This window comes from Coregonus clupeaformis, chromosome 10 (assembly GCF_020615455.1).
Source record: "Coregonus clupeaformis isolate EN_2021a chromosome 10, ASM2061545v1, whole genome shotgun sequence".
In the NCBI taxonomy this organism is placed as follows: Eukaryota; Metazoa; Chordata; class Actinopteri; order Salmoniformes; family Salmonidae; genus Coregonus; species Coregonus clupeaformis.
Window position 1 is genome coordinate 25,054,701 of NC_059201.1, and position 123,644 is coordinate 25,178,344.

The 123,644-nt window shown below is 42.6% G+C and overlaps 3 protein-coding genes and 1 non-coding gene across 16 annotated transcripts; 2 read left to right on the forward strand and 2 right to left on the reverse strand.

The window, feature by feature from the left end:
* Window positions 1-19,147: 19,147 nt before the first annotated feature.
* Window positions 19,148-65,299, forward strand: LOC121574932 (polyhomeotic-like protein 2). 5 transcript variants are annotated; one of them, XM_041887628.2, is made up of 15 exons: window positions 19,148-19,269; window positions 49,150-49,366; window positions 50,347-50,505; window positions 50,738-50,824; window positions 50,929-51,096; window positions 53,035-53,187; window positions 53,491-53,773; window positions 58,941-59,293; window positions 59,460-59,643; window positions 61,525-61,730; window positions 62,237-62,369; window positions 62,499-62,619; window positions 62,770-62,890; window positions 62,995-63,301; window positions 64,676-65,299. In XM_041887628.2, exons 2-15 carry the CDS (start codon window positions 49,208-49,210, stop codon window positions 64,828-64,830), a joined length of 2,589 nt encoding a protein of 862 aa, XP_041743562.2. In that variant the 5' UTR covers window positions 19,148-19,269; window positions 49,150-49,207; the 3' UTR covers window positions 64,831-65,299. The 5 variants fall into 5 exon arrangements, with proteins under 5 accessions (XP_041743562.2, XP_041743558.2, XP_041743559.2 ...); XM_041887624.2 differs by lacking the exon at window positions 19,148-19,269 and adding an exon at window positions 43,816-44,024; XM_041887625.2 differs by lacking the exon at window positions 19,148-19,269 and adding an exon at window positions 43,816-44,024 and having other exon boundaries at window positions 50,738-50,815.
* LOC123491707 lies at window positions 26,936-26,989 on the reverse strand. The gene has a single exon (XR_006661542.1). It is a non-coding gene; the product is annotated as a U7 small nuclear RNA (small nuclear RNA).
* A 4,138-nt stretch (window positions 65,300-69,437) lies between the features above and the next one.
* Window positions 69,438-74,098, forward strand: LOC121574934 (T-complex protein 11-like protein 2). 2 transcript variants are annotated; one of them, XM_041887629.2, is made up of 11 exons: window positions 69,438-69,719; window positions 69,866-70,004; window positions 70,162-70,248; window positions 70,426-70,558; window positions 70,679-70,799; window positions 70,915-71,135; window positions 71,390-71,526; window positions 71,900-72,084; window positions 72,369-72,550; window positions 72,848-73,020; window positions 73,303-74,098. In XM_041887629.2, the coding sequence occupies exons 3-11, from the start codon at window positions 70,164-70,166 to the stop codon at window positions 73,533-73,535; spliced, it is 1,470 nt and encodes a 489-aa protein (XP_041743563.2). In that variant the 5' UTR covers window positions 69,438-69,719; window positions 69,866-70,004; window positions 70,162-70,163; the 3' UTR covers window positions 73,536-74,098. The 2 variants fall into 2 exon arrangements, with proteins under 2 accessions (XP_041743563.2, XP_041743564.2); XM_041887630.2 differs by lacking the exon at window positions 69,438-69,719 and having other exon boundaries at window positions 69,797-70,004.
* Window positions 74,099-77,841: 3,743 nt separating this feature from the next.
* anks1ab (ankyrin repeat and sterile alpha motif domain containing 1Ab) lies at window positions 77,842-110,523 on the reverse strand. Of its 8 annotated transcripts, none has more exons than XM_045222908.1 (16): window positions 110,134-110,523; window positions 108,916-109,371; window positions 102,741-102,807; window positions 97,174-97,289; window positions 91,415-91,513; window positions 90,963-91,109; window positions 90,483-90,599; window positions 90,153-90,326; window positions 89,698-89,835; window positions 89,501-89,572; window positions 89,316-89,402; window positions 88,986-89,123; window positions 88,032-88,214; window positions 86,112-86,210; window positions 83,654-83,751; window positions 77,842-79,174 (listed from the first exon to the last, which is right to left on the reverse strand). In XM_045222908.1, the coding sequence occupies exons 2-16, from the start codon at window positions 109,204-109,206 to the stop codon at window positions 79,006-79,008; spliced, it is 1,995 nt and encodes a 664-aa protein (XP_045078843.1). In that variant the 5' UTR covers window positions 109,207-109,371; window positions 110,134-110,523; the 3' UTR covers window positions 77,842-79,005. The 8 variants fall into 8 exon arrangements, with proteins under 8 accessions (XP_045078843.1, XP_045078844.1, XP_045078849.1 ...); XM_045222910.1 differs by lacking the exon at window positions 77,842-79,174 and adding an exon at window positions 82,677-82,791; XM_045222909.1 differs by lacking the exon at window positions 86,112-86,210 and having other exon boundaries at window positions 110,134-110,521.
* Between the last annotated feature and the right edge of the window lie 13,121 nt (window positions 110,524-123,644).

Below are 123,644 nucleotides of genomic sequence, written 5' to 3' on the forward strand. Positions count from 1 at the left end.
ATTTATTCAATTTTAGAATAAGGCTGTAACGTAACAAAATGTGGAAAAAGTCAAGGGGTCTGAAAACTTTCCGAATGCTCTGTATTGTCAAAGTGAAAACATGTTTTTAGAAATTTAAGATTTTATTTTTTGAAAATGAAATACAGAAATATCAAATGTACATAAGTATTCACACCCCTTAGTCAATACATGTTAGAATCACCTTTGGGGGCGATTACAGCTGTGAGTCTTTCTGGGTAAGTCTCTAAGAGCTTTGCACACCTGGGTTGTACAATATTTGCAGTTTATTCTTTAAGAAATTATTCAATGCACTGTCAAGTTGGTTGTTGATCATTGCTAGACAGTCATTTTCAAGTCTTACCATAGATTTTCGTCTTGGTAAGCAACTCCAGTGTACTATGAGTATATCAAACATTAGGAACACCTTCCTAATATTGAGTTGCAACCCCCCCCCCCCAGCCTTTTGCCCTCAGAACAGCCTCAATTCATCGGGGCATGGACTCTACAAAGTGTCGAAAAGCTTTTAGGCCATATAAAGAACAGCTATGCATGATTTAATGAAAAGCAGCAAACAGACACAACATTGTTTCACATTCTTTAATAAAAGACTCGTAAACAGACACAGGCAAAAGGCTATACAGCTGGCTTCACAGTTTCCCTGCCAAATAGCCCACCTACAAGGAAACTCGACATCTCTCGACAACGTTGAGTGTGCAAGGGTGACTGTGCGCTGTGTAGTACCTTCCACAAAGAGTTTTGCTCTACAAAAAGACACGTAAGCAGTCAGGCCACACTCCATCTCCTTTTCAATTGTTCTTCTCCATATCTCTTTTGGGGATCCTTGCTTTCTCTTGCCATCTAGTGTCCAGCATCTGATGGTGATTTGCATACATGTCCCAGCCATCCTTCGTAGTGCTTTGTTTTGAAATGTTTTCAGTTTGTGTTCTATTGCTGCTGTGATTTTGCAACATTCTGACCCATATAGGAGAACACTGAGAACATTACTTTTGAAGATGCGGATTTTGAGTGATTGGCTGATGTTCTTGGCTGTCCATACTGGTCTTAACATGGCAAAGGCCTGGTTCCCTTTACTGAACCTGGTGGTCACATCGCTCATGGAATCATCAACCTTGGTCATTTTGCTCCCAAGATAAATGAACTCATCCACCTCTTCCAAAGCAGTGTTGTTGATGTTGATTGGTGTGTTGATTTTGGTGTTCATCCTCATGGATTTTGTCTTTTGAATGTTGATGTTGAGGCCTGCCATTTGTGCGATATCTACTAACTTTTGAGTTTTTCCCTGCATGTCCTGATGTCGACTTGCAAGAAGAGTGAGATCGCCTGCATAGTCCATGGCCCGGTTGAATAAAACACCTTAAGTTAATTTTCCCCTTATCTTTTCCCTTAAAGTTTCCTTAACTTTAAGTCAGTTGCACAAACATTTTTAAGGTGAAATTCCCCCTTAAATTAAGTGAAAAACTTAAGGGTGCCCATGAGGTCCCTTAACTACTTAATTCAGTAAGGATATCAATGTACTGTAAACAGCATTTGTGGAGGTGAATGTTGCTTTCATCTGCTCTGGTTACAAAATGAAAACATCAACCAGCTAGCTACTTAGCTAAACAATGGAAGGTGCACAATCCATGGCTACAAAGCTAGCTGGCTATAGTTAGTTAGCTATCGCTAATCTGTAAACTAGCTTGACGTACTAGAATGTAATATAAACAAGTTGAGACAAAAGTAACAAGAAATGTGGTTTATTATCTTCTGAAGCAGTTTGGTTATCCTGTCATGATTGTAGAAGTCCTATTTTGCTATCTCACAAAAATGAAAGCGATCTCTTTGACGAGACGTTTAGTCAGTGAATCAGGCCGTCTCCATGGTAACCAGATACTCTTTCTGCCATACATGCCTTCAAACTACCTTAAAACCCCTTAAGTATGCCCTTACCTAAATATTTGAGAGGCTCTATGCAATGCCCTTAAACAATTCCCTTAAGTAAAGGGGAAATTATTCCTTAAGGGAAACACTTAAGATGTCTTATGCAACCGGTCCAAGATCCTCAAGCACTGAGTCAAGTGTCCATCTGATCTCATGTTTTCCATCTTTTGTAGTTTCCGCCATCAGCCAGTTAACTGCCAGGTGACAATATGCATCCCTGTCTGACTCCTGTGTTAACTGTGAAGCTGTTTGTGAGGTGGTTGTTACAGATGACCTTGCATTCAACATCAAAGTAGAGAGCCTTAATGATGTTGACGATCTTGTTTGGGATGCCATAATGCCACAGGATTTTCCAGTGTGATTCTCTATGAAGACTGTCAAATGCTTTCTCAAAGTCGACATACATTAGTTGATGTAGATGGTGATGTTCCATTCGGCACTCTGCTGTAGGACTTGCTTGAGGATGAAGATCTGGTCCGTGCAAGATTTCGCTCGTCTGAAGCTTGCTTGCTCTTGACGTATGATAATTTCCATGGCCTCCGTGATCCTTTTTAAAATGATTCTGCTGAACAGTTGCCTCCAGTTGTTACAATTCCCAAGGTTTCCTTTCTTGGGCAACTTCGCTATTAGGCCTGTTCTCTATTCTGTCGGTGCTTGTTCCGAGTCCCAGACCTTCTGAAAGGTCTTACACAGCTGTCTTGGTGTTTGGATGTTCTCTGCTTTAAGCATTTCTGGGCATGTGCCGTCTTCTCCTGGTGATTTGCCACTTTTCTGGTCTCCTTTTGCGTCCTTCACTTCTGAGATTGTTATAAATCAAATCAAAACAAATACAATTCAAATTTATTGGTGAAATGCTTACTTACAGCCCTTAACCAACAGTGCATTTATTTTAAACAAAAAAGTAAGAATAAAACAACAACAAAAAAGTGTTGAGAAAAAAAGAGCAGAAGTAAAATAAAGTGACAGTAGGGAGGCTATATATACAGTAAAATAAAGTGACAGTAGGGAGGCTATATATACAGGGGGTACCGTTGCATAGTCAATGTGCGGGGGCACCGGCTAGTTGAGGTAGTTGAGGTAATATGTACATGTGGGTAGAGTTAAAGTGACTATGCATAAATACTTAACAGAGTAGCAGCAGCGTAAAAGGATGGGGTGGGGGCAGTGCAAATAGTCCGGGTAGCCATGATTAGCTGTTCAGGAGTCTTATGGCTTGGGGTAGAAGCTGTTGAGAAGTCTTTTGGACCTAGACTTGGCACTCCGGTACCGCTTGCCCGTGCGGTAGCAGAGAGAACAGTCTATGACTAGGGTGGCTGGAGTCTTTGACAATTTTGAGGGCCTTCCTCTGACACCGCCTGGTATAGAGGTCCTGGATGGCAGGGAGCTTTGCCCCAGTGATGTACTGGGCCGTACGCACTACCCTCTGTAGTGCCTTGCGGTCAGAGGCCAAGCAGTTGCCATACCAGGCGGTGATGCAACCAGTCAGGATGCTCTCGATGGTGCAGCTGTAGAATTTTTTGAGGATCTGAGGACCCATGCCAAATCTTTTTAGTCTCCTGAGGGGGAATAGGCTTTGTCGTGCCCTCTTCACGACTGTCTTGGTGTGTTTGGACCATGATAGTTCGTTGGTGATGTGGACACCAAGGAACTTGAAGCTCTCAACCTGTTCCACTACAGCCCCGTCGATGAGAATGGGGGGCGTGCTCAGTCCTCTTTTTTTTCCTGTAGTCCACAATCATCTCCTTTGTCTTGGTCACGTTGAGGGAGAGGTTGTTGTCCTGGCACCACACGGCCAGATCTCTGACCTCCTCCCTATAGGCTGTCTCATCGTTGTCGGTGATCAGGCCTACCACTGTTGTGTCGTCGGCAAGGTAGTCCCAAGGTAGATGTCAAGGTCTTCTTCAGCTTCAGGGATTTCAGCTGTGGTTGTTGGGTCAGAATGCTTTGAAAGTGTTCTTTCCACCTTATATTTTTTGTCTGTAATAAGACTCCCATCTCAGTCTTTCAGTGGGACATCCTGGCTGGTCTTTTTGTCTCCTCTGCGTTTCACCAGATTGTGGTCGCTGCCACTGTCAGTCTTGCCATCTGGTGATTTCCATGTAAGGTTGTGGATCATTTCATGCTCAAACAGCGTGCCACATATGACCAAGTTGTTTTCCTCACACAAACTGGACAGACATTCACCATTTTCATTTCTCCTTCCTGGTGCATGATTGTCTTCTCCAACTCTTGCGTTGAGGTCTCCTATTGTGAGTAGGACATCATGCTTGGGTACTGGTTCTATTTGAGTTAAAATGGGCATGGAACAAGCTCTCATTCACTGAAATTGATTTTATAGGTCATTAGGCAATCACAGCCCTCCTTTAGGATTACACATTCAGCAAATCACCAGCAGAGGGAGTTCCCTTTGAATCCATTTTCCCATTCACTGTGTTGGTGGTGCTCATAAAATGTATCATACCGTCAGAATTAGCAGAGAGCCCACTCTGGAAATGTAATGTATTCGAGTATATTGTTCCAAACAATATGTCTTAAAATTAACAAAATCAAAAAGGGTACTTTTGAGATATTAATATGAACAGGTTTAATGTTGAATAAATTAATGTGATCCTTTTTTCTTTTTTTTTAAGACTTCTGTATTTTAGAACACACTATAAGGAGTATTATGACACCAAGGTGTTGTCTGCATCATGTACGGTTCACAGATCATAGGGACTTACAGGAGGCATGTATTGGTCTAAAAAGGGCCTAAAGTGGCCACTTTCATCATGATTTTCTTAAAAACGGTTTGTAATACAAATGTAAAAAGCATGTCAAAAATTAGTCCTGCCAATACAATTACTATGTGAGAATTGCCAGAACAATCTGAGATACCGAATATATTTCCAGCCTTCGCTGTCATGGAATCGCCCAATCCCCTCACAAAGTATACAAACACTTATCTGTAGTAGAGTATTCCTACAATGATCAATAAGTTTTAACACATATATTGAATGTTATTTCTGATTAGGCATGAAGAGGAATGGCCAAACATTTACCCACACTGGCCCACAATCATGCATGGCAACAGTTTAGAATAAAGACTGTAGGAGCTGAACTTGTCAGGCCAGTCAGAATGTCCTGGGACTGGTCTATGAACACGTTTTACATTCACACAAGTGTCCATACTCCATATATCTAGATTTGGTTGGACGCATTCTTTCCTTACCCAAACGAATGCCTGTAATCCTGACTTGAGGTGGAGTATGATTAGACATGAAGAGGAATGGGCAAACATTTACACACACCGGCCCACAATCATGCATGGCAACAGTTTAGAATAAAGACTGTAGGAGCTGAACTTGCCAGGCCAGTCAGAACGTCCTGGGACTGGTCTATGAACACGTTTTACATTCACACTCTAATGTAAGCTATCTGGATTTGGTTGGACACATTCTTTCCTTATCCAAACAAATGCCTCTAATCCTGACTTGAAGGGGAGTCTGAGAGCCCTAGAATTTAGATTAATTTAAAACTGATTGTGAAATCTTTATGAAGACAGTAAGTGTGTTATGAGGGGGTTAATATGTAAACCCTTGTCCTCCAAAAGGAGAAAGGTCAGCATATTATAAGCTCAGACACACATCAGCCATTTGGACACAAGCCTCCCACTCCCTCATTCATTATGTCCAATTAGAAAATCTTCACTCAGCAGTTCCTTCTGGAACAGTGCAAAATAGAAAAACAGACTGTCACCCAGGGTTAGAGGCAAGCCCTCTGTTTTTAAAAGGCACTGGAGCATCACTGAGCCTTGGTGGCCCAGCCAACACAGGCTAGGGTCTGGCTGATGTGACCAGAGTTAGGCTCCTCTACACAAGGCCCAGTCAGCTACTGTACTGTTACTGTACTCTACTGTACTGTACTGCCTGTTGGCTGACCCTCCACATACCTATTGCACAGCCTCTACCAGTAATCAGAACAGAGTAGTTAGTTAATCTAGTTAAGTAGCTTTCCATTTGACTAATTCTTTGTTAATACTAAATGTTCCAAGAATTTGACACTAGTCTATTTCATATCAAGACATCTTTCCCCCCACCATGTGATAAATGTTTCATATGATATCTATGACTCTGTGTGGTTATCTGATGAGGAAGTTGGTGACAACCCTGTAGCAGTTAACATTGTCACAGTGGCAGTAAAGGGAAAGCGAGCCAGGCTATCACACACTGTGTCCCTTTGCCTACATGGAGGATGATGATGATTCATTATTAAAGCATTACTAGTGCGAGGCAGTGTGTGCTGGCCAGTACACTCAGGATCTGGCTGGTTTGGGCTCACAGACAGGTGAGGCTGAGCTATCAGCGGCTGGGTCTCCGTGCTGTTGCACACATCTCTCTCTATTTCTCTCTCGTACTCTCTCTAGGCTCTCTCTTTCTTTCTCTCTCTCCCCTATCTCTTTCTCTCTCAGTCACGGCAGACGTGCGCATTGCCTCATACATCCTCTCTCATTCTCTCGTTTCCTTTCTCGCTCTCGCTCGCTCTCTCTCTCGCTCTTCTCTCTCTCTCTCTCTCTGACTCTCTCTAGGCTCTCTCTCTTTCCCCCTCTCTCTTTCTCTCTCAGTCATGGCAGACGTGCGCATTGCCTCATACATCCTCTCTCATTCTCTCTTTTCCTCTCTCTCTCTCTCTCTCTCTCTCTCTCTCTCTCTCTCTCTCTCTCTCTCTCTCTCGCTCTTCTCTCTCTCTCTCTCTCTCGCTCTTCTCTCTCTCTCTCTCTCTCTCTCTGACTCTCTCTAGGCTCTCTCTCTTTCCCCCTCTCTCTTTCTCTCTCAGTCATGGCAGACGTGCGCATTGCCTCATACTTCTTCTCTCATTCTCTCTTCTGATTCATGCAGTAGTGGGGACCTGGGCAGCCTCTGTCTCACTCTCTCTAAACCTGTCAACCTACAGTGGTGTAACACTCTCAATAACATACTGTAGCGGGAACACATGCTGTGTGCGTGACTACAAGCATGTTACATGCAGTCAATACAAAGATGAGTCACCACAACACCAAACTGGACCATAAAAAGTTTGTAGATGTAGGTTAAGCAAGCGTTTCAGAGCAGCTGGTAAACCTTCCCATACACCAAAATGGATGATGTAAAAATCACAAAAATGACATTATACGCCTAGATCGGTGGGGGATTTTCAGACTGGCGTCATGTAACAAATGCAATGTTAACTCATTCTGTTGGGAAGTGTTTCAGGTCTCTCTAGAGTCTGCATGTGAATGGGCCAAACCACTACATCATACCAGACATAGCAGCACTGCCACTGGCCTAGCGCTCAGCTTGGCCGTTCCTGTTCACTCACCTCAGGTGAACCCATCGTTCGCATTCACAACGTTACATCAACACACTCCTTACAATCAACTGAACCAGATGGAACAGTGCTACACATTTTCATTTGTATTTCAATATGAACATTGATGAGTAGGCTATTTGTCCCTAATAATAAGATACAATGTATATGGTTTCTCACCATCATTTTTGATGACACGCTAAATATCTGGCTCGATTGCCGTCCAGGACCTCTATATCAGGCGGTGTGAAAGGAAGGTCCAGAAAATCCTTAAAGACTCCAACCACCCAAGCCATAGATTATTCTCTCTACTTCCGCACGGCAAGTGGTACCGGTGCATGAAGTCTGACACCAACAGGCTCCTGAACAGCTTCTATCCCCATGCCATAAGACTGCTAAATAGCTAACAAAATGGCTACACGGACTATCTGAGTTGACCTCTGTATTCTATTCTTATTTTGCACTCTATGCACACTCACAGGGCCCTATACACTACACACACTGATACTCCAACACACATACAAACACTCACTCCATCATTTGCTCACACACACATGATATACAGCTACATTTATAGTGACTCTACACACACCCACTCACATACAATCATCATATAAGCTGCTGCTACTCTTTTTATCATATATCCTGATCCCTTGTCACCTTACCCCTATACATATCTACCTCTATCGATCCAGTATCCCTGCACATTGTAAATATGGTACTAGAACTGACCCCTTATATAGTATGCTTACTTACTTTATCGTGTTCTTCTTATTTTTATATCGCGTGTGTTTTTGTTCTACCTTGTTATTTTTAGTATTACATTGTAATTGATTACTGCATTATTGGGGTTATAGCTTGCAAGAAAGGCATTTAACTGTACTTGTGCATGTGACATTAAAACTTTAAACTTGAAACTGAAACTGAAACAGACTCTCCTTCTTTAGACTATTTACAATGAAACTGAGGAACAGCTAAAGGAATTTGTCACGGACGTACAGTATCTCCATTTCACCTGAAGGATAGGCAAATGAGTCTAAAAATGTTTGGTCTAGCACAAGGTAGTCTCGGAAGCTCAGGCTTCTCACGTTCTGTTATAATATTTGAGTCAATGAGAGGGGTTGCTAAAAAACTGAAAACCTGCCAACCAGCCCACCCCCCAAAATGAGAAACCACACACAATGAGCTCTGTAATGGCCATAAGGACAGACCTAAAAACAGACCACTATAGTCATTTTTCTTGCTCTCTCTCTCTCTCTATATATATATATCTCTCGCTCTCTCTCATGCTCTCTAGCTCTCTTTGACTCTCTCTAGGCTCTCTCTCTTTCCCCTCTCTCAGTCATGGCAGACGTGCGCATTGCCTCATACTTCTTCTCTCATTCTCTCTTCTGAGTCATGCAGTAGTGGGGACCTGGGCAGCCTCTGTCTCACTCTCTCTAAACCTGTCAACCTACAGTGGTGTAACACTCTCAATAACATACTGTAGCAGGAACACATGCTGTGTGCGTGACTACAAGCATGTTACATGCAGTCAATACAAAGATGACTCACCACAACACCAAACTGGACAACATTTTTCTTGTCGTTTTTCTGCCAATTTTACGCCATAATAAATTAAGCAGTTGATTGATTGCATTAGTTTTCCAAAGGTGTACTGGAGAAAGGTATAGTAGTGGTTGTTTACACTCAATTTAAGTAGTAGAGGTTTTACTTAATATCTCACCTACTGGTCCTTATTCCACATCTAGGTGATAGAGACCTAATGACACAATAAGCTTCACATTCCATCCCAGAGATTTCCACCTGCTCAAACCAGGACCTAAGGCTGCCAGGGAGGTAATTACTTGTCGATTATATGGGAATAGTTAATCATCCATTTATAGGAAGGAGAAACATTGACAGGGTCAATAACACTGAGATTGAGTTCTATGTTATGAACAAAAATGAATTTAGATGATTAGATGAGGTTATTAGTCACATGCAGAGGGTTGCAGATGTAACTGCAGGGTACAGTGAAATTCTTAAGCTCTGAGCTCCAACAGTGCAGGTCAAAAAGAGAAGTTGGAAGTCCGGGCGGCAGGAGGGGGATTAGGGGTAGAAGCTATTGGCCATTCTGGCAGTTTCTGCCCGTGTCTGAGTGATGGAAGCGGAGAGAACAGGCCGTGGCTCGGGTGACTGAGGTCCTTGATGACAGCCATTTAATGAGTCAGACCAACAAATGAGGGGCACTCAAACTGTTAAGTAATTTATGCAACAAAAATATTATTTTCAATATGCTTTTCTCAGAAAAACAAGAAAAAGTAATGTCGTAGTCCACATAATTAGATAATAATTGTATTTTGATTGGATATAAATGAATTGCAATAATGAATGTGTGCACTGTGTAAGGTCACTCAAGCGTACCTCAGAGGCGGCAGAGACACCTCCACCTCCAAAGCTGCTGTTTGGAAACCTACCCAAGCGGAAAAAATTATATTTTAATATATTACAAGTATACTGAAGTATACTTAAATATACTAACAATTCATATAATATACTTCAAATACGAGATGTATTTATCTAGTATATCTTTAAGTATCCTTTAAATATACTATAATTTCACTTCAATACACTTATTAAAAGTGTATTTTAAATTAATTGTTTTTCAGTCTTTAAGTCCAAAATCATTGGCACCCTTGATAAAGATGAGCAAAAAAGACAAATACCGAGCTATATTGTATGCTCCAAAAGATAGGAGTCAAAATTATTGCCACCGCTGTTTTCAATACTCAAGCACCTTCCCCTTGTGAGGATAACAACACTGAGACATTTTCTAAAATGTTTTATGATATATGGACCGCCCTCTTCAATTCAAACCACAGGTTTTCAATGGGGTTCACGTCCGGAGACTGAGATGGCAGTGTTGGGGAGTAGTGTAATTCAACTAGTAATTAAATTACATTTAGCAGTAGCTTGGTGGTAGTTGAACTAAATTCAAATCTTGGTAGTGTTTCAGTAGTTAATTACTTTTTTGCCATGTACTGGTGTAGCTAACTACTGGAACTACACACTACTTTTTTGCAAAAATAAAATATGTGTGAAGTAGGCAAGAATTTCCTTATTATTTCGGCATTAGACCTGCCAAATTCTCACTTGAAACATAGTTTTTGTGTTTAATAGGCTAAATTACCCATTCTGTTAACATCCGACTCCAGAGTGAACTGTTCTTACCATTTATAATGAACAAAAATATAAACACAACATGCAACAATTTTGAAGATTTTACCGAGTTACAGTTCATATAAGGAAATCAGTCAATTGAAATAAATTCCGTAGGCCATAATCTATGGATTTCACATGACTGGGCAGGTGTGCAGCCATAGGTGGGCCTGGGAGGGCATAGGCCCACCCACTTGGCAGCCAGGCCCACCCACTGGGGAGCCAGGCCCAGCCCATCAGAATGAATTATTCCTCTCAGACGATCCCGCAGGTGAAGAAGCCGGATGTGGAGGTCCTGGGCAGGTGTGGTTACACATGGTCTGCGGTTGTGAGGCCGTTTGAACGTACTGACAAATTCTCTCAAACGATGTTGGAGTCAGCTTATGGTAGAGAAATTAACATTAAATTCTCTGGCAACAGCTCTGGTGGATATTCCTGCAGTCAGCATGCCAAATGCATGCTCCCTCAAAACTTGAGACATTTGTAGCATTGTGTTGTGTGACAAAACTGCACATTTTAAAGTGGCCTTTTACTGTCACCAGCACAAGGTGCACCTGTGTAATGATCATTCTGTTTAATCAGCTTGATATTCCACACCTGTCAGGTGGATGGTTTATCTTGGCAAAGGAAAAATGCTCACTAATAGGGATGTAAACAAATTTGTGCACAAAATTTGAGAGAAATACTATTTTTGTGCATATGGAAGATTTCTGGGATTTTTTATTTCAGCTCATGAAACATTTACATTTTAGTAGCGGACGCTCTTATCCAGAGCGACTTACAGTTAGTGAGTGCATACATTTTCATACTGGACCCTCGTGGGAAACGAACCCACAACCCTGGCGTTGCAAGCACCATGTTCTACCAACTGAGCTACAGGGGACTACACTTGAGACCAACACTTTACATGTTGCATTTATATTTTTGTTCAGTGTACAAATGATAATTTTTCACGAAGAAGTTTGGATTTAGTGAACTACTTTTTCAAAGTAACTTTAATTAAGTAAACTATGTTTTTCTTAAGGCTAGCTTTAGTGGAGCTTAACTTCTTCCAGTGTGAAGTAATTGGTACGTAGCTTGGTAAACTATACTTTCAGAGCAGCTTCCCCAACACAGTGAGATGGTCATTGCAAAATGTTGATTTTGTGGAAATTAACAATTTCTTTGTGGATTTTGATTAGTGCTTGGGGTTATTCCAATAAAGATCATTAAAAAAATACAAAAATATATTTATCATGGACATACAGTACTTTTATATCCTTAAATATATTAATGAATACTTGTTTTATCAGATTGGGAGAGGATAGACAGGATAAACATTTTGGGAACAATTACTTCTCTGAGGCTTACATCTGATAACAAAGTGCTCTTTTACACATCAACTAGAATAGAAGGTTTTTTTCAAACCCTGAGATTACAGTGAACACATTTTTAAAGCTTTGCAATGCCCTCACTCATTGGGGAAGGGATGGCAGGGCCGAATTAGACTAAATATCCTTCCTCACAACACAGCTGATCTCCCTAAAAATACAACCATTCAGGAGAACACATTGATGAAGTGTGCAACAGTGAAGAACAAACTGAGGTTTCCAGCACAAACATGGAAACTTGGAACCGAGTGGCAGCTCCAAAGCCATTCCCAAGCCCTTTCATTCAGGAACATTCAAAAAGGCATCAAGAGTCACTTTGAAGCATGAAGAAAACATTTGAGGATAAACCAGAAATACCTTCTATTCAGGAAACATCCACATAGAGCTTGTTACTTCAGGAATAACAATTAGCCATGTCCTCCCTGCCCTCTATTTTTGAACACCTTCCAGACTGAATAGCATAGATCCAGACTGAATAGCATAGAGATGACTGCCTCACCCAGGAGAGAGGAACATCTTTAGTGCAGATTTTGGTCACTATGGTATGGAGTCACAGTTGAATGTATAGCATTTCTGTTTTTCAGATGGCCAGACAAGCATTCAAAGCTGTTTGATTCTTAATCCAAAAGATTAATGAAGTTTGTGGATTTGCTCACACAAAGCCACACATGATCTAAGAGGACTGCAGGGGACAAAAGCACAGTGGTGTTAACATTTTCAACAACATGCTCTTTGTACTAAGTTGCTTTCCTTTTCCTTTTTTTTGCTTTCTAAAAGGTCATTCTTATTTTGATCTTTTGAGTGTCTTTCGAGTTTCATGAAGTAGGACCATAGTAAAAAAATCATGATCCAGTGTTCACTTGCGTTTCATGATAACACTACTGGGATGTTGACCTTTTTTTTGTGATTAATCGTTCTGGTGAATCCATCAGTCGATGAAAGAGTAATTTTGAGAATGATAACTCTCTGGGCCCAACAATCCCTGCACAGTATGACCAAGGTTAGGAAAATACTGATTAAATCTCTCGTCAGAAGCTGTTTGTAACATGTTGGCTCCCCCTTGTGGATCAAAACACAAGTCCAAGGTACATGACCACAGTATTGACATGGCAACAGACATTATCTGGTCAAACCAAAGGTGTGTCACTCAAAATCATTAATGTTATTTTCTTCCAGCCCATTTGTATGTAACTTTTTCCAAACAGTAATAATAGTCACATATGGACACATTATTTAATAGATGGTAACCAATGAGTTCTCCTGGACTGGGAAGGAAAGTATAGTATAGTATAGTATAGTGTAGTAGTATCTTTTGTATCTTTTTTTCCTCTCAGACTGTTCCCCATTTAAGCACTGCTGCTGGCATTTCACACACTTTGCCAGGCATCTCACAGACAGTCTTGCCAGATGACCTCACACCCAGCTTCCAGTCATTGTGCAGATGCTAGCAGATACCCAAAGACTTCCAGTCATTGTGCAGATGCTAGCAGATACCCATAGACTTCCAGTCATTGTGCTAATGCTAGTTAGCATTGGCTCGCAAAACTACCTCTAACTTCCTTCATACTGGACACAGAGACATAAAAATGTATCCCTTTAAGATGAATAAACTTACTGTAAGTCACTCTGGATAAGCGCATCTGCTAAATTACTAAAATGTCAAATGTAAATGTTTTACATAGAGATCTAATATTACTGTATTTAAAAAAAAATATATATATATAGATGTCACAAATCTTTAAAATGTAGTTATTTTTTTACATTTGACTGTTTAAAATGTAGTTATTTGTTACATTTGACTGTGTAAAACCTAGCAGTACTACATATTATTCTGAGAGTATTTTTGCAAAAAAACATTATTATTTGTCACTCTGAAATGAAACCAAGTAAGTGATAGAGTTTCAACAAACACATGTCTTCCATTGATAGTGAAAAAACACACACATTTCTTTCATAATTTCTTTCAACAATAAAAGTTAATTTACCAACATTTCTGAAAATGGATATACTGTATAGTGTTTTGGAATACACTACCAGTCAAAGGTTTAGACACACCTACTCATTCAAGGGTTTTTCTTTATTTTTACTATTTTCTACATTGTAGAATAATAGTGAAGACATCAAAACTATGAAAAAACACATATGGAATCATGTAGTAACCCAAAAAGTGTTAAACAAATCAAAATATATTTTATATTTGAGATTCTTCAAATAGCCACCCTTTGCCTTGATGACAGCTTTGCACACTCTTGGCATTCTCTCAACCAGCTTCATGAGGTAGTCACCTGGAATGCATTTCAATTAACAGGTGTGCCTTCTTAAAAGTTAATTTGTGGAATGTATTTCCGTCTTAATGCGTTTGAGCAAATCAGTTGTGTTGTGACAAGGTAAGGGTGGTATACAGAAGATAGCCCTATTTGGTAAAAAGACCAAGTCCATATTATGTCAAGAACAGCTCAAATAAGGAAAGAGAAATGACAGTCCATCATTACTTTAAGACATGAAGGTCAGTCAATAGGGAACATTTCAAGAACTTTGAAAGTTTCTTCAAGTGCAGTCGCAAAAACCATCAAGCGCTATGATGAAACTGGCTCTCATGAGGACTGCCACAGGAATGGAAGACCCAGAGTTACCTCTGCAGCAGAGGATAAGTTCATTAGCGTTACCAGCCTCAGAAATTGCAGCCCAAATAAATGCTTCACAGAGTTCAAATAACAGACACATCTTAACATCAACTGTTCAGAGGGGACTGTGTTAATCAGGACTTCATGGTCGAATTGCTGCAAAGAAACCACTTCTAAGGACACCAATAATAAGAAGAGACCTGCTTGGGCCAAGAAACATGAGCAATGGATATTAGACCGGTGGAAATGTGTTCTTTGGTCTGGAGTCCAAATTGGAGATTTTTGGTTCAATCCGGATGATCTCTGGATGTGTAGTTCCACCGTAAAGCATGGAGGAGGAGGTGTTATGGTGTGGGGGTGCTTTGCTGGTGACACTGTCTGTGATTTATTTAGAATTCAAGGCACACTTAACCAGCATGGCTACCACAGCATTCTGCAGCGATACGCCATCCCATCTGGTTTGGGCTTAGTGGGCCAATCATTTGTTTTTCAACAGGACAATGACCCAACATCTCCAGGCTGTGTAAGGGCTATTTTACCAAGAAGGGGAGTAATGGAGTGCTGCATCAGATGACCTGGCCTCCACAATCCCCCGACCTCAACCCAATTGAGATGGTTTGGGATGAGTCGGACAGCAGAGTGAAGGAAAAGACGCCAACAAGTGCTCAGCATATGTGGGAACTCCTTCAAGATTGTCGAAAAAGCATTCCAGGTGAAGCTGGTTGAGAGAATGCCAAGAGTGTGCAAAGCTGTCATCAAGGCAAAGGGTGGCTATTTGAAGAATCTCAAATGTAAAATATATTTTGATTTGTTTAACACTTTTTTGGTTACTACATGATTCCATATGTGTTTTTCCATAGTTCTGATGTCTTCACTATTATTCTACAATGTAAAAAATAATAAAAAGAAAGAAAAACCCTTGAATGAGTAGCTGTGTCCAAACCTTTGACTGGTGCAGTATACATAATATATGTAATAGTAATTTAGTAATTGTGTTTAATAGCATAGTGATGGAGTTCAGCAGTTTTTATATATTAATGAAATAAGATATTAAGTTGATAGGTCTATTTCTCTGAAGGTCAACTTACAAATTCTGTATATTTACAGGCTCTGTGACCTGACCATGCAGCTGGTCATTCAGTAGCAGCCTTGAACCTCCATGCCAGACAAGATTACTGTCTGCAACACATTGGCAGCACAGAGCAGGAGTTTACTCTGGGGCAACGAGCAGAGCTAAAATAAATCTGCTCTGAGCAAAGCTCTGCCCTCTGTGATATGTGACCCCCTTTAGTTGTATGGGTGATGCACAGTGACCAACAGATACAGTTCAAACTGACTGGCACGGTCAGAGTTGAATTGTGACTGGCAGAGCTCTTACGCATGAGTCACAGTAAGTTCAGGCCAAATGTTTCCACACCCATATCAGCTTTTGTTACAGTTGTAACCTATACTAACCAGTCAAATATGTCCAGTATGTACAATACATACATTATTTCAGGAATGCAAGCCTTGTCCCTCAGCATTGACTCTCTTCTATCAACACAGTGTAGGTTTCGTTTTCCGGATCTTGACGGTACCACAGAAATATTGTGTAATGAATTTCTTCCGCTTATCTTTTGTCATGTTGATTTATTTGATACTCATTCAATAAAGCATGCTTCACTTATGCGCCCTTTAGCTACTGCACTATAATAGAAGGGATTGCAAGATCTAAGTTGAAAGATATTCACTGTAAAGTAACCAGGTCCAATAAACTAACAAGTTCCTCAAAGTCTGTCTACCCCACATTGTAATATGAGTACCCTACGTTGACAAAATAATTAGTATAAATGTTAATGGCCTACCGTTGCACAATGAAATCAACAGGTGCTTACCTCCGTATCATAAGGTCCCTTCACCTTCACCAAGGCTGTTTTCTCTGTGGAGATGATCTGCACCTGTTTAACCCCATTGATAACAGTCATCCTCAAGTCTCTGTTATCACAACAATGGAGACAATAGAAAGACCATATTTTATAGGAGTGTACTGCGACAGTCTTCTGAATCTATGATCCTAGAGAGAAAAGAGAGGTGAAGATAGTAAAAAGAAAGTTAGCGGATGTCAGTCAGTCCCAGCCTCCCACTGATGACTCACTTGTCTACAACAGTCCCTCTCTCTCTCCTCTCCTTTCATCACCTGATACACTAATGCTATGAAACCATTAGCTTCTCAGGGAGCCCATCAGCCCATCATGGGGTTTCAGCCTGTTTTTTTTCCACTTTATACAAGGCCATTCAGTGAACTTGTGGCAGTATCTCAGAGTTCTTAATTGAACTCACAACTAGGCCATTGTAAAAAACTAGGCCACCTCTCAAAATAGTGTGCCTCAGAGAGATGGTGTGCCTCAGCGAGATGGCATCTTACAACTTCATAACTCTGAGCAAATCGTTTTTTTTGTATTATGTAAATGTTTATGTTCTCCTTTTGTTTGGTTATGGGTTTCATGTGGATTTAATTTAATAATTGTAAAGATAGGGTACCACATCCTGAGTAATGCAGCTTATTTTTCCACCAGCAGGTGGCTGTGTTATTTTGTGTCCAGAGACAGTGTGATCCTTGAGGCAGCTCATTTCAGGAGGTTGATAAGCTTCACACCGTTTCAATATTGTCCACTTGATGACTGTGAATGTGTTCCGTGCTTAACTAACTGTCTGATTCATATGCAATGAGCCCATTCTCTAATAACTCCTCACATCTGGTCTACAACAGCACCACAACACAGAATCTGGTGTTATTACTTTTTTTAAATGTTTAGCCAAACTGCACTGGGTTGTAAAAAAAATATTCTAACTCTTCTACTCACAACAGTTTAATGTAGACACATCCATGTCGGTTTCTGTTTAGTTTCAGATCTAGGACTATATATTCTGTTTATATATTGGTTAGTGAGTTTGCATGCTCAACTAATGATGTTGCTGTTGAAAGCATTGGTGCATATGAGAAAGGGATTGGCTCATAGACAACAGGCCACTGTTTTTAGTCAATTACTGGAACGTCCCCTCTTTGAAGGTTCTGGGAGGTAGGTATCAAGGGGGCTATGAAAGAGCAGATAATTAACTCATGGTCCAACCAAATATGTAATATTCTGATAAATGATTTAGCATTTGCACTCCAATGATTACACTTCCTCCTCATGTTACAGGAAACACACCCTGAAATATTAGCAATTCATCTATTCTATCTTCATATTATTACCATTGGTCCAAATTCGAGCCTCAGCCTCATGATTCAAAGTTGATGTATAAGTCTTTGAAGAATTACTAAGAAATGTAGAAAATTACAACATCTTTCAGAATATTTTTGATTTTTGAGAAAGAGCTTGTCCATCCCTTGTCATCATTTCAAACTACAATACATGCTGTTCTGAATCTGCTTCTGTTCAATCATACATGCTACTTTTAACAGTGGTGAATAGAAAATGAAATTGGTTTAATGAGAGAAAAATTATGGAAAATCTGGCAACTCACTGAGGCTTCAAAGGGGTGGTGATGGTGCACAACCCCCTGAGGTCATGGATAAGGTTCCGTGCCCCACACATGCCTCATAATGAGGTTTCCCAAATGACATGGAATTGTATGGCCACCAGAGGAGGCTGGTGTGATGAACTATAGGAGGATGGGCTCATTGTAATGGCTGGAATGAAATTAATGGAATGGAGTCAAACGTGGTTTGCTGTGTTTGATACCGTTCCATTAATTCCATTCCAGCCATTGCAATGAGCCCATCCTCCTATAGCTCCTCCCACCAGCCTCCTCTGATGGCCTCATATGCCCTATTACATCTTTGACCAATCAGCATTGCCCCAGAGCCTATTGTGTTTTCATGCACTGCATTTATGATAGCACTTACACCCTGACATTTGAATACATTTGCATGCATTGTAACCCCTACCCTCTGATATAAATCAAATCCAATCAAAATTTAATAATAATAAAACGGGTGTATCCCTTCCCCCACCCCAGAATTCTACGCTGGACAATATTGCCATAATTTAGTGGAAGATGATAGCAGCTGACATAGAAGTGTGGTTGTATATGAGAATTTTGAAAATGCCAATTGTTACAAAGAAACATCTCCAGAATTGTTGCTGACCTCATTATTGAATGAGATATTTCATTTTTTACATTTTTAAATTTCACAATGCAACATTCACTCTTTCTATTTTGCTAGTCGTCTCTTTTTGCTCATACAGTATTTTCAAACACTGCGCTGTCTACATGACAATTTAAGGGCATGAGCCAATAAAATCCGGGCAAGGGTTAAATCCCTTTGTGTTGCTATGGAGACCATGACAGGCACTGTAGTACGGTTTCCACTAGCACAGCCACAAAGTAGAAATTCGTAACAATTTGCTTTTTGGTCTTAATTTAAGGTTAGGGTTAGGCAGAAGGTTACCCGTGTGGTTAAGGTTAGGGTTAATGTTAGGGTTAGGTTTAAAATCAGATTTTAAGAAGATAAATAGTAGAAATAGGCGGGGTTTATTACTTTGTGACTGTGGTAACTAGTGACGACCCTCTAGTACCGATTAGACAGGCGCATGAAATCAGAGACATGGGGGGGTGTGAACGTTCTGCCCATTGGGTGAATACATGTCACATGTTATATTATGGAACGCTAATTCATAGATTTTTTTCATCCCACCCCTTCTCCTCCACTCGCGCTGGTTTATTCCGACTGTATCAGAAAAAACAAGATTCAGAAATGGTGTAGAATAACAGGGAAGGAACACCAGAGTATTTCCAAGCAGGGAAATACAAGGAATTTGGGGAAGGTATGGCAACAACATTTTATTTTGTTATGAAAGCTCGTTCTCGGCCTCGGTCCTCTAGTTGTACTTCTGCGGTTAATGACCGTGTTTGTCTGAGCGTGTTCATGCTAGCCGGGAGGGACCTTTATTGAGCAGACAACCTTCGGTGTCTGACTGACAGAGCCCTGACAGAGCTGGCTGGCTGAACAGTTAGCTAGCTAAACTATAGGAACTTCATTGCATTTGTGCATTAGACAGGAACACACCAATGAGCAGGCATATACGGAACTATTTTGTGGATTTTATTAAAAAGGAATTGGTTTTTAAAAACAGAAATGCTCGGATCAGCTAGTTGGTGCTCAGCTGTCTGCATGCGCCTTTGCATGGGCTGTAAATTCTCGAACACACCACTACCTTCCCTGGACACTTTTGAAGGGGGTAGGTTGGTGCCTTTTGAGACTGTGTCCCTTGGGTCACGACCCCTAGGGCGTGGGGGAGGAGGGGGTTGCTTATTTTGACATGTGCAGTAACGTTATGGCTGAACGCTCATTGTAGTAACAGGCAAGTTGTAGTGCCCTTGGATCTCTCAGTGACACAAAAATATATAAATATAGGCTACATGAGTACCCCACAACTCTGTTCAATGTGTGTCTGTGTATATTACATGCATATTACATACCTACCAATCGTCACTATGAAAGCTGTCAAACTGGAGAAAAGCATGCCCAAGACTCAATCATATAATTTGGTTCCTACTATTACAGTGAAGCTCCTGTAATTTCCTCAAGGCTTTTGAGGTTAATTGTACTGGGACTCCCATTTAGTGCTCAGTATGACAGGAAAGTATTATGGGATAGACATAGTATCTCCCCTTGGATGCCAGGTCACAGTGCTCTGGGAGAATAATTTGGAGTAGTGTGTAGGCTACTATTTGAACATTCTCAATTTACAGTCATCCCCATCGTGTGTGTGTGTGTGTGTGTGTAAAGTTCTCAACTCACTCATGTGACCCAACCTAATCGGATATTTAGATTTCTGAATATATGACAATAGCATGCTGTTGGCCAAGGCACTCATTCCATTGTATTCAAGGCTTCTGAAGACTAGAAAGATGCAAATCTCTGCTGTTGGGATAAAGTGGCATTATTTTTATGGTAGATAGCCTACTCTGTAAATAAGCAAGAGGGGGGCACTGCCCTTACCCCTAGTCTTGCCCCTGCCCCACTCATGATGCATCATCAAAGTTCTTATTCATTTACCTCCTCATGGAGAGCTAATCCTTTACCTCTGCAGAGATCATCCCCCACAGGGAGACTTCCTGGTCACAGGGGGATTGGTGTCTGCAGACTTCAGCTGCATGAACCCACCAGCCCAGGCCTCTTCTACCGGGGGATACCAATTAAGTCTGGCCCTCCACTGCATCCCAGGGAAAGAGGGCTAATTCAAGACCGTGTCACCCTCGTGGTAGTATGGGCTTCTCTGAGGATGATTGGAGTGGATGGACGCTTGGCTTTAGTTTGCTCCAGGAGTGTCAGTGAGTGTCTGCTGGCTTGTACTGCAAAGTCATATTTTTTCATCCATGACTAAACAGCACGAGTTGCTGTTTTCATTTTATTGACTGAAACTAGACATAGTTCAGAGTAAGCAGTGAGACAGTTCATGTCTAAGGGTAGGCTAACTTTATTTAAGCAATAATGCCAGATTAGGTGTGGTGTAATTAAGCAAAAAGGCCCGACCCACTGGGCACACACTGTTTGAATCAACGCTGTTTCCATGTCATTTCAACAAAATTACGTTGAACCAACATGGAATAGATGTTGAATTGACATCTGTGCCCAGTGGGGATGGGGTGTGGTATATTAATTATAATTTATAATTTTTTTTATAGCTCTTTTCATTACAATCTCAAAGCGCTTTAAAGCTGCAATATGTAACTTTTTGGGCAACCCAACCAGAAATGTTATAGATCTGTAATTCTCATTGACAGCTAGTCTAAGAAGCTGTAGATATGTTCTATGTGCACTATTTCTATGCTTCCCGTTCTATGCTTCCCGTCCCGTCTTTTACTTTTGGTTTTGTACACCAGCTTCAAACAGCTGAAAATACAATATTTGAGGTTATTGAAAATATATTTCACAGCAGTTTAGATTGTACAATGATTATATACACTATGCATTGCTTGTTTTGTCACATAAAGTTAAATTAGGCTAACTATTTGGATTTTTAGCAACCAGGAAATTGCGGAGCGATTTCTGCATATTGCACCTATAAGCACACATTTTTTTAATGACTTTTTTATGACATTGGCCATATACCACAACCCAGGGTTTTGGAAGACCTTGGGAGACCCTGACTATCATGACAAAAAACAAGGGCATAGCAGGCCAGTCACCCAGCTGCATCGAAGGTACAGTAGTTGACTGCTAAGAAAGCAAGTCAATCACCATCCCCAGGGTGGTCTTGTCAGCCTTGTCATGCTCTCAGTCATGTCCGCCCAGGGACAGGCTGGCCCACAGCTGGCAGAGACTTGCTAAATATCTTCTGATGAGCCCAGGGCTTTCAATCCTCTGTGCTCACTAGTCACTACCAGTGCTCATGCCTGACCTATTTTTCCCTTTGTTGTTTAGCCCCACGTAGGGGAATGATGCCTTTGAGATTGAGTCATAGAATAGTGTCTGGTTTGAACGATGTGCTAATCTGCGGCTTCGGGGGTGCTGTTTGATAGAGGTATTTATAGACTGGAGTAAGAGAGGAATGTTCAGTATGAGATTAGTTATGTGGTTTTGTTATTGAGGTTTACTGGGGGAGTCAGTGGGGTTTTGGCACCTAACAGCTGGGCGTAGTATCGTTCTAATTGAAGATGTAGAGCAGAGCAGAGAAAGAGCAGGCAGGTCCCCTGGGATACATCTGGTCTGTGTGTTTTTTATGTAGCATGCTGCCACATAAGGCTGAACAGTATGGGCCCAAAAATCTAATAGAGATAAAAATACATTTAAAAAGATTGCGATTTGACTTGTGATTTAGATCAAAACACTTGGGTGAACTGTTGGAATTGGAAATAAATTGATTATTCTAATTCTATAGTTGGAATACAATGGGCACTTTGAATATGTTTGACATGTTAACGAATTAAAAAGCCAGGGAGGAATTATTGTGACAGTGTAGGAACCTGTTGGCCAGTGTTTTCCAGGGGACCCTAAGATGTTACATTTTTCTCTTGATTCATGCAACATATTCATGCTTTGCCTATTCCTCTTTTATTTAGAATATACCATTGCACAAACAACATCCTGATCTAGGCCTACGGATCTAGGCCTAGATCAGCACTGGTATCAGGCTGTAGTGAACTAGCAATTAACATTAGCGGCTAACACAATTTTTTTATGACACAACTTTGTAAGAAAAGACAAACTAACTAGCTGTTTGCAGAGAGTAAGATACACAAACAGTGAAATATAGAACTCATGTGGATTGTTGCATCTGTTGCATTGACCATGCACAGTGAACTTGGAACGGCAAGTGGTGGTGTTCGAGCAACTGCACTCCTTGATTGACAGGGGCGGGGCTTGGTGTGTGTGGGAAGCGGGAGAGAGACGACTCAAGTAGCAAATGGAGTAAACTATTAAAACGGACATTACACGTGGCGGAGTGGCGTTTCAAAATATTGCCGATTCACAGCCTCTTGTGATATGGATATTGCACATGCCAAATATCACATTTTCTATCTAAATTCGATTAATCGTGCAGCCTTACTGCCACACCTCCTTAGTGAATGGTCCACGTGTGGCTAATTGTCAATACACACACACACACATGCATCCACACGCACACTGCCACGAGTCGTAGACGCACACACCTGGAAGGGGGCCAGACACTCTTTGTAATGGCCTACTCAGCTGTGTAAGAAAAGTCCATCAGAGTCAGGCAGCTCAATTACACCCCAGGTCGATCCGGCCTCTGGATCAAGGGAGACTTTCTCTCTCTTGTTACTAGACTTGGGGGATATACCGTTTATACTCTATACCGGGGTATACATTTTTTTTGGGGGGGGGTTGGACCTCCCAGTGCTACGCCACTGCTTATAACTATAAGTACAAATCTAAGATGTGTCAAATAAATTATATCCAGCTCTGTATGAAAATCTGGATACTGCCCAACCCTACTTGTTACACACTCCAACAAATGTAGGACACTGACTGTCTGTTTGGACAGAGCACACATCGACCATCTACAACCTCAAGGGATGGCCTTCATTTCGATTTCCATGGAGTGAACAAAATAGACAGCATGAACTCTGAATAGAAGTTATTAGCATGCTAACAGGTAGAGCATATTGTTGTTTTCTCATACTATGCTCTCTTATATCTTGCTCTCCTACATACCCTGAATCATGCATTTGGCATCTACACAGTACCTAAGCTCAATATTGTTTACAAACTCAACTGTGGTGTACTGTATTCATAGTCCATGACACCATAGTGGCAACTGTGATGAACTCTAACCACACCATAGACTAACGTCTTTCCTGTAGTAGCATATTACAGTTCAGAAACACACAGGCTTTGAAGTCTGACATGAAACAAATCCACAGTATACTATGGTATAAATACTATAGTATTCACTGTAGTGTTTATGCGGACTTTACTGTAGTATACTGTAGTATTTACAGTTAACTATAGTATACAGTGAGGGAAAAAAGTATTTGACCCCCTGCTGATTTTGTACGTTTGCCCACTGACAAAGACCTGATCAGTCTATAATTTTAATGGTAGGTTTATTTGAACAGTGAGAGACAGAATAACAACAAAAAAATCCAGAAAAACGCATGTCAAAAATGTTATAAATTGATTTGCATTTTAATGATGGAAATAAGTATTTGACCCCTCTGCAAAACATGACATAGTACTTGGTGGCAAAACCCTTGTTGGCAATCACAGAGGTCAGACGTTTCTTGTAGTTGGCCACCAGGTTTGCACACATCTCAGGAGGGATTTTGTTCCACTCCTCTTTGCAGATCTTCTCCAAGTCATTAAGGTTTCGAGCCTGATGTTTGGCAACTCGAACCTTCAGCTCCCTCCACAGATTTTCACACTCCCTTTAAGAGTGTGCTCCTAATCTCAGCTCGTTACCTGTATAAAAGACACCTGGCAGCCAGAAATCTTTCTGATTGAGAGGGGGTCAAATACTTATTTCCCTCATTAAAATGCAAATCAATTTATAACATTTTTGACATGCGTTTTTCTGGATTTTTTGTTGTTATTCTGTCTCTCACTGTTCAAATAAACCTACCATTAAAATAATAGACTGATCAGTTCTTTGTCAGTGGGCAAATGTACAAAATCAGCAGGGGATCAAATACTTTTTGTCCCTCACTGTAAATACTGTAGTAAAATAACTAGTATGTTATAGTATTTACTTTAGTGTCTTTGCGAACAGTACATTTACATTTTAGTCATTTAGCAGACACTCTTATCCAGAGCGACTTACAGGAGCAATTAGGGTTAAGTGCCTTGCTCAAGGGCACATTTACGTCATTTAGCAGACGCTCTTATCCCTTTTTTTTTTGGGGGGAGGGGTGGAAGGATTACTTTATCCTATCCCAGGTGTTCCTTAAAGAGGTGGGGTTTCAAATGTCTCCGGAAGGTGGTGAGTGACTCCGCCGTCCTGGCATCGTGAGGGAGCTTGTTCCACCATTGGGGTGCCAGAGCAGCGAACAGTTTTGACTGGGCTGAGCGGGAACTATGCTTCCGCAGAGGAAGGGGAGCCAGCAGGCCAGAGGTGGATGAACGCAATGCCCTCGTTTGGGTGTAGGGACTGATCAGAGCCCGAAGGTACGGAGGTGCCGTTCCCCCTCACTGCTCCATAGGCAAGCACCATGGTCTTGTAACGGATGCGAGCCTCAACTGGAAGCCAGTGGAGTGTGCGGAGGAGGGGGTGACGTGAGAGAACTTGGGAAGGTTGAACACCAGACGGGCTGCGGCATTCTGGATGAGTTGTAGGGGTTTAATGGCACAGGCAGGGAGCCCAGCCAACAGCGAGTTGCAGTAATCCAGACGGGAGATGACAAGTGCCTGGATTAGGACCTGTGCCGCTTCCTGTGTAAGGCAGGGTCGTACTCTCCGAATGTTGTAGAGCATGAACCTGCAGGATCGGGTCACCGCCTTGATGTTAGCGGAGAACGACAGGGTGTTGTCCAGGGTCACGCCAAGGCTCTTCGCACTCTGGGAGGAGGACACAACGGAGTTGTCAACCGTGATGGCGAGATCATGGAACGGGCAGTCTTTCCCCGGGAGGAAGAGCAGCTCCGTCTTGCCAGGGTTCAGCTTGAGGTGGTGATCCGTCATCCATACTGATATGTCGGCCAGAGATGCGATTCGCCACCTGGTTATCAGAAGGGGGAAAGGAGAAGATTAGTTGTGTATCGTCAGCGTAGCAATGATAGGAGAGGCCATGTGAGGATATGACAGAGCCAAGTGACTTGGTGTATAGGGAGAAAAGGAGAGGGCCTAGAACTGAGCCCTGGGGACACCAGTGGTGAGAGCACGTGGTGCGGAGACAGCTTCTCGCCACGCCACTTGGTAGGAGCGACCGGTCAGGTAGGGACGCAATCCAGGAGTGAGCCGCGCCGGAGATGCCCAGCTCGGAGAGGGTGGAGAGGAGGATCTGATGGTTCACTGTATAAAAGGCAGCAGACAGGTCTAGAAGGACAAGAGCAGAGGAGAGAGAGTTAGCTTTAGCAGTGCGGAGAGCCTCCGCGACACAGAGAAGAGCAGTCTCAGTTGAATGACCAGTCCTGAAACCTGACTGGTTTGGATCAAGAAGGTCATTCTGAGAGAGATAGCAAGAGAGTTGGCTAAAGACGGCACGCTCAATAGTTTTGGAAAGAAAAGAAAGAAGGGATACTGGTCTGTAGTTGTTGACATCAGTGGGATCGAGTGTTGGTTTTTTGAGAAGGGGTGCAACTCTCGCTCTCTTGAAGACGGAAGGGACATGGCCAGCGGTCAAGGATGAGTTGATCAGCGAGGTGAGGTAGGGGAGAAGGTCACCGGAGATGGTCTGGAGAAGAGAGGAGGGGATGGGGTCAAGCGGGCAGGTTGTTGGGCGGCCTGCAGTCACTAGTCGCAAGATTTTATCTGGAGAGAGAGGGGAGAAAGAAGTCAAAGCATAGGGTAGGGCAGTGTGAGCAGGACCAGCAGTGTCATTAGACTTAACAAACGAGGATCGGATGTCGTCAACCTTCTTTTCAAAGTGGTTGACGAAGTCATCCACAGAGAGGGAGGAAGGGGGGATTCAGCAGTGAGGAGAATGTGGCAAAGAGCTTCCTAGGGTTAGAGGCAGATGCTTGGAATTTAGAGTGGTAGAAAGTGGCCTTAGCAGCAGAAACAGATGAAGAAAATGTAGAGAGGAGGGAGTGAAAAGATGCCAGGTCGGCAGGGAGTTTAGTTTTCTTCCATTTCCGCTCAGCTGCCCGGAGCTCTGTTCTGTGAGCTCGCAATGAGTCATCAGGCCACGGAGCTGGAGGGGGAGGACCGAGCCGGCCGGGAGGATAGGGGACACAGGGAGTCAAAGGATGCAGAAAGGGAGGAGAGGAGGGTTGACAGTAGTATTTACAGTAGTGTTTTTTCAGTCTTTTTCAGTCTTTTCAGTTTTTTTTATAGTGTTTTTGTATTATTATCTTTGAGATAGAAGTAGAGGCTTTCTCCTTCAGGGAAACCTACTGGAGAAATACTAAAAGAGCACATTTTCCATAACCTGTAGGATTGGGGTCTGAACAGATGGTTCAGAGCTTCTGCTCTTTTCTATAACCTGTACGGAACACAATATGTTCAATACTTGCGATATGGGGGAAAGGGAATTGACACGGTATATGCAAAATAAGGTTTAAAAAAGTGGACTGTTTTTAGCGGACATTACTGTAGTATTTTAAAACATTTGCAGTAACTACAAAATCCAAGTAAAAACCAAGCAAACACCAGTAACTGAAGTGTCTGCACTTTGGCTTTGTTCCACTGTGTTGACTGCAGTTACCCGCTCTGCCATACCAAGGCAAAGAGCAGTAGGCATAACTACACAAACAGTAAAACTGAGAAAAATGGCTTTAAAGTTTATTTGCTGTCCAGACAAATATGTTGTAGATAGATAGATAAATGATAATGCACTGATGTATTATCTTATTATAAAGTATATTTTTATACATATCAACCATGACCAATGATTTGACCTAAGTCAAATAAATGACCATACAAAGTCAAACAGAAAAACAACACGAAAGTTGGATGAACACATTTAGATTGTATATACTGCACAATGTCAAATATTTCAAGTATAGACATTCTGCGTGATGAAATAGTCCTGACCTTATGGCAAAAAAATGCTACAATACAACATTCAAAACATAAAACCATTAAATACAGTTGGAATCTAGTTAGAACTTTCAAACTGTTTCCATCAAACAGAAAAATAGCAAGAAAGTTTGATAAACACGTTTCGATTGTAGATGCTGCACTTTTCCTTTGCATTACCCATATACAGTGGGGAAAAAAAGTATTTAGTCAGCCAACAATTGTGCAAGTTCTCCCACTTAAAAAGATGAGAGAGACCTGTAACTTCTTCTTTAAGAGGCTCCTCTGTCCTCCACTCGTTACCTGTATTAATGGCACCTGTTTGAACTTGTTATCAGTATAAAAGACACCTGTCCACAACCTCAAACAGTCACACTCCAAACTCCACTATGGCCAAGACCAAAGAGCTGTCAAAGGACACCAGAAACAAAATTGTAGACCTGCACCAGGCTGGGAAGACTGAATCTGCAATAGGTAAGCAGCTTGGTTTGAAGAAATCAACTGTGGGAGCAATTATTAGGAAATGGAAGACATACAAGACCACTGATAATCTCCCTCGATCTGGGGCTCCACGCAAGATCTCACCCCGTGGGGTCAAAATTATCACAAGAACGGTGAGCAAAAATCCCAGAACCACACGGGGGACCTAGTGAATGACCTGCAGAGAGCTGGGACCAAAGTAACAAAGCCTACCATCAGTAACACACTACGCCGCCAGGGACTCAAATCCTGCAGTGCCAGACGTGTCCCCCTGCTGAAGCCAGTACATGTCCAGGCCCATCTGAAGTTTGCTAGAGTGCATTTGGATGATCCAGAAGAGGATTGGTAGAATGTCATATGGTCAGATGAAACCAAAATATAACTTTTTGGTAAAAACTCAACTCGTCGTGTTTGGAGGACAAAGAATGCTGAGTTGCATCCAAAGAACACCATACCTACTGTGAAGCATGGGGGTGGAAACATCATGCTTTGGGGCTGTTTTTCTGCAAAGGGACCAGGACGACTGATCCGTGTAAAGGAAAGAATGAATGGGGCCATGTATCGTGAGATTTTGAGTGAAAACCTCCTTCCATCAGCAAGGGCATTGAAGATGAAACGTGGCTGGGTCTTTCAGCATGACATGATCCCAAACACACCGCCCGGGCAATGAAGGAGTGGCTTCGTAAGAAGCATTTCAAGGTCCTGGAGTGGCCTAGCCAGTCTCCAGATCTCAACCACATAGAAAATCTTTGGAGGGAGTTGAAAGTCCGTGTTGCCCAGCGACAGCCCCAAAACATCACTGCTCTAGAGGAGATCTGCATGGAGGAATGGGCCAAAATACCAGCAACAGTGTGTGAAAACCTTGTGAAGACTTACAGAAAACATTTGACCTGTGTCATTGCCAACAAAGGGTATATAACAAAGTATTGAGAAACTTTTGTTATTGACCAAATACTTATTTTCCACCATAATATGCAAATAAATTCATTAAAAATCCTACAATGTGATTTTCTGGATTTTTTTTCTCATTTTGTCTGTAATAGTTGACATGTACCTATGATGAAAATTACAGACCTCTCTCATCTTTTTAAGTGGGAGAACTTGCACAATTGGTGGCTGACTAAATACTTTTTTCCCCACTGTACAGTCATGTGAAAAAGTAAGTACACCCCCCTGGAAAGTGGTCTTAATTTTTTTTGTTGTTGACATATTTGGACACATTTGAGCTAAATTCCCACCACATTCATTGATAAAGGTAACCCAATTTAACAAATCACACACAAAAAATGTAACTTTGAAAATGTTATGCAATTAAAATAAACAAAAATGCCTTTTCCTTATGCGGAAAAAGTTAGTACACCCCTATCTTTACCATCACATAAAATGGCTAAAATTAGAATCAGGTGCACCAAAACACTAGAAAATCATTAGAGAGAAACTTCCATAAAGATTAGAAACTTGATCTGGTTTGGTCTGAACCATATGGGTGTGTGGTAACACATCATGCTAAGATCAAAATACATACCCGAGGCCCTCAGAAGAAAGATTATTGATGCCCATGAGTCTGGGAGGGGTTACAAATCCATTTCCAAGCAATTCGAAGTACATCATTCCACTGTCCGACGGCTCATCTACAAATGGAAAAATTTCCAGACCACTGGCAATCTACCTAGGACAGGTCGTCCCACCTAATTCAGCCCAATATCTGACCGAAAGATGCTCATAGAAGTCTCTAAGAACCCTAGGGTAACATCAAAGGGATCTACAGGCCTCTCTTGCTACAATCAATGTCGAAGTGCATGAGTCAACTGTCAGAAAGAGACTGCACAAACTTGGCCTACATGGGATGTCAGGAAGGAAGAAGCCTCTGCTCTCAAAAAATAATATCAAGACACGACTGACTTTTGCCAGACAACACCTGGGTAAAGACCAAAACTACTGGAACAATGTGCTCTGGACAGATGAGTCAAAGGTGGAGTTGTTTGACCGCAATGCCAGACACCATGTTTGGCGAAAATGAAACACTGCCTTTGAACAGAAGAACCTCATACCAACCGTAAAGCATGGCGGCGGTGGCATTATGGTTTGGGGCTGCTTTGCTGCCTCAGGGCCAACTTTCCATCATTGAGTCAACCATTAATTCTATATTGTACCAGAGAATTCTTGAGGAGAATGTGAGGCCACCTGTCGATGAATACTTTTTTTTCACATTTTAGTCATTTAGCAGACGCTCTTATCCAGAGCGACTTACAGTTAGTGAGTGAATACATGTTTGAAAAAATAAAATAAAGAAAAAATCATACTGGCCCCCCGTGGGAATCGAACCCACAACCCTGTTGCAAGGGCCATGCTCTACCAACTGAGCTACACAGGGCCCACAGGGATTGCAAAGTATAATCTTTCAGTGTCATTTGTTAAATTAGGTTACCTTTATCTGTCAATAGTGTTGACGTTAATATTACATATCCATCAGTGCATTATCACTTATCTACCTACAACATATTTGGCTGGCTAGCTAAAAAATGTTAAAGCCATTTTTCTCAGTTTCATTGTTGATGTAGTAACTGCGTTTTGCCTTTGTACGGCAGGATAGAATTATATAGTAAGTACTGTAGTATTCTTTGGTAAACTGTAGTATTTTTTCATGTGGAGTGTTCATTTTTAAATATGAGATGCATTTTTCAAACTGATATGTTTTTTATGCACATCCAGGCTGCTTATTCCTTCTAAATTAGGCTCACAAGATCCAGTTGTTAGATATTTTGCAGGATGAATATTCTGTTGTAGGCCTACCCTAGTAACTGTAAAAATAATTGCTTTATGCCAAAGCTGGCCCACTGGACAAAAAAAAACCTTCTATTATGCGTTTGTAATATTGTAATATTTAAATAAAGCCACATAAGAGCCTCTTGGAATAAGAAATGGGCATATTGAGTTAGAAGTGTGGCTTGTACAGTGGCTTGCGAAAGTATTCACCCCCCTTGGCATTTTTCCTATTTTGTTGCCTTACAATCTGGAATTAAAATTGATTTTTTTGGGGGGTTTGTATCATTTGATTTACACAACATGCCTACCACTTTGAAGATGCAAAATATTTTTTATTGTGAAACAAACAAGAAATAAGACAAAGAAACAGAACTTGAGTGTGCATAACTATTCACCCCCCCAAAGTCAATACTTTGTAGAGCCACCTTTTGCAGCAATTACAGCTGCAAGTCTCTTTGGGTATGTCTCTATAAGCTTAGCACATCTAGCCACTGGGATTTTTGCCCATTCTTCAAGGCAAAACTGCTCCAGCTCCTTCAAGTTGGATGGGGTCCGCTGGTGTACAGCAATCTTTAAGTCATACCACAGATTCTCAATTGGATTGAGGTCTGGGCTTTGACTAGGCCATTCCAAGACATTTAAATGTTTCCCCTTAAACCACTCGAGTGTTGTATACTTAGAATCATTGTCCTGCTGGAGGGTGAACCTCCGTCCCAGTCTCAAATCTCTGGAAGACTGAAACAGGTTTCCCTCAAGAATTTCCCTGTATTTAGCGCCATCCATCATTCCTTCAACTCTGACCAGTTTCCCAGTCCCTGCCAATGAAAAACATCCCCACAGCATGATGCTGCCACCACCATGCTTCACTGTGGGGATGGTGTTCTCGGGGTGATGAGAGGTGTTGGGTTTGCGCCAGACATAGCGTTTTCCTTGATGGCCAAAAAGCTCAATTGTAGTCTCATCTGACCAGAGTACCTTCTTCCATATGTTTGGGGAGTCTCCCACATGGCTTTTGGCGAACCCCAAACGTGTTTCCTAATTTTTTTCTTTAAACAATGCTTTTTTCTGGCCACTCTTCCGTAAAGCCCAGCTCCGTGGAGTGTACGGCTTAAAGTGGTCCTATGGAGAGATACTCCAAAATCCGCTGTGGAGCTTTGCAGCTCCTTCAGGGTTATCTTTGGTCTCTTTGTTGCCTCTCTGATTAATGCCCTCCTTGCCTGGTCCGTGAGTTTTGGTGGGCGGCCCTCTCTTGGCAGGTTTGTTGTGGTGCCATATTCTTAACATTTTTTAAAATAATGGATTTAATGGTGCTCCGTGGGATGTTCAAAGTTTCTGATATTTTTTTAGAACCCAACCTTGATCCCACAACTTTGTCCCTGACCTGTTTGGAGAGCTCCTTGGTCTTCATGGTGCCGCTTGCTTGGTGGTGCCCCTTGCTTAGTGTTGTTGCAGACTCTGGGGCCTTTCAGAACAGGTGTGTATATACTGAGATCATGTGACAGATCATGTGACACTTAGATTGCACACAGGAGGACTTTATTTAACTAATTATGTGACTTCTGAAGGTAATTGGTTGCACCAGATCTTATTTAGGGGCTTCATAGCAAAGGGGGGTGAATACATACAGTGAGGGAAAAAAGTAGTTGATCCCCCTGCTGATTTTGTACGTTTGCCCACTGACAAAGAAATGATCAGTCTATAATTTTAATGGTAGGTTTATTTGAACAGTGAGAGACAGAATAACAACAAAAGAATCCAGAAAAACGCATGTCAAAAATGTTATAAATTGATTTGCATTTTAATGAGGGAAATAAGTATTTGACGCCCTCTCAATCAGAAAGATTTCTGGCTCCCAGGTGTCTTTTATACAGGTAATGAGCTGAGATTAGGAGCACACTCTTAAAGGGAGTGCTCCTAATCTCAGTTTGTTACCTGTATAAAAAGAAACCTGTCCACTGAAGCAATCAATCAATCAGATTCCAAACTCTCCACCATGGCCAAGACCAAAGAGCTCTCCAAGGATGTCAGGGACAAGATTGCAGACCTACACAAGGCTGGAATGGGCTACAAGACCATCGCCAAGCAGCTTGGTAATAAGGTGACAACAGTTGGTGTGATTATTCGCAAATGGAAAAACACAAAAGAACTGTCAATCTCCCTCGGCCTGGGGCTCCATGCAAGTGCTCACCTCGTGGAGTTGCAATGATCATGAGAACAGTGAGGAATCAGCCCAGAACTACACGGGAGGATCTTGTCAATGATCTCAAGGCAGCTGGGACCATAGTCACCAAGAAAACAATTGGAAACACACTACGCCGTGAAGGACTGAAATCCTGCAACGCCCGCAAGGTCCCCCCTACTCAAGAAAGCACATACAGTGGGGGAAAAAAAGTATTTAGTCAGCCACCAATTGTGCAAGTTCTCCCACTTAAAAAGATGAGAGAGGCCTGTAATTTTCATCATAGGTACACGTCAACTATGACAGACAAATTGAGAAAAAAAAATCGAGAAAATCACATTGTAGGATTTTTAATGAATTTATTTGCAAATTATGGTGGAAAATAAGTATTTGGTCACCTACAAACAAGCAAGATTTCTGGCTCTCACAGACCTGTAACTTCTGCTTTAAGAGGCTCCTCTGTCCTCCACTCGTTACCTGTATTAATGGCACCTGTTTGAACTTGTTATCAGTATAAAAGACACCTGTCCACAACCTCAAACAGTCACACTCCAAACTCCACTATGGCCAAGACCAAAGAGCTGTAGACCTGCACCAGGCTGGGAAGACTGAATCTGCAATAGGTAAGCAGCTTGGTTTGAAGAAATCAACTGTGGGAGCAATTATTAGGAAATGGAAGACATACAAGACCACTGATAATCTCCCTCGATCTGGGGCTCCACGCAAGATCTCACCCCGTGGGGTCAAAATGATCACAAAAACGGTGAGCAAAAATCCCAGAACCACACGGGGGGACCTAGTGAATGACCTGCAGAGAGCTGGGACCAAAGTAACAAAGCCTACCATCAGTAACATACTACGCCGCCAGGGACTCAAATCCTGCAGTGCAAGACGTGTCCCCCTGCTTAAGCCAGTACATGTCCAGGCCCGTCTGAAGTTTGCTAGAGTGCATTTGGATGATCCAGAAGAGGATTGGGAGAATGTCAAACCAAAATAGAACTTGTCGTGTTTGGAGGACAAATCAATCAATCAATCAATTTTATTTTATATAGCCCTTCTTACATCAGCTAATATCTCGAAGTGCTGTACAGAAACCCAGCCTAAAACCCCAAACAGCTAGTAATGCAGGTGTAGAAGCATGCTGAGTTGCATCCAAAGAACACCATACCTACTGTGAAGCATGGGGGTGGAAACATCATGCTTTGGGGCTGTTTTTCTGCAAAGGGACCAGGACGACTGATCCGTGTAAAGGAAAGAATAAATGGGGCCATGTATCGTGTGATTTTGAGTGAAAACCTCCTTCCATCAGCAAGGGCATTGAAGATGAAAAGTGGCTGGGTCTTTCAGCATGACAATGATCCCAAACACACCGCCCGGGCAACGAAGGAGTGGCTTCGCAAGAAGCATTTCAAGGTCCTGGAGTGGCCTAGCCAGTCTCCAGATCTCAACCCCATAGAAAATCTTTGGAGGGAGTTGAAAGTCCGTGTTGCCCAGCGACAGCCCCAAAACATCACTGCTCTAGAGGAGATCTGCATGGACGAATGGGCCAAAATACCAGCAACAGTGTGTGAAAACCTTGTGAAGACTTACAGAAAACGTTTGACCTGTGTCATTGCCAACAAAGAGTATATAACAAATTATTGAGAAACTTTTGTTATTGACCAAATACTTATTTTCCACCATAATTTGCAAATAAATTCATTAAAAATCCTACAATGTGATTTTCTGGATTGTTTTTCCTCATTTTGTCTGTCATAGTTGACGTGTACCTATGATGAAAATTACAGGCCTCTCTCATCTTTTTAAGTGGGAGAACTTGCACAATTGGTGGCTGACTAAATACTTTTTTTCCCCACTGTATACAGGGCCGTCTGAAATTTGCCAATGAACATCTGAATGATTCAGTGGAGAACTGGGTGAAAGTGTTGTGGTCAGGTGAGACCAAAATCGAGCTCTTTGGCATCAACTCAACTCGCCATGTTTGGAGGAGGAGGAATGCTGCCTATGACCCCAAGAACACCATCCCCACCGTCAAACATGGAGGTGGAAACATTATGCTTTGGGGGTGTTTTTCTGCTAAGGGGACAGGACAACTTCACCGCATCAAAGGGACGATGGACGGGGCCTGTACCGTCAAATCTTGGGTGAGAACCTCCTTCCCTCAGCCAGGGCATTGAAAATGGGTCGTGAATGGGTATTCCAGCATGACAATGACCCGAAACACACGGCCAAGGCAACAAAGGAGTGGCTCAAGAAGAAGCACATTAAGGTCCTGGACTGGCCTAGCCAGTCTCCAGACCTTAATCCCATAGAAAATCTGTGGAGGGAGCTGAAGGTTCGAGTTGCCAAACATCAGGCTCGAAACCTTAATGACTTGGAGAAGATCTGCAAAAGGAATGGGACAAAATCCCTCCTGAGATGTGTGCAAACCTGGTGACCAACTACAAGAAACGTCTGACCTCTGTGATTGCCAACAAGGCTTTTGCCACCAAGTACTAAGTCATGTTTTGCAGAGGGGTCAAATACTTATTTCCCTCATTAAAATGCAAATCAATTTATAACATTTTTGACATGTGTTTTTCTGGATTTTTTTGTTGTTATTCTGGCTCTCACTGTTCAAATAAACCTACCATTAAAATTATAGACTGATCATGTGTTTGTCAGTGGGCAAACGTACAAAATCAGCAGGGGATCAAATACTTTTTTCCCTCACTGTATGCATGCACCACTTTTCCATTATTATTTTTTTTCATTTCACTTCACCAATTTGGCATATTTTGTGTATGTCCATTACATGAAATCCAAATAAAAATCCATTTAAATTACAGGTTGTAATGCAACAAAATAGGAAAAACGCCAAGGGGGCTGAATACTTTTGCAAGGCACTGTATGTATTGGAAAACAAGCATGTCCTCTGAAAAAGGCTGGTGCCTAGCCTACCCCACAACTCCCCTGTCACTGTTTGTCTGGCCCACCTGTCTCATGGCCATCCTGAGCCCTTGGCTGTCAGTCAGACAGTGCATCAAAACAGATCTGACTCATGACAGCCATTGCGATCCCAATCCTCCCTCATCTCCAACCCTACCCTACCCATGCCTTCACAGGAAGGCAGCTAGGCTAATCTATATGCTAATGAGCAGATTATAATCAATGATGGCTACGTCTGCCTGGCCCCAGTCAATACAAGGTTATGCCAGCAAACCACTGAAAAGGCTACATTTCATACAGCCATACATGGTCTTTGGTGTTTTTAATGTGGCTGGCCAGACCATAAGTGCCATTATCAAGCAGCTGATTATTCTTCTATAGGCCTATGAATGCATTGCATAGGCCAAAATATTTTTATATCGTGATGTTTGAATTAGCGTTGGGCGGTATCCAGATTTTCATATTGTCATACCGTCCTTCTCTCATGCCGGGATTTACGGTATTACCACTTTAGTACACAAGGGGGCGCCAAAAATCCCCAAATAAAACATTGGCTGTCAATTACCAGAATGCTAACAAAATTTGGACAAGTAATAGTGAATTTCCATGGAGGCTGCTAGCTAAATATGCTAACGAGTGCAAACGAAAAATAAACAAATTACAAGGACAGGCAATATATAGGTAGGAGCTACCGAATGTCACTTTTGGTGAGTTTGGACATTTACAAGCGAATGTGAACGAGATACTTTGTGCAAATGAACAAAGTTTTGACGTATGCTTGTCTGAAGGACTGGTTCTTGAGCAGCATGTGTACTAGGGCTGACCCCAATTAGTCAACTGGACAATTGTTTGGTCGTTAGGCTGCTGGTCGACCGAGATTGTTTTAGTCGAGCAGTAAAAATATATATATATATATATACACAGTACCAGTCAAATGTTTGGACACACCTACTCATTCAAGGGTTTTTCTTTATTTTTAAATTTTTTTACATTGTAGAATAATAGTGAAGACATCAAAACTATTAAATAACACATATGGAATCATGTAGTAACCAAAAAGTGTTAAACAAATCAAAATATATTATATTTTTGAGATTCTTCAAATAGCCACTCTTTGCCTTGATGACAGCTTTGCACACTCTTGGCATTCTCTCAACCAGCTTCACCTGGAATGCTTTTCCAACAGTCTTGAAGGAGTTCCCACATATGCTGAGCACTTGTTGGTTGCTTTTCCTTCAATCTGCCGTCCGACTCATCCCAAACCATCTCAATTGGGTTGAGGTCGGGGGATTGTGGAGGCCAGGTCATCTGATGCAGCACTCCCATCACTCTCCTTCTTGGTAAAATTACACAGCCTGGAGGTGTGTTGGGTCATTGTCCTGTTGAAAAACAAATGATAGTCCCACTAAGCCCAAACCAGATGGGATGGCGTATTGCTGCAGAATGCTGTGGTAGCCATGCTGGTTAATTCTAATTAAATCACAGACAGTGTCACCAGCAAAGCACCCCCACACCATAACACCTCCTCCTCCATGCTTTATGGTGGGAACTACACATGCAGAGATCATCCGGATTGATCCAAAAATCTCCAATTTGGACTCCAGACCAAAGGACAAATTCCACCGGTCTAATGGCCATTGCTCGTGTTTCTTGGCCCAATCAGGTCACTTCTTCTTATTGGTGTCCTTTAGTAGTGGTTTCTTTGCAGCAATTTGACCTTGAAGGCCTTATTCACACAGTCCCCTCTGAACAGTTAATGTTGAGATGTGTCTGATACTTGAACTCTGTGAAGCATTTATTTGGGCTGCAATTTCTGAGGCTGTTAACTCTAATGAACTTATCCTCTGCAGCAGAGGTAACTCTGGGTCTTCCATTCCAGTGGTGGTCCTCATGAGAGCCAGTTTCATCATAGCGCTTGATGGTGTTTGTGACTGCACTTGAAGAAACTTTCATAGTTCTTGAAATGTTCCGTATTGACTGACCTTCATGTCTTAAAGTAATGATACCTGTTGTTTCTCTTTGCTTATTTGAGCTGTTCTTGCCATAATATGGACTTGGTCTTCTGTATACCCCCTCTACCTTGTCACAACACAACTGATTGGCTCAAATGCATTAAGAAGGAAGTTAATTCCACAAATTAACTTTTAAGAAGGCACACCTGTTAATTGAAATGCATTCCAGGTGACTACCTCATGAAGCTGGTTGAGAGAATGCCAAGAGTGTGCAAAACTGTCATCAAGGCAAAGGGTGGCTATTTGAAGAATCTCAAATATAAAATGGATTTCATGATATATATATTTATATATTTGCGCCCATCTCAGTGAACTAATCCATTGTGGAGGCCTAGACTAAAAGCCATTTTTATTGATGCTTTATCCGAAAATGTGGTCAGAGGCTCCATATGGAGGGTGTGACGCAATTGCGGAGCCTTCAGAGGCATGCAGAGGCCAAATCGAGCTCCGTACCGCATCACCATGCACCTCCCAAAATGTTTTAACAATACGGAGAGCTCTGTATAGCTCCACATTGACATGATTGGTTGATGGTAGGTGGGGGCGGTACATATTGTATAAACACAAACTCACTTCCGTGACAACAGCTCTGCATTGCTCCACGAAGCACAAGATGTATGAATGCCCTGATTTCTGCTGAGATCATATCACCGTAAATGCTGCATGGCCTATGCAGAAGTCGGATTGACCATGCGCCCAGATGCACAATGCACTTCTCTCTCCAGAATGTGCTCTCTCCTGATGAAGTGTGCACATTCATTGTTTCAACTTCATTGCGTGAATTGTTTGCGTTTGACTGTTAGTGTATATCAATTCCCCATTACATATATCACCAGTTGTACATTTACCGTTAATTCCTATCATTTCAAATCTACAATGTTTGTTACTTTGGTTACGGTAATTTATTTTAATGCATTCAATATTATTATTCCAGTCTTCCCGTTCTCATTATCTGAGTGGACACATTGTTTGCAGAGTGCACAACCTATGCTACACTTGTGAGAAACACGTTTTGGTTTATTTAATTCCATTTAAGAGTTTGGTCAATTTAGTCATTGTCTTTTGTTTGGAGCACTCCTGTCAATGTTGAATAAGGAAAGCGCACGCATAGAAGTAGGCCTATAGGCTACCTGACTTGTGCTCAAATGTAGGCATATAAATGTGCCTATGGTGGGGATCTGATAGTATTTCTGATTGGCTTAACACACCACCACTAATGAGCTGTGGAGCTTCTCAAAGTAATGTTTTCTTCACCTCAAACATCGAGCAAACGAAGTCTGGTTTTACATCCAATGAGAATTACAGTAGTTCCTCAATGTATTTGAAAATCTTTCCAGCTCTCTCCTTTTTGATAACCACTCAGTGTAGAAGGGGAAAATGTCATGCTCTGATCCAGTGGAAACGTCATAAAATAGGTCTACCTGATTGCTTCTTATCAGTGCTTGACTTGGACTGAAATAGGTTCTGGTTCTCATTTTGGGTGCTGGTACTGTTTATATTTAGGTGCAGGAGCGCAACAATACTTTTGAGCTAATATTCTATAAAAGGAACAGGAGCTCAAGCAGTAGAAGATTTGAGGTGCCGGTATTCTGCTCCGGTGAGCTCCTGCCCAAGTCAAGCACTGCTTCTTATCCCCAGTGCAAATAGCCTACAGCTGTGTCTGTCCCGAGCTCACTGGCGCAGGAATCTCTTGAGGGGCCAGAATATTTTATACAATGTTGCAAGTTCGCTAGCGCAAGCTTTGGGCCGGACCCAGTTAATAGTTGATAATGTTTCAAGTTCGTTGCAGACAGGCCATGTTTAGCCAATGTGATTTATAGGATATTTATTATTATCACAATATTTTCTACCTGCAGGCTGCAGGCCAGTTATAGTTTTCATATGCACATTTTCGTGAAACAGTTTCATTGAATTTATAATAACGCCTTAGTATCTCAAAATCATTGTCATTTCTATCCAAATCTAAATGAAAATTATACAAACCTAAAAAGTAACTTCTATTGTCATTGCTAACTATGTAAAAATAGCCTACATAAGCCAACAAATAAAAACATTGCAGCCTGCAGGTAGAGAATATCCTGATTTTAAAAAAATACATATCCTATAAATCACATTGGGGACCATGGCCTGTCTGCAACGAACTTGAAACATTGTATCAACTTGGGTCCAGGCTGAAGCTAGCACTAGCAAACCTGCAATATTGTATAAAATAGTCTGGGCCCTCAGTTTCCCATGCCAGTGAGCTCGGGACAGACACAGCTGTAGGCTATTTTGCGCAAGGGATAAGGTCGACCTATTGTATGACGTTTCCACTTGATCAGAGCATGACATTTTTCCCTTTCACGCAGTGGTTATCGAAAGGGAGAGAGCTGGAAAGATTTTTCAAATACATCGAGGAACTATTGTCATCCTCAATGGATGTAAAAACAGACTTTGTTTGCTTGGTGTTTGAGGTGAAGAATACAATACTTTCAGAAGCTCCACAGCTCATTAGTTGTGGTGCATTAAGCCAATCAGAAATACTATCAGATCCCCACCATAGGCACATTCATATGCCTAGATTTGCGCAAAGGCCAGATAGCGTATAGGACTACTTCTATGCATAATCAGGTGCGCGTCCTTACTCAACATTGACAGTAGCGCTCCAAACGAATGACAATGACTAAATTGAGAACTCATAAATGGAATGAAATAAACCAACATTTGTTTCTCACAAGTGTAGAATAGGTTGTGGGCTCTGCAAACAACGTGTCCACTCTGACAATGAGAACAGTAAAAGACTGGAATAATAATATATTGAATGCATTAACAGATATTACCATAACCAAACAAATATTGTAGATTAGACATTATAGGAATTAATGGTAAATGTAGAATACTACTGGTGATATATGTAATGGGGAATTGATAGACAATAACAATCAAGGCAAACAATTCACACAATGAAGTTATGAAACAATGAATGTGCACAAATTGGTGGGAGAGAGCTCATTCTGGAGAGAGACGTTTATTTTAGCCACACTCCCCTTCTTCTTGGACTGTGCCATCCACACGGCCTCCGCAATGGATTAGTCTCGGCCTCCGCAATGGATTAGTTCACTGAGATGGGCTCGAATCAGACAGGTGTCTCGTGTGCCATAATTTTTTTTATATATATTTGCCACTGCTCGACTAAACTAAATCTTGGTCGACCAACATCCTATCGACCAAACAATCGACCTGTCGACTAATTGGGGTCAGCCCTAGTTGCACGTCCCTGAGCAAAAAAACACTGACTTTCAATATAAAACGCGACCCCTGTCAATAGACAGCTGGACTCACCTGGTCCCGCTTTCTCCTGTTGTGCTATTTACAAAAAAATACGTGACTGGCTCAACTGTTCTGGGGAACTACAGTAAGCTTCATAATGTAAAATAATGTGACAGGTGAAATGAAGAACGCGATCTGATTTATCTCCTAATGTAATGCACAAGTCGACTGCAGGTATTCACTTAAAAAGTAGCTACAAATATGACCATTTATTGAAAGACTTCAAAGAAATCGTTTTAACGGTATTGAAAAAAACATCCCATGGCTATTTCCAAATACCCCGGTATACGGTATACGGCCAAGCCTAGTTTGAATTCCACTGCAAACAAGTCCATCTAATTTTGCTCTTATTAAGGGAATTTAGTTTTTAGGACTAGGCTATAGGCCTATCCAATAATTGTTTCCATTTAGTGGGGGAAAAAAGTATTTAGTCAGCCACCAATTGTGCAAGTTCTCCCACTTAAAAAGATGAGAGAGGCCTGTAATTTTCATCATAGGTACATGTCAACTATGACAGACAAATTGAGAGAGAAAAAATTCCAGAAAATCACATTGTAGGATTTTTTATGAATTTATTTGCAAATTATGGTGGAAAATAAGTATTTGGTCACCTACAAACAAGCAAGATTTCTGGCTCTCACAGACCTGTAACTTCTTCTTTAAGAGGCTCCTCTGTCCTCCACTCGTTACCTGTATTAATGGCACCTGTTTGAACTTGTTATCAGTATAAAAGACACCTGTCCACAACCTCAAACAGTCATACTCCAAACTCCACTATGGCCAAGACCAAAGAGCTGAAACAAAAATTGTAGACCTGCACCAGGCTGGGAAGACTGAATCTGCAATAGGTAAGCAGCTTGGTTTGAAGAAATCAACTGTGGGAGCAATTATTAGGAAATGGAAGACCACTGATAATCTCCCTCGATCTGGGGCTCCACGCAAGATCTCACCCCGTGGGGTCAAAATGATCACAAGAACGGTGAGCAAAAATCCCAGAACCACACGGGGGGACCTAGTGAATGACCTGCAGAGAGCTGGGACCAAAGTAACAAAGCCTACCATCAGTAACACACTACGCCGCCAGGGACTCAAATCCTGCAGTGCCAGACGTGTCCCCCTGCTTAAGCCTGTACATGTCCAGACCCGTCTGAAGTTTGCTAGAGTGCATTTGGATGATCCAGAAGAGGATTGGGAGAATGTCATATGGTCAGATGAAACCAAAATAGAACTTTTTGGTAAAAACTCAACTCGTCGTGTTTGGAGGACAAAGAATGCTGAGTTGCATCCAAAGAACACCATACCTACTGTGAAGCATGGGGGTGGAAACATCATGCTTTGGGGCTGTTTTTCTGCAAAGGGACCAGGACGACTGATCCGTGTAAAGGAAAGAATGAATGGGGCCATGTATCGTGGAGATTTTGAGTGAAAACCTCCTTCCATCAGCAAGGGCATTGAAGATGAAACGTGGCTGGGTCTTTCAGCATGACATGATCCCAAACACATCGCCCGGGCAATGAAGGAGTGGCTTCGTAAGAAGCATTTCAAGGTCCTGGAGTGGCCTAGCCAGTCTCAGATCTCAACCACATAGAAAATCTTTGGAGGGAGTTGAAAGTCTGTGTTGCCCAGCGACAGCCCCAAAATTCACTGCTCTAGAGGAGATCTGCATGGAGGAATGGGCCAAAATACCAGCAACAGTGTGTGAAAACCTTGTGAAGACTTACAGAAAACGTTTGACCTGTGTCATTGCCAACAAAGGGTATATAACAAAGTATTGAGAAACTTTTGTTATTGACCAAATACTTATTTTCCACCATAATTTGCAAATAAATTCATTAAAAATCCTACAATGTGATTTTCTGGATTTTTTTTTCTCATTTTGTCTGTCATAGTTGACGTGTACCTATGATGAAAATTACAGGCCTCTCTCATCTTTTTAAGTGGGAGAACTTGCACAATTGGTGGCTGACTAAATACTTTTTTCCCCACTGTACTTGCATCATAATGAAACGACTCTTTATAATTGTGTGGCTGTCTTTCATGTTTCTGTCAGATGTAATTGAGATAATTAATTTGAGAAATGTACTCAATAAATCATACAGACTGCCATTATACCCAATAATATTGCCTAGTTTCTTCCAGTTCCTATTAGCTTATTTCTAAAGGATTCCCACAGCTAGCATACTGTATATGACCCTATCCTGAATGTTCATGTGTAGACTACAATGTATTATTATAGACTGATCTGTTATAGCCTAACTAATGTCCTAATGCAATAATAACAGATGGAATAACATTTTCTGTAATATAAATAGATAGGTCTATACATTTACAGATTGGGTTTTGTGCTTATCCAATATGATTTTGGTGATGGTTAGGCTATTATATGGCCGAGGCTTCATTCTACCAAATTCAGTATTCTGGCAGGGGGAGGGTAGAGGGTGAAATCATTATCATCATCTTCATTAGAGAGGGTCCTTCCATCTAATCAGCATGCTGCACTGCACGGGGATTCCATAGGCACCCAGTTGGCTGTCGCTAGGATACCACATAATCAGGAGGAAGGCAGGGGCCTGGTTGGCAGGCTGTATCTGTGTTGATGTTGGGATGGGAAGTAGAGTGTTAGTAGGGGATAGAGAGAGAGAGGCTGAGGTTTGGATCCACCACACAGACACAGTCAGACAAAGAGGAGCAGCATTCTACAGGACCAGGGTCCCGGGGGATGGGGCATCACACTCCCGCAGCGCGCTGGGGGGCCCAGAGGAGGTAGGAGCATCGGGGGCTTTGTTTCTGTTATACCCATATAGCCTTCCTAAAATCCATTAATGTACATTAGCTATGCTCTTTTACTATATTGATCCAGATTTTTGACTAATGCATTTTGTGGTATATATTTGTGTGTCATCACAAATCGTCTAGTCCTCGTTAAGTGATGGGGGCTACTGCCCTTACTGCACTCTTAGCTCTGTAGAGACAAATGCAAATTGACACCAGACTGTCTGTTATTTTGGTCTGGAATGACAAGCGCAAGCCCATGAATCCAATAGCATATTTCTTACATATCTGTGTCTAGAGACTTGGTTTGCGGTAAAGCCCACTCCTAGTGTAGCCCCGTGCTCTCACCAACACCGACCCAATACAGGATTCCTGCTGCCTGCCAGTTGTGGGGGAGTGGGGTTCCATGACTGATGGATGAGTGATTCCTCTTGGAGAGACAGGGGCAGCAGGATTGCCAGAACAGGCAATAAGACCCAGGCTGTTCCCTACACCATAATGAAGAGAAAAATGCTTTGTTCAACCCAAAATCACTGTGTAACCAGACTAGGTGTCAGGCATGACTCTCTCTCTCTGGAGCAGGCTTAATTATAGGGGGTACATCCAGATGTGAAATAATGCTCTCAATGATTGGAATTCTTGGCAGCAAAATGCTTTTGTATTGTATAGCCATGGATAACCAGTAACTATATGACACTGTGTGTTGGAGTTAGCTAGTCTGGTTCTGCATGAGGTTGTAATACACACTACCAGACTTTATGGGGGAACAAGGTGAGGTTTGTCATCACTGGATGTTTCTTAACCTAGAGTGCACAGTATGCCTAGGCTATAGGCTATGCCTTAATCCACTGAAAATATAATTAAAAGGAGGGGAGAGAAAATAGTATAACAATTGCAGCATAGCTGTTACAGACCTTATTTAATTACTTCCATTACAACCCTCCCCCAACCACTCACACAGTCAAAATCCACAATCCATTCCAAACACTCAACCTAAGCCCTAGGTTCTCTCTTTCCTAGTCTTCAACTTCCTCCCAGCTTTCTTAACCCCTCAGCTGTTCTGCTCTCTCAGCCCGTCCATCTCATCTGCCCAGTCTACTCTGAACCTCACTTCCTCTGCTAATGGGACAGCAGGGCACTAGGGGGACAGTCAGTCACTGGGACGCTCTAGAGTCAACTACTAATCTGTTCATTCTCACATGTTGAAGACAGAAAGGGTTCAGCAGCCAAAAGTCTAATAAAAGATTGATTGGAGTAGATACAGTATCGGTATAGGTGTACATTAACTGTAATTTAAGTCCTTATGTTGTCAAGCCAGCTGTGATTAAATACACTTTTCTTTCACTTAAATCTGTCACTGGAATGTATTATTTTTCAGAACTTGCATTTTTCTGCCCCTACCAAATTGGATTTAATGCTCACCATTAGACATGTTGAATTAAGTGGGTTATTGTTGTGGTAATATGAGAATGGTGTGGGGTTAGTTTATTTTTAAAAGGCCCTTGAAACTTCGGTTCCTCTTCTCTGTTATGAATTTCAATACGAAAACAAACAAAACAGACTTCATTCACCAGAGAGCTCACGCATGTTGTGATAGTCACGTACATTTGTATTGACGAAAACCTACACATCCCCTCTCTGTCACGAATGTTGAATAAAATGCAATTGCCTATTATCCGTGGGGTTGGTTCTTATATAGGGCGGAATTTGAGATAAAATATCCAAAGGAACATATTAATAAACAGACTTTCCAAACGTGGGTCTGCTGCAGACTCTCTTCCTCTCTGTCAAAATAAAAGTCCCCCACAAGTTATCGCTTGCTTGTGCACATATGGTGCACGTGCAGGACTTTGTTTTGACATGAGGTGAAGCAGAGAGGACGTGATATGCCAGGCACCTGCAGCAAACCCACGTTTATTTATATGTTCCTTTGGATATTTTGTCAAAATCCACCCTATATAAGAACCAACTGGACAATCGGAAGAGTAAGTTCAAATGGAATTGTATTCAGCATTCGTGACACAGTGGACGTGAAGCTAGCGTTCTGGTTTTGGCAGTGGATTTTTGCGTGCTGATGATGTCCAAAAAGGATAGCATCGGTGTATCACGCCTAGGTGTGATGGGGCCTGTGACGATGTGGACTGCAGCCAGCCAGCTATCTAGTTTCCTAACGCGCTAATTCTCCTCTATTCCCCATTCATAGACCAAAACGTAAGTGCCTGAATATGACCTGCTCATTTTTTATTTAGCTAGCTAGTGTTCTTGATACTGTGTAACATTGTTATGTTCATGTGTAACATCGCTATGAAGGCCAAGTAGGCATATCATAATCCATGCTAGCTGCTTTTAGCAATGCTGGTATATTGACACTAGCATTGATGCGAATTGTGTTGCAAAAAAATCGGAACAGTCCGCAGGGAAGCCAGAAGTTAAATAAAATTCAATTTCAATTTACTCTGCCGGTGGTCTGGATGGTTGGTCCTTATAACGGGGGAATTAGAGACAAATTATCTAAATGAACATATTATTAAACAGACTTTCCAAACATGGGTCTGTTGGATAATTGTGGGTCTGTTTTATTTTGACATGAGGTTAGCAGAGAGGAAGTGGGTCTACAACAGACCCACGTTTGGAAAGTCTTTAATAATACGTTCCCTTTAGATATTTTGTATCAAATTCCGCTTGGCCTTCATAGCAATGTTAGACATTAACAAAATGATGTTACACAGTATCAAGAACACTAGCTAGCTAAATAAAAAAAATGGGCAGGTCATATTCAGGCACTTGTGTTTATTATTCAATGTTTATTATTGTATGTGTATTAGTAAATATGAATACTGAAGGCCTAAATATTAACTGGAAGTACATTGAGATATTTCCTGTTTACAGTTTAATGTTTATAATTAAAATGGAGGTACTTGAAGCTTACCTGTTTTGAGGTCTGAGTATAATTGACCCCTTTTATTGGACCAAGTGGCATTGTTCAGGGAAGGGATAGGCAATTGAATTGTGTACAGTCTGCTTGAGGTTGTGAAACAAAGAGGGGGCTATATGCCTAATGAACAATGCCGTTGTGAGCTGTGCCATGTCGCTTATGCATTTGTATTTAGCTGTCTAGGGATCTTAAAGTTTATTCAGCTAAAATGTATTTGTTACTCAATTTCCTTTTTCTTTTGTGTACATAGTTTGGTATTTTCGTCATTCATTAATGTTATATGGACATCCTGCATTCCTGCACCTGTAAATAACTCATTCTGCATAAGGGTCTGCTATTTTACAGGGCAAATTGAGAAACAAAAAGCTCATATCAAATCCATTATATGTATGATAAATGTCTATGCTTCAGTGTGGGCCTCAAATCCTGTGTCTCATTTTAGCACGTGCTGAAATAAGACAAGTATGTACACTACCAGTCAAAGGTTTGGACACACCTACTCATTCAAGGGTTTTTCTTAATTTTTACTATTGTTTACATTGTAGAATAATAGTGAAGACATCAAAACTATGAAATAACACATATGGAATCATGTAGTAACCAAAAAAGTGTTAAACAAATCAAAATATATTCTTCAAATAGCCACCCTTTGCCTTGATGACAGCTTTGCACACTCTTGGCATTCTCTCAACCAGCTTCATAGTCACCTGGAATGCATTTCAATTAACAGGTGTGCCTTCTTAAAAGTTAATTTGTGGAATTGATTTCCTTCTGTAATGCATTTGAGCCAATCAGTTGTGTTGTGACAAGGTAGGGGGGTATACAGAAGATGGCCCAGTTGGTAAAAGACCAAGGCCATATTATGGCAAGAACAGCTCAAATAAGCAAAGAGAAACGACAGTCCATCATTACTTTAAGACATGAAGGTCAGTCAATACTGAACATTTCTGGAACGTTGAAAGTTTCTACAAGTGCAGTCGCAAAAACAATCAAGCGCTATGAGGAAACTGCCTCTCATGAGGACCGCCACAGGAATGGAAGACCCGAAGTTACCTCTGCTGCAGAGGATAAGTTCATTAGCGTTACCAGCCTCAGAAATTGCAGCCCAAATAAATGCTTCACAGAGTTCAAGTAACAGACACATCTCAACATCAACTGTTCAGAGGGGACTGTGTGAATCAAATTGCTGCAAAGAAACCACTACTAAAGGACATCAATAATATGAAGAGACCTGCTTGGGCCAAGAAACACAAGCAATGGACAGTAGACCGGTGGAAATGTGTCCTTTGGTCTGGAGTTCAAATTTTTGGTTCAAACCGCCGTGTCTTTGTGAGACGTGGTGTGGGTGAACGGATGATCTCTGCATATGTCGTTCCCACCGTAAAGCATGGAGGAGGAGGTGTTATGTTTTGGGGTTGCTTTGCTGGTGACACTGTCTGTCATTTATTTTTCGAATTCAAGGCACACTTAACCGGCATGGCTACCACAGCATTCTGCAGTGATACGCCATCCCATCAGGTTTGGGCTTAGTGGGACTATCATTTGTTTTTCAACAGGACAATGACCCAACACACCTCTAGGCTGTGTAAGGGCTATTTGACCAAGAAGGAGAGTGATGGGAGTGCTGCATCAGATGACCTGGCCTCCACAATCCCCCGACCTCAACCCAATTGAGATGGTTTGGGATGAGTCGGACAGCAGAGTGAAGGAAAAGCAGCCAACAAGTGCTCAGCATATGTGGGAACTCCTTCAAGACTGTCGTAAAAGCATTCCAGGTGAAGCTGGTTGAGAGAATGCCAAGAGTGTGCAAAGCTGTCATCAAGGCAAAGGGTGGCTATTTGAAGAATATATTTTGATTTGTTTAACACTTGTTTGGTTACTACATGATTCCATATGTGTTATTTCATAGTTTTGATGTCGTCACTATTATTCTACAATGTAAAAATAAAGAAAAACCCTTGAATGAGTAGGTGTGTCCAAACTTTTGACTGGTACTGTATACACAATGAGACATTGTACATTGCCTTAGGATCGTCATGTCATGTTTATACAGGCTTACAGGCTTTAGGGATGCTTTTTTAAGTTATACTGAATGGGCTTACACAGTGACTGTCATGAACATGGCCCAATATGTCTGAGCCCTATGTCTTCATTGTAACGTCCCTGTTTCCTGTCTTGTAGGTTCAGGAGAGCTTGTCCAAAGGGCAGCAGGGGAAGGGCCAAACGAGGAGAGGGCACCATGGACAGTGAGCAGGGGCCTCCAGCCTCCACTGCCTCCAGCACCAGTACAACCAGTAGCAGCACTACCACCAGCAGCAGCACGGGAAGGCAGGCTGTGCCTCAGATCTCTGTGTACAGCGGGATTCCTGACAGGCAGACGGTTCAGGTAAACTTCAGGGTAAAAAAAACACGCCAGTCCAGTGTGACACACACCCACATACACGTGTTTTGCATAAACTGTTTTGTCCATTTGCATTCCCTGCAATAATGAAATTGTCATTGCCGTACTGCCATCTGCTGGTAAAACCATGCATGCACCGTAAATCGGCCAGTATTGCACTTCGCTCACTATGGAATTTACTTCATGCTTATAATAAACAAGACTATTACATTTTAGACGAAAATGCAATTAGATCATTTTTTCGCATTGTTTATTTGATGTAATACACTGGCATCATGCAATCGATCAATACTGACGACAGCAGATCAGGGTTGCTATGGTTCCAAGTTCCAGGCTCTGTCCTCTGCTATTTGACCTTTGACCGATGTGAAACTCAGCTTGGATGAGTCTCTCAGAGTTTATCCTCCTCTTAAAGGGTGACAGACAGATCTTAGGTCTCTTCTAACCTTTATTCTTTCAAATGCATGCGCTCATCTGCCCGTAGCAAGGGAACTAGCAGCATTGTCACTATCGGCCTACTTAACATAGTGCACGGCTGGTCATTTGGGCTCAATAAGAGAGAAGTGAATAGCTGTTCCATCACCACCCTCTTTGCCCCCTGGAAGCCTATGTGCTCTGAGTCAATTCATCTCTCATGTTGCCTTGGCAACTATGCTGAGGTTGTCAGTACATTTTTGTCATGAAGATTGAAGAAAATATGTGCTCAAGGCTATAGGGGTTGGCATAGGATGCGATTAAGTCCATTACAATGTGTAGGAGATGCAGTAGTGAGCCTGTTCTCCCTAGCATTTCTCAATAGGGGCCAACCACCTTAGGAATCTCCCATTACTGCTTTTCGATGGCTCAGTAAAAACAGTGCAATTGGGACTTGTTTTTTTCAGAGCATTACTCCAACCTAGTAACAGTCCTTTTTAGAGCCTGTTGTTGAGAATGTTACCCCAACCGCTAACCTGTCTCTTTCTCCCTGTGTACTGAAGGTGATCCAGCAGGCATTGCACCGGCAGCCCAACACGGCTGCGCAGTACCTGCAGCAGATGTACGCAGCGCAGCAGCAGCATCTCATGCTGCAGACAGCAGCCCTCCAGCAGCAGCACCTGAGCAATGCACAGCTCCAGAGCCTGGCTGCTGTACAGCAGGTGAGCACTGGAGACACGAGACTGTTAAACTGGGGAATTAAACAGGCCGCCAACAAGGCTGGGGGCTAGTGTTAGGATTTTGACAAAGATGTGAGATAAGGTCAGTGCTGGGGTTAGGGTTCTGAAAGTTTAGTTGGTAAATCGAACAATTATCTTCAGATGAAGAGAAATGTACTGTAAGTGTGGACCCCCAAATGCTCCTCTAACTGTTCTCTCACCTGTCATGCCACAGGCCAGTATTGTGGCAGGAAGGCAGAGCTCCACCCAAAATGGCACTTCATCCCAGCAAACAGGATCATCCCAGGCCACAGTGAGTGCAGTGAGTCATGTCTATTAACTCAGGGGTCGGGTTCATAGATGTGTAGTGTTTTTTTGTTGTTGGTGATGTTCTGTAATCCTTTCTCTTCTCTGTCCTGTCCCCAGATTAACCTGACCACGTCCCCGGCTGCAGCCCAGCTGATCAGCCGAACCCAGAGTGTCAGCTCCGCCCCCGCCGGCAGCATCTCCCAGCAGGCCGTGCTCCTGGGCAGCACGTCTAGCCCCACCACCCTCACTGCCAGTCAGGCTCATATGTACCTGCGTGCCCAGATGGTAAGTCCCCAGGAGCATGCCCACTGGCACACACTAGCTGGCTTAGCCACACCTCTGGAGGCTTAGTGTGATGGAAGTGTTTGTGTGTGCTGTTTGTGTCGCCACTGTTGGAAGGAGTGTAGTAGGAGGGTTGTCCTGCATCTCAAACTGAATCAGTTCAGTCTGATTAGATCACATTTTTAAAAGATATTTGGACACATGATGCATGGGGAGAGTTAGTGTGAAAGAAAGCGACAGAGAAAAATCTGATGCTTACAGTATTATTTTTCTGTGCCCAAACCCATGGAGGAATTGTCTACATACAGTTGAAGTCGGAAGTTTACATACACTTAGGTTGGAGTCATTAAAACGAGTTTTTCAACCACTCCACAAATGTATTGTTAACTAACTATAGTTTTGGCAAGTCAGTTAGGAAATCTACTTTGTGCATGACACAAGTAATTTTTCCAACAATTGTTTACAGACAGATTATTTCACTTATAATTCACTGTATCACAATTCCAGTGGGTCAGAAGTTTACATACACTATGTTGACTGTGCCTTTAAACAGCTTGGAGAATTCCAGAAAATTATGTCATGGCTTTAGAAGCTTCTGATAGGCTAATTGACATAATTTGAGTCAATTGGAGATGTACCTGTGGATGTATTTCAAGGCCTACCTTCAAACTCAGTGCCTCTTTGTTTGGCATCAGGGGAAAATCAAAAGAAATCAGCCAAGACCTCCACAAAAAATGGTAGACCTCCACAAATCTGGTTCGTCCTTGGGAGCAATTTCCAAATGCCTGAAGGTACCACGTTCATCTGTACAAACAATAGTACACAAGTATAAACACCATGGGACCACGCACCCGTCATACCGCTCAGGAAGGAGACGCGTTCTGTCTCCTAGAGATGAACGTACTTTGGTGTGAAAAGTGCAAATCAATCCCAGAACAACAGCAAAGGACCTTGTGAAGATGCTGGAGGAAACAGGTACAAAAGTATCCTATATCGACATAACCTGAAAGGCCGCACAGCAAGGAAGAAGCCACTGCTCCAAAACCTCCATAAAAAAGCCAGACTACGGTTGCAACTGCACATGGGGACAAAGATCATACTTTTTGGAGAAATGTCCTCTGGTCTGATGAAACAAAAATAAAACTGTTTGGCCATAATGACCATTGTTATCTTTGGAGGAAAAAGGGGGAGGCTTGCAAGCCGAAGAACACCATCCCAACCATGAAGCACGGGGGTGGCAGCATCACGCTGTGGGGGTGCTTTGCTGCAGGAGGGACTGGTGCACTTCACAAAATAGATGGCATCATAAGGAAGGAAAATTATGTGGATATATTGAAGCAACATCTCAAGACATCAGTCAGGAAGTTAAAGCTTGGTTGCAAATGGGTCTTCCAAATGGACAATGACCCCAAGCATACTTCCAAAGTTGTGCCAAAATGGCTTAAGGACAACAAAGTCAAGGTATTGGAGTGGCCATCACAAAGCCCTGACCTCAATCCTATAGAACATTTGTGGACAGAACTGAAAAAGCGTGTGCGAGCAAGGAGGCCTACAAAACTGACTCAGTTACACCAGCTCTGTCAGGAGGAATGAGCCAAAATTCACCCATCTTATTGTGGGAAGCTTGTGGAAGGCTACCTGAAACGTTGACCCAAGTTAAACAATTTAAAGGCAATGTTACCAAATACTAATTGAGTATGTAAACTTCTGACCCACTGGGAATGTAATGAAATAAATAAAAGCTGAAATAAATCATTCTATCTACTATTATTCTGACACTTCACATTCTTAAAATAAAGTGGTGATCCTAACTGACCTAAGACAGTGCATTTTGACTAGGATTAAATGTCAGGAATTGTGAAAAACTGAGTTTAAATGTATTTGGCTAAGGTGTATGTAAACTTCCGACCTCAACTGTATATGTTGGTGTGTGATTTTCAGGCACAGCAAAGCAACCTTGTGCAAGTTGCTAGGAGCCTAGGCCGTGCTGTTCCTTTGTCCCCCCAGCTCATCTTCACACCTACGGCCACAGTGACTGCAGTCCAGTCTGAGAGCTCCACGCAGTCCTCTGGACAACAGTCTGCCTCCTCACAGGTACACTATTATTATCTCAACTCTATATGATAACACCATACACACAGAGTTGCTGTAGTAACTTGGAACTGCACTAGATGGCATATAAGATCAACATAATGAACCATAATTGATACAGGGGGATAGCAAATGCATTATGTTTACAGTTATGCTGTGATAACTCATTTAGTTATCCAAAAAAGTTTATTTCTCACTAATTCTGGAGATGGCCTGTGGGTGGACCCTTGACTGTGGGGCACCCCACCTCTCTTGCCCCAGGCCATGTGTCATTGCCTCCAGCACCTGACCTCTGTGTCTTTCCAGGTCCAGAACCTGGCTATCCGTAGCCAGCAGGGGGCGACCATGTCCTCCTTTCAAACACACAACCTCCAGGCCCTCAGCCTAAAGCAGACCCCTGTCTCCATCCAGCCCTCTCCCCTGATCAAAAACCCCAGCCAGGGGAGCCGGGGCGCTGGAGGGAAGGGCAGCTCGTCCGACGGCCCCTTAGATGGGAGCAAGAAGGGGGAGAGCATTGTGACGGAGGTGCGCGCCATAAACATGAGTCGCAGCGTCACAGCTGTGAGTGGCCAGCCTCTCAACACTCCAGGTATGTATCCAACCCTAACGTTCGCTAGCTTCTACAGACACAGGCTTTTATATTATTTCATGAAGTTGACACCATTGCCCGCTTGGAGATTTAGTCAGGTTTGCTGAAATGATGTATTGTTTTTTGTCCAGCATCATTAAATCCACTGGCTGTTGAGAGAAGGCATGGTTTTTGCTGTGCTCCGTGATGTGATCTAAGATGTGTTAAATAAATTATATCCAGCTCAGGGCTCCAGCTATGCATTTGGTTTGCTAACTTGCTAGTAGCTAAGTGGCTAGATGTCAAGATAAAGCTTCTTGGTTACAGCGGAGACATTCAATCCCCTCCTGGATCAAGATCCCTGTTGCCTAAATTGTTTTGTGCGTACAAAATAAATAGCGCCCCTTGTGTGCATTCCTGGTAATACAGTGTACCTCAGAATGGTACAGAAATGGTATGAAAATCTGGATACCGCCCAACCCCTACTCTGTGCCACAGATGCGTCTTTCTAGACCACTTATTGTGTGACTGAAAGTCAGCAGCTGGGTGGTTTTGTCACAGAGAATGGCTGTGTATATGCCAGCAGTTGAACAGAATAACTCTGACTGAGTGTGTATGTGTGTGAGAGAGTGCGTGTGCTAAGCGCTGCAAGGGTGAACTTTGTGTGTTGTGCCATACGCCAGACTGGACGGATTAGCTGAGCGTGCGACTGCACAACTGTGCCTTTGTCTCGCTTTGTTAAAGTAATGGATTCTGATTAAAACGAAAGGATGGATGAATCTGAAAACCTGGCTACATACACTCATAAAATTCAAATGGGTTGCCATGGCAGTGACAATGGGGAACAGACAGGTGTGCCCTGGAGATGTGAGAAGTATTTTGTCAGTTCACAGTGGATTAGACAAGGGGGAGATGGGCTAGCAGCCGTGGTGGCTGCCCGGCGGACTGGGGTTTAGGGTTGAATAGGGGCTCCAATTTATAGAGCTGGGTGACATGGACAAAAATTCATATCGCGATAAATAGCCTGAATTGATGCGATAAATTAAACGATAAATAGAATGATACGTTTATAACATGAATGTGCACCACATTTGTTTTAAATTATCCTTTCAACTACTACTACAAGTTTGATGGTTGTAGCCATCAATTGTGCCACTAACTGTCAACCATATTAGCAAACTTATATCATTTCAAATTTCAAATGTCTCTAGTATAGGCTACTTATCGGAATGAATGATATCCCTGCGATAAGTCCCTGCTCTACCAACTTATTCTAATGCAATGGCATCGACTGTGTCATTCATTATACATGTTGGTTCTTCAGTGGGAAGTCGGCTAGGCGAACCGAACGAGTGTTCTCGCATACCCACTTAAAAGACCTGCTTGAAAAATGAGAAAAAAGCGGCAATAGTACTGTTTGTCCCTTTTGAGACGCCGTAGCCACTATACACTTCCTCAAAATAGTCAGGATTTATCTACGGTAACGCAATAAATCTGTCATGAATTTTGACGTTTTTGACGTTTAGTCGCACAATTTTACATCTAACTAAGTTTGGTATTTCTTAATGAAAAAATGTGCATGAAAACGAGTCGTCTCTTTGTTGAATGACAACAAAGACTTTATTGAAGAATCCCTACTGTTGACCAATCACCGACAAAGGGGCATAGACTTCGGCTCCGAACTTCGGCTTGCCTCCAGAAAAAAAATTGTGCCCGAACAGCCTAAAAAAAAAACTAACCGAAGTCCAAAACAAACAAAAACGTCACAAAATTTTGTCGTAGTATATGCACAAACTCTTCCGAACTGTTTAGGTTCTGAAGCATGTGGACGCCTTTACTCTGTTAGGCAACAGAATGTTGTAATTTTGAAGAAGGTTAGACTTCAATGAAACACAAGTCCAATCTACCCCTCAATAATAATAATAATAGGCTACATAACAAATGTCTAAAGCAGTTTCACTTTCAACATGGTGTGAGAGAACACAGCACAGGAATAGGCTTAGTTTATTGTGTTGCCGTCTATTTTAGTACAGAGTAGTAATTGAGCCATTGGAGAGAAGAAGAGAGCAGATCTTGTGGGAGCAGCAGTGTGTCTGCTATTCCTACCACAGACAGGGGCTCGTTTTCCCTTGAATAGGGATTGGCTGGAAGCAGCTGTTCCGTTCATTGTGTACTTTAGTATTTTCATCAGCACCTCCTTGGCAGACAGAAGTCTTCCCAGCACCCTACTACACCCACAGAACAGCACCGCATCAAACCCCACAAAGACCACCTTGAAGACTAACAGTCTGGTTATATGCCCCTGCTAATTGCACTGTGGTTTTCCGTTTTGTCAAAAAAAATCCAGCCCTAGCGTCAAGTCTTCTCTTCAGTCGTCTTTGTGATTTGAAGCATAGCTTTAAGTTGGTTTTAGCTAAGCATCCGTTTATGTTTGGACTGAGTGTATTATTATACCTGAAAGGATCTCCCCATTCTCTGTTAATTCACCAAGCCCTTGAGTGCTTCCATGTACCCATACATAGTATCTCCATTGCTTACTCCTTTAACAAGCACTTAAAACACAATTAGTAGAGATATGTTTGACATGTACTCAGTTTATTAGGTACATCACCCCGTTCACGAAAATGGTTCAGTCCTACAGACAGTGAGTCATGTGGCCGTGGCTTGCTATATAAAGCAGGCAGACAGGCATTGTGGCATTCAGTTACTGTTCGATTGAACGTTAGAATAGGTAAAACAACTGACCTAAGTGACTTTGAGCGTGGTATGATCGTCGGTGCCAGGCGTGCCGGTTACAGTATCTCAGAAACAGCCGGCCTCCTGGGCTTTTCAAGCACAATATTGTCTAGGGTTTACCGAGAATGGTGCGACAAACAAAAAACATCCAATCAGTGGCAGTCCTGTGACCGAAAACAGCTCGTTGATGAGAGAGGTCAAAGGAGAATGGCAAGAATCATGCAAGCAAACAGGGAGGCCACAAATAGGCAAAGTACAACAGTGGTGTGCAGAACGGCATCTCGGAGCGCACAACTCAACGGTCCTTGTCACGGATGGGCTATTGCAGCAGACGACCACACCGAGTTCCACTTCTATCAGATAAAAACAAGAAAAGTGGCTCCATTGGGCAAGAGATCACCAACACTGGACAATTGAGGAGTGGAAAAACATTGCCTGGTCCGACGAATCCCGGTTCCTGTTGCGTCATGCTGATGGCAGTCAGGATTCAGCATAAGCAGCATGAGTCCATGGCCCCATCCTGCCTGGTGTCAACGGTACAGGCTGGTGGCGGTGGTGTAATGGTGTGGGGAATGTTTTCCTGGCACACGTTAGGTCCCTTGATACCAATTGAGCAACGTTTGAACGCCACAGCGTATCTGAACATTGTTGCTGGCCAGGTGCATCCCTTCATGGTAACAGGGGGTTCCGACCCAGTACTAGATGGGTGTACCTAATAAGCTGGCCAATGAGTAGTTTTTCTCAAGCTGGGTTAAGACGTGTGTAAAGTGAGTTACACTGACGTGTGGGTGATGTTTCTAAACTAAAGCAGCAGCAGTCGATTGCAGAAACCCAGGGATTTTCCAAGGTCTGCTGTTGAAACATTTCCTCTAGACATCCTGAAACAACACACAGGCATGGGGGAGTGGTAGCGTAGTGGGTCCATAGGGGGGGGTGTGGGGGCCTGAGTCATTCCACTCCTTAATCCCAAGGCCTTGAGGGAGAAAAAGGCATTTAAATGAATCCCCCTTCCTCTCCTTCCAAGACATTTCTCTGTTACTCATTAAAATGCTTGAGAAAGCTGTCAAGCAGGATTCTGAGTGCTGTTTCTTGTATCCGGTGAGCAGTGGTTGGGAAATCCACTCATCTATTCACACAAGGGCTAGGCCTATTTTCTGAATTGAAAGCCATTATTATACAGCCTCTGTTTTCTATTTATCCTTAATGAGGGCTGGGTGGTAGGTAGAACTTTACTGTGTTATCATGTAATTGAGAGTATCCGTCCAGGGCTTTTATCATAATACTTTCTGAAAGATGTGTCGGTCTTCACCCTGTACTTAGTGAAACCATAGCTAACCACATGCTGTGGGTTACATAGAGTTTTGTCACGTGAAAATCAAACACTTTCCAGCAGATCCTGTGGTATAATGACTAATGACATGCAATTCTGCCGGATGGAAACGTCTATTTTTTTCACTGCAGGGTAGAGACTGTGGTTACAGAGACATTCATACCAGAGGTAGCCTATCCTGCACAAAAGATACGGATAAGGGTGGGGACCCTTATATCTTTGGCATCAATCTGTAATCAAAAGAGATCCACAAAGGTTAAAGATAGACACTTTTAGTTTACTAAAATCATGAAGCTACTGTAAAACCCTAGGGCTTACTCCTGAGACAAACAGGTTAACAGCTCCTAGGAGAGATGATGCATGACAACCCTTTCTCTATATTTCAGTAATGATGAGGGCCAGATCCAACCTCATTGTTTCCTAGGGAAAATTGTTTAGGCAACTGAAGGCTTGGGGGATTGATTCACAGATGACTACATACAGCATGTCATAGATCATTGGCTTTTTATTGCCCTGATGCTTTCCTCCTGCATATGTCTGGCCCAGGGTGGCAGGTAGCCTAGCGGTTAAGAGCGTTGAGCCTGTAACCGAAAGGTCGCTAGTTCGATTCACCCTTGGCAAGGCACTTAACCCTAATTGCTCCTTTAAATCCCTCTGGATAAGAGCGTCTGCTAAATGACTTCTTTTTTTATTATATTGCCCTCTTGCTTTCCTCATGCACATGTCTGGCCCGGGGCTACTCTGACTATTGGTGTGTAGAGTACTTTTCACTAAAGCACAGTACAATACATGATTGGTTCTGGGAATATATGGGCTCTGGTTGTCATTTTGTCAGCAAAAGCCCTGTCAGCTGATGATAGACCCTTTGGAGACATTAGTGACTGGTCAAAACCTTGACAACGGTTTAGGGCAAGTCTGTCTTGTGCTTTTCAACAAGGTTTTGATGTTACATTTTGTCAACAATAGGTATACTGGCAAAGGAGAGTATAGAAACAAACATTATTTTACAGAGTTCCACTCTTCCATTCTTTTTTGAGTTAGGGTAGAGTCCATTTTCCTTTTGTGTACAGACTTAACTGTCAGATTTGTTTTATGTATACGATTTCTCGATTTCTGTTACAGCATACACCCAGATCCAGCCCCACTCCCTGGTCCAGCAGCATAAGCAGCAGCAGTTTGTGATCCAGCAGACCCAGGCTTCCCAGAGGACCCAGGGACAGCTACTGCAGACTGCCTCCATCCAGTCCCACCTGCAGACTCCCTCCCTGGTCCCCCAGTCCCCCAGCCAAGCAGGCCCTATCCCTGTGCTGCCCAAGCCCGCCTCTCACCACCAGCCCTCTACACCCAGCCAGCAGGCAACCATCTTCCACTCCACCATCAGCCCACATGCTCTTCACTCCAGCCTGAGCCAGGCCAAAGCCCAGCCAGTGCAACTCACAGCCATCAACCTCCAGATACAACCAGCACTCTCACAGGTGAGTACGCAGCAATCACAACAAGAAGTATGGAAATGGGAGAGGATCACTCTCACAATATACAATGCATCAGTAAACAAAATTCTGTATATCAGTAATCTCTAATCACTACTCAAATATTGTTTCACTAAACTCTCTCTCCCGCTATTCTATTACGGACTCTCAGGCTTCCAGATTGGTCCAGGACAGTAAAGGACAGGAGAAGCCGACGACATTGGTGGTCAGAGAGCGCTGCCCGACTCCCAGTGTACAGCAGCAGCCCACCCCGTTTACCCCGTCTCCACCACAAGACACCAAGCCAACAGAGCAGCCCAAGACTGACCCAGTCACGCCCATCAGCCAACCACAAGGTAACAGGACATTTTGTTTTAATAAGTTAACATGTTTTTATCACCCCCTTTCTTAGTTATGTTGCCTGGAGGCAGGACTGTAACTGGGGGTCTATTGTTGTCATATCATATATACAACCAATTAACTGGGGGTCTATTGTTGTCATATCATATATACAACCAATTTACTGGGGGTCTATTGTTGTCATATCATTTTTACAACCAATTACAACCTTGGAGAGCCAGACCAAAGATAAGCCGCTCTGCTATGTTCTGCTCTCCAGGTGGGAGATCTGTTGTCTCACTGTTTATTGTCAGCTGTGTGCTCGTGGTTTGGGTCAGGGTGAAGAATTTTGTCTGATTATCCCCAATGGGACCATTGAGGAGCAGTGAACACAGTGTTCCAGTCTAGGAACGTTAAATGATAGATGTGTGTGTATCTATCCATCTATATTTTACTCAAATGGAAAATAATCTGTGTTTTATGATGGTAGTCTTACACTCGCACACCCTCGCTCATTCAAAATGCTGAACATACAGATTATAGTAAGAGCTTTCATTTTTATTGCTACTTTTCTTGTAAAAATGAAATATGTAAAGCCACAAGGCTCCTTTTTATGCTTGGGTGTGAATGCATAGTCTAGGCGCTCCACTTGTTCAAAATAAACAGACAGAGTTATCTTTGATGTCTAAAAATAGAGAGGCAGGCCTGCAGGACCTCTAGCTGTCTGCTTGGACCAGATTGCAACACATTCAGAGCCTGCTGAGTGGTTGAACATAACCCAAAGTTGCAGAATAGCCAACTGCTCCTGGTTTTAATGGAGTCCCTGGTATTTATTGTGCATCTTTTGACAGACAAACCAAGAAATGTGCAGTATAGTATGTTGCCATATCAATTGGTTTGCAAGAATTGTCTGCTACATTGGGTCACAGGACCTACATTTGTATGAAGTGGTTCCTGTATGCCAATAGTTGCTCAGATAGACTTGAGACCTGTGAATTTGCAGGGCTAAGATGTATAGATTTGAAAAGAACTAGAAATGTATCTGTCAACATGAGTGAAGTGTTTCTATTTTCATGTGTGGAAATGTAAGAGTATAAGAGCAGAGTACCTGTCTATGGAGAAAAAAGAAAGGGCGGTACCTTATTCAAGTATTTCATTCTTCAGCTCTGCCTGCCTCTCCCCATTGGAGCAGAGCTGGATCGAGCGAGTGTCTCCGCTCTGTCTTGCCTGCTTTGTACGGTTGACTGAATTCTCGCTTTCAAGGAGAGAGGCAGGCGACAGCGCGTGTTTTTGTATTGAATCGGATAAAAGCGCAAGTGAAGCAGCAGGAATAATTTTGGTGAGCGAATTCTTGTTATTTCCCTTTTGAAATGGGACAGTTGTTTAACTTTTTCAGTACTTTTAAGATTTTTTACATGGTTGCAAACAGCCACTGAAGCGTCTGCTGTTTTCATGCATAGGCTACTACTCGTTTACGGTATCCATACGTGTTTTTGCTTTGGAAATTACAAACTAGTGGGCGACCCGTCAAAAATGAGCGCTGTTTTGGACTCGAATTACTTTTGACAGCCAGTTGTTTTCTTTTCATATTTTGTTATCGTGATCAATTTACATCAGTAACTAATACGCGTCTAGTGAGTGACATTACAAACGCTTGGTAATGGAAGTGGACTCCTTCGCACATGATTTGGCAGGTGTATGATAGATACAGTATATGATGCAAATGTGCTTGAGTACTTGAACCACTTTACAGCAGAGATCACAGTACATACTTTTAATAAATATTTTAGCATAATTAAAGTGAAATTAATCAATTCTTAAACATTGTGTACACATTTTGGCCACATAATTGAACGTGATGCAATGTGTTAACTGCTGCTTTGATTTGTCATTGGCAGGAGTCCCTACTACCAAGAGGTTGAATGCTGCACCTGGTACACCACCCCCAGCCATGACCTCAGGAAATGAGAACGAGGCACCCACTGTGACCGGCAGCACCCCCCAGAATGGCGAGAACAAGCCACCCCAGGCCATCGTCAAGCCCCAGGTCCTCACCCACGTCATCGAGGGCTTTGTCATCCAGGAGGGAGCTGAACCCTTCCCTGTAAGTGCCCTCTCCCATGGTACTCCTTAGCAGCTACCAGTAAACAACATGTCACCATCTCAAGAGTCCATTCCCACAGGGGCATGTCCCTATTAGCAATACATACAAACAATCAACTGCACTCACTGTGCTAAGCAATGACAAAGGGCAATGCCTTTCTATTGTTTAACTTCGTCATTCATTTTAGTAGCCTACTGTAGTACAGAATTTGTTCCAAAGCAGTGTATACAGAGATGTCTGTGAAAGAAGGCACACGCATGTTAAGACCACCTTTCCCAGTGTTATCATTCTGAGCAAAATGTTGATACACACACTTGAGTGACTTTGTAGGTGCCTGTTTTACTTATCGATTAAAGACTGTATCCTAGTGGATGTTTGCTGAACATTTCTAAGTCTTTTCTCAGGCTTTATTATAGCTTATGGACACAGCATGGTAAGTTTACCATTGTATTGCTGTCATAGCTTGGAAAGAGTGGCATTAATTTGTCACGATCTGTCGTAACCAGATTGAGCGGTTGCCTGTAATGATGGACAGCCCAAAGAAGCTGCATGAGCAGCTCTCCTCTGACCCAGACAAGACCCCTGTTAGTAACCCGACCAACACCACAGACTCTGAGACAGAGGAGCTGACCCCTCAAGGTAAGAGAGTTCATGGCTCGAGTGATTAAAGCCATGATATTTGGCTATAAACCCCATAATGGACTTTATAAATACTAACAATTCAGATGTAAGAGATGTTATTGTTCGATTATTTTGATTTGCACACAGAATTAAAAGACCAAGAGGATTCAGATGCCCCCAAACTGATCTGTGAATTCTGTGGCTGGGTGGACTTTGCCTACAAATTCAAGGGGTCAAAACGGTTCTGTTCCATGGTGTGTGCGAAAAGGTAAGTCACATTTGATGGGCCATTTCTAATGAATATGTACAAAGATGCTTTGAGTGGGTTAAATCCCTCAGGGTCAGAGCTTCTCAGTAGTGTTATCTTGGAATGGGAGTGGCCATAACAGCTATTATCCTTGTTGTTGTTGTGGAACAGGTATAATGTTGGGTGCACTAAGCGGATAGGCCTCTTCCGTCCAGAGAGGAGCAAAGCATCCAACCGCTGGCGCAGAAGGTCACACAACAGCTGCCGCCAGAGTGTCGAGCCTAAGAAGCAGGTAGGATCCTCTCCTACTTCTCCACTGACAGGACAACTCTCCTGTGAATTAACATGCTCCCCTCAGTGACACCAGGGCTGACTGTCATGGGTTTTGTGTTTCAGAAGCTATCCCCTACACCTCAGCAGAGCAAGGGGGGTTCAGTGTCCTCCCCGCTCCCCTCCCAACCCAGCCAGGAGGAGTCCAGCCTCTGCTCTGACATGTCCAGCTATGAGGAGACTCCGTCACCCCTGTCAGGAGCCAGTTCAGGGCCCCCAGCACCCCAGGCGTTGTCACACCAGGCAGGGAGAGGCTCAGACCAAGAGGCCACCCAGGGCAGAGCGCTACCACTCCTCACTAAGCACTTCCTGCCCAATAACCCCACCAAGTGGAATGTAGAGGAAGTCTACGAGTTCATCCACTCCCTTCCAGGTCAGTCTCATACAAACACTACATGACCAAAAGTATTTGGACACCTGCTCGTCGAACATCTCATTCTAAAATCATGGGCATTAATATGGACTTGGTCCCCCTTTGCTTCTATAACAGCCTCCACTCTTCTGGGAAGCCTTTCCACTAGATGTCGGAACATTGCTGCGAGGACTTGCTTCCATTCAGCCACAACAGCATTAGTGAGGTCGGGCACTGATGTTGGGTGATTAGGCCTGGCTTGCAGTCGGCTTTTCAATTCATCCCAAAGGTGTTCGATGGGGTTGAGGACAGGGCTCTGTGCAGGACAGTCAAGTTCTTCCACACCGATCTCGACAAACCATTTCTGTATGGACCTCGTTTTGTGCACGGGGGAATTGTCATTCTGAAACAGGAAAGGGCCTTCCCCAAACTGTTGCCACAAAGTTGGAAACACAGAATCATCTAGAATGTCATTGTATGCTGTAGCATTAAGATTTCCCTTCACTGGAACTAAGGGGCCTAGCCCAAACCATGAAAAACAGCCCTAGACCATTACTCCTCCTCCACCAAACTTTACAGTTGGAACTATGCATTGGAGCAGGTAGTGTTCTCCTGGCATTCGCCAAACCCAGATTCGTACATTGGACTGCCAGATGGTGAAGCGTGATTCACTACTCCAGAGTCCAATGGCGGCGAGCGCTACACCACTCCAGCCGACGCTTGGCATTGCGCATGGTGATCTTAGGCTTGTGTGCTGGTGATTTTAGGCTTGTGTGCGGCTGCTCGGCCATGGAAACCCATTTCATGAAGCTCCCGACGAACAGTTATTGTGCTGCCATTGCTTTCAGAGGCAGTTTGGAACTCGGTAGTGAGTGTTGCTACGCGCTTCATCACTCGGCGGTCCCGTTCTGTGAGCTTGTGTGGCCTACCACTTCGCGGCTGAGCCGTTGTTGCTTCTAGACGTTTCCACTTCACAATAACAGCACTTACAGTTGACCGGGGAAGCTCTAGCATGGCAGAAATTTGACAAACTGACTTGTTGGAAAGGTGGCATCCTATAACTGTGCCACGTTGAAAGTCACTGAGCTCTTCAGTAAGGCCAATGTTTGTCTATGGAGATTGCATGGCGGTGTACTCGATTTTATACACCTGTCAGCAACGGGTGTGGCTGAAATAGCTGAATCCACTAATTTGAAGGGTTGTCCACATACTTTTGTATGTATAGTGCATTTAGCTAGGCCTACACCATAACTACATTCTTCTGTAGGTATGATGTTGTGATGATAGTACGCTTATTTCCCCTATGGGGATCAATAAAGTTTATTCATTCATCAGTGGATTGTCTTTGAAATTAGATCATTATTTAACTGGTTCACTGTGGCTTGTTGTTCCTAGGCTGCCAGGAGATAGCAGATGAGTTCCGCTCGCAGGAGATAGACGGGCAGGCCATGCTTCTACTAAAAGAGGACCACCTTATGAGTGCCATGAATATTAAACTGGGACCTGCACTTAAGATCTACGCACACATCAACATGCTCAAAGACTCTTAGCCATGATGGGTCGATATAGTGCTGGTTTGTGTGTTTGTTGTATGTGTTTGTATGTCTGTGTATGGTGTGCGAATGAGTGCATGTGCATATGTCTGTCTGTGTTTGGTGGGAAGGAGTCACACTCTGGGACAAGACGAAACATGTCGCCATTGCACTGATGACTACCTTACCTCTGCACTACCATCTTTCATCCCACCTTTGGATTGGCTACTTCACGGTACATTTAGTCATGGCCTGCAAACAGATAGATAGACAACTGTTCATCCCTTTGGCTGTCAAAGAGAACAGTTTACAGGAAATTGAATGGACTGACTGCCTTAGAATAATGGCACTAATAGTGCTAAAAGCACTGCAAGGATACCTTTGAGCCTGTTTGAAAAGAGAGATATGGGTATTCAGTATCAGTCAAAAGTTTGGACACATACTCATTCCAGGGTTTTTCTTTATTTTTACTATTTTCTACATTGTAGAATAATAGTTAAGACATCAAAACTATTAAATAACACATATGGAATCATGTAGTAACCAAAAAAGTGTTAAATATAAAATATATTTTGATTTGTTTGAGATTCTTCAATGTAGCCACCCTTTGCCTTTGACAGCTTTGCACACTCTTGGCATTCTCTCAACCAGCTTCATGAGGAATGCTTTTCCAACAGTCTTGAAGGAGTTCCAACATATGCTGAGCACTTGTTGGCTGCTTTTCCTTCGCTCTGCGGTCCAACTCATCCCAAACGATCTCAACTGGGTTGAGGTCGGCTGATTGTGGAGGCCAGGTCATCTAATGCAGCACTCCAGCACTGTCCTTCTTGGTCAAATAGCCCTTACACAGCCTGGAGGTGTGTTTTGGGTCATTGTCCTGTTGAGAAACAAATGATAGTCCCACTAAGCGCAAACCAGATGGGATGACGTACGCTGCAGGATGCTGTGGTAGCCGTACTGGTTAAGTGTGCCTTGAATTCTAAACAAATCACTGACAGTGTCACCAGCAAAGCACACCATCACACCACCTCCTCCATGCTTCACGGTGGGAACCACACATGCAGAGATCATCCGTTCACCTACTCTGCGTCTCACAAAGACACGGCTGTTGGAACCAAAAATCTCACATTTGGACTCATCAGACCAAAGGACATATTTCCACTGGTCTAATGTCCATTGCTCGTGTTTCTTGGCCCAAGCAAGTCTCTTCTTCTTATTGGTGTCCTTTAGTAGTGGTTTCTTTGCAGCAATTAGAACATGAAGGCCTGATTCACGCAGTCTCCTCTGAACAGTTGATTTTGAGATGTGTCTGTTACTTGAACTCTGAAGCATTTATTTGGGCTGCAATCTGAGGTGCAGTTAACTATAATGAACTTATCCTCTGCAGCAGAGGTCTGGGTCTTCCATTCCTGTGGCGGTCCTCATGAGAGCCAGTTTCATCATAGCGCTTGATGGTTTTTGCGACTGCACTAGAAGAAACTTTCAAAGTTCTTGAAATGTTCCGCATTGACTGACCTTCATGTCTTAAAGTAATGATGGACTGTGGTTTCTCTTTGCTTCTTTGAGCTGTTCTTGCCATAATATGGACTTGGTCTTTTACCAAATAGGGCTGTCTTCTGTATACCACCCCTACCTTGTCACGTCACAACACAACTGATTGGTTCAAATGCATTAAGAAGGAAAGAAATTCCACAAATTAACTTTTAAGAAGGCACACCTGTTAATTGAAATGTATTCCACGTGACTACATCATGAAGCTGGTTGAGAGAATGCCAAGAGTGTGCAAAGCTGTCATCAAGGCAAAGGGTGGCTACTTTGAAGAATCTCAAATATAAAATATATTTTGATTTGTTTAACACTTTTATTGGTTACTACATAATTCCATATGCGTTATTTCATAGTTTTGATGTCTTCACTATTATTCTACAATGTAGAAACTAGTACAAATAAAGAAAAACCCTTGAATGAGTAGGTGTGTTCAAACTTTTGACTGGTACGTTATATGAAATACTTTCTCCTGAAATATAAATCTGAATTTAATTATAATCGACTGCATACGTAGTATGTTTCTTTTGGTGCTGATCTGATGTTATTGACAGCCATACATGTACTTTGTGTGTCCTGGGACAAATGAAAGCTGTCACCAGTCTGAGTCTTATCCAACAGATGCTAAGCTCCATTTCGTAATGATCACCAACTATACACATACACTGCATGGCATTTGACTGTGCTCAGAGCAGTTTACGCTATTGCTTGATTTTGGTTTGTGACATTGATTTTGGTTTCATGTACAAAATCGTACTTTCCCTGTACATTGTACTGGCTTAGAAGACACTAAACCTTTTTCCAAACGTGATTTACCAAGACATCATGCCATACTTTATTTATTCCTGGGTCAGATTTCACATCCTGTGAGGTCTTCTATGACTGTAGGTCTTCTTGACCCATACGATCTATGGGTTGACCCCAGGGCTGAAAAGACCCAACTCAAGGAACTCACTGTGGACATTCACCATCATATCTCTTACTCCACTAGCCCTTAAAATGATTGGTTCTATTCTCTTTAGTTTTAATTAAAACAACCAAAATGACTTGATTTGGCCTGAAATTCAAAAGTTAGGTTTAGTTTGAGTTGTCGAGCTATTTTGCTCCTGGGAAAGACTGTTAGTTCTGTAGGAGTCTAAAGCTACCTGTAAGGAATTACATGCCTGCATTTGCTTTTTAAGTTATCCATAATTGTTATATGAAAATTAAGTATTTAGAAATATGCAAACATGTAAATATCATGGCTCGAGGGAGGTGTCTTTTTAGTGTTTTTATAAAAATCTTGTTTACTTGTGCTTGTCATGTAATGAATGGTCAATTGTGTTTTTAATTATTTGTTTGAGTACTTTGTCAAATGCCTGTATTTATCAAATAACTGAATTTGTTACGCAACATTTTTCAATGATAAATAATCTGCAACATAATCAGTTATATATAGTTCTTATTCTTTTTGTGTAAAAATCTATATGTGCTTGAGTTTGATACTATGGCATGTTCAGTGCAGTAGCAAGACCAATGGCTTCACTGATCCTTTGGGTGAATTGCAGTTCTTTACAGTCAGTATCTGGTGTGACTGCCATTTGCCTCATGCAGCGCGACATCTCCTTCACATAGAGTTGATCAGGTTGTTTATTGTGGCCTGTGGAATGTTGTCCCACTTCTCTTCAATGGCTGTACGAAGTTGCTGAATATTGGCAGGAACTGGAACACGCTGTCATACATAATCGATCCAGAGCATCCCAAACATGCTCAATGGGTGACATGTCTGGTGAGTATGGAGGCCGTGGAAGAACTGGGACATTTTCAGCTTCCAGGAATATGTACAGATCCTTGCGACATAGGGGCTGTTCATTATGCTCAAACATGAGGTGATGGCAGCAGATGAATGGCACAACAATAGGCCTCAGGATCTCGTTACGGTATCTCTGTGCATTCAAATTGCCATCGATAAAATGCAATTGTGTTAGTTGTCCGTAGTTTATGCTTCCTGCCCATACCATAACCCCACTGTTCACAATGTTGACATCCGCAAACCGCTCACCCACACGACGCCATACACCTGGTCTGCAGTTGTGAGGCCGGTTGGATGTACTGCCAAATTCTCTAAAACGACATTGACTTATGGTAGAGAAATTAACATTAAATTCTCTGGCAACAGCTCTGGTGGACATTCCTGCGGTCATCATGGCAATTGCACACTCCCTCAAAACTTGAGACATCTGTGGCATTGTGTTGTGTGACAAAATTGCACATTTTAGAGTGGCCTTTTATTGTCCCCAGCAGAAGGTGCACCTGTTTTAATGATCATGCTGTTTAATCAGCTTATTGATATGCCACACCTGTGAGGTGGATGGATTATCTTAGCAAAGGTGAAATGCTCACTAACATGGATATAAACAAATTTGTGCACAACATTTGAGAGAAATAAGCTTTTTGTGCATATGAAACTTTTCTGGGATATTTTATTTCAGCTTTTGTTTCAGCTCATGGAACATGGGTCCAACACTTTGCTGGTTGCGTTTATATTTTTGTTCAGGATAGTAACTTGGTTATTTTGTCACATGTATCCTGTCCTCTAGTGGTGCTTAGAGGGTAGTGCTTGTACAACAGTTGAGTAGTTTGGTCAATGTAAAGTGTGTTTGAATCGAATAGGTTGGGAATTGAAAAGTTGGTCGAGTGAGTGCTTAAGTGCAACGTCTCCCTTTCAATAATAATGTATACAATTGAATAGGATGTGTGACAGACAAATATCACTATTCAGAGCTCAGGATCAATTATATATAAAAAAAAAATATATATATATATATATATATATATATATATATATATATATATATTGTGTAGAAACGCATTAAATGAACCTCAAGTTTATTCCTTGGGGGGGTAATAGTTCTAGAGATGACTTGATTAATTTCTTACCACTAAAGAGTGTATGGTCTATGTGACTGTATAGTACTGTGGCTTTGTTTTAGGGTAGGACTACCCAAATGCCAATCACATCTAGTTGCCATGGTACGTTCACACCTCTGGTATGCTTTGTAACACATTTTTAAAACGGCCTAATATGGACATTTCCGGTTGTTTGACAGTTTCCATCTATTTCACTTTAGAGAGAACTTTGAAACTGCACGTGGTTACTTTATTGTTTATTCCCTGGTAACATTCTACATAAAGGCGAACTTTGTATCATTCCTACTTGTCAAAACATTGCAGTTGCATCGCAAGGACAGTCTCCGGGCTGAACTAGAAAAACACGTCAGGGCACGCCCCTCTGTTTTGATTCAACCATGGAGCAAACCATCTGTCTGTCTATTATATTGAGTTTGAAACCAGAACATAAAACGAATGGACAATTTTTATGGGTAAGTTAAATTCATAAATATATTTACATCTCAAATATCTAGAGCATTTAATTTTGTAGTAGGCTTATGCTTACTACATATGGAACCGTCAGGCATAAATAGTATCCCCCACTTACGTAATGGTTTGGTCTGCTTTTAAACTTCAGAGCGCCGATGTTTAACTGTAGCAGACAGACGCATCCCTGCTATATTCATGTGCTACACAGTTGCATTTGATCGTCTGCATATAATTTAAAACTTCACACTGATTTACAAACGTTGTCTGGAGACTCAACACAATTGCTGGTGAGTTTGGTTCTCTCTTTAATAATTGAATAAGCTAACCAAAATGCAGTCTGACATTTTTTTCATACCCCGTTTTGTTGATGGTGAATATGTATTACCAGTATCGACATACCAAATAATATTATGAGACCATGATTACTTTATTTTCATGGTCCAGTCATGCAGAATGCAAACCCAATAGAAGAGGTGGGAGGCGACACACCCTGTGATGTGCCCTGTCTCCAGAAAATTGAATCCCCAACAGGTAACAGGCACTCCTCATGATCAGCTATTGGTATGGATTCATATGTTGAATTATGTGATTTTGTGGTTTTGTTGGTATTTGGTGTGTAATAAGGGTATTTCACTTCTCTCTCTCTCTCTCTCCTCTCTCTGCATGTGTCTGTCTGTCTGTGTGTGTCTGTCTGTCTTTATTTTCCAGGGAGCCCTCCCAAACAAGCCTCTCTCGCAGATATGATGGAGTTGGAGAATTGTGTTTCCAATCTCAGCCTTGCACATGAGATCGTGATCAACAGAGACTTCAGCTTCAGACAGAACAGCCCACCCAAAGACAGGCAAGACTAGTTATGAAACACACACACACCATTTCTGTGTAATGATGGTCAATAATCACTGTATGATCATATTATCAGTCACTTTGAAGTCACTGCTTTTTAATCATGATTTATTTTTAGCTTGGAAGGGAGAGTGACTGACATAGTTCACAGTGCTTTCTGGGACTGTCTTCGTGAGCAGCTTTCATGTAGCCCTCCAGACTATATCCATGCAGTCATTCTGCTACAAGAGGTGAAAACTGTGAGTATGGTCATGTACCTTTACTAGCTCACTCCTTCCCTCAGTTTCTCAGCATAGTATAGCAAACAAAGAAAGGCTAAGTGACCCACTGTGTGGTTGTCCCCTGTGTGGTCAGACCGTGTTGTCCCTGCTCCTTCCTGGCCATGTGCGTCTGAAGGCCCAGGTGGAGGAGGTTCTGGACCTGGAGCTGATCCAGCAGCAGGCAGATCACGGGGCCCTGGACCTTCAAAGACTGTCAGGCTACATCATCAATACCATGGCCTCCCTGTGTGCCCCTGTACGGGACCCAGAGATCAAGACACTACGGGATCTCTCGGAACCAGTGGAGCTCCTAAGGTGAGGGACAGGCTCAATTAACTCATTTTATGATAAAAATGTAATTATGTAGCATAATATCAGATATGAAAATGTAACCAAATTACCTTGGGAAAGACAACATCTCAGAATAGTTCAACTCTGGGAAGCTCCTTCCCAGACGATTCCCCTACTCATTCATAGTTACTTTGGGTATGGTCCACACATGTCCAGTAATGAACCAAGGCCTACTTGTGGTTTAATGCTAAGACATATTTTCCTTTCCTGACTAACAGGGAGATCTTCAGAGTCCTTGGCCTGATGAAGACAGACATGGTCAACTTCACCGTACAGAGCCTCAGACCTAATCTTCTTCAGCAGGCTGTCCAATACGAGCGAGCCAAGTTCCAGGAGATCCTAGAGGAGCAGCCTGGTGAGTGAGACAATGTTCTAAGAGAAAATCTACACTTAAAAGCATTTCAGTCCTGACAAATCTGACATGCTCCTAACATCCAGAAGGAAGAACCTGTGCTTCTACATCTGCATTGCTTGCTTTTTGGGGTTTTAGGCTGGGTTTCTGTATAAACACTTTGTGACATCTGCTGATATAAAAAGCTTTATACATTTATTTGATTGATTGATTGAACTCGGTTGGAAGGATAATCACTTTAATCGCATTCACACTTTCCATCAAATAAATGTCAGGAACTTCAAAACTGATATTGTTTGTCTAATGATGGTTTCCATATGTTTCTGTTGTTTATTCTATAATTGTATAAACTGCTTTTCTAACCATCCTTTTCAAGAGTTCCTGGACAATACCACCATTTGGCTTCAAGTGGCAGCACGAGAGGAGGCATCGGTCAGTGCCCAGTCTGACCTTGACCCTGGAACTCCCAGGCCACGTGGTCCAGTAAGTCCTACTGCTGTCCTGAACAGGGCTTACCTGCGACTGCTGAGCTGGGACCCCCATGACCAGAACTACCCTGAGGTAATCAAACAACGAGGACCCTGATTGGTTCTGTCTTCCCAGTGGCATAACAAGGATGTAGACAGTTCATGTAGTTTAGTGGAGAATATAATCCAGGAAGAAGGTGGTTGAAGACATTTTCAGCAAGGAAATGACATCAGGGAATTATCAGTGAATGGATGAATCACCTATTGCTCCAACAAATTAATAGATTGAGATTACATAATAATAATTCCCTGTGGTTTCACCCCCACGTATCTACTGGAAAATATTTTATAGTCCAAATTTCTCCTCTCCCTCCACAGACAGTTCTGATGGACAGAGCCCGCTTGGACGCACTGGGGAAGAGGCTGATCCTGCTGGTTCTTGAGGCATCAGTTCTGCTGTTGACCAGCACACAATGTGGGGGCGCTGTTTTCTCTCTGCAGGGGTTTGTAGTTAAACTCAAGCAGACCATCACTGCCCTGCTGGAGGGCAGTCACAGCAGGTAAGAGATGGGGGGGGGGATTTACTGGCTGTCTCGGGGCACAGGTAATGTATAACAGAAGAAGTATGGAAGTTGACAAAAGAGCCCAGCTGCCACACTTCAAATGTCTGCAACAAACCCCGGCTTCTGCAGGCTCAGTTAATAAACATTTAAAATACAAATGTTTATACATGATTTCATAAAGCTATTCATGCTGTACTCTCTAAAGTACAATCAAATGTATTATTGACAGTTCAATAAATCATCCTGCAGTTGTTCTGAATGGATGTTTGACACCAGTCTCTCTGGTGCGTTCAGGGACTTTGACCTGCAGGGGGCGTTGCTGGGGCTGGGGGAGCAGGTGCTGGTGCAGGTGAAGGAGGCTCTGATCACCCAGGAAGGACCAGCGCTGCCTCAGGACAGTGAAGACGTGCTTAAGGGACAGATCTCAGACCTGGCCAAGGACAACAACCCCATCCACACTCTCATAGGTCAGTCACCACCGGTGAGGGGCAACCCAAATCTGACCACCCAAGTTCAAGTACAGCAGTTCTTAAGACACTGCTTCAGCATTCCAGAGTAACTAGTTGCATGAGTACCATGTTAATCCTGAGATATGTGGAGGTCAATTTAACCATTACTGATACAATTATGATTTTCATACAGTTGTACAGTTTAGCAAGCTATGTTCTGTGTCTGCGAAGGTTCTTGTATGTCAGATGGGCAATGCAGCAGGCTGATTTCTCTCTCTTTGCATCTCACACATATTGTAGGAGAAAGAGTGCAGGGTTACCTCCAGGCCATGCTGGAGGGAGGCCCCACTAAAAGGAGTCCGTCCATGCCCCCTGCCCTGAGGCTGCTGAGTGCTGAGGTGGCAGAGCTGGGAATGGCCTTTGGGCGAATGGTCCATTTCAACCGCTCAGTCTTCGGCCCCTTCTACGCCCCCATCCTCAGGAAGTTGCTGTTCCCATTGGGAGAGGCCGAGATGGGGGAGGACTCCCGCTAGTCCCCTCAACACCTCAGGTCACCTGCATAAGCTGCCATTCAACATTTACACAATGTAGAGTGTATATACTGTATATTTAGACTTTAGAATATAAAAACGTTAGCAACATTTGTTAAACCAAAAACACATGACAGGCCATGAGATAAGTGGAATATTCTTCCATACAATCATACTGGAATTTATTTTCCTCAGGACACATTCGTTGTGGCAACCCTTGTGATAATCATTTTACTAATATCTAGAGTTTGCATGTATGTCAGCTGTAATTGATTGTATGTGCATTAGCTGGAGATTATGTGTAGGTACAGTAGGATTGAGATTCTTGAATGGTATGTACTGTATAACTTAAAGCACTTACCAAATATATGTATGCACTTTAGAACAATTTAAAAATACTGTACATCTATATTTTAATCTTTTGGAACTGTACATTACATAATTTGTGAAATATGTTGGGGGATTATTGAGTGAAATTTTTTATGCATTCTGACCAACTGAACAAAAATATAAAAGCAACATGTAAAGTGTTGGTCCCATGTTTCATGAGCTGAAATAAAATATCCCAGACATTTTCCATACGCACAAAAAGCTTATTTCTCACAAATTATGGGCACAAATGTGTTTACATCCCTGTTAGTGAGCATTTCTCCTTTGCCAAGATAATCCATCCACCTGACAGGTGTGGCATATCAAGAAGCTGATTAAACAGCATGATCATTACACAGGTGCACCATGTGCTGGGGACAATAAAAGGCCACTCTAAAATGTGCAGTTTTGTCACACAACTCAATGCCACAGATGTCTCAAGTTTTGAGGGCACGTGCAATTGGCATGCTGGTTGCAGGAATGTCCACCAGAGCTGTTGCCAGAGAATTGAATGTTAATTTCTCTACCATAAGCCGCCTCCAACGTCATTTTAGAAAATTTGGCAGTACGTCCAACTGGCCTCACAACTGCAGACCATGTACGTGTATGGCGTTGTGTGGGCGTGCGGTTTGCTGATGTCAACGTTGTGAACAGAGTGCCCTATGGTGGCGGTAGTATGGGCAGGCATAAGCTACGGACAACGAACACAATTGCATTTTATCTATGGCAGTTTGAATGCACAGAGATACCGTGACGAGATCCTGAGGCCCATTGTCGTACCATTCATCCACCGCCATCACCTCATGTTTCAGCATGGTAATGCACGGCCCCATGTCACAAGGATCTGACCACAATTCCTGGAAGCTGAAAATGTCCCAGTTCTTCTATGGCCTGCATACTCACCAGACATGTCACCCATTGAGCATGTTTGGGATGCTCCGGATCAACATGTACGACAGCGTGTTACAGTTTCTGACAATATCCAGCAACTTCACACAGCCATTGAAGAGGAGTGGGACAACATTCCACAGGCCACAATCAACAGCCTGACCAACTGTATGTGAAGGAGATGTGCTGCGCTGCATGAGGCAAATGGTGGTCACACCAGATACTGACTTTTTTTGATCCACACCCCTACCCTTTTAAAAAAGGTATCTGTGACCAACGGATACATATACAGTGGAGGAAAAAAGTATTTAGTCAGCCACCAATTGTGCAAGTTCTCCCACTTAAAAAGATGAGAGAGGCCTGTAGTTTTCATCATAGGTACACGTCAACTATGACAGACAAACTGAGATTTTTTTTCTCCAGAAAATCACATTGTAGGATTTTTTATGAATTTATTTGCAAATTATGGTGGAAAATAAGTATTTGGTCAATAACAAACAAGCAAGATTTCTGGCTCTCACAGACCTGTAACTTCTTCTTTAAGAGGCTCCTCTGTCCTCCACTCGTTACCTGTATTAATGGCACCTGTTTGAACTTGTTATCAGTATAAAAGACACCTGTCCACAACCTCAAACAGTCACACTCCAAACTCCACTATGGCCAAGACCAAAGAGCTGTCAAAGGACACCAGAAACAAAATTGTAGACCTGCACCAGGCTGGGAAGACTGAATCTGCAACAGGTAAGCAGCTTGGTTTGAAGAAATCAACTGTGGGAGCAATTATTAGGAAATGGAAGACATACAAGACCACTGATAATCTCCCTCGATCTGGGGCTCCACGCAAGATCTCACCCCGTGGGGTCAAAATGATCACAAGAACGGTGAGCAAAAATCCCAGAACCACACGGGGGGACCTAGTGAATGACCTGCAGAGAGCTGGGACCAAAGTAACAAAGCCTACCATCAGTAACACACTACGCCGCCAGGGACTCAAATCCTGCAGTGCCAGACGTGTCCCCCTGCTTAAGCCAGTACATGTCCAGGCCCGTCTGAAGTTTGCTAGAGTGCATTTGGATGATCCAGAAGAGGATTGGGAGAATGTCATATGGTCAGATGAAACCAAAATAGAGCTTTTTGGTAAAAACTCAACTCGTCGTGTTTGGAGGACAAAGAATGCTGAGTTGCATCCAAAGAACACCATACCTACTGTGAAGCATGGGGGTGGAAACATCATGCTTTGGGGCTGTTTTTCTGCAAAGGGACCAGGACGACTGATCCGTGTAAAGGAAAGAATGAATGGGGCCATGTATCGTGAGATTTTGAGTGAAAACCTCCTTCCATCAGCAAGGGCATTGAAGATGAAACGTGGCTGGGTCTTTCAGCATGACATGATCCCAAACACACCGCCCGGGCAATGAAGGAGTGTCTTCGTAAGAAGCATTTCAAGGTCCTGGAGTGGCCTAGCCAGTCTCCAGATCTCAACCCCATAGAAAATCTTTGGAGGGAGTTGAAAGTCAGTGTTGCCCAGCGACAGCCCCAAAACATCACTGCTCTAGAGGAGATCTGCATGGAGGAATGGGCCAAAATACCAGCAACAGTGTGTGAAAACCTTGTGAAGACTTACAGAAAACGTTTGACCTGTGTCATTGCCAACAAAGGGTATATAACAAAGTATTGAGAAACTTTTGTTATTGACCAAAGACTTATTTTCCACCATAATTTGCAAATAAATTCATTAAAAATCCTACAATGTGATTTTCTGGATATTTTTTTCTCATTTTGTCTGTCATAGTTGACGTGTACCTATGATGAAAACTACAGGCCTCTCTCATCTTTTTAAGTGGGAGAACTTGCACAATTGGTGGCTGACTAAATACTTTTTTTCCCCACTGTAACTGTATTCCCAGTCATGTGAAATCCATAGATTAGGGCCTAATGAGTAACTCAGTAAAATCGTAGAAGTTGTTGCATGTTGCGTTTATATTTGTGTTCAGTATATAATACTTAAAAGAATGTTATGACCTGTTATTCTTTTTCATTTTTTCAATATGATTTTTATTTCAAACAAGTTCATGAAGAGGAGACAAAATTCAGTTATCATTTATGATGTTTGGTTTAAGAGTAATGAGAAAAACATATTCAAAAGGAAAGACTAAGGATGGTGGAGTTTGTTTTTCTTAGTCAGCGGTAAGTAACCCTAAGCACAATATACTACTCCCAACATAAATGACAAATCGATATACCTATACATAAACCATATATACTGTAAATACACTTACATATCTTATAAAGAACTTCTGAAGTATAAAAGTGTGGGTATAAGGCCATATTATCTTGGTCAATAATCTTCTGTAGTAATTTCTAGGGTAAAGTATTAGGCCATCACTGCCCTTAACAAATAATCGAGGTGCCTCCCAGCCTGATGGAATTGAGCATGCCACTGACATCTCATTACAGAGTTAAACATTATTATATTATAACCACACTTCATCATTGGAGGCCTTAGCCTAATGCAGGGATGGGTAACTTGTAGCCCAGGGGAGTCATGCACCCCCAAAATCTAAGGGGGCATAAAGTACGTAAGGATCGCTGGGAGGTAGAGAATAAATTGAAGAATTTGGCATTTTTCAAACACCTGAAACAGCTTTTTCCTGCAATATATAGCCATAAACATTATGCTTAATTCTATGTCAAAAATATACGTATAATTTTATGCATAGCTAAGCATACCTCTTGAGCTGTCTGTATCGTCCTGACTGGTAAAAAAAAAAACTTGGAAACATGGCTGCATGGGATTGCTGGCTGCTGGATTTCTCTTAATGTGACTCTGTGTATCCAATGGCAATGTCCGCTTTAGGTAGAATGCCGGGAGACACTTGTGGATTTGACAGCTCTACTGCAGTTCCACCTCCGACACCGCCAAAACAACCGCTATGCGGATGTTGGCTAAAGCGGATCTGATTGAATAGAGCCCTTAGTTATTGCTTGCTTTTCTAAAGTCTACCAACTTTGCCAGCTAAGATAGACAAGCTAGCTACTCTAACTTGATTAATTGCCTGAAATGGCTTCTTGGTAGCTAGTTATGAGGTTGGGAGATTAGGCTAGCTAAAGCCAACTTCATGAAGTTGCTAAGTGGCTAGTATTATTACAGAAAAAGAAAATACTCATTTTTAACAGGACAAATCTGAAGGGGCTCCCTATGGGCATGGTCCCTCTGTTGTGGCCCCCAGCCCCATCAAAGTTGCCCATTTCTGGCCTACTTATTCACTACATACTGTACATATTGTAGTATGTCAGTCTTTGAAGATCATAGCATCTGCTGGTGTTCATCCCTTTTTATACTCTTTACTTACTTGTAAGTGATTTAAACCTACAATACCATGCTAAGATCTCACACTAAATAACAGATACTGCAGCCTGTAGAAGCTACATGTGTAGAAGCTTCCAGTTTTTACAAGGGTAAAGTGTTTGTAAGTTGCATTTTCTACCTAATTTAAATCAGTTGTCCCTCCATTAAATAATATATTTCATCCTCTTACTACGTCAGTTAGCCATATGAAAATAGTGTATTTTAAAAATGCATCAGTTTATTTCCATCACATTTTCTGTTCCAAATATCTTTGCTAGTGAGGGAGTATGACTTTTGCATGCATACATCTCCTCTGCCAGTCCCTGGGCTTGTCTTAGTGACAAAGAGATGCAATTAACTCTGGCAGCTCCTTCAAACTCCCATGCAAGTAAGATGCCCTAAGACACAATCAAATACCTTAAGAATGAGATTTTCCATTGTACTATTTAATTTCAGGTATATATTGCTTTACAATTTTAAACATTATCACATTATTATTGACAAACTATACTTTGCCCACAAATACATGGGCATAGCATTATTATGCTGGTACAGTAGTTCTACATTTGATTAATGTACTCTTGTTCTCTCTTCTTGATCCTTGCAGTAACAACATGATCATCTCAAATATACCTGAATCAATACAAATTGTCATTAATGGCCCATCATTAATTATCTATGATCTGTATATTACAGTACCTACATGAAGTCAGATGTGGAGGTAAAGACAGTCAGTGTGAGGCCAGGGAGGATATTTGACCTTTCAGACTGACCTTCTCGAGATAGGAGTGAGAGACAGGCCCTGCTTACCCAGTGGAGACAGACAGCTAGTGTAAGGTTATCATTTCATTTCTCGTTACTTGGTATTCAGGAGAGGTTGTAGAAGGCAGCAGACCTTACCAAACAGTCCCTCATAGACCCGCTGCATGTATCCCTGTTGGTCTCTGGCTCTAGTCTACACTCATGCAGACGCTCACATTGGCTGCTCCACTTCAACTCACAGCTTGGTGTCCGGAAACTTGAACGCTGGCGTGAGCTACACAAGGAAAACACTGGCGTTAAAAAAGACAGAAACATGCACAGCCAAATCATGCCACCACAATTGTGTCTGCTTGAAATAGCCCCTGCTCTTTAAAAACATAGGCTTTTATATGCACCCAAACCAGAGCAGGTTGAATGGGGCTTCATGATTTCAACACATAACAGGGAGGAACATACTTAGTGCAAGATAAATGACAATGCTGGACAATGTAAATGAGATGAGGTGCTGTATTTGTGAAACCAAGAAAAAAGTCAAACATAACAGCAAATTATAAGATAAAACAAAACAGACACTGCTATGTATGTACACCTCAATGGGCCATCAGAGGACGAAACACAAATACTGCCACATGCATCAGTACAGTAACAGTCAGAACAGGACAGAGTAACGATGAGAGACAGCTACAATACCACACAGAGACTAGCACGTCTTAACAGTCATTCTCCAGTCAGCCATCCTGTATTAACCAGGTGTCGTTCGGAGAGAGGCTAAACATAACATCTTCTGCAGCAGGGGACACAGAATGAGGACAGCGGCTAGAGACAGAACAAGCCATCTTCCCATAAGGACACTAACACAAGGCTACACAGCACACAGAATAGGTTGAGCAAAACACAAACAGATAGAGCCAACAGACCATGACAAAAGACCATGACAAAAGGTATGTGGACACCTCGTCGAACATCTCATTTCAAAATCATGGGCATTAATATGGAATTGGTCCCCCCTTTGCTACTATTTACATTTTACATTTTTACATTTACATTTACATTTTAGTCATTTAGCAGACGCTCTTATCCAGAGCGACTTACAGGAGCAATTAGGGTTAAGTGCCTTGCTCAAGGGCACATTTACGTCATTTAGCAGACGCTCTTATCCAGAGCGACTCACAAATTGGTGCATTCACCCTATAGCCAGTGGGATAACCACTTTACAATTTTTTTGGGGGGGGTAGAAGGATTACTTTATCCTATCCCAGGTATTCCTTAAAGAGGTGGGGTTTCAAATGTCTCCGGAAGGTGGTGAGTGACTCCGCTGTCCTGGCGTCGTGAGGGAGCTTGTTCCACCATTGGGGTGCCAGAGCAGCAAACAGTTTTGACTGGGCTGAGCGGGAACTATGCTTCCGCAGAGGAAGGGAGCCAGCAGGCCAGAGGTGGATGAACGCTAATGCCCTCGTTTGGGTGTAGGGACTGATCAGAGCCCGAAGGTACAGAGGTGCCGTTCCCCTCACTGCTCCATAGGCAAGCACCATGGTCTTGTAACGGATGCGAGCTTCAACTGGAAGCCAGTGGAGTGTGCGGAGGAGGGGGGTGACGTGAGAGAACTTGGGAAGGTTGAACACCAGACGGGCTGCGGCGTTCTGGATGAGTTGTAGGGGTTTAATGGCACAGGCAGGGAGGCCAGCCAACAGCGAGTTGCAGTAATACTATAACAGCCTCCACTCTTCTGGGAAGGCTTTGCACTAGATGTTGGAACATTGCTGCAGGGACCATTCAGCCACAAGAGCATTAGTGAGGTCGGGCACTGATTTTGGGCGATTAGGCCTGGCTCGCAGTCGGCTTTCCAATTCATCCCAAAGGTGTTCGATGGGGTTGAGGTCAGGGCTCTGTGCAAGCCAGTTAAGTTCTTCCACACTGATCTCGACAAACCATTTCTGTATGGACCTCGCTTTGTGCACGGGGGAATTGTCATGCTGAAACAAGAAAGGGCCTTCACCAAACTGTTGCCACAAAGTTGGAAGCACAGAATCGTCTAGAATGTCATTGGAGGCTGTAGCATTAAGATTTCCCTTCACTGGAACTAAGGGGCCTAGCCTGAACCACGAAAAACAGCCCCAGACCATTATTCCTCCTCCACCAAACTTTACAGTTAGCACTATATATTCAGGAAGGTAGCATTCTCCTGGCATCCGCCAAACCCAGATTTGTTCGTCGGACTGCCAGATGGTGAAGGGTGATTCATCACTCCAGAGAACGCGTTTCCACTGCTCCAGAGTCCAATGGCGGTGAGCTTTACACCATTCCAGCCGACACTTGGCATTGCGCATGGTGATCTTTGGCTTGTGTGCGGCTGCTCGGCCAAGGAAACCCATTTTGTGAAGCGCCCAACAAACAGTTCTTGCTTCCAGAGGCAGTTTGGAACTCGGTAGTGGGTGTTGCAACCGAGGACAGACGATTTTTACTCACTATGCGCTTCAGCACTCAGCGGTCCCGTTCTGTGAGCTTGTGTGGCCTACCACCTCGCGCCTGAGCCGTTGTTGCTCCTAGACATTTCCATTTCACAATAAGAGCACTAACAGTTGACCAGGGCAGCTCTAGCAGGGCATAAATTTGATGAACTGACTTGTTGGAAAGGTGGCATCCTATGATGGTGCCACATTGAAAGTCACTGAGCTCTTCAGTAAGGCCATTCTACTGCCAATGTTTGTCTATGGAGATTGCATGGCTGTGTGCTCGATTTTATACACCTGTCAGCAACGGGTGTGGCTGAAATAACCAAATCCACTAATTTGAAGGGGTGTCCACATACTTTTATATATATAGTGCATTGAATCTTTGGCACTGTCACTCATTTTCTAGTGACAAATGTGTTTAAACATACTGTACCTCATGTTGAACCTATGTGACATGGCATGGATTACAACCCACGTAATCTTGATAAGATGCTACATAAGGAGTCCAGCAACACCAATGTGCCTTGCCTCATAAATAGTCTAAAATGAAAACAATGTTATTGGGAATATCTTGTATCCTTCACCATGAATTGGCAAATTAAATTATTGACATCAAATTCCTTGGACATACCCAAAACGTGGCCTTCATGACCATTTGTTTTGGTAATTTCTCATACGTTTGTATTTGCATTATTTACTACGACAACAGATTGTGGTGATGCTTCGATTTCCCTTGGTTTCTTTCACTAAATATATTTTAGGAAGCATCTCTTATTAAAGAAACCAACCATATCCATTTTAAAACAAAAATGTTTTAAAAGGGATAGTGCCATGTTTTAGCACAGTGTTCTCTGATGAGCCGAACAGTCTCTGATGATTGTCTCTCTTCGTAATACAATTACTGGTGTGGCACCATGCACACTGTGGCGCTACAGAGCATTATATACATTATTATCTGGACAAACCTGTACCATTACAACACCTTCATTGCAGCTCAGCCAAAGTGTTCATGTGTTGTCAACTCGAAAGTGCTGTTAGTCCTTTTTAACCATGGAAGACGCATGTAGCAGTCAGCAGGTGTGGAGAGTGTGTGATGGTGGCAAGGGATGCTCAATTGATTACATTTAGATAAACTGATAGATGGCCAGATTGAAGTAATTAAGGCTACTGTTCTTGGCAGATTGATGAAGAAGTTGTCCTCCCATTTGTGTATGAGAAGAGCACACAGGAAATTGAGGTTCAGTTCTTGATCCATTTCTAATGGAAAGGGAAGATTCCTTGATGATCCATCAATGTATGATAAAAAAATGCGTAGAAAAAAAGTGTGTTGTTATTTTTTATTATTTTTTAATAGATGTTTTGTCCTTCATGCAGCCCAAGCTAGATGTGTCTCCTCACAGCGCCTCACAGTGGTAGATGTCTGGCAAGACAGGACAAGCTACAGATGGGGAAATAAAAATATTGAATTTGCCTTTAGGGAAAAACAAGTGAAATACAAAAATAAACATGGCATTAAAAAGACAAGAAAAACTGTTAATCCTTTTGGGAAGGGGATAAACTATTGTTTATGACTGAGGAGGTTGTTTGGGAAGGATAGGCTAAGAGTTCCACTCTATATGGGACCAAAACGGTCTGTGGATAATATCACAAGAGTAGTAGTCCTTTGGTGTTAGATAAAAAGGGGGACTTATGAAGGTTTGTTCTTTTCTTGTTCACATTGGCAGTACAGCCAATGCTAATCATGTAACTATCAGCTAAAAATGCAACAGGTAGCTCAACAAAAAAAAAAGTAATGCTTGTTTTAACTGAAGGGAGTCACTTGGAAAATAATGGCATGACAGGAAGAGAATAAAAAGCCACAATCTCTTCAATGATGATAAACCTAATAGGGGGTGGATGCAAATGCAAGTAGTTGGGAGGAGGAGGAGGCAGATCGGTTGAGAGAGCAGGGCCATTGTAGGTTCAGTTCAGGTCCATCCACAAGTCAAGGGGCTCCATCAGTGGCTGCAGCAGTGTCAGGAGGAGCAGGGGCTGCCAAGGGGTGAGGAACAGGAGAGAGAGCTGCAGGGATGTGTGATGTCAGAGCAGGGTGAGGTTTGTGTAGGTCAGGGCAGGGCAAAGGAGAGGGGGCAGCCCTGAGGGATGCTACCATCACAGTGAGAAGGCACGGGGCTTGTGAGAGAGAGAGAGAGAGAGAGAGAGAGAGAGAGAGGGTGGTAGAGGTCAGGGGTCAAACTGGGTGCTAGTGCGGGGTGGAGGCGGGGCAGGGGATCCAGTCTCAGAATATGGTGGTCTCGTACTTGGTGCTGACAGGGCGCTTGTTGGAGTCTCTCTGGTTGAAGAGCCAGGTGGTGCTGCCCAGGGACTGCATGTCTGCATCCATCTCCAGAGGGTCAATCTGCCGGGGGAGGGGAGGGGGGATGAGAGTCGCACACTCAAGTCCTCAGCACACGTGCAAGTGGATTAAAGGCACAGTCCAGTGATGCAAGAATCACAGACACCAGGGCTCAATCCACAACATAGCAAAACAGGCTGTTGGAGACCTAACAGACCACACACACTCCCATCTGTCTCTTAATCTGAGTTTCAAATTAAGTGAAAATGTGAAAACACCATTAGGATCCAAACATGCACTCTTAACCAATAGGGTCACCGAAAAAAAAGCGTCTCTGTTAACACATCAGCAGCCAGAAATCAACACTGATCACTACCAGGATAAATATCATATGTTATAGCTTTTCCATATGAATAAATTCACTTCAATTAGTAGTCCTGTATATCTGATTACACTAAACACCACTGATAAACCCCAAATAAAGTACATTGTGGCAATGCAACACTGAAATGTACTACTGTCTACATATACAGTTTAAAGTCATTAAAACTTGTTTTTCAACCACTCCACAAATTTCTTGTTAACAAACTATAGTTTTGGCCAGTCGGTTAGGACATCTACTTTGTGCATGACACAAGTAATTTTTCCAACAATTGTTTACAAACAGATTATTTCACTTATAATTCACTGTATCACAATTCCAGTGGGTCAGAAGTTTACTGTGCCTTTAAACAGCTTGGAAAATTCCAGAAAATGATGTCATGACTTTAGAAGCTTCTGATAGGCTAATTGACATAATTTGAGTCAATTGGAGGTGTACCTGTGGATGTATTTCAAGGCCTACTTTCAAACTCAGTGCCTCTTTGATTGACACCATGGGGAAAAAAAAGAAATCAGCCAAGACCTCAGAAAGAAAATGGTTGACCTCCACAAGTCTGGTTCATCCTTGGGAGCAATTTCCAAACGCCTGAAGGTACCACGTTCATCTTTACAAACAATAGTACGCAAATATAAACACCATGGGACCACGCAGCCGTCATATCGCTCAGGAAGGAGACGCGTTCTGTCTCCTAGAGATTTTTTTGGGGTCATTTAACAGACGCTCTTATCCAGAGCGACTTACATTTAGTGAGTGCATACATTTTTCATACTGGGCCCCCCGTGGGAAACAAACCCACAACCCTGGCATTGCAAGCGCCATGCTCTACCAACTGAGCTACAGGGGGGCCTGTAGAGATGAACGTACTTTGGTGCGAAAAGTGCAAATCAATCCCAGAACAACAGCAACGGACCTTGTGAAGATGCTGGAGGAAACAGGTACAAAAGTATCTATATCCACAGTAAAACGAGCCCTATATTGACATAACTTGAAAGGCCGCTCAGCAAGGAAGAAGCCACTGCTCGTTAAAGCTTGGTCGCAAATGGATCTTCCAAATGAACAATGACCCCAAGCATACTTTCAAAGTTGTGGCAAAATGGCTTAAGGACAACAAAGTCAAGGTATTGGAGTGGCCATCACAAAGCCCTGACCTCAATCCTATAGAAAATGTGTGGGCAGAACTGAAAAAGTGTGTGTGAGCAAGGAGGCCTACAAACCACCAGCTCTGTCAGGAGGAATGGGCATAAATTCACCCAACTTATTGTGGGAAGCTTGTGGAAGGCTACCCGACACATTTGACCCAAGTTAAACAATTTAAAGGCAATGATACCCAATACTAATTGAGTGTATGTAAACTTCTGACCCACTGGGAATGTGATTAAAGAAATAAAAGCTGAAATAAATAATTCTCTCTACTATTATTCTGACATTTCACATTCTTAAAATAAAGTGGTGATCCTAACTGACCTAAGACGGAATTTTTACTAGGATTAAATGTCAGGAATTGTGATAGAACAGAGTTTAAATGTATTTGGCTGAGGTGTATGTAAACTTCTGACTTAAACTGTATATATATCAATTCTAGCTGTCCAACATCCGATTCATCAGAATCCAAAAGTTGAGTGATATAGCAGGATTAAGACTAAATAGGCCACCTCAAGCATCTTTCTATTTGTACTGATCACACAGCTATGCAATTAAAACACTAGATCATTAGCAGCACAACTGTTAAGCCATTAATCATTTGTAGCTGGTTAAGTCAAAGCTAAGGTATAGCCTAATTATCCTCGGGAAACAATTCATGAGAAAGAACTGCTTATCTTAAAAAAGCTCAAATGCAATGACTACAAGAAAATAGAGAATGTGGCAGAAATTCAGTGTAGGCTATGTCATATCAAAAGGGCAAATATTCTGTAGCTAGATGAAGTGCCTGGGGAAAAAAACTAAAGGTGGACATGGAATGACGAGAGAGAGAGTTAGAGGTGTGTCAGGTGGGTTAGCAGATGGATGATGAAGGATAGCGGAAAGGAGGAGAGAGCAGGACCTGGACTCCAGGGCTAACAGAGTGCAACGGGAGGAAGGAGGGGCGGTGGGTAGTACACGTGTGACAGTAACAGCAGCGGCATTCTAGCGGAGGGGCACCCTGGGAAACAGGAGGATCAAGAAGACAAGAGCAAAGAAATGTTAAACAGGGAAAGGTCATTCATAGTGGCACTGAACGGACCATAGCGATGCACGGTATACTGTAAAGAGTGTATAATCTAGGTTGTTTATCACATCCTATTTGGTGTAGACAAATAATGTTGTTAAGATTGAACTCTGAAACAATGTTTTATACTAGACAGCAGCTGGCATAGCAGGGTTTTATCTCATCTGCCAACTAGACTGGACTGTACTAGCCAGGTTCCCTTCAGTATCTAGGCACAGCCAGCACAGTACAGTACAGGGTACACAGTGCAGTTTGGGGGAGTACTGAACTACATGTAGTTCAACTAGTAATTTAACTACATTTTGCAGTAGATTGGTGGTAGTTAAACTACATTCAAATCTTGGTAGTGTTTTCAGTAGTTAATTACATTTTTGTCATGTAGCGGTGTAGCTAACAACTGGAACTACACACTACTTTTTTTGCTAAAATAAAATATACTCACTTGAAACAAAAAATAAAAAATACAATAAAATATTCTTACTTGAAACAGTTTTTGTGTTTAATAGGCTAATTTACACATTCTGTTAACGTCTGAGCTGTTCTTGCAATTTGTAGTCTATGACATTTCAGATTTAGATATGATAATGTATCATGAAGCAGTTTGGATGTAGTGAACTACTTTTTCAAGGTAACTTTAGTTATGTAAACTATATTTTTCTTAAGGGTAGCTTTAGTGTAGCTCAACATTTTCCAGTGTGAAGTAATTGTTAGCGTGGTAAACTATATTTTCAGAGTAGCTTCCCCAACACTGACAGTGTTCAGCTGCACAGTGATTTATGACATTATTTACATGGGACAAAAATAGTGCACACCTGGCAAGAATGAAATCACATACCTAATATATTATACCTCATATATTATACCTCACATATTATACCTCATATAGTATCCCTCATATATTATACATCATATATTATACCCAGGGGCACAACTTTGGTTTTAGAAGTGGGGGGGACATAATGGGTTTTTTTTGTACGTTTTTTTTAATCCAGTCCAATAAACACTCCAAACAGCCTACCCGACTGCTTGGAGGCGTCCGCATGGTCCTAAAGCACACCGTTGCTTCGTTTTGTATCACATTCCAATGATAAAACAGTGGGGGACAAAAATGCCATTTCAGTTGCGCCCCTGATTAATTTATACCTAATACATTATACCTCATATATTATACCTCATTATATATTCTGTTTATAGCAGATAATAAAGCATGGTGCAGCTTTCTCAGGTGACAGTGATCACTAAGTGTTCATTATCCTTGGGCCTGAAAGGTCAATACATCCATACATGGCCTGAGGCATACGTAAACATTTACGTAACACTCTCAATCAATATACTGGGAAACAGTGAAGGGACAAGGTGACCAGCAGAGAGACACAAAGCTCTCCCTCTCTCTACTCACAGAGGAAATCACATCCTGCCTGTAAGCAAAAAAATAAGACTATTCATTCATCATGATTCTTATATTGTATGGCTGCAGGAAAATCTACTCCGATCTGAGTGACTCAGAGTTGGGGAGATGAGATTGGTAGCAAAATAATGACTCATCACTTTCATCGCTCTACAAGTCTTCCTTTGTGTGTAACGGGGTTATCAGTGGTTTAAAAGCCGCATCCACACATACACATTTACACATACATACTGAATATACAGAAACACAGTATGTATATACACATAATGCAAGTACAGAAACGCACACACAGCTACATGCTGTGCTACGAGTGAGATTTGTGTTTGTGCTCAGTGTGTGGTACCCACTGTTGATCTCCTCATGCTGCTCCATTGCTGTGACGTGGGCTGGCTGGATTTGGTCTCAATGACCTCTGACCCCAGAGATGGTGGGGGGGCCGGGACATACTGCCTGGCCTTGGTCTGGAGAGCCAGCTGATAGGCCACCTCAAAGGCCTGTCCCAGCGTCAGGATGATCTCATAGGTCTGGGTCTGTACCGAGGGAGGGAGTAAAGAATGAACAGACGGTTGCAGTAGTGACTGACAGCTACTTTGAATGAGGCACTCTGAATGAGGTACTAATTATAATAAATCTGCATTTTTGTCATTGCGATGCCATTCATAGCAGGAGCACTATGTTAATCAAGGATGCAATTAGACAATCAAGATGTAGCTTTGTATCGTGTGCCAGGCCTTTTTGAAACACGGATTTAAAAGTGACAAATTAAGATATGAAGTTACTTGCATGACAGCAGGTGCATTACTTTAATCAAGACATTAAGGCTATTTAATTCATCAAGATATGAAGTTGCATGCAGTTTTATCAGCAGGTTGCCAAATTCGAATCAACTTTTCCTATCAAACTTTTTTATGATATGATATGGCATTTAGAGTTTAATTAATAATAGTCAGAGTACTTTAGAAAGATTTTAAGGTTGGAAATGGGTGATTGTATTTTGGCATACAGGTGTAGAAACGAATTTTAGCCAGTTTGCTACAGCAGGAAAATAATCCTGCAGCAACAGGAAATGTGAACTATTATATGGATTATAATGAATGGACATTTTTTGTAGGGGTTGATACATTTTACGTTAGGGCAAATCAAGACTGACATTTTAAAGTGGAAATAACAAACATTAGAAGCCTTTTAAAACCTTCCTGCTATGCAGAACAATTCTCAGCAGCATCTGTAGTCTTAAGTAGTGATAATAATGTATGGAGTGATTGAAGGGTTTGGGGTGGTGTCATAATCATGTTCCTCACCACTTCCACAGTGCTGAAGACATGGCAGAAGTGGTGGCCACTTTTATTGTCCTTGGTAATGTAGGCGAAGGAGCAGAGGTCCTCAGGGTCCTGGGCCGCACAGGAGATGTTCCTGATCTCATGCTCGGCTACTATGGTCTGATGAGAGGACAGAAGAACAGGATGGAACTGAGGAGCAACAGGAACAACAACATCGACCAGAAACAACAGACTTCATCGGCACCAACAGTGTTATCTTTATTTTAGGGGAATCAGTATGAGAGAGCGAAAGAGGGAAATGATGCTGCTGACATCATCATGCGTCTCTCATTTCCTGCAGGCTCCCAGTACCTTAGTGGCTGCATCGATGAACTTGACCCCTTTATAGGTGATGGAAAGGATGACAACAGGACCCTTTCTTGAATGGTCCTTCGACTTCTACAAGTAGAAAGAAAATGGCGAGGGGATCCATATTAATATGGAGTGCTAGAATAGAGTGATTGAATATTGATCTGCAGAATGATGACATCACGTACCCTAATTTTGGCACAGGCTTCTTGAGTGGACTCAATCCCTCGTAGATCCCTGATAATCATTGATCCTAAATACTGGAAAAGAAGCAACAAAGAAGGTTATCATCTCTGAACTATCAATTTCTGATACATCAAGCAATGATCAATATTGAATAGCTGAGAGTGTTGGTGACTTCTCTTCAGGGGGCATAACGACTTACACTGGCCTCATACCCACAGGACTCTAAGATGAGTTTCTCAGGCTGGTGATGCCAAGCGGACACTGTAGCATACGTGGCAGACTGGCTAGGCGGCCGGAGGGCCAAACGTGGTTCCCTATGTCTGTCACTCTGTCTGTCCTAGAAAGACACATACAGTAGAGACGGCTTGATCCTGTAGTGTACAGGGATGCTTATGGCAGAACATTTAGTCACAAAATATTACTGGATAATAAAACTACAAAGATGCTGTAACACTTTGACTGATCAATATATATTTAATACAAGCATGGAATGACTCAATAATCTGTTAAACACATAACAGCTTCTGTTTCAGATTACCCCAGCAGCAGCTTCCTCTCTTTATGACATGATCATCCCAAGCACACCACAGAGACACATATTTCAGTCACTTTATGAGCTACAGGTAAAGACATCGTTTTGGCAGGAGAACTAACGTGAGAGCGTGGTCTCTCGCTGTAGGAGCGCAGGGACACACTGCAGTCCTGGTCCGTGGCTCTTCTCCTCCTGCCGGCCTCTCCCAGGGGCAGGAGCATGTCCATGGAGCGACTGGTGGACGGGTCCATCTGACTCAGAGCAGAGGTCCCTGTCTGGGACAACAGGTCCTGAAACTGCCACATACAGATTGATTGATCAGATTGATGATGTGGGCGTGAAAGATTTCAAACAAAATAGTGACTCAATACTAATTTCAATTAGGTATTAGAACGTTAAGTAGTGTCATACAGGTGGTATTATTGTTAAAATGTGACAAGGCTCTAACTAACCCTGATCTGTGAGAGACGGTGAGAGATCTGTGATTTGGTCGGGGCCTCCTCATAGGGCCGCTCTGCCAGAGACGCTATGATCCTCTTCCTGTGGCCGAGAGGGCCGATCTTCAACACCTACAGAGACCAGCACAGATGGGACACAATTGTGACTAGACTGTACTAAGGGCTGTGTGCACCTTAATTAGGGTGGAAGGGCTCGTGGTAATGGCTTTAGCGGAATTAGTGGAATGGTATCAAACACATGGTTTCCATGTGTTTAATGCCATTCCATTTACGTTCCAGCCATTATTATGAGCAGTCCTCCCCTCAGCAACCTCCACTGAAATACATAGTCGGGCAGCCATGCCAGCAAACAACAGGCAGACAGAATGGACTCTCCTCAATTATTCAACTCAAATCTGTTTTGCCTTAATCTCAGTACAGCGCTGTCTCCTCTCTGTGGCACTCTATAATTCACTAACAAAACATTGGCCTCACGTTGACAATCTCCAACTCCCATAGGTTCTTCACACAGTCCAAGGTACGGTAGCCGCTAGACAGGAAGTTAGGCAGGTACTCCTGCAGGCCTAACACATCCAACCAGGTGGAGAGAGAGGTGCTGCCATCACAGCCCAGGGCCTTCACCTACAGACAGGGGAAGAAAATAGATCAAATTACATTCAAGTAAAAGCAGGATTTCACAATTTCTTTCAGGATATTCCAACCATACCCAATGTCAAAGTGCTTTTTCACAGGATCGCTTTTGTCATAGCTACAGGCAAGATCCGAACTACTTTACAATACCTGTCATCATATCATGATTGAAAATACTGTGCACAAACGTAGATAAATCCAATGCACACTCCTTGACACCTTGATGTTCTTAGACTGAGATGAATGCTCAACCAGGTAAAAGGTTGCAGGCGGTGCCCTGGACTGATGATAACTACCTTGGGCAAGCTGCGTGCTGCGTGGAGGATCTTCTTTCTGTGTCCAGGGTCAGTGATTCCCATATCGCTAAGGTCCAAGTCCTCCATCACGTTACTGCCCTACACATGCACCAACGCACGCAGTACACACATGCACACGCACACACGCACAAGTTAATTACACAAACTGCAGACGCTTATGCAGAAACACATATAAATCACTTAAGCTAACTATTAACATAGACATTACAACATCTCCTACACTCTAGGTCTATATGCGTGGCCAAACACGACTCCAACACCATCATTAAGTTAGCTGACGACACAACAGTGGTAGGCCTGATCAACGACAACAATGAGACAGCCAATAGGGAGGAGGTCAGAGACCTGGCAGTGTGGTGCCAGGACAACAACTTCTCCCTCAACGTGAGCAAGACGATGGAGCTGATCGTGGACTACAGGAAAAGGGGGGCCGAACACGCCCCATTCACATTGACGGGGCTGTAATGGAGCGGGTCGAGTGTTTCAAGTTCCTTGGTGTCCACATCACCAACAAACTATCATGGTCCAAACATAGCAAGACAGTCATGAAGAGGGCACGACAAAGCCTATTCCCCCTAAGGAAACTGAAAAGATTTGGCATGGGTCCCCAGATCCTCAAAAAGTTCTACAGCTGCACCATCGAGAGCATCCTGACCGGTTGCATCACCACCTGGTATGGCAACTGCTCGGCATCCGACCGTAAGGTGCTACAGAGCGTAGTGTGTACGGCCCAGTACATCACTGGGGCCAAGCTTCCTGCCATCCAGGACCTACAGTGGGGGAAAAAAGTATTTAGTCAGCCACCAATTGTGCAAGTTCTCCCACTTAAAAAGATGAGAGAGGCCTGTAATTTTCATCATAGGTACACGTCAACTATGGCAGACAAAATCAGGAAAAAAAATCCAGAAAATCACATTGTAGGATTTTTAATGAATTTATTTGCAAATTATGGTGGAAAATAAGTATTTGGTCAATAACAAAAGTTTCTCAATACTTTGTTATATACCCTTTGTTGGCAATGACACAGATCAAACGTTTTCTGTAAGTCTTCACAAGGTTTTCACACACTGTTGCTGGTATTTTGGCCCATTCCTCCGTGCAGATCTCCTCTAGAGCAGTGATGTTTTGGGGCTGTGGCTGGGCAACACTGACTTTCAACTCCCTCCAAAGATTTTCTATGGGGTTGAGATCTGGAGACTGGCTAGGCCACTCCAGGACCTTGAAATGCTTCTTACGAAGCCACTCCTTCGTTGCCCGGGCGGTGTGTTTGGGATCATTGTCATGCTGAAAGACCCAGCCACGTTTCATCTTCAATGCCCTTGCTGATGGAAGGAGGTTTTCACTCAAAATCTCACGATACATGGCCCCATTCATTATTTTCTTTACACGGATCAGTCGTCCTGGTCCCTTTGCAGAAAAACAGCCCCAAAGCATGATGTTTCCACTCCCATGCTTCACAGTAGGTATTGTGTTCTTTGGATGCAACTCAGCATTCTTTGTCCTCCAAACACGACGAGTTGAGTTTTTACCAAAAAGTTCTATTTTGGTTTCATCTGACCATATGACATTCTCCCAATCCTCTTCTGGATCATCCAAATGCACTCTAGCAAACTTCAGACATGTACTGGCTTAAGCAGGGGGACACGTCTAGCACTGCAGGATTTGAGTCCCTGGTGGCGTAGTGTGTTACTGATGGTAGGCTTTGTTACTTTGGTCCCAGCTCTCTGCAGGTCATTCACTAGGTCCCCCGTGTGGTTCTGGGATTTTTGCTCACCGTTCTTGTGATCATTTCGACCCCACGGGGTGAGATCTTGCGTGGAGCCCCAGATTGAGGGAGATTATCAGTGGTCTTGTATGTCTTCCATTTCCTAATAATTGCTCCCACAGTTGATTTCTTCAAACCAAGCTGCTTACCTATTGCAGATTCAGTCTTCCCAGCCTGGTGCAGGTCTACAATTTTGTTTCTGGTGTCCTTTGACAGCTCTTTGGTCTTGGCCATAGTGGAGTTTGGAGTGTGACTGTTTGAGGTTGTGAACAGGTGTCTTTTATACTGATGACAAGTTCAAACAGTTGCCATTAATACAGGTAACGAGTTGAGGACAGAGGAGCCTCTTAAAGAAGAAGTTACAGGTCTGTGAGGGCCAGAAATCTTGCTTGTTTGTAGGTGACCAAATACTTATTTTCCACCATAATTTGCAAAGAAATTCATTAAAAATCCTACAATGTAATTTTCTGGAAAAAAAATTCTCAATTTGTCTGTCATAGTTGAAGTGTACCTATGATGAATATTACAGGCCTCTCTCATCTTTTTAAGTGGGAGAACTTGCACAATTGGTGGCTGACTAAATACTTTTTTCCCCCACTGTATATACTAGGCGGTGTCAGAGGAAGGCCCCAAAAATCTGTTCTCTCTGCTACCGCATGGCAAGCGGTACCGGAGCGCCAAGTCTAGGTCCAAAAGGCTCCTTAACAGCTTCTACCCCCAAGCCATAAGACTGCTGAACAATTAATCAAATGGCCACCCGGACTACCGGTACCCCCTGTATATTGCCTCGTTATTGTTATTTTATTGTGTTACTTTTTATAAAAAAATTTACTTTAGTTTATTTAGTAAATATTTTCTTAACTCTATTTCTTGAACTGCATTGTTGGTTAAGGGCTTGTAAGTAAGCATTTCACGGTAAGGTCTACACCTGTTGTATTCGGCGCATGTGAAAAATAAAATTTGATTTGATTTTGATTCATATGCAATCAATAATACACACAGACACACACACACACACACACACACACACACACACACACACACACACAGACAGAAACACACAGACACAGACAGAAACACACACACGCGCATGCGCTTATTTATGTCCTCAGACAAACAGGAATGACGCGGTGAGAGGACATTGGAGTCAAATAAATTGTGCATGCCAAAGGTAATCAATCTATTCTAATGCAACACCACCAAGGGAAAAGCAATCACAACTGCAGCAGCTTTTACTTCTGAGCTACATTGTTACATTGAGACAAATTACATTGGGCATGAGAAAAACATTTAGGACTATGTATCTGTGTGTTTGGGTGTGTTTGTGTATGTGTGTGTGTGTGCATGTGTGTGTGTGCACACACATGCATATGCAAACAGCTGTGGTGTAGGGGACAATGAATGAGGATTTCACTGTATATAATGGTGAAGACAATAATTAAAGTAATCTAAACATTTCCCATTTTCCTTTACAGTAATGATTGACAACAATAGATGTTCACCATTTGTTTTACATAACTCTCCATAAGTGGCACATGCTTCGTCATCTAAATCAGCTTTATAGGGAGAAATAAAGATTTAAGGAGATCCTTAAAAATGTGGAGCTCAGCATTTCCCCAGTGGACTGCTGCAGATAGATTTTTCCTGGACAAGAATGTTAAAATGTAGCTAGTCTTTTCTAAATCTAGCCTCACTGCTTGTTTCTGGAGCACAATGCAGCAGTTACAGTAACACACTGATGATCACTAGAACAAGTATCCAAATAACGCAGTGTCTGACGTCAGAAAATAGATATTTCCAATAAAATGGTTGTTGGACGTTCCAGGAGGTCCCACTGGAGCTTGTCATTTATACTTAATCAGTAATATATGATTAAGTAATTAATAGCTATTTTTGTTGTTATCTATAAGTACCTATTACATAACTGTGATACATACAGTCCCTCATCACAAAGGGGGAAGGTTCCATGAAATGAGGAGGCACCAGAAACCCCATCAGGGCAGAACGGTAGGCCATACAAGAGACATGAGGGTCCCATTAGACGAAAGCGACGCAAAGTGATAATCATCTTGTAAAAAAGTATGAGAATGGGCACACAGCTGTTTATTATTTATGATCCCTCAAAAGCTGCATCTTGAAGAAATCATCCCATGCAGAGATGGGGGAGGAGGAGGGGGCAGTGAAAGAGGACCGAAGGTCTGAAGGGTAGACTAACTCTGATCTCTCTGTTTTGAAGAATTTGATCTATGACACTCTTGCCTTTGGGATCAGCAGGGAAATTGGGCACTCAGATTTCTCAACTGGGCTATACTCTAAAAGAGACAGTGTATTTTATTTAATGAAGAGCTTTGTCATCGCAGCTTTCAGGCCAGCTGCTCACCAACTAATGTGCATCTCCGGCACAGTCACCATTACCTTTGCTCCTCTGGGCTTCATGACATGTATTTCTATGTGATTTGATTTAATCTACATTAATTTGATGATGGGGTTGAACAGTGTCTCACAGAGCCATCTCAACCACTCAATAAAAATGATACCTGGCTAAACCCAGTATACCACTTCCCCTGATCTAGAGTCAGCCCACCAAGTAAATAAACAAATAAACGGAGCAGCACTGCAGTGATAACACAATGAATCTGGGTGACACCATTGAGACACCATTCAACCTTTAAAACATATTTCTGACTGCTCTGACCTATTCAGACAGCAACCTGCAAGTCCTTAAAAGTATCTGAGGGCAATTTGTCCTGCAGAGAGCTAATTAATTATCTGGTTGGTGCTTCTACTCCTCAGACATTAGTCAAGAGATGAACATTAACATCACAAAGCTAATAACCCATGATCCTCATCCTGTTATTACCTTATTAACACGAACACCGTAATTCTGGTTGGTACAATCCACACTACATCACTATGCTGACTGACTAGCTATTTTCAGTCCATACATAGTCTATCAGACTTCTTCCATTGGTTATGTGACCTCTCTAACAGGTGCAGTCCGTTGCCCCTGGCCAAGCTCTCATCTGTGGTAACCTCATGTAAACAACAGTACTGAAGCAGCTGTGTCGTCAGATCAATTAGTGTTTGCTTTAAAGACCATGTTATTCACCATTTACAACAGCTTTTTCAAATTTACCTAATCAGAGGAAATGTCAGTGTTGTTTTGTACATTCATTGGCAAATGTTGTAACACACATCCGTGTGTTGTAACTTAAAAGGAACATGATTGCCTCTTTTAGTTTGACACAACACATACAGTAATTTCAGCTGCAGCTAAACCATTTTATTAATACATAATTCCAGAGGCACAGCCAGTTGAATCTGTCTATGCTTTCCAGAAACAAGAGACATACGAGACACAAGGGATGTCATAATGATGTCATTTTCTGGCTGAAGTGGCATAAGATAACCAGAAAAAAACATCAGTATACAACTTGACCATGACATCACAAAAAAAAAACTTCACTTTGCCACAAAATATCTTATAGAATTGCCAGGAAGTAAAATCCATACTGTGACCTCAACAGAGTGGTTTGTTGTATCTGCTGATGATTGGGTGAGCTATACTGAGAATGCTTTCTGGCCAGGCCAGCATGGAGGTTGAGGTTGTAGAACATAAATCAGCCTGACAATATAGGGGGGATGGTGGTGACGATGGGATTTTACTGTAAATCAGATGGCATAATAGGGGATGAAGGAAAAAAGTTGAAAGGTTTTGTTGTGATTCGTCTTACCATTGGTGACATATTCTACACTTCAAAGGGATTTACAGTAAGCACATACATCTGTATGGGGTCATCTACTGTATAGCAAGGAGAGGTGAAGAGCAGCAATGGAAGAGAGAGAGAAACTGGGGGAGACAGAATCCGGAAGGGAAAGTGAAATAGAAGAGGGGAAGATGGAAAAGGAGGGAGGGAGAAAGGGAGATGGAAAGAGATGAAAAGTGTAAAAGATCTTAGAAACGTTGACTCACCATGTAGCGCAGGTCGTCGAAGCCATTAAGCAGCAGCTTGCTCTCGTACTGCGGCAGCCCCACATGCTCCAGCCACTCTCCCACAGGCTGGTCCAGGGCTTTGCTGCAGGCCCCATCTGCCGAGAGAGGGAAGCGCTTCAGCAGGGAGAAGCCGTTCAACCGGTAGCAGCGGCACTCCGAGGACGAGACATGGCATTGCCACATCATCCTCGGCCAGCACAACCGAATGCAGGAGCACCAGCAGGGCAGAGGAGACAGGGTCCAGGCTGTGGGAGGGCGGCTCCCACAAGGCAGGAGGGGGCCCGGCTATTCTTACACTAGAGATATAGTTGTGGAACCTGCCCACGTGGTATACTGTACACCCACTGTTGTTACTGTGAGTGTCAATGTCAGGCAAGGGTGGAGGTAGAGGTGGATATGTAGATCCTTTGAATATTGATCACCACGTTCAATTGATTGAGCCAATCTGGTATCTTCCATCAAAATGTTTTGCTAATTACTGACATGGAAATTGCCAATGCCTCAAAATGTGTCATTTCTAGCACACTGTAATACGGTGCACTAAACAAAATAATTTCCCAGACCACACAAAGATGATACAGTATTACTGGATATCATATTCCACATGCTGTCTTTTATCCTGGTTAAACCATCATCATCATCATCCTTTTTTTAAACAGATAATATTCCACGTGTATGGTAAACCAAAGTAAGTTACAGCTCCACAGAGTACACTTTGTAGCACTTGGTCACCTCTGTCTCAGTCCCATGGCTTTATTGGACAACCTGTCTGAGAGCTCTGACGGTAGAACCATGATGAGGTAAGGGTATTCATGTAATCTGGATCATGGGATTCTCTCTAGGATTCTGGTCTTACTCCACAAACAGAATGAGAGTCCAATCTCATAAACCAAAACTCAGGTTTCCCTTTGGCTTCCGACTGTTGATGAAAAACTCCTGAAATGAAATCAGAATTCAATCACCAGCCGCTTGATAAAGCTCCAGCTTCCGGCATGCCTGCTTGCCTGAGGCGCTATGTCCTTGGTGTTCCCAGTGATCCTGGTGGTAAACCTGGTGCTTCCCAGCATATATACTCATTCAGAGAAAGTTCTTATCATATCTCACACCAGTAAATCCAAGCTCAGCTCTAACAGAGCGCAGGTGAGCCTCTTGACTCTTGGCTGAGATCTCCACAGGACCACCTTGGTTTAGCCTGCCTCCTCCCTGTGCGATAAGACCCCTCCACCCCACCTGGCTCTCCCCCACCGTGGGTACAGCTAGCTCCAGAAGCCCCTGTGCTCAGGGCAGAGGTTTGCTGCATCCCCTGTCTGATGCATGCACTGTCACAAAGCAGCTGCTCTCGGCTCACACGCTCCCCTCACCGCTCCCCTCACAGGACATAACGTCCAGATGCTGGATACTCACGAGTCCAGAAAGCAGCCTCAACCACGTCCTTCCCGCATCCACAACAGGCAGTCTTGATGCTCATCCCCCTTCCCATTCAGACAAATCCCTCAAGCTTTTTCTCTCTTCTGCTCTCTTTCTGGCTCTTTATCTCATTCCCTCATTCACATATTCTCTCAGTCCACTGCAGGGCTTCTGTATGCTGCCTGATGGAGAAGGGTACTGCTTCACGTATCAGCTCTCCGTTCCTCCCCCTATCTCTCTCTGCCTAACACTCTTACTATATAAATCCCCCTCCCTCTCCCTTTACCTCATAGCCTCTCTCCCTCTACCTCACAGCATATCTCTCTCTCTCTCTCCCTCTACCCCAGTCTCTCTCTCTCTCCCTCTACCCCAGTCTCGCTCTCTCTCTCTCTACCCCGGTCTCTTCCTCTCTCTCTTCCCACCCTCTGCACTGATTAGAATTGCACAGAGGCACTCTGATCTTGCTAGTGCTGAAAAGACACCACCGTCAGAGGCAGGGAACAAGCACTAGGAGCCTCAAAATCACAGACCTCTCTGTATGGAATGACTGGAATATAAAAGGATGTAGGTTTCTCCCCTTCTACATGGGCAGTGATTTCAAAGCTCGGCTTCCCAGTGCTTTACAAGGGATATTAAAATAAATAAAATGTTCAAGCTTATTCACAGCTGGCCTTAATTAATTTACATCTCGCTGTGATGATTGGGCGAGTGGGGCAGCACTGATTCAAGTCAGTGCAATGCTCTCTCTCTCTCTCTCTCACACACACACACACACACACACACATGCACACACAGTGTTTAACGGACTGTCTCTCATACTGTCTAACATAATGACTCTCAAGTCCCTTTCACCATGCGACAAGATGACAGGAGAGACATTACACTCTTAGAAAAAAAGGTGCTATCTAGAACATAAAAGGGTTCCTCTGCTGTCCCCATAGGAGAACCCTTTGAATAACCCTTTTTTGTTCCAGGTAGAACACTTTTGGTTCCAGAGAGAACCCTTTTCAGTTCCATGTAGAACCCTTTCCTATGGGGACAGCTGAAGAACCCTTTTGGAACCCTTTTTTCTAGGAGTGTAACTCCTGTTGTTACGTCAGCACATATCACAAACAATTTTTAGAATACAACAGTTGATGCGTGAAGCTTACAGGTCAGATAACTGCAGGAATCATATGGGTGAAATGCAACAGGATAATACGAATGGGCACACAGACTTCTATTGACAGAAATCAAAATTGGCATTTGCACCCACCTATGCAGGGCTGCTTACTGCGTCCATCACTGGTGTTATCTGGATACAGCTACAGGCACAGAGTAATTATGCAGGCTTTCAGTCTGCCTGTGAACGCCTCACACATCCCATCCCCAGCCAGCTGGCCAGAGGAGGAGAAGTGATGGTTACAGGAGCGATCGATTTGAGCTCCTGCCGTAATTGGCCGGCTGTCACCCAGTTGCTCTGACTTAATGATCAGGTAAAGGTCAGGTCTTTGTGACCACGCATCTGAGCTAAGCGCAAGAGCTAACGCTCATAATTCATAATCAAGAACAGAAAGCCCTTCTATTAGATACGCTTTGGGATATAGAGAGAAAGGATGTATGCACTCAGTACTGTAAGTCGTTCTGGATAAGAGCGTCTGCTAAATGACAAAGAATATATATTTGAAAAGGAAGAGGAAGAGAAAAGAAGCAGACATAAAAGAGATGGACAGAAGAAGTTGAATAGTGAAGATGATGAAATGTGCATGTGGGGGAGGTAAGATGGTAATAAAGAAATAGGAAAGATTGGAGCAGACTCATTACGTTTCAGTCAGACCCCTCTCTCTTCCCCCAGAGCTTTACCGATGGCAGCTTCTTCATTATATCACTCAAACAAAGCCTGTTAAAAATACCGGCCCTCCCCACCCAATTACAGCCATTCATTTGGGACGACAACAGCTCCCAGGGACCAGCGGGGCCTAATTACTGAGTGATTGTTACTGTTAGGGGGAACTGGGTCACTATCTCAGCCCACTAAACGAGTATTCACGTCCAGTTTGGGCTAGTGGGCTTCCGTAGGGACCGAGAGAGCTACCTAGGTCTAAACTTGGCTCAGGGGGAAACCAGAAATACTATATTTACGGAGAGGTAAAGGCTCTGTTGTCTAGATAAAGCACTGCCTCTGTATCAGTGTGAGAGTAGCACTAGCTCTGTCAACACATCCACAACGGCAACGCTACCGAAAGGAGCCGCAAAGCTGAATTAATTAACGGGAACGGAAGACGGACACTATTCCTTTGAACGTCAGAGGAGTGGCAAACACAAACTGAGCTGCAGGATGCCTCCTGTGTGTTGTTAGGAGAGCTCCCTCTCTCTCTCCCTCCCTGCTCCCTGTTTAAGCTAATTTACTCAATGCTCCTGTAACAGACAATTGAAGCACTTTCAAACCACAAATGAAAACAGCACAACATTTAAGCATTCTATAGGCCACATGGAATTGCAGGGATGTTTCAAGAGGCAAAATGGCACAGCAGTCACAATGTTTTTTATTATAGTTTAGGATTCATTGGCACAACTTGGCTCCAGGCCATCCCTGGGAAATAGTATCTATGAAGAAAGAGGGATGAGAGGAATAGGAGGGAGAGAAAGGGATGGAAGGAGTGGGGGATAATATAGCTCCTTTACAATGGTGGGAGGGAAGAAGAGTGACGATTTGGCTTCCCTCTCCCTCACTGAAAGGGCACATTCATTTTGTGTCATTTCATTTTGTAGGAGAATACAATACCCTCATTATGCCTTTACCAAGAGGGCAAGTCAGTCAACACACTTGGGCTAAACATAGGGCGGCAGGTAGCCTAGCGGTTAGAGCGTTGGTGCAGGTAACTGAAAGGTTGCTGTTTCAAATACCCTAGCTGACAAGGTGAAAGATCTGTCAATGTGCCCTTGAGCAAGGCACTTAACCCTACTTTGCACACATTTCACTGCACCTATCTGATGTATGTGACAACAAAACATATTTGGTAGATTTTTTTTTTTTTTTACATCCCATCTCCATGCACAATGACAGAGTAATAAGCAATCAGGTACTATCAGGTGATAGAATCAGCACTGCTATGAATCAGCTGAATCTGGGACAGGCTCCTGCTGAGTCCTCTTTATGAAAAACTCAAAATACTGAAATAGTATAGTAGCACCGTCTACATCAACAAACACATAAATTACCATACTTTCCAGCCACATTACGTAGAGTATAATAACATCAGGTATAAAAATAATAATAAATGAGTGGCAGATGAAATTGGAATAAATAAAATATATACTTTCAAGTGAAGGAGAGGAAACAGTGAGTTTCATTAGTGAGTTTCATTACAGTGGTTATGACTAATGAAAATAATAAACTATGCATCAAGGACCATATTTGGACGTTATGACGGTGGCCTGTTCAGTGTAATGGACACACATCGTCAGAGGAAGGCAGATGTGCTGTATGATGCCATGATGAAAAAGACCCCAGCACAGACAGCCTGCAGTGTTTAGCTATTACTGCAAATTAATAATGCATATTAATAATGCACATTACAACATTAAGCCGAAAGAGTGTCATTATCAATATGAGTTTGACAAAAAATCCTCATAGGACAACGACCATAATCCACTGAGGTAAATAGCTTTGTGGAATCACATTATAGAAAAGTGTCTAAGGGAGACTATTGAGCAGTAGAGATCCAGTATACCAAGTTGGTAATGTAATCTAAACAAATTGAGCAATTGTCAGTTGGCTTCTCACTGAGCGCTGCCTGAAAGATAGACTTGATGAAGCAGAGAATAGATTCAGCCTCTATTGAGACACAGCACAGGAAAAATGATAGTCAAGTGAAGTTTGAATTAGATGTCTCTTAAAGTGGAAAAACACACACACACAAAAAAATCCCATACAGATGACAGAAGTTTCACACAAAACAAATTGCTTTGATTTATGGGAGAAAAAAAATATATTTCTTAATATCGTTTATGTCTTAGTTATTGGCTGTTAATGAGCCTGTACAGCATAAAAACAGTCTGCCTCTAACGAATCTGGTTAACCCTTTACTTTAACGCTCTGTCATAAGGCCTACATAGAGCTGTCATAAGATGGCTGACTGTTTGTATGCAGCATTTACCTGTGGTGCGCTGCTGGTCATTGGACGACTCGATGCCTGCTCCAATCAGGTTCATTATCTTCTCAATCTGAGGAAGAGGAGTGGAACATTAGGACAAACCAGATATGGTTACCCCCAGGTAATGATCATCAACATGTGCTCCTACAGCTTGTTTCTGTGTGTTTCCAAACAGTGTACTGTTGATTGAACATGGATGCTGACTGAGGAGGAGGGCTGACTGAGGAGGAGGGCTGAAGATGGAGGAGGGCTGAAGATGGAGGAGGGCTGAAGATGGAGGAGGGCTGAAGATGGAGGAGGGCTGAAGATGGAGGAGGGCTGACTGAGGAGGAGGGCTGAAGATGGAGGAGGGCTGAAGATGGAGGAGGGCTGAAGATGGAGGAGGGCTGACTGAGGAGGAGGGCTGAAGATGGAGGAGGGCTGAAGATGGAGGAGGGCTGAAGATGGAGGAGGGCTGAAGATGAAGGAGGGCTGAAGATGGAGGAGGGCTGAAGATGGATGAAGAGTAAAACAACAATGTGATGGGTAGTGTTTTATTGGTCCTTCACACTCCCTCCACCACTCAGCAAAAACACAGCAGGGTGAGGGTGTTAGGGTGAATTACAATTTAAAGCGGTTGAACCTTGGGTGGACGAAGCGCAGGGAAAACTTGTAGGCCAAATTGCTTTAGATCTCTGCAAAATGACCTTTATAAGATTCAATAAGGCTCTCTGCCCCATCTCTGAATAAAAGTGAAAACCTGCAGTATACAGAGTGAAACAACAAGCCTGCCTGGAGGTTAACACAAAACAATCCAAGCACATCATGGGCCTAAAACCTATTGCCTTAGAAAATAACGAATAATAATTTATCTTCTGAAAGCAAAGTCAAGAAGATATTGCAGTAATATTACACAGTTCAGCTCTGTCTTTTTGTGTGAGAACTGGTGTTGTGACATTTTCCAGCACCCTCTACTCTTGGCAGACTGAGATTCTGGGAAGATAACTTCTCAGAGCCATGGAGGGAGCTTACTGTACTCTAACTGTTCAGGAGGTAGCTAATGCCATAACACAGTGCTATCCAGTGATTTAATCAGCATATTCTACTATTATAAGAGCCTGCAAATCTGAATTTGCTTTCACAAGTGGCACTGGAGACATAGAAAGGGTTATTTTATGTAGTATTTAGTATTTGAGAAGCCCTATGCACTTTGCTAGTGGCATCAACACTTGATTCATTTAGAAGTCAGACACGTGGGAAGCATGGCAGCTCTCTCCAGCGATACAGACCTCACATATTCCACATTGAATTAACCCAGTTACATTCTATATCACACACTTACCATCACCACATTGCCCATATTCTATAGTGCACCTTATCTCAGCCCAAAAGCTGTTTTTTGAGGAATTCCATCTCATTACGATTAAAGAGCTAGAATATGCTGGGGACTCTTTCGGCCTGAGAGTAGTACAATTAAGGCTACATAACTGTTCCACATCATCACTCTTGCCAGATGTACAGGACATCAGGCGAGAACAAATCTGTGGAAAATCCGTACAAAAACCTAGTCAGTGTAGCTATCTTAACGCATCACATAATAGATCATTTTTCAAAGTGAATTTGTGACTCCTTAAGGGGTCTGATATAGACTTTCCAGTAAGCTCTTGAGTGGCAAGCCCTTGATTAGTGCAACAGTGGATTGGAATAATCAGGTATAGAGACCACAAATAAATAAATGATAGCACAGTTATGAAGTGAAGTGGACCCTGTTAAATCAATTGTGTTCCTCTTAAAGTGATCACGCTGCAATCAGTTGGGATCTATATACTAATCCTCTTAGTGGGCCATTCAATCTCTGCTGCTGATGCCATGCTGCTGTCACACTGCTCTGTTCCCCACACCAAGGAGCCAGGGAGAAGACCTGTTGGGAAGCTGCTTACCCCAACTGGCTCATCAACCCATAAAACCCCCTTTCCAAACCAGGGCCTCTCATGGGTCTGTGCCTCTCATGGGTCTGTGGTTACATTTGTATAGTAATGTATGACCACCACATTCTTTTTTTAATGGCAATTCAACTCATTTGGGACAGTCAAGCCAAAGCGATTAATTTAGCTAAGTCCCCATTTAAACAAAAGTAAATTCATTAATTATACACCCATCTGTGTAGATCATGATGAATCACTGTCAGCTATAAGCTTTGTGTAGGATCAATGTGGTCTCAGGGAAATTCGTATTATACTGTTACGTTTATAGGTTGCATTATGATTGGAATGGTGTATGTACAATATCATATGAATTATAGGACGAATAGTATCACACTTCTTACACCGTATGTGTTACAGGAGGGGGTCGCAGTTCCGGAGTGACCCACTAGGTGTCATCCTCCGACAACCTTAGGGACCTTCTCACTCACAGTCTGGACTAATCATTATCTTATTGGTGTCACCTGTGTCTACCTGTTCACCTGTGTATTTATGCCTTCACTTCCCTGTGTTCCCTTGCTCTGTTTTCTCTGCCAAACAGTACTAATCAGTGTCTGATCGCGAGACATATATACAGGTACTTGAGAAGTGTTCTCCCTGTTTCATTGTTGTTTTCAGTCATAGTTAGTATTTCGTATGTTTGCTGTCAGCCTGTTTTTGGAGACCAATTAGCTCCTCCTTTAAGTCCGTTATTTTGTATCCTGGTTTTGGGACCACCAGTAAAGATCCTTGTTTCACCATCTCTGCCTACTGCCTACTGTCTATCCTGCACCGCACCTGGGTCACACCTCACACCAACCCTTACACGTATGTCCACCAGATGCACATACATTTTGCAGTGCTGTTTTTGCTGGATGTCTATTCCGCATTTTCCGTACTTGACTCACATGCACTTCACAAAGCTGCAGAAAGGCTTGCAGCGTGGATAAGGTTGTTTTCGCTGTCTCTGGGTTCCCTGCCTTGTTCGACCAAAGCGCCAATTGCCACCGGGACCTCCATGTTAAACATGCTGCATGGATACACATTGCCAATACGATTGGATTACCTGGTCAGTTGAATGTGAAATAATTTGCTGGAAATTGGAAGCTAGGTGCTGCCAATTTCTTAGCTAAGCTATCTAGCAAAGTCGTTAGCTTTGTAGTTAGATAGCTAGCTAGCTATCTGGCTTGACTGTTTATGAACTTCTGTTCATACCACCGCAAGGTAAAGCAATGCACGAGTTGAAAATATTGAACGCATGCGGTACACAGAACGCACCGCATTCTAGTGCGGCATCCCCAACGCAGCGTTGTGGACTGCTCCATTGACAATTAATCAGTTCCTCTGGAACACAAAGAGTTCGTTGCTGTCTAAAGTACTGTAACTAGACCATTAGTAGGTATCATACCTGTACGTCTTGGAGGTGCTTAGAAATACGTAAAGTATGTTTTGTATGGCTCTGAGGCCAGGCTGGTAGGATAGCCACTAAACTACTTAATCAATTAGAAGCCTGACCCATTAATTCCTTTGCCAGATTGCATAGCAACAGAGCTTGTATGGGAACTTTTCTTCTCCCTTTTCTCAGTATCTAGGCACCATAAGAATGTGTGCTCCCTAACTATTGCCTTTTGACTGCAGGTATACTGCAAATGAGTGGTGAAGTTGATCCATCAGGAGGTAATATATGAGGCAGGGGGGTAAAAGCCGATTTATGCTTGATCCGAAAATGTGGTCAGAGGCTCTATATGGAGGGTGTGACGAAATTGCGGAGCCTCCGGAGGCATGCAGAGGCCAAATCAAACTTCGTACCGCATCGCCATGCGCCTCTCCAATTTTGAATCAATGCGGAGGGCTCCGTATAGCGCCGCGTTGACATGATTGGTTGACGGTAGGTGGGTGCGGTATGTCCTATATAAACACAAACTCACTTCCTTGACAACTTCCTTCACAACAGCTTTGCTCTGCTCCGCTAAGCGCAAGAAGTATGAAAGCCCTGACGTCTGCGGAGGCTGCATCGCAGTAAATGCTGTACGGACACTTCAGACGTTGGATTGACCATGCAGAGCCTTTAAGCCAGATTGGTATGTAACAGGATCACTATTTTAGGGCAGGCCACAGTACAGACTAACGGACTAGTGTACAAAGACCCATGACTGAAGACATGTCAGAGATGGGCTGATGAGGGGCTTTTTCAGATTTTAATGGGTGCCTGTTTCACCTATGGAATAGGTTCACTGCTGAACTACCCGTCGGCTATATCGGCTAGATGATGAGAGCAGAATTTAAATCAAGAGATTTTTTGATGTTTAACCAAGCAGGTTTTCTCACATCCCCGCACCAATCTGGTGCAGTGAGCGGGATGGGGACATGGCCTTCGTGTTTCGCTGGGTGAGATTTTTTTTTTGCTCATGTTCATGAACACATCTGTCAAAATAGATATTATAAATAGATGTTCTCTCTGCCCTAGCTAGCCACATAAATTATGAACCGAGTTAAACCAGCATATGTGCTGAACATGTTAGTCCTCTTTCCCAGCTAAAATTATTTTCAGCCAGGGCCTCAATAGGCTGCAGTAATGTTAACACGATGAGAGAAATGGACGAGACCATGCCACAAAAGACTCAGACACACACACACACACACACACACACACACACACACTACAACCACAATCATCTCTCTGATACAAAAGGGTCATTTGAAGTGCGCTCACTAAAGAAAGGAGATATTCAAAGCATCTCTAATGACTAGAGGTATCGAGGTATGCATCTGTAACATGTCTGGTTTCGACAGATGTGTCTTTAGAGAATTTAACAGATGTACTCAAGATGTAAAGCTGTTGATCACAAATGTCATCATACATGTCATCAGCATAGTGTGTGATGATCCCTTGTTTGCTAGAGTGCTCTCCCGCGTGGAGGACTGCTCTTATGCCAAAATATAACCTTTATATCAAATCAAATAAATGGGACAAACATAATCAAGGCGAGATAATGACAAGGAATTACAACTATAAATGACTCCAGACAATTGTGGACAGAAAAAAATGCCCAGCTGAGAATTTCAGGCTCTGACTGCTGGACATGCTGTAGTCTAATACTGAGTGTGTCTAAGGGCTGAGAGCAAACCAATCTCAACAGGAATATGGCCTCCTCTGCAGTTACTCCAACATATTGCAGTATGCAGTGTGTGTGTGTGTGTGTGTGTGTGTGTGTGTGTGTGTGTGTGTGTGTGTGTGTCACCCCTGGCTTCCTCTCTTCCTGTCTGTGTGTATGTAGACACTAGCTCTGGACTGTCCGAAGGGGACGGGACGTTGTTGATCTCCTTATGAGTAAGTCTGAGTAAGTCTTTGCCCTTGCATCCTCTCCCCCCACCCTGCCCCAAATGAGTCTAGAAGAGAAACAGACACACAGGGGCAGCTGCAAAACAGGATGCCCTTGAGAACAGAACAGGACACCCCACCCAGCGTGGCCTGAGTAAACAGTCCTGTCAGAGAGCAGAGAGAAGAGGGGAGAACAGAGAGGGGGCCAGGGAACCAGACAGTCCTGTCAGAGAGCAGAGGGGAGAGTAGAGAGGAGAACAGAGGGCTGGGGGGACGGGATGAGCCAGAAAATACAATAATTTCTATCTAGACTAGAGTTCAGCACAATGCAGCGTCAGACCAGGAATGAAGTAGGTGTTGAGGCTGGGGCTGTGGCCTGCATTAGCCTACTGGAGAGCAGGGGAAACTGGGGGAACAGAAGAGATGTCAAGCCCCTACTGCCCCTTCCCCTGCTGCCCCTACCCCTACTGCCCCTTCCCCTGCTGCCCCTTCCCCTACTAACCCTTCCCCTGCTGCCCCTTCCCCTGCTGCCCCTTCCCCTACTGCCCCTTCCCCTACTCCCCCTTCCCCTGCTGCCCCTCCCCTGCTTTCCCTTCCCCTACTGCCCCTTCCCCTGCTGCCCCTTCCCCTACTGCCCCTTCCCCTGCTGCCCCTTCCCCTGCTGCCCCCTCCCCTGCTGCCCCTTCCCCTACTGCCCCTTCCCCTGCTGGCCCTTCCCTCCTGCCTATCACTCTTCTTCCTTCCTCTCTTTATCACTCATTACAACACCACCCTCTACTTACTCCCCCTCCTTACTACACCCGCTCCCCTCTGCCCCTAAAGGAGTTAAAAAGCTATATTGGAAGCCTGTCTATGCATAAACTCTCCCAGTGCCAATCCCTGCCTATCACCCCACCCAGAGAACCCAGAGAATTACCTCATCCCACTCGGAGGCGAAGGAGGGCGATCTCTCCATCTGTTTGTTCCCAGAACTGCAGTTAGCCACAGACTCACTGCAGCCGTTCAGACCCCCATCCTCCTCACACAGGGGAGACACCAACAGGTCTGAGTCCGACTTGGAGAGTCTGCGGGTCAACTTCAGGTCCCCCGGAGGCTTCAGCCTGACTGGAGGCACAGCCACCTTCCCTGGCGACTCCCTGGCCTCAGCCTTGGCAGTGTGGACCACCGTGGCATAGATGGCATCAGCATCCAAGAGGGAGGCTGACATTACTGTGGAGCTGCCTGCCTGTGTGGCAGTGTTAGGATCCTAGCCTCCCTGTACCCAGGCCTCAGGCAGCAGTCTCTCCTCCTATACCAGTGGTCAGTGCAGAGAGGGCTGTAAAACACTGCAGGATCCAGCAGTCTCAGTCTGTACAGAGCTTTCTGTTGAATTCTGAGGAAAAGCCAGACAGAAGGGGTGATGTAAGAAACAGTGTGACAGGAAATATCTCTGTCATGACACTAATAAGAATCTGCCTACTAAATCATTCCTGTTTAAAACATATTGAATCTATTCCATTTTGTGAAATGGAGCGTGTAAGAGAGAGGATTGCTGCGTGTGTCCATGGCTCAGATACAATCATCAGGGTCCACCCACTAGTTGTATCCGGCTGCCCTCCCCTTAGTGACTGATGCCTCAGAGTTTTTTATGCTTTCCTTCCCCTCTCTGCATGTCTCTCTCTTGCTTTCTCTCGCTCTCTTCCTCCTCTTTCTCTTTCAGCCTTCTCTCTTATTCTTGAGCAACATACTATCTTTCAAATGGTCGGGTTTCAAACAAGACTGCCTAGAAAGAAAGACTATTCCCAACAGGATGGATGAATGAAACAGACACCAGTGTAGACAAAAGGAAAATCAAGAAATGAGTGTGATACACAACACACACACAAACATACACACAAACATACCCCCCTTCACACACACACACACACACACACAGAAAATTATCCCAGTAAGGCACTACAATAGAATCAGATTCTGACTATTTCAAAGGAGTCTAGCTGCTTTATACAGTTCTAAAAAGAATGCTCTGTGCTTGCTTTTCAAAAATGAATCTAACACAGCAACAGTTAGTAAGTCATTCACAACAGCTGCTTTCAGGAACTGTAATAGCCTTAACAACATCATGTGAAATCCCCATTAATAGGTTTTACCATACCTGCACACTTTGTCTTTGTCTGTCTGTGTTCTGAGAAGAGCTGCCGTCCCATTCCTCATCTGTCCTCTGACTCCCTATCGGAGGACCAAGTTTGTCCCGTCCCGTGGTGGGGATCTGAGGCCTGGCCTTATTAAGACTGACAGCTGGGGTAATCAGGTTACTGACGCACTGGGTGCCTGCCTGTTCAGAGGAAGGGCTGCCTGCGAGGATTCCTTCACCACGTTCTGTGTGCTGTACCACTGGGTCTTGGATAAGCCCCTGAATGAATTCAAGTATATTTTCTGGTCAAGATATTTGCTCCATTAGGCATTTGAAGTTGACTGCCAGGCATTTCAATGGTTAAAATGGGTGAAGAGACTTGATGGCTTGACAAGAATGCAGAACGGATCCCACACACTCTCATATACTGAGCAGTCTATTCATCAGGGGTTGATTCTGACAAAAGGCTCTCTTGTAAGGCGTCCTTAGCCATCAGCAGCACCCGCTGCCATGCACTGTGTACCCCTTCCCTGTTGTGCCCCGCCCACCTCTTCCCTTTGGGTAGGACTGGTATGTACATGACACAAGGGATAACATCAGAGCCAGGGCGAGAGAGAGAGAGAGAGAGAGAGAGAGAGAGAGAGAGAGAGAGAGAGAGAGAGAGAGAGAGAGAGAGAGAGAGAGAGAGAGAGAGAGAGAGAGAGAGAGAGAGAGAGAGAGAGAGAGAGAGAGAGAGAGAGAGAGAGAGAGAGAGAGAGAGAGAGAGAGAGAGAGGGAGAGAGAGAGAGAGAGAGAGAGAGAGAGAGAGAGAGAGAGAGAGAGAGAGCGAGAGAGAGAGAGAGAGAGAGAGAGAGACAGAGAGACAGAAACAGAAACAGAGAGACAGAGAGAGCACTGCTCAGCACTGAACTCAGCCGCACCCCTCAGGATAACATAACACACACTGGGCACAGACTAATGACTAAAAAACTGAGGTGAAATAAACCAAATTATTCATAACCATTTTGAAAGGTTCTGGGCATAGAATAAATGTTTACAGAGATGTAATGATGCCTTAATGGTATATTAGAGGTACCAAAAGAAGAAAGAAATACGTATGCTCCTTCATCTGGCTGCAGAGCTCCAGGGCAGAGAGAATGACTCATGAACACAGTCCTCCAACCAAGCGAAGCACAGACAGCAAACACAGCAGCACAGTGTAGTAAACAAACGCAACGCAAGCACCTATCTGTGTTTCAGTGTGTTGTATGCTCTCTGACTCACAACTGCATTTTAGATTTTAGGGTTCTTTGGCATTTGGTCTCTGAGGTACTTTGCACCTATGCATCCCAAGGCCCTCAGTTTACATTTTCATAACACTGCAGGAATCCAGAAACACTCTGTTGTTCCATTACTTCCCTCCTGCTTGAAATCATTATTTCTCTTTGCAAACCTGGTGCTTTACATCATCTCGACAAGCCCCAGATGACCTGCATTCATTCTATGAAGTGAAAGGGGGTCCATTGTGTTATAAAGATAATCAGCCATAGATGTTATTGCCTTCTGTGAAGCAAGCTGTTTGGCTCGAACACAAATCTTAGAACCAAGCTAACTCATACTAGTGAAAATGAGGAAAACAGGACAAACACTGCCTAGTGCCTACCTCTCAGAGACACCTTGTATAAAATGAAACCACACTTTCTCTATGTCTTATGAATATTTTAACCCCATTTCATTGCAGTATATGAGAAGTCCATCCTTTAGAATCACGAGAGAACTCTATTAGCTTACACCAAGTCTTACTAGGGATTTTGAGAATTTGCCTGGGCCATGACACTGACTCTCAGCCTCTTAGAACTTAGAAGCTCTTACAAAGTCAACCTGTCACATGTACTGTATCTCAGCACTCTCATTTACAGCACTCACCCTGAATGTGGTGTGGTTGAAAATACATGTTGGACTGTGAAGCAGTAATTAAATTATGATCTGTAAGAGTTATGTAGGCTTACAGTTACTGTTTGAACTAAAACACAAGTTTTCAATAATGTTAAATTATTTAAACCAGTTAAATGTAGCTAAATGTAATCACAAATGTAATCTACATAATCCCCAAAAGTATTTCTGATGAGGGCCATGAACAATAACTAGTAATTCTGCATACTCCAAGAAGGTTACAATCTCACCTTTATGGTAAAAATAGTTATAAATTGCTGTGGTGTAGTCACTTTTGAGGACACAAGCTCAAGTACACAGTAAAATATGAAAATAATTTTTATTTTGGTCATTTAGCAGACGCTCTTATCCAGAGCGACTTACAGGAGCAATTAGGGTTAAGTGCCTTGCTCAAGGACACATCGACAGATTTTTCACCTAGTTGGCTTGGGGATTAGAACCAGCAAACTTTCGGTTACTGGCACAACGCTCTTAACCACTAAACTACCTGCCGCCCCATTTTATATGATATATTTCCTAGTCAACAAAACTATATGAATAAGGCTTTACTTGACATATGCTTTCTAAATATAGTATAATCAAATTATAAAATGACTAGCTATAAGAGTTCACCTTCCTTATAACTGTAAAATACATATTTGTATGTTTAGTGTTAGAGAACATTAGCATATTTTCTCAAGATCTCTCTAGATCAAAATGTCTGCCCCCATTGCTGTGAAGATCTCACAGAGCTCTAGCTTGGCTTCCTGAACTCGTTAGGAACTCACATTTCATCTCGTATTAATGTTGTCCTATGACAAACAGAAAGTGTTGTTTTGTTTGTTTAAAATCTATGAATTATTTTAGATGAATGGCTTACATCGATCTCTGAATGTGCTACGGTGATGAAACCACTCTCTCCTGCTACGCTACGGTGTAAGGGTTGCAGGCATGTGCTTTGTCAGTGGCTATGGCGTAGGGTTCAGCCAGGAGTAGATGGACAGTCGGAGCAGCGAATAAAATGGTAGGAGGGACATCCCAGCTTCAAGTGTCAAGTACTGTATCAGTGGGAAACAGGGTTATCGCTCAATGCAAGCCATTTCAATCTACGGTGTCCACAGATCGATTTATAAGTGAAAATGTCGGTCGGAACTGGTACCAAAACCATGCAGGTCCCCTAAACAGGGGACTTTACATCTAAGAGGGTTAACAGTGTAAGGAACAGAGTAAGCCTATTGTCCATCTGGAAACAAGATCAAATTACCCTAATCTACAACAACTCAGACATACACAAAACATAAAAGATCAAGGTAGTCTGAGGTCAGCACAGATACAAAACAAAGGACATCCACCAGCTTAGAGCTCATTCAAGATGGACAGGCAGTCCTGTAAGAGGCTTATAACTGTCACAGATGGAGCTGACCTCCCAGCAGAGGAATGTGAAGGAAAGCACGCATGGCTGAGTGAAAACCCAGCACTGAATATCTATCAGTGTACTTTCATCCCAGAGGAGAGACGAGAGGCGACAGCCCAACAGACCGAGACTGTACACCATGCCACCAATGTCTTTCCTCTACAAACAGGGGCTGGTCACCTCTGGAAAACATGTGAATATGTTCATAAACAAAGCAAGATGAACTGTGGAAGAGACATACAGTACTAGAGGAAATGACATCCGATGCAAAGGTAGATACACATCTTGACAAGTCCTTCCTATTCACAAGGGTTATAAATCTTGGTTTATTCCCCCTTCCAGTCTTAAGAACTTGATAGGGATCCTGTTTAAGTGGCTTAACTGGACAGGTGTTGGGAAGCAATCTCTTTAATTCAAATGGTCCAGTAAAGCCATATGGCCCATCACACTGGCATGGCTGGAAACTACACTAAATACTGTATCATCCCAGTAGACATTGAGATTCATAGCAACTACAGTATTTTAGTCACATTAGCTACTTTGATTTTATACAACTTGGGATCATGTACTGCAGTTATTGCTTCTGGCCATATCCCGATGTAGAGTTAGCATGCAGCTCCAAAGTAAAAATCAAAGCACAGCATTGCACCATACCATCATTTGTATGCAAAAAGGGAATGAGAAGAGGAAAATGCTATGTGAATACATGACTGTGACTGTGTGTGTTTGTGTGTACTCGCACTGTGTGTGTGTGTGTGTGTGTGTGTGTGTGTGTGTGTGTGTGTGTGTGTGTGTGTGTGTGTGAAAGAGCCAGCAAAGAGCAGGGTTTCCTGTGCAAGTTAATGCTTGATTCTGTGTGCGATAAAAACAATACTAGACACAGTTCCATGTTTGTGGATTTCCCATTAGGAGTCAGTGATGACAATGGCAAGTGAGACATTAAACATATTCCCGTTTTTATTGCACTTGGCACAGGATTTGAAGAACAACACCACAAAAAAGAAAAAATATCAACAGTAAAAATAAAATAAATAATAATAACAATCTGATGAAGTATTCTCTTTGCTTTTCTGTCAAATACTCATGCTCTGATCTTTTTCCGAACAATTCCAGGTCCATCCTCAACACATACTGTTGAAATATATATTTAACTAACTGCACGGCACAATCACAATCAGGTTAGTGGTAGTTTCATTGGCGGTATGTTAATGAGATAGAAAAGCTTCAGAAAACAGATTTAATCCAGATAGAAGAAAAGAGAGATAGATGGAGCGAAACAAGCGGAGAGATAAAATGAAGAGCAGGAAGGTAGGAATGATAAAGCAGGGGAATTAATACATACAGTAGATAGTGCTGATGGTTGACAGTGAGGTCACTTTACAGTGATAGGCGACCTTGACAACATGACATTGACCAAGTGCCCGGAGGTGATATTAAAATGATGATAATGATATTGGCCATCACTTGCATCACTATCACTAAGGTGGCTGCTACATATTGGTCTGGTCGATGATTTAGCCCAACACAATACAATTTCAACACATACATTAAAACAATAGAAAAATTCCATAAAGAACGTTTTTTTTATCAATCAGTATATTTTAGTTTAACCATAATACAGTGCATTTGGAAAGTATTCAGACCACTTAACTTTTCCCCACATTTTGTTAAGTTACAGCCTTATTCTAAAATGGATTAAATAAATAAAAATCCTCATCAATTGTGTAGCTCAGTTGGTAGCTCCAGAGTTCCTCTGTGGAGATGGGAGAACCTTCCAGAAGGACAACCATCTCTGCAGTACTCCACCAATCAGTCCTTTATGGTAGAGTGCCCAGATGGAAGCCACTCCTCAGTAAAAGGCACATGACAGCCCGCTTGGAGTTTGCCAGAAGGCCTGGTCTGATGAAACTAAGATTGAACTCTTTGGCCTGAATGCCAAGCGTAACGTCCACAGGAAACATTTTACATTTTAGTCATTTAGCAGACACTCTTGTCCAGAGCGACTTACAGTTAGTGAGTGCATACATTTTTCATACTGGCCCCCCGTGGGAAACGAACCCACAACCCTGGCTTTGCAAGCGCCATGCTCTACCAACTGAGCTACAGGGGACTGGCACCATCCCTACGGGGAAGCATGGTGGTGGCAGTATCATGCTGTGGGGATGTTTTTCAGCTGCAGGGACAGGGAGACTAGTCAGGATCGAGGGAAATATGAACGGAGCAAAGTACAGAGAGATCCTTGATGAAAACCTGCTCCAGAGTGCTCTGGACATCAGACTGGGGCGAATGTTCCCCTTCCAACAGGACAACGACCCTAAGCACACAGCCAAGACAACGCAGGAGTGGCTTCGGGACAAGTCTCTGAAGGTCCTTGAGTGGCCCAGCCAGAGCCTGGACTTGAACCTGATCGAACATCTTTGCAGCGACGCTCCCAATTCAACCTGTCAGAGCTTGAGAGGATCTGCAGAGAAGAATGGGAGAAGCTCCCCAAATACAGCTGTGCCAAGCTTATAGCGTCATACCCAAGAAGACTCAAGGCTGTAATCGCTGCCAAAGGTGCTTCAACAAAGTACTGAGTAAAGGGTCAGAATACTTATGTAAATTTGATATTTCCGTTATTATTATTTTTATACATTTGCAAAAATGTCTAAAAACCAGTTTTTGCGTTGTTATTATCGGGTATTGTGTGTAGATTGATGAGGAACAAAACAATTTGATCCAGTTTAGAATAAGGCTGTAATGTAACAAAATGTGGAAAAAGTCAAGGGGTCTGAATACTTTCCGAATGCGCTGTATTTGCTGTAATATTTGATCTGGCTTTTCAGGAGGATGAAAATGAAATTGTAACCAGCTTTGTATTGCTTGTTTTAGAAAAGGCGATACTTTGAATAAGGTTTCATTTTCAATTAACAAAAATTAGAGGTTGTAATCTGGATAAAGGCAAAAAAGCCATTTTTAAACAGCGGGTGAGCCATTCTTACTAATCTGCTGGAGAAGCAGTTTGGGTTTAAGTATAACTTTTGTATGACTGAAGCTTTTAGTGAGAGGTTTAATGCTGTAATAATAATGTTTGCCCCCCCCCCCCAAACTTGTATTAATTATATGTATACTTTACCCAAAATAAATAAGCAAGTTAAATTTTGTCTGGCTTACCGTTCCAAATAAAGTGAAAAACTTTGTATTCAAATGTGTTGTATTGAGTTCATTTATTTCTTTAGGGATATGAATACCAAATATGTATACTTCACCATCAGACCATTTTATTGGTAAACTACAAGGTAATGTAAATGTTGTGTATTTTAACGATCTATTATGTAATATGGTACACTTATCATAGTCCAGAGAGGCTAGAGAAGTGATCTAGATCTTCAGTAAGACTGTGCAGGGATCCAGATTGCAGACTTAAGAGAAAACTAGAGTCATTGGCATACATTGACACTTTTGTTTTTAAGCCCTGGATTTCTAACCCCTTGATATCATTGTTGGATCTGATTTAATAGCTATCATTTCGATGGCCATAACAAATAGATATGGAGACAGTGGACAACCTTGTTCAACTCCTCTTGACAGTTCAATACTTTCTGATAAGTAACCATTATTTACTATTTTACATCTGGGGTTTCTATACATAACTTTAACCCATTGGTTAAGACATTCACCAAAATGTACAGTGAGGGAAAAAAGTATTTGATCACCTGCTGATTTTATAATACGTTTGCCCACTGACAAAGACATGATCAGTCTATAAATTTAATGGTATGTTTATTTGAACAGTGAGAGACAGAATAACAACAACAAAAATCCAGAAAAACGCATGTCAAAAATGTTATAAATTGATTTGCATTTTAATTAGGGAAATAAGTATTTGACCCCTCTGCAAAACATGACTTAGTACTTGGTGGCAAAACCCTTGTTGCCAATCACAGAGGTCAGACGTTTCTTGTAGTTTGCCACCAGGTTTGCACACATCTCAGGAGGGATTTTGTCCCACTCCTCTTTGCAGATCTTCTCCAAGTCATTAAGGTTTCAAGGCTGATGTTTGGCAACTCAAACCTTCAGCTCCCTCCACAGATTTTCTATGGGATTAAGGTCTGGAGACTGGCTAGGCCACGTAGAGTTGCATGATCATTGCAACTTTACGAGGTGAGATCTTGCATGGAGCCCCAGGCCGAGGGAGATTGACAGTTATTTTGTGTTTCTTCCATTTGCGAATAATCGCACCAACTGTTGTCACCTTCTCACCAAGCTGCTTGGCGATGGTCTTGTAGCCCATTCCAGCCTTGTGTAGGTCTACAATCTTGTCCCTGACATCCTTGGAGAGCTCTTTGGTCTTGGCCATGGTGGAGAGTTTGGAATCTGATTGATTGATTGCTTCTGTGGACAGGTGTCTTTTATACAGGTAACAAGCTGAGATTAGGAGCACTCCCTTTAAGAGTGTGCTCCTAATCTCAGCTTGTTACCTGTATAAAAGACACCTGGGAGTCAGAAATCTTTCTGATTGAGAGGGGGTCAAATACTTATCTCCCTCATTAAAATGCAAATCAATTTATAACATTTTTTACATGCATTTTTATTGATTTTGTTGTTGTTATTCTGTCTCTCACTGTTCAAATAAACTTACCATTAAAATTATAGACTGATCATTTCTTTGTCAGTGGGCAAATGTACAAAATCAGCAGGGGATCAAATACTTTTTTCCCTCACTGTAAATAGTCCAGGCATTTATATATAAATTATATATTATAATCCATAATCATCATTGATTGGATAGCTCAGTAAAAACTATTACTGAGCAATTTAGAAAAGTTCAAGGTTTGGGCAGGAGTGTTCATTCATAAAAGACCTGTCTGTCCAAGGCTCCTCATCAATATCTGTCTCAAAGCTTCTGTCAAAAGGAAGGAAGGAAATCAATGAAATGATACAGACACTGGTGTTACATCCTCTCCCTTGCAGAGCTCTATAAAAGTAGTTTCACACATTTCGATGAGCAAATCGCTGGTATTAGACACCATTATTCCTATGTTCAGAGGGAGATAGTTATGGATGATGAGTTTTCAATTTCACTCCAGATTGGTATTGATTGACAGAGAAGAAGAAATGTTATTTTCTATTGATCTGGTCAATGCTAATATGACAGAGGGTTGTAATTTCTTAACCACTGACAACCATCATAATGAAAACTGTACCATCAAGAGATGATGTGAAGGTACAGTATCTCTGTTGATTCATGCATGAGTGAAAAGGGTATGGCTAAGCTAGGAGACAGGGGGAGCATTTGAACAGGGTCAGAGGGAAAATGCCCAAATCCCACTACACTCACACTTTAACCCCCCAGTCCCAGGCGCTGTGGGCTAGGCGATATAAAGGTGCATGTGTGTGCGTGACTATGATCACTATCAATTGGATTGTGTGCTTGTCGTTGTGGCCATTTCAATGCATTTCCGCTGAGGAAAACCCAAATATGAAGTCATAAAAAAGTGTTTAAATACAGGACAAGTTCAAAAGGAAAGAATGGTTCAGAATAAATGGGGAAGAGAGCACAGGAGAGGAAGGACAGGGTGAGAACTTGAAAACTGCCATTTCCTAAATTTGATTTGATTTGATGAGTGAAAAGGAGGTATCTGTGTGATGGCACAGGCTGGACATTTCGCAAGGCAGGAATTCACTCACAGGATGAAACTTGTCATAGCCACTTGTATACAGAGAGCACTAAAAACATATGGCACGATGTGATAAAGACGTTGATAAAAAATTCAGGTCCCTCCATATGACGTGAGTTTATATGAAAATGTAATTAAGTTACATTGTTCCACAATTACAGTGACACTTTTGAATTGGGGACAGCAAAACACTTACAAAGCACTTACACTTGTATGAGAAGTCAATTACTCTACATTACATTTTCCTTTCAGATGCCCATTGGCTGTTTATAGCGATCACAAATCATCACACACTATACGGTTAAGGATTCCAGATTCAATAAGAAAAATCCAAAGCATAAATCATCATAACGACAAATACTTTTTTTACTGTGTTTATACCAACATAATATATCGGCAAAAAAATCCCCTCAACATCCACACCAACCACAATGGTTAGACGATCTTAAAGCTGACCTATCAGGCACAACCCATTTTAATCTACCTCTTTGGAGAGATACAGTAGTTAAATACTAGAGCTATAAAAGCTAACTGTTTACCTGTCCCTTTAACTTTTCAAAAAACAGGGCTGTGAAGTAGAAAATACTTTTCATGCAAATGTTGACTCTGAATGTTTAATGAGCCCATCTATAATACATGGAGATGCACAAGGCAGAGGAGCAGGTGTAGGAGAATTACTGTTCCTTATAACGTAGCACTGTTCAAGAGGAATGTAAATGTTTCCTGTAGGATGGATCATGTTGTTTTGCTGATTGTATTGTATGTTTTCAAATTTGTAATGCTATATTGATTGCTGTTGCCTTCTTGGCCAGGTCTCCCTTGCAAAAGAGACTATGTGTCTCAATGGGCTTTTTCTGGTTAAATAAAAGTTAAAAAAAAAGATATGCATACTTTACTGGGTGGCATTGATCGTTCCCCCCTTGGTGATCAGATTCTGATTCTGAATGAATGAGAGTGGGAGATGAAATAATCTCTTTTGTAATGGGCCACTACTAATGTAATGGCCCACTAAATCAAATCATACGTGATGCCATTCAAATGCTCAATGGACACAATACAAGTGGAAAGGCCTATATGCATTGGACAGCTAAGTGAAAGAGATCTTGCTGTATTTTTTTTTTTTACATTTTAGTCTTTTAGCAGACGCTCTTATCCAGAGCGACTTACAGTTAGTGAGTGCATACATTTTTCATACTGCCCCCCCGTGGGAAACGAACCCACAACCCTGGCGTTGCAAGCGCCATGCTCTACCAACTGAGCTACAGGGGGCCTGTAATCCAATGCAATTCACTGAGTTTTCCTATTATATGAAGAGTGCCACTATGTTGCATTCAAACATGGGAATATAAACCCATTATAAACCAACTCCAGACTACTTCACGGTACACCCATGTTTGTGTAATCCAGTAACACACATGAGAGGTCACACAACACAGAGTGCGTGAGCGTCAGATGTAAGCTCTGTATTCTCCTCTCATGCTCTGGTATGCAACATCTGTGTAGCCCTGCTGGCTCAGGGAAGACAGACGCCGCCGGCTCATTGGCTGCTAATCCTGCCACCGTGAGAGAACAGCAAATCAAGAGGCCATCCCCAAGGCCCAGGAAAATGGATATTGATCCAGAGCCATGTCTAAATGGATTAAATTACAGAGTGCTGTTGCTAGCAACAGGGATGGACAGGGAGAGATGGAGAAGGAGGGAGAGAGGCAGGGAGAGCGGTGTGGGGGGGATTGGAGGGTACTCTATCAAGGCTTTGGCCACCCATGCCTGGCATTGGTAGACAGCTCACTCCCTCTTCTCCCCATAATCAATACTATAGTCAATAATTCCCTCCGACTACCTCCTGCATGAAAGAAGTCCCTAGAACACTCTCAGTCTCTATAACATGACAGTCTTTTTGGTAATGGTAGTGGTTAATTGAGTGTGAAACTGTGAGGAAGGTATCGACTACATATTGGAGGGAGAAGATGCATCACAGACACATTAGGGGGGACTTGACTAACACTGTGTCAACATTAGTGGGCAAAGCTGGGTGGTAGGAGTCATTCACTAACCTGAAGTCAATAGTCTTCTTGTATGAGCAGTGATCCAGGGTCTTCACTCTTTCTCATTCACACCCTTTTTGTTCATGGCCTGAAGAGAAGAGGGGGAGAAGAGTCCGAGTCTGGAGAGGATATCTAACAGAGTGCTTCCCCTGCATGTTCTGAGCTTTAATATTCTGCAAAGTAATGTGTCCAATGGCATGACAGGAATATCAAAGAGGAGAGTGTGAACTAACCGATAGTAATAGCAACATCAAGGGATGGCTGTGCTTTCTCTTGAAGCCCACTATAATCCATATCTGGATTCATAATAGCCATGAACAATTGGAAGATATTCAAAGATTTTAGTGTCTTTTTGAGTCCTGGTATTCTTCAATAGTCATTTTCAAATGCACTTGCAATCCTTTTTGATTTTAAGAAGTCCTTTCTTTGTGTTAATCTTTGATACCTTTGTACATCAAGGGCAGCTCTGTCATACTGTTGGGCCCATAGACTTATGGTTGGGCCCCTATCTTTTAGGACCAGTTTCCCAGACCAAGATTAGGCCTAGTCCTGGATTAAAAATCATTCTCAATGTAAATTCTCCATTGAAAGCACTTTTTAGTCCAGTTCTAGGCTTAATCTATTTGTGTCTGGGAAACCAGCCCATAGAGCTTCAGTCACAAACATTCTTCCCCACTCCACTTCATCCCCTATGGGCACTGCTCCACTTCATGGTACAATTGAATAATCATAAAGAACCCATTGGATTCCAGCTGACACACGGACAACAGCACATGCTCAACATATGTAAATGTAAATGAAGCTTCTGTCCATTTCAGTGCAGTGATGTTCTAATCCCTATGACATTATGAAGAGAATGCATAATGGGTCCCTGTGTCCATTAGATTTACAGTCAAGGATGTCCCACCATGAGTAATACTTAAAGAAAAACTGCTGTTGTTCTATATACAGTACCAGTCAAAAGTTTGGACACACCTACTCATTCAAGGGTTTTTCTTTATTGTTACTATTTTCTACATTGTAGAATAATAGTGAAGACATCCAAAATATGAAATAACACATATGGAATCATGTAGTAACCAAAAAAGTGTTAAACAAATATATGTTATGTTTGAGATTCTTCAAAGTAGCCACCCTTTGCCTTGATGACAGCTTTGCTGTCACGATCGTTGACTGATGAAGCGGACCAAGGCGCAGCGTGATAAACGTACATACTTTATTCCGTACTTAACACGAACAAAACAACAAACGAAACGTGAAGTCCTAGGTTAACACAAAACCTTAACGGAACAAGATCCCACAACCTAACATGCCACAAGGCTGCCTAAGTATGGTCCCCAATCAGAGACAACGAGCTACAGCTGTCTCTGATTGGGAACCACCCTGGCCAACATAGAAACTAAACGATCTAGAACAAAAACCAATGAAAACTAAACATAGAAAATCCACACTCTGGCTCAACAATTAAGAGTCCCCAGAGCCAGGGTGTGACATTTGCACAATTTTGGCATTCTCTCAACCAGCTTCATGAGGAAGTAGGTGTGTCCAAACTTTTGACTGGTACTGTATATTACTTCCCTTGATACAAGAAAATAATGTAAAAGAATTTGGGAATACTGCGTGCCAATTCTACATAATTCCATAAAATATAGGCTACATAATACATTTTACGGTAGGCCAAGATCTGTGGCCTAAAGTGAACAGGAAATTCAGAAACTATCGGGGGAGAGTGGAACTTGATAAAAATGCTTCTTGGTTGAAAACAAGACCACTTCAGCCCTGGGGGTTTTACAGAAAGAGAAATTAAGTAGGGTTTATTACATTTAAAAATGACCTCCTATGGGTTCGGGACCAATCACAATGGGATTGCAACACAAAGCATGATGTAATTGGTAAATTAGTTGCAAAATTCTGACCAATTGGATCTGTAGAGCCATTTTACAGCACAGTCAGGGCAGCAGGTAGCTTAGTGGTTAAGAGCGTTGTTCCAGTAACCGAAAGGTCGCTGGTTCTAATCCCTGAGCCGACTAGGTGAAAAATCTGTCGATTTGCCCTTGAGCAAGGCACTTAACCCTAATTGCTCATGTAAGTCACTCTGGATAAGAGCGTCTGCTAAATGTAAAATAAAATTTCAATACGGAGTGGCTGCGGATCCAACTGCTAAAGGTCCAAACGCTTGTGTGGGATTCTCTACTTTACGGACAGTCGCTGGAGTAATCAATGACGGTGAGTGTAGAGGTGGATCAGATGAGAAATAATATTCCTGGTGTTTGTGATGCCAGCTGTTTGGTGAGACGTAGACACGGTGGCAATGGTGTGACTGAGGATACACTGTCTGTCTTGTTGAACTTTGATACAGAGTTTCAGGTTGGGTTATATCAGCTATTCTGTGAGGGCCTTTGTTCAAAACCAGTTACGGTGCTTTAGTTGCCAAGGATTCGGACATGTTGCAGCAGTGTGTAGGAGAGAGATCCCAAGATGTGAGAAGTGTGTAGGAGGGTA

Bases quoted from the DNA above. Each gene is read 5' to 3' on its own strand.
- anks1ab (XM_045222908.1), bottom strand. From the start codon at position 109,206: ATGTCAGCCTCCCTCTTGGATGCTGATGCCATCTATGCCACGGTGGTC. The intron at 90,600-90,962 runs GTGAGGCCAATG...TGGTCTCTGTAG, and splicing joins GGGAGTTGGAGATTGTCAAC to GTGTTGAAGATCGGCCCTCT. The intron at 89,403-89,500 runs GTACGTGATGTC...TTCTACTTGTAG, and splicing joins AAGCCTGTGCCAAAATTAGG to AAGTCGAAGGACCATTCAAG.
- LOC121574934 (XM_041887629.2), top strand. From the start codon at position 70,164: ATGCAGAATGCAAACCCAATAGAAGAGGTGGGAGGCGACACACCCTGT. The intron at 71,136-71,389 runs GTGAGGGACAGG...CCTGACTAACAG, and splicing joins GAACCAGTGGAGCTCCTAAG to GGAGATCTTCAGAGTCCTTG. The intron at 73,021-73,302 runs GTCAGTCACCAC...CACATATTGTAG, and splicing joins CCCCATCCACACTCTCATAG to GAGAAAGAGTGCAGGGTTAC.
- LOC121574932 (XM_041887624.2), top strand. From the start codon at position 43,981: ATGGGGCATCACACTCCCGCAGCGCGCTGGGGGGCCCAGAGGAG. The intron at 53,188-53,490 runs GTACACTATTAT...GTGTCTTTCCAG, and splicing joins AACAGTCTGCCTCCTCACAG to GTCCAGAACCTGGCTATCCG. The intron at 62,370-62,498 runs GTAAGAGAGTTC...ATTTGCACACAG, and splicing joins AGAGGAGCTGACCCCTCAAG to AATTAAAAGACCAAGAGGAT.